Source organism: Anomaloglossus baeobatrachus, chromosome 4, assembly GCF_048569485.1.
Source record: "Anomaloglossus baeobatrachus isolate aAnoBae1 chromosome 4, aAnoBae1.hap1, whole genome shotgun sequence".
In the NCBI taxonomy this organism is placed as follows: domain Eukaryota; kingdom Metazoa; phylum Chordata; class Amphibia; order Anura; family Aromobatidae; genus Anomaloglossus; species Anomaloglossus baeobatrachus.
In genome coordinates this window covers 289387079-289531257 of record NC_134356.1, presented here as the reverse complement: position 1 = coordinate 289531257, position 144179 = coordinate 289387079, and positions in this window count along the sequence as shown.

The following is a 144179-nucleotide window of genomic DNA, read 5'->3' as shown; positions in this document are numbered from 1 at the left end:
TTATCCTGTTGCAAGACCTATGATCTGTGACTGCGACCAAAGCTTTCTGACACTGGGCAGCACATTTCCCTATAGAATCTCTTGATAGTCTTGAGATTTCATTGTACCCTGCACAGACTCAAGACACCCTGTGCTATATGCAGCAAAGCATCCCCAGAATATAACAGAACCACCACCATGTTTCACAGCAGGGACAGAGTTGTTTTCTTGATATGCTTCATTTTTCCATCTGTGAGCATAGAGCTGATGTGCCTTGTCAAAAAGGTCAATTTTTGTCTCATCTGTCCATAGGACATTTTCCCAGAAGCTTTGCGGCTTATCACTATGTAGTTTGGCAAATTCCAGTCTGACTTTTTTATGATTTATTTTAACAATGCTGTCCTCCTTGGTTGTCTCCCATGAAGTCCACTTTGGCTCAAACAATGAGGGATGGTGCTTTTCTTTGTACGGTTGGTGGTAATGTCACGCTAGGTACGTGGGAGTACAAAGGGAACATCAACAGGGAAGGGAAGGGAAAACCGGCATCTCGGGAAGGGGGAGATGGTGACCCCCTGACCAAAGCTACCTCTGGCCCCGGGATCCCTCACCACCATAAGTAGGTTCACACCTATGCGCTGAGCCAGATACCTGACACTAGGTAGCCCTAGGGTTGGGCCCTAAAGAGGGAATGGATGGGATGAACTCTTTGTCAACTCCACTAAAAGCTAAAAAAGACACAGGGAGAATACACATGAAAAAATGTTCTGATGTCTTAGGAAGAAGATCAGCAAAGAGCAGCAACAATCCTACAAATGAGTGCAAGCCACCTGCTTGCATTCAGAGCTTGTGAAGGAACTGAATATCACTAGCACAGGTCCACGGAAAATGAGAGTATTTAAACCCAAGGTGAAATACAGAGGATTATCAGCTGAAGGGAAGAGGAGCTCTCCAGGGTCCTAAAGGAAAAAGGATGAAAACTCAGCAGAGGAGTTACCTAGTACACTGAATACTAACAGCAAGAATAAGAAAAAGTCAGGGTGCATTTTGCGCAGTCAAACACTGTGACCTTCTATTGCCGGACACCACAGTCTGTCACCCGTGATGTTCCCGTAAAAAGACCCAGGAAGAGTGGGCACAGGTTTTGAAACATGAGGATGTTGATCATCTCCAAATGCAAAGTTCCCACCAATAGTTCCACATGCTCCGAAATGAAGTTTATGGGCTCGGACAAAAGCACTCCATCAACAGACGACACAGACAAGGAATTCTGAAGGTGTCAGATGAGAATCAGGTAATAATCTACCACAACTTGTTGAATGAAGTTCCCAGCAGATCCAGAATCTAGGTGAGCCGACTTAGGCTATGTATGTACGTTGCGTCCTGTACCTTGCAGAAAAAAATGCATCCTCTGGCAGAATTTGTCAATGTCAAATTTCGTTGTGACCACAAAAACGCAGGAAAAATGCATGCGTTTTTCTTGCGTTTTTGCCATGTTTTGACTGCGTTTTACATGCTTTTTCAGTGCCTAAAATGGGATGCGTTTTCAATACAAAGACACTATTATATAAAGTTTAAACATTCAAACACTAGTAAATAAAGGAAAAAAAGAATTAAAAAAATCATCCTTTAATTCATACACTATAATGATAATTTTCATAAAAAGATTATTGAGATTTAATAGTTATGTTAAAAATAAATTTATCTTATTGTTTGACTCTTTTTTTTAAAGTTGGACTGCATGTGAGGGGAAAAGGAAACCTCTTGACCTCACTATAATGCCAAAAACGCATGCTTACATTTTGACAAAAAAACATGCGTTTTGCATCAAAAATGCATGTAAAACGCTTGAATTTTTATTTTGGATGCGTTTTCACAACTGTCATTGACTTCAATGTTAGCTAAACGCTGCCGAAACGCTCAAAACAATTGACATGTTGCTTCTTCAAACGCAGAGATTTTGACAAATTTTTGTCACAAAAATTGCTGCGTTTTTGGACGCATAGTGCGCACAAAATATGCCTATTTCCCATAGCATTTGCTTGGAAATCAAAACGCATGCATTTTTGCATTAAACGCTGCAGGTCAAAACGCTTCGGAAACGCATGAAAAAACGCAACGTGCGCACATAGCCTAAGAGAACCAAATTTCTGCAAACGATATAGACACGGAGTCAATGAAGAAGAGAATCTGCTTTCTCTGAGGTTGGCTCCTCCTAAGAGCCCAAGGCAAGAGGGTCCCAGCCTTATAGGACAAGCATGGATAAAGTATTCTGCATTTAAAGCAATTTTATGGGAACAATCTGTATATAAATATCTTGGTTCACACAAGAGAAATTGACTTTTCAAAATTCAAAAACATACCTTAGATCAGTTTACACAGTGTAAAAAAATAAAACAAATTGGCATGAAATTTCTATAAGTCCCATCAAATTTGCAGTAAATGTAAGATTCAGAAGAGACAGTAATCTGAAACACAAATTCCACCAAAATTGAAGAAAAAGGGGTGGATTAACCTGTTACATTTGGAAAGGATAAACTCTAAAGGCCGCTTTACACGCAACGACATTGCTAACGAGATGTCGTTGGGGTCACGGAATTCGTGACGCACATCTGGCCTCGTTAGCAACGTCATTGCGTGTGAAACGCAGGAATGGCCATTAACGATCAAAATTACTCACCTTATCGTTGATCGTCGTTCCTTTCCCGGATATCGCTGCTTTTGCAGGACGCAGGTTGTTCGTCGTTCCTGCGGCAGCACACATCGCTATCCATGACACCGCAGGAATGAGGAACTACATCGTACCTGCGGCCGCACGCAATGAGGAAGGAAGGAGGTGGGCGGGATATTTCACCCCACCTTCCGCTTCTATTGGACGGCTGCCGTGTGACGTCACTGTGATGCCGCATGAACCGGCCCCTTAGAAAGGAGGCGGTTTGCCGGCCACAGCGACATCGCAGGGAAGGTAAATATGTGTGAAGGGTGTTAACGATGTTGTGCACTACGGGCAGCAATTAGCCCGTGACGCACAACCGACAGGGGCGGGTACGCACGTGAGCGATATCGATACCAATATCGCTGCGTGTAAAGCGGCCTTAAGACTCATATGAATCCTTGATTACAAAATATGGAGTCCAAAAATCCATGGATAGTAAAAAATAACTCTTATTTAAAATATACAAAAAAAAATCATATATAATACATGATTATAAAAGACTTTGGTGTAGAGAATGAAATAGATAAAACAATCCCCAATAGCATAGTAAGGAAAATGTACATGTGTGTATAGTGAAAAAATAAATTAAAAAAAAGGTCATCTGAAGAGATATGATGCCGAGTATATTGTTAAATAGTGTGCAGCTGTTCCATATATCCCTTTAAAGAGGTCAAGAAAGATGACTCCATATTCAATATATTCGGAGAGGGTTAGGCTGTCTCTCTGCATTATGAGACTAGTGACAGATTCAGGGCTAGAGAGTTATTTCCATGCATGGCTCTCAATATTAAATGCATTTTCTTTATTTTGGCAGTCTTAGGTTTAATGTCAGTTTTCCTTGCCAGCAGTCTTCTCATTACCTTTTCCAGTGCTTCCAGTTTGGGACCACTCCCAGCCCCTATATTTACCCTCTACTCCCTGTAGAGGGTGATGTTTATACTGAATCCTCAGTCTGAGACTTGGCCTGAGGTGGAAAGAGCTGTTGGAACTCTTTCTGTCTTTTGTCGTGTAGGCTGCATTTTTGGTGCCTGTTTGTCTTCCTTTCCAGGTGTGCTGTTTTACTGTAGCAGTGGGACTAGTGATCCTTACCTGCCTACTCACTAGCCAGGACTATTCTAAAATCTCTCAGGGCTTCAGGTTCTTGCTCAGCAACAGGTGAGACACCTGTATAGGGACTGGCTAGGAGGGCAGGGTACAGTTGCAGGTAAGTAGAGGAGGTGTCCATCTTCCCTCTCAATAGCGCTAGGGACCACCATTGTTAAAGTGCTTGTCATGATGAAACCCCCTTTGTGGTGTGTTTTTGCCTCATGCTGGACCTTCCCAAGTCCATGTATGACATGAATATATTAACTGCAGCATAAACTCTGTGTCAGTGACCTAACATAGAACATAGTGTGCACCATACAATTAGATAATGATATCTTGCTTACCCATTGTTTCCCTGTGATAGGATGAGATGATAATGGATCTCGATGCACGTTTCGCATGGGTTTCCTCAGTAGGCCATGAAAGATGCAGTTGTTTTTGAGCAGCAAAAATATGCAATGTCTAAAAATTATTAAAAACTCATAGTGGAATATTAACCTTAAAACGTTAAAGCTAAAAAACTGCAGAATTGTATTATGTGCAAAAAAAAAAAAGCTTAGTAAACTATTTCGGACAGCAGCATTTAATATGTGGTGCCAGGAAGTATGTCACTAATCCTGCACCCAAGCACCTGATTGCAGGGTGCCGATGGGCTGTCATGGCAACAAGGAGTCTGCTGATGACTGCTATGCCTGTCATCATGATCTTCCTGTGAGTGCAGGCTGCGAGTTGGCATTCAAATTAGATTGTGATTTTTGCTATACCGAGCAGTGCTGATGCTCTTATATATGTAAATTGCACGCATTCAGATGATTACAGCTCCAAATCCCTTAACGAGACTATTAAATACTGTCAAAAGAAAAAAAAAGTTGTGAAAAATATTAAAACAATTTAAAAAGACTTCAAATCACCGCTTTTTGCACCATTAAAAATAAAACAATTTAAAAAATGTTAAAAATACATATTTTCTATTGCAGCATACAGAAATGTCTGATCTATCTATTAATATTAAATAAATTAATCTGATCAGTAAACGGCATAATGAGAAAAAAAAAAAATCAAAAAGCCAGCATTACGTTTTTTTTGTTTGTCACATCATTGCAACATCAATGCAATTAATTGCAATAAAAGGCCATCAAAACATTGTAACTACCCTAAAATTATATCATAAAAACATCAGCTCAGGTTGCAAAAAATAAGCCATCACTGAGCCCCAGATCCCGAAAAGTGACAACGTTCAAGGTCTCGGAAAATGGCAACAAAGGCTATATTTATTTTTTTTTTTTACAAATTTCTAACATTTTTTTTCCATTTAAATTAAAAAAAAACTGTGTCTGAACTCATAATGACCATGCTGAATGAATCATACTGTCAGTTGAGTTTTACCATATAGTGAACATGATAAATAAAAGACAAAAACAAAATTGTAGAATTGCATACCTCCCAATTTCTGAAGAAAGGAAAGAGGGACAAAGTATGCGGTGCGCGCAGCGCAAATGCGGCAAATTTTGGCCACACCCCTAGACACACCCACTTGGCAGTAAGGGTCATTCAGCAGATGCCCCGGACTGTTTGTTAATAGTCATAGCAGCCAGAATTGTCTTATATTTATATATGTCACTATATGTGCCTATAAAGCCGTGTTCACAGGTTGCATAAATTCTGTTTCTTTTTGTTTCTGTCTGCACCAAACTACACAATAACTGTCTTCTCTGGTTATTCCATTTTTGCTGCATTTTTTCTGCCTTTTCTTCAAAATTTAATGTGTTTTTGGTGCAGATGTGAATCTACATTTTAAAGTGTTTTTATTGTAGAGAGAGGCTTTTTCCTGCATTTTTTTAAGCTCCACATAGAAACCTCTAGAGAAAAAATAGCACTGAAACTGCAGAGTTCAGCGGCGTGTTCTCATGGAATCCACTTTACTTGGACGATTAAACACAAAAATATAAATATATATAGCAAAATATATTTGCAAAAAAACAGCAGAAAAAAATGCAGAATTTACGCTACATGTGAACATAGACTAATTGTCCAAGAAAAAGTGGATGAGACGCCATGAAATTTCCGTCCCTTTTGCATCTAAAGACACCGCTGAACTGTGCGGATTTGGTGTTTATTTTCTTTATAGGCTTCAAGATTCACATCTGCAACAAAACATGTATCAAATAAAGGGACAATGCATAAAAATACCGCAGACATGCAATAATCAGAGAAGATTGTTATATTGTGCTCGTGGTGCAAACACCTGCAGAAACAAACGCACCATTTACGCTATGTGTGAACACAGCCTCAACAAGACATTTTTATTACATTTTTATGGGTTTTAATAAATAAAAATAATAAATTGCGCCATTTTTTTCCGCCATTTACCAATCCCCATAAATAATCTGATCACTGTGTTGTTCGGGTCGTTACGATTACAGGGACACCAAATATGTCATGTTATTTGCTGATTTGTGATGTTTATTATAAAAAAGTGTAATAAATTACATTCTATTTTTTTATTATTTTTAGCAATTTTATTAGAAGAAAAAAAAACCTCTTTTCCTCTTCCTCTACAATACAGGGCAGAGAAGCTTCTCTGTACATTTGAGCTCTGTGTCCTGTGTAATCAGAGGCTGCATTGTAGGTTTATTCATATAAAATCCTCACTTTGACATCATCAGTTCCTAGTGACTCACCAGCTAGAGCAGCTAAAAAAGCTGGGAGGCTGCTGGTTTAAATCCAAGGTGGTGAAAATGAAAAAAAAAAGCATTGTATTTCTATTTTTTTCCTCATTTTAGTAGTTTTATGGGAAGAAATGAATCTGACTCTTTCCTTCACCTACAAAGAAATGCAGTATCTATCTATCTATCTATCTATCATCTATCTATCTATTATCTATCTATCCTATCTATCTTTGATTCTATCTATCTATTATATATCTATCATGTATCATGCATATATCTATATGTCTATCTATTATCTATCATGTATCTATATATCCCTCTATCATCCATCCATCCCTCTCTCATACATCCCTCTATCATCCATCTCTTTTTCATTCATCCATCCATCTTTGCAGCTGAATAATCTGCTTATTTCTCTACTGCAATTTAGAGGTCAAGATTACCAAATCTTCCTATGTTTTTCATTACAGGCAGTGGCTCAGTGGTAGAGCTGCTGCCTATGGAACAAAGCTCACGGATCTTGGGTTCGCTGCCCTGATGATCCAAACCCAATAAGAATTTAATTTATTCACTGCACTGAGGGGAGGAGCCGGGCATCAACTGTGAGCCGCATGACTGCGGTACAGACCTCTAAAATCGGGGTAGTCCCGCATAATCCGGGGAGGTATGGAATTGCCCTTTTTTGTCAATTTTTCCGCACTTATTTTCCTATGAGGCAGAATGAATGGTGTCATTCAAAAATACAATTTATCCCGTAAACATGAAGTCCTCATACAGCAATATTGACAAAAAAAATAAAAACGTTATGGCACTTGGAAGAAGGGAAGGAAAAGGCGAAAACGAAGACGGAATATCCCCCTATAGTGAAGGGGTTAAAGAAAAATTCCTATCCTTTGGCCCCTTAATTCCAGAATGTATTCTCTAGAAAATATAATTAATTCAATTCTATATATTAAAATAGAACGGATAATAAAAACTGAAATGTCCCTCTATTTGGTTAAGTTTAGATAAATATGTACTCTTTGGAAATAAATAGTGTACATATGTAAATTAAATAGACAAAAATATGTGTTTAAAAAGGCACCATTTAATATTTAGAGCTTTAATTATATTCATGTCATGCTTTGCACAGAATCCGTTGACATAGTCAAATTTAAATTGGAACAAACTATGATTGCACTTTATTATGTTTGCCGTAAAACATTGGCTCATTATGAAACACTGTATTGTGCTGATGATACCAGTAAAAGATGTGTTTCTACAGGTTCTTTGGGGGGAAAAAATTAACTTTGCATTTGTAAATTGTACAATGGTTAAGATTAGCAAAATACAATCCAAAATTCACTGGTAACAAGTTGTGCTAGATCTTTATAGTTCACAAGGGCAGGACCCAGTGCCAGAATCTGTTATAGCAGATATTATTTGGGTGAAAGTGCATTTCCGAACATGTGAAAATAATTACAGCTGCTGCGTCTGTGTCCCTATCTTCTACTAATCACTGCATCTGTGCTACTTACTGCCATTTGCTTAGTGATGCCTATGTGGAAAGCTGCCATGTAATTATAAACTCTGCTAAATGAAAAAAAAGAACTCAGGATGCAAATTATGAAGAGTTCACAACAACGGAACATTCTGTTTTTCTTGTTTGTATACCTCTAAAATGTTTTATATATAATACAAAATAGAACTATAATTCAGTTGTAAGAAAAATACTTTTTGACAATCAATTAGTTAATGGAATTATTATTTTAAAAAAAATGCTGTTAAGTTATTGTACATTATATTTTACATTCTAAATGTATAATCCATAATATGGTTAAATATTCTACAATACAAAGTCAATTTTTTGAACATTAAGGGGAGCAAGAAAATGGAAAGTAACATATAGTTATGATGTTCTAGAACTATTTTTATGATAAATTGGATTTTGCTTTATTTTTACAAGAAAAACAAGTAGCAAAACTAACTAAAAAGTGTGCAAATGGCTTCAAATACGCAACGGATAGTACAACACTAACAAAGATTATCTTGATTCAGATAACATAGCATCAGGATATTACGCCAAAGAAACAGAATTTGACAACTAACCTAACAAGTCAAAAGCGTATCCAATGTTATTTAAAGAGAACCTGTCACCAGATTTTTCCCTATTAAACTAAAGAATCCCCTCATGCAGCTCTTGGGCTGCATTCTATGAAGGTGTACTTGGCCCTGACTCCCCTTTTAGACCCTAAAAATAACTTTATAAAACTCGCCCGTTAGGTATGCTAATTACCTGTGTTGGGCAGATGGGCGGGCTCATTTTCTGCTCCTGTCCCCTCTCCTGATGCTGATCGCTGTCCTCCTGTCTTGATTGATGGGATGACGCCCTCCGTCATTCTTCTCGTTACATGTTAAAATCTCGCGCCTGTGCAGTTAGGTCGGCTCGTGCAGGCGCAGTTCGCTCTGCCATATCGCGGACAGAGCAGAAAACATAGCTGCCCTAGCTCGCGCCGGTGAGCTAAATGTGCAGGCGCGAGATTATGGGCAGGTACGAGCATGGCGCTGGTGAGGTCGGCGCTGTGCATGGATCAACTTTTTGGACAACAATAAAATAGTGTGCAAAAGTCTTGGAATACCTCTACTTATATTACTGTCTATATCAGAGATTTCCCAGTAATGCAGAAGTGCTGCTTGAGGAGATAGGGGGCGCATAGAGCTCCAAAGCATTTTTGCCACATCCGAGACTGACCCCCAAAAAGAAGCAGTATTGGGGCACAGCCAAATACCATGATAAAGGTCCGAATTTTGCAGTTGGCATTTGGGGCATGCAATTAACCTTTCTGAACTAGGATCCACTTTAGGAATATTAAAAGCATAGATAGCTCCGTTCATAATTTTAAACTGAGTCTGTCTCCAGGATTCGTTAATAATATTTTTCCGGAAGGCAGACCAACCTGCTCTTATCTTAGAAGGAACATCGATATCATTCATTAACAATCTCCAGTATTTGAAGAACGTTTTGTTCCTCCACTTCTTTAAATACAGCCTTTTGAGGACTTGCTTTTTCTAGGACAAGTTGAACACTGTATGACAATTTGCCATATAGTGAACTGAAAAACAGAAAAAAATTCCAAGTGCAGTGAAATTGCAAAAAAGCACAATTCAACGTTTTTTGTTTATTTTTAACATATTTACTATATGCTAAAACTGACCTAGCAGTAGTGATTGGTTAATTTTTGCACCCTCTGCTGACATTTTCGCTGATGCCATTTTGGTGTAGATAAAATGTTTTGATTACCTTTTATTGCATTTTATTGCATTGTCGCTGACACTAAAAAAACGTAATTCTGGTGTTTTGAATTCTTTTTCATTGCACTGTTTACCGATCGGATTCATTTATTTAATATATTGATAGATCGACATTTCTGAACACAGAGATACCAAATGTGCATTTTTTAAATGTTTTTTTTTCAATGTGATAAAAGGGGGAAGATTTGAACTTTTGTGGGTTTTTTCCATGTTTTTTTAAAAAACTTTAATTGTATTTACTTGTCACCTTCAGAGAACTGAAACTGAGATCCTCCTATTGCTTCTGCTGTACAGAGCATTAGCACCGCTCTGTACAGCAGAAATGACTTACTATGAACACTAGCAGCCAGCATTCACAGGAGGATTGTAATGACAAACACAGTGGTCATCAGCTGACCTCTGGCTGTAAAGACAACCCATAGGTATCCCGCAAAACATGTGATGGGCATGCTGATGGGATTGGGGAATGGCTCACTCCCCACCAAAGCATGTTAAAGTGCACCAATCACCAAGATTGTCCTATATAATCTAAAGCCAGTGCTATACTCGTGCTATCATACAAAAATGCACAGCATTTTGATTGGCAACAGCTGCTAAATAGCTATATGTGGGTGGGGGTTTGCTATGTATTCCCACCCCAATCTGCTGCCTGGCCTCTGTAGATGCTAGACTGTATGGACTCCATCCAGGTATCATGTGACAGGGGAGTGTTAGAAATGCAGCCCATACAGTCTAACATCTACAGAGGCCGGGGAAGACAGGTAGGGGCAAGAATAGATAGCAAAAACCCAACTACATATTAGATATTCTGTAGCTGCTATCAATCAAAAAGCTATACATTTCTGTAACTTTACTTGCCTGTATTTCAAAAACTATACATACAATTTGACCACTAAACATATGTATAGAATCAGCATGATAGTGCCAGTATAGCACATGGCTTTAGGTGATAGAGTAAAATCCTAGTGATTGGTTCCCTTTAAATCCCATTAACAGAGATCCCAGTGTCCTGCTGATTGGTGTTAGTACACCACAGTTTACTTTTTTTTAAAAAAAGCAGATCACAGACATGACATAAAACTAAATTAATTTCAAATGGCAACTCTCTGGCTTTAAGAAACACTAAAAAAAAATCATGAAAACATAATGTACTAGCCAGTAATGGTTACTTTTCAAGACCAAACTTTAGGTTAGTCAATATAGCTTGATATGTTTGGCGTTTATTTGTCAAAATATGGGAATATTCAAACTTTCAAATTCTTATAAACGTAAATCAGTTAATCATGCTGTACAAAAAAAAAAAATAACCCATTTCCCATATGTCTACTTAATATATGCATAATTTTAAAATGTCATTTAATTTTGTTAGGATGTTAGATGGGTTAAAAGTTTAGCAGACATTTTTTTCTAAGACATTAGCAAAACCTGTTTCTTTAGGTGCTGTCACAATGGATTCCCAGTATAGAAGACTTTTGACAGGTTTTGCTATGTGAGACGCTTCATATTAAATGTGTTTCCTTTATTTTGCTTCATTTAGGGTTAATGTCAGTTTTGCTGCTAGCAACTTTTTTGTAGTTCTGTTCAGGTGTAGCTGCTCAGTGACCTCGCCTATTTCCTTCAAATAGTCACATGACCCATCAGCTTATGCTGATAATAGAATCTAATTCTGTTCAGCTGCCTGAGTGGAAGGAGCTGTTGGAGTATTGACTGGTGCCTAGCCGTCTGCAGCCTAGGAGTCTGGCTGCAGCTGTGAATTTGCTGTTGCTATCCTTTTTCCCATCGGCATTTCCTTCCTTTTGTGTTTATTAGTGCAACAGTGAGACTAGCGCTCTTGCTGGCCTATCACTAGTATGGATGAGTTTAGGGAAAGCAAGGTCCTGGGTACATGATCGGCAATGGGGTGAAATAATCAGTAAAGAGAATGCTAGGGAGCTCAGGTTAACTCTGCAGGTGAATGCAGGAGGTGTCCCATCACCTCTCTCCTGTAACGCCTGCCTGAATCCACAGACTCAGACGGCTGTAATGGACAGGATAGCGGGAAGCCACTCACCAAGCAGGACCCCCAGAACCCTGAAACCCTTTAACCCCTATACAGGGTTTTGAAATTACACAGGGCCCTGGAGATCACTACCTGTGAAAGGCAGCAGTATGAGAGAGTAGTCATCAGGCAGGGTCAAACCAGGAATTGCAGAACAGGGACAGAATTGGTAGGCAAGGACGTAATCAGAAAACATAGCAGAGGTCAAATCTGGATCGGGCAGCGAGGTACATAAACAACTGCAGGAGAGGTAGTCAGAACACAAGCAAAAGTCAGAACACCAGAATCACAAAACAGAACAGGAGCCAGAATATCAGAACTATCTCTGGCAGTGGTCAGCAGACAGGAGGGGAATTAAAAAGGGTGTGGTGTCTTCCCATTGGCTGTAGCTGAATGATGGTAACTTCAGCTGGAAGACACACGCCACCTATAGTCAGTCAGTGGTACTGCAGATCCCAAGATAAACCAGTCCATTGGATCAGCGGAGCTTGCGCCCACCTGCGCCGTTGGCATCGACTCCTCTCCCATAATCAGCACCATCCATGGCAGGAACACGGTGTTGCCTGGCGATCGGAGTAGAAGTCACTGGAGCGGACTCCGGTGGTGACGTAACATCTCCCTAGTGCCAGAACTCACCATTGTTAAAGTGTCCCTGTGTACTCTTGTTTGTTTTGTGCTGGACATCAATAGGTCTGTGCAGAACTTTTACACGGTAAATTCAGACATACATCAGTGTGAGTGTGACAGGTGATTATTCAGATTTTAATGGACTTTGAGGGGGCAGTATATTGAAAACTAGCCAAATGTGAAACCGCACCATGAAATACTTGAAAACTGTTGTCAGAAACTTTATTAACCTTTCAGGTGCTACACAGGATTTAATGAAAAGTGGAATGAAAAAAAAAAATGGCACAAGGAGGTTTTTACAAACATCGCCTATTGTCAAGAATCGGTGTAGACTACATATTCTGGCCCTCCGGCTGCTAATTTCTCTGATGTCGGTGATCAACGTAGTTAGGCTCAGGCGTCAATTCACAGACTTGTAGTTCATAGGAAGGCTAGCAGGAGTTAATCTATGCTGGGCTACTTGTTAGTCTCATTTGATCACATGTTGGTGCGGTGCTAGTCACATTCACTCCACTCCTATATCTGCTGACTGGATACTTCCTTTAACGCCAGCTATATATTCTCTTTACTGGTCTGGTTAGGTGTTTTGATCCAGATTTCCTGGTGGCTGTAAAATTTCATTGCTGTAAGCGGGTGTGTTGTTAACTCATGTTGTCCTTTTGTTGTTGCCATGTCTTGCTTTTTTCCTTAGTTTCTTACTGTTTGTTCCTCTGAGTTTCCAGTGTGTCTGAGTTTTGTTTTTCCCTGTGTCTTTATCTGTCTTGCCATCACACTCCTGCCTCTTCCTTCCCTGGGAGGAACAATAGTTTTGGTCAGGAAAATAGTAAGGCATAGGACTCCGGCATCTCCACCAGTAGGGGTAATCTGGAGGTTAGCGATAGCCTATGGTTCCATAGCATGAGAGTTAGTATAGGAGCCCACTGTCCCTTGCTATCCTACAGTCACATTGTGACATTTGTAATTTTTCCTCAAAAATGTTGCTTTAGCCCCAAATGTTTCCCTTTCATAAGCAAAACCATGAGAAAATCGACCCAGAAATGTGTTGACTATTTAATTCTGAGGGTGGTGATACACCACATGTGACTAGAAACCTCTGTTTGGACAAATGGCAGGGTTCAGAAGGGAAGGAGCACTATTTCAATTTCAGAACAAAAATGTTACTGTGAATGCCATGCTGTATTTGCAGGGATCAAAATGTTCCTAAAAAGCAAAAGATCCCCATAGCTGACCTTATTTTGTAAACTACACCCCTAAAAGATTGTACTCATAGGTACAATGAGCATTATGAACCCACATGTGGAGCACATAATTTGATATCAATAGGTAATCATTTGGGATAATTTATATTTTTTCCTGAAAATGTTGCTTTAGCCCTAGATTTTCCCCCTCTATAAATAAAAGCACAAAAAAAGAATACCATAAAATTGTTACACAGTTAATTCTGAGCATGCTGATACCCCATATGTGGTCAAAAACCTATTTTTGGACAAATGGCAAAACTCAGAGTGTTAAGCGGGCTTTACACGCTACGATATATCTTATGATATGTCGTCAGGGTCACGGATTCCGTGACGCACATCCGGCCTCATTTGACATATCGTAGCGTGTGACAGCTACGAGCGAGTGTTAACGAGCAAACATACTCACCTTATCGTTGCTCGTTGACACATCACTCATTTTCAAAATATCGACCGTCCTTCTGCGCGCCGGTTGTTCATTGTTCCCGAGGCAGCACACATCGCTCCGTGTGACACCCCTGGAGTGATGAACTGCAACTTACCTGCGGCCGCCAGCAATGCGGAAGGAAGAAGGTGGGCGGGATGTTACGTCCCGCTCATCTCCGTCCCTCCGCGTCTATTGGCCGGCGGCTGTGTGACGTCGCTGTGACGCTGAACGTCCCTCTCCCTTCAGTAAGAGGATGTTCGCTGCCCACATCGAGGTCGTTCGGGAGGTAAGTACGTAGGACGGGGTTTACTGACTTTGTGCGACACGGGCAACAAATTGCCCATGCCGCACAAACGATGGGGGCAGGTGCGATCGCACATGCGATTCCGCATGAAATCGACGCGTGTAAAGCAGCCTTAAAGGCCCCATCACACACAGAAATAAATCTTTGGCAAATCTGTGGTTGCAGTGAAATTATGGACATATTGTTCCATTTGTACACAGCCACAAACCTGGCACTGATTGTCCACAATTTCACTGCAACCACAGATCTTCCGCAGATTTATCTCTGTGTGTGACAGGGCCTTAAGGAGCACTTAGAAACCTCTCACAAATGACAACAGTTTGTAAACTACACCCATCAAGGATTTTATTCAGGGGTATATTGAGCCTTTTAAGTCCACAGGAACTACACAAAATTTCATATTTGGTCGTCCTTTTGAAAACATTTTTTTTAAAATGTTGCTTTAACCCCAAATTGTTCACTTTTGCAAGAGGAAACTTGACAGTGCAGTTTGTTACCCACATTCGTCTGAGAGTGGTGATACCGCACATGTAGTAAAAAAAGTTCTGTTTGGACAAGTGGCAGGGCTCAGAAGGGAAGAATCAACAGTTGGTATTTTGAATGTAAGTTTGGCTGGTATAGATTCAAGACACCATGTCTCATTTACAGAGCCCTTAAGGTACCAAAATCTCAGAAACCCCCACAAGTGACCTAATTTTGGAAATTGGATCCATTATAAAACAAATTTAGGTTAGTAGTGTATTGAGCATGTTGAACCCACAGTTGCTTCAAAGAACTTTTTAAAATGTAGATGTGATAATGAATATTCAATTTTTTTTTGTCAGCTAAAATGTTGTTTTACCTCCAAATTTATAATTTTAACAATGCATAATAAAAGAAAATTGTCCCCATAATTTGTTATGCAATTTCTTCCAAACATGTTGATTCCCCTTACGTGGTCAAAAACTTTTCTTTGTGTACATGGCAGGGCTCAAAAAGGAAAAAACGCTGTTTGATTTTTGTAGCATACATTTATCTGGAATATATTGTAAATGACATGTAGCATTTGCAGAGCCCCTGACATTCAGAAATAGCAGCAACCCCCTACAAGTGACCCCATTTTGGAAATCAGACCCCTCAAAAAATTATATCTAGTGGTATACTAGAGTATTTTTTAACTTAAAAGTGATTTACAAAACTTTGTAATACTTAGATGTAAAAATAAAAAATATTTTTTATCCACTAAAATACTATTTTACCGTGTTTTTCCAAAAATAAGCCCCAGCAGGAATTTTCAGCATTTTCGGAGAAAGGCTTAAATATATGCCCTCCCCCAAAAATAAGCCCTAGTCGCAGTGTCCGTGCAGCTAAAAAAGTTAAAGCTGATACTGCAGGACACTTCATTATAGACATCGGGCACCCCACAATCACACTCACCCTACGCTAAGCTGCAGGACCTGAAGTGATCGCATCCCCACCCACATCCGCTCTCACATACACATTAGATCTCACACACACACATACACACACACATTCGATCTCACACACACACATCCGATCTCACTCACAATCAGATTGCACACATGTGACGCTCCTGATCTTATCAGGGTGTAACAGGCAACTGCACTCCTTTTTATTGGTAATGCTTCCATCAGCATTCAAATCCTACCCACACCTCACGCCACACCCTGTCAGGCACACCAGTTGGTGGTCTAGCTGGAAAAGGGCCACCCACCTAGGGGTCAGTCAGACTGGTGGGAGGGATATAGTCAGTGGAGTAGTAGCTCCCAAAGAGTGAGGAGCGGGGGGTAGCAGCTCCCTAGAGTCGAGTAGTAGCCCTCAGAGAGTGAGGAGCTGGAGGAGTTGTAGCTCCCTGGGAGACTTCGGTTAGGTCGCAGACGGTTGAGTGGGATCGGAGAAGTCAGAGACCCGGTTGCAGGGTGTTGGAGAAGGGTGCCCAGACTTAGTTTTGTAGAACAAGCGGCACTAGAAAATCTAGTAACCGGACCATTACCGACCACGGCAGGGTACTGGACCCTAGATCAGAGAGTAGCTTCACGCAACCTGATAATTAACCTGTGGAGGATAGTCTCTTTATGAACTTTCCCCAAGAGCTCAGAGATCGAAGGCACCAACACGAGGGGGATAGGGATTTCCAGCTTATGCGGCCCACTGAAATCCCAAGTGTCAGCCATTGAGAGCACAGCTCCTCTATTTAATTGTAGGGAGTGGGACACCGAGAGCTTCAGGCCGAGGTGTCACTCAGAAACATCTAAACACAAGTGCATGGAGGAAGGCCCAGGACCATTAGCAATACCAACGGGAATGGATTCCCGGACGAGCTCCCCAGAGTGGCAGCGGCACCCAGAGACTTGGTTTACTCCTGTGTCAGAGCCTACTTAATGGTCGCACCAACATCCACATGGCCTGAGTGAGTACGCTGCTTCCCCCCTGTGTCCTGCCTGCCATATAGTCTGCACCACACTTCCCTACACCTCCTCACCATCCAGGGTCCCGGGGCCTCCCCTACCCATGGATGGAATGTCATCTGGCTGCCCCACTCCATCTCCCCCGGGTACTCCCATCGGCAGCGGCAGTACTCCCCTTACCACGAACCATGGGTGGCGTCTCGAACACTAATCTCTTGTAAACAGTCCCCTTTTATTTTCGAGTGGCCACATGCCCTCGGGTCCAGAGACCCTCGAGCCACAGCAACCCCGGATCTGAGCATTCCGACTGCTGCAGGGGCGGTACACCCACACACATCCAATCTCACGCTGACAAATATCGGATCACACACACACACATCAGCTTGTGCACACACTCACCACATCCAGCAACACCGATTTCTTCTCGCCGGCAGAATCCTGAGAGGCTGTGCGGTGGAGCGCCAGGACCTGCCGCAATGTTACCTTACAGGACCTGCTGACACATGACTTCCTCCCATCATTCCCTGCAGCTGGAAGCATTCTGTAGTGCTGTTTGTGATGAGTGAGTCTGTCTGTCTGTGATCTGATATGTGTGTGTGTGTGTGTGTGTCAGTTTGTGTCAGTCTGTGGTCTGATGTGTGTGTGTGTGTGTGTCAGTCAGTCAGTGATCTGATGTGTGTGTGTCAATCTGTGATCTGATATGTATGTGTGTGTCAATCTGTGATCTGATATGTGTGCGTGTGTGTGTAAGTCTGTGATCTGATGTCTGTGTGTGTCAGTCTGTGATCTGATGTGTGTCAGTCTGTGATCTGATGTGTGTATGTCAGTCTGTGATCTGATATGTATGTGTGTGTCAATCTGTGATCTGATATGTGTGCGTGTGTGTGTGTGTGTGTAAGTCTGTGATCTGATGTCTGTGTGTGTCAGTCTGTGATCTGATGTGTGTATGTCAGTCTATCATATGATGTGTATGTGTGTCGTGTGTCAGTCTGTGATCTGATGTTTATGTGTTTGTGTTTGTGTGTGTGTCAGTGTATGATCAGATGTGTGTGTCTGTCTGTCTGTGATCTGATGTATGTGTGCATCAGTCTGTGATCTGATGTGTGTATGTCAGTCTGTGATCTGATGTGTGTTTGTGTTGTGTGTCAGTCTGTGATCTGATGTGTGTGTGTTTGTGTGTGTGTTAGTCTGTAATCTGATGTGTGTGTGTCTGTCTGTCTGTGATATGATGTGTGTGTATCACTCTGTGATCGTGTGTGTGTGTGTGTCAGTCTGTGATCTGATATGTGTAATCTGCTGTGTGTGAGCGTGTCGACCAGAAGCAGGGGAGATCGGCGTGTAGCACCCACCCGAGATCACAGGGAGGACCTGGGAGCCACGCAGTTGTCTGGGTCTGGTAAGTATGAGTCTCCTGGAAAGTGGTGGGTCTGCTTTGTTGGGAGGTAAACTTACCCCCCAACTATCTTTATCTAAGAATAAATCCTCCTCCAAAAATAAGTCCTAGTGTTTTTTGGGGGGCAAAAAAAGTATAAGACAGTATCTTATTTTTGGAAAAACACGATAGCTCTAAATTTATAATTTACACAAGTGATAAAAAGAAAAAAAATGGACCCCATAATTCGTTATGCAATTTCTCCTGAACACAGTGTTAGCCCGTATGTGGTCAAAAAATATTGTTTGATCACATGGTAATGCAAATTTGTAATGAAAATTTGGATACTGTTGCATTTGCAGTGCCAAAAAAAGCAGACGCACCTACAATTGACTCTATTTGGCAAACAAAATATCATAATGAATTCATCTATTTGTGTGGTGAGTATATTTAACCCACATACTACATCAAGAAAAATTATAAGATTGGACAGTAAAAATGAAAAATTTAGAATTTTTCCGCTAAAACTTTACTTTTGCCTCACACAAGTCATATAACGATAAAATGGACAGGACAATTTGTTGTGCAATTTTTATAGAATGTGGTAGTACCTCATATGATATTGAACACTACTGTTTGAGCACACATCAGGAATCAGATGGGAAGAAGCTCTACTTGGCATTTTTGTAATGCAGATTCCATTTGAATAGATTGTGGGCTGCATTAGTTGGATCCTTGAGATGCTAGATCAGCAGAAACCGTCACATGTGACCCCCATATTAGGAACTTCATTGCTTAAGGAATTCATTTATGGGTGTAGTGAGTATTTTAAACCCACAGGTGCCTCACATAATATTTTAACAATGAGATGTAGAAATGTAAAATTTTAGTGGTAAAAATATAATTTTATTTAATAGCTGAAAATTTGCAAGTGACAAGCATTATTAGGTGAAACTAGGCCCCACAATTTATTGCACATTTTTTTCCGAATGCGGTGATGCACTATATGTACTCAGAAACACCTGTTTGGCCATATGTCAGGGCTGAGCGCTCTTTGGCTTTTGGGACCCAGATTTTATTAGAATACATTGCAGGTGGCATTTGTAGAACCCCTAAGATGTTAGAACAGCAAAAAAACTACAAAGTGATCCAAGTGTACAAATTGCACCTCTTAATGATTTAATTTACAGCTACAGAGACTATTTTTTTTAAAAATCATCTCTATGCTTTTTTTTCATAAGAATGGCAAATCTCATAATTTAATGTATATACATTGTGCCTAACTTGTACTTTTGGCAATATGCTCCCCATAAATTGTTAATTAGCCTCTAGACAGTACAATAGTGCCAAACATGTAGCCGCTTACTCTGGGTTAACCAGAGTTGGGCTCAGAAGGACAGGGGTATTTAGATTTGGGAACACAGATTTCACTGGATTTTATTTGAGGTTTGGGAGCCATGAAACCCTCCCTGATATCTTGATTTTGCTCTGTCCTCCATATACCATAGACCCTTGCTGTGCCCCCTCGCAGTCTCGCCTCTAAATTATAATGATCTACTAATTTGCAGTATATATATATACTTTTGTGATATATAAACTCTCTTTCTCTTTTTGGAACAACATACACCTCCCTATGTGCTCTTATTATGTACAAATTTTGACAGCTCATGTTAATGATGCATTTTTGTGCCTATTATTTATCTACATCACAAGATGTTGGCAAAGGTATAAATTATTTATTTACTTTTGCATACCTTGTATTAAATGTTTTCCTCTGTCTTATATGTTTTTTCCCTAGGTCTTTCCCTATACGTCTTTATATGAATATGAGACTATGTTTTGGGATCCATTGCTTTATCCAAACCATCCTTTCTGATGCCTTTTGGAATAACTAAAATTTGAAAACCTGCATTTATTATGCCCATGTCTCCTGTTCTCATGTTTTTATGTGTCCCATTACGCTGTCTTTGTGCATTTTATATTTGTGCTTACACTCCGCTACCCTATACTTCTTACATGTCTTGTCAGAGGATATCTTCTGTCTGTATCAGTGCGCACGCGCTGACCTGCCGACGGGCGGGCTGCGTGGATGCCCTGCGTCACCGTGTGCGCATGCCTGGGAGTCATGGTGATGCATCCCTGCCTCCTGGGCGTGCGCCTGAGTGACTGCGCTTGTGGCCTCCCGCCCCCTGCCCCTCGGCGATCAGCGCGTGCGCCGCACCTGTCTACAGTTGTATGATTTACCTCATTTGTGCCAACACTATTTAAAGTGGCACAGCTTCTTTTATCCCTGTACTGCCCCTGGAAAAAGCGCTCCTATAGCAAAACGATCATTGTGGGGACCCTTCTCCTGCTTCTTGCGACCCATCATCTCCAAATAGGTAACCTTTGGACTTCATGTTCCTTACTAATGCAAATTCAACCTTAGTTTTTTCATTTATACTAAATCTTTCTGCAGTGACAGTGCACGTATAGGAAATACATCTTATCTATATGCACAGTTTTTATACCTTTACTGTATATCCTGGTGCATGGAGTGGTCATCTAACCACTAAATAAAGAAACACTTTTCTACATTGTATTGTGGTATATTAGATCTCCAGTCCATGCACTTCGTCATTGCAATAACTGCTAGATTAAAACATATATGCTTTCTCTGTACATCATCTTAATCTCTTATCAGGCTTACCTTCATCTCTCCCCACTTATTTTTGCATCTCCACTACAGTGGGTCGCTTTGTGCAGGAGAGGGGTCCTTTCATTGCTACTGTCAATTTGTGCAGCCCATCTTTTGAACCTTTACCCCATTCTTTTGCTTCTGACCTATGTTTTTATGGATATTTTTGCACTATAATAAATAAAGTATTTATATCTCACTATTACCCTCCTCCTTGGTTTTGTTCTTCCCTCCTCCGGTTTCTCTATGCTATCTAAAGAATATACCCACCGAGGGATCACTATTTAGTGATTCCCCGGTGTTATACCCAATTTAGTATGGCCAGCTTTTCCTTGTGTCTAGTATAAGTAATAGGATGGCTTTATTTTTCAGGTGAGTATGACTACAGCGAGATCAGATTTATATAGTTTTATTTATTGCTATTGTTATGACTCAGCATCAATGAGAAAAATCTGGCCACTTGTGCAGGGATTAACTATTCTTAATTATGCCAGACATAATGACCCCTGCGGTGTACTAGTCTTCATTTGGAAGAAAATTATGTAATTTAATTGAGATAGTAAGCAATGAGGGATCAATTTTTGTTTATCTACTCCCAAACCTGAGGGACACAATGCCCTGAAATGGGAGCTCAGAGATATAAAAAGGGGCCTACTTCTGTCAGAAATGCGATTCTACAGGATTTTAGCCTATGGACTATGGTTCGAACTGGTGGATTACAGAACTGCTTCACTGCCCAACATTGAGCCTACAAAGTTTTTTGAAGAACTCACTTTGGGACATGGCCACATACTTCTCTGTGCTTTGTTAGCGTCTTAAGCTTGCCATTATCTAATCTCAGTGGGTGCCCACTAAAAGCAGGGTGCTGTTAGCTAGGGTAGTGGCCCTCGATGCCCTGAAGTTACAGAGGCTCTAATTTCTCTCATACCAGTGGAAAGGTGAGACTCTATCACTGGCAGGGGCATAATGATTGTTGTTGTTGTTGTGACTGCGATCAGGCCCGGGGTAAAGGGGCCCTCTGACTCCAGTGCCTACTTCAGCTGGATGTGCAGCTGACAATGCACACCTAGCGGAAATGCATCATGGTACAGAGACCCGATAGGTCCGTGTACAGTGATGCACGCTGCCAGCTGAGGTCTGTACAGTGACTGGATGGCAAATGACAGTGACATCATGCACCATGGCATACACTCCAACATCAGCTGCCAGCCACTGCGTGCAGGACACCGGGAGACATGGGAGCTTAGGGAAGGTGAGCAGAATGTTGTTTTTTTTTAACTTTTACATTAGAGACAGAATGAGAACATATATACTAGGATAGGGGCAAGTGTACAGGATGAGGAACACATATACCAGGCTGAAGAACATGAATACAAGGATGGGGGCCATATATACCAGGATGAGGACCATAAATACCATGTATACCAGGATGGGGACCATGCATACCAGGATGGGGACATATATACCATGACATAGACATATATAGTAGGATGGGCACTAGGTATACCAGGATGGGGACATATGTAGCAGATAAGGGACCATACATACCAGGATGGTGACCATATATACCATATATACCATATATACCATATATACCAGGATGGGGACAATATTCACCAGGAAGGTGACCATATATACCAGGATGAGCCCAGGATGAAGACATATATCCTGGCAGAAAAACACACCAAAACCACAGAAAATGTATTTGGTTTTGTTGTGCTTTTTTGCCAGGAGATACAGATTTGTTGCAGAAATGCCTGCACTCAAATACTTAATGTGCCCACAATGCCTATTCTGGTAATCTGGCATTACGTTCAATGAGTTCACTAGAGGTGAGGTCACTGAGTTTAATGAGTTCACCGATCACAGCTGGGGTACCGTGCAAACCCCCTGCTGTGACATCAGGTGAACTCACTGACATCACTGTTCAGAGCTGCGGCTCTGTCAGTATGTCCCTGATGCTGCAGTAACTGGACCTCATGTGGTTTACGTTGGATGTGCAGGGGTGTTTTGGGGGGTAGTAAATTGGTGAAAGAGAGTGTTTTTTCTGTTTGTTCTTTAAAGGATTTTTGTGTCTTCATGTTTATTTTTTGTTACTTACAGTTAGTTATAGACCCTTCCCATTACTAACCTCGGGCACGATGACAGCTGTGATTTCTTGACAAATCACAGCTGTCGTTAACCCCTTATATTACCCTGATAGACACCGCTCCAGGACAATTGGAATGAGCCTGGTAAAGCACTGGAATAGTTGCATCTAATGGATGCAACAATTCAGAAGTAACTGTGGGCTATATTTTTAAGCTGCTGAGTGCCCAATAACCATGGGCCTCTCCAGCTGTGCATACCATCCCCAAGCTGTCTGCTTTATCTTGGCTGGGTATCAAATTTTGGGAACCGCACACCTGTTTTTTAAATATTTATTTAAATAATTAAAAAGAAAATCTCCATGGATTCCTTGTGTTTTCATACATGGCCAAGATAAAGCGCACAGCTGGGGGCTGCAGCCTCCAACTGTCTGCTTTTTCTGCACTGGGTATCAATATATTGGGGACACTAAGACATTTTGTACAATTATTTATTTATTTTTACACACTGTGTCCTGCCCTGGGCAGCTACTGTGAGGACAACCAGTCACAGATGCCATCACGCCAGCAGTCTGACTAACGCTGTCACAGAGGGTGAGTGGGGAGAAGCAGTGAATATGCATGAGATATTATGAGCGGGCCCGGATGTAGTTTGAAAGCCACTGGAATCTCAGTAAGTGTAATATTCTTGCTTTAATCTATGTAATACTCTCACAACATTATTCCCAGAAATGAAAATTGAGTCAGAAATGCATCCAGGCAAAATCCCCATGCTCTTCCCATTCAGTTTCTGCACTGTTCCATCCATTTTAGAGTTTTTACAGCCCTCCCAGACCTAATGAATTTTTTGGACTATAAAATGCACCGGACCATAAGACACACCCTGGTTTTAGAGGAAGAAAATAGGAAAATAAAATTTTAAGCAAAAAATGTGGTCATGACACACTGTTACTGGGGTGAGGATCTGCTGCTGACACTGTTATGGGGGTAATGGCCCCAAATTCTCTACTAAGGTACCCCATCCTGGTAATGATCCTGATCCCCATCCTTGTATATATGTCCCTCATCCTGGTATGTGCCCTCATCCAGGTATATGCCCACATCCTGATATGTGCCCCAATCCTGCAATATACCCCCATCCTGATAAATACCTCCATCCTGATAAATGAGCCATCTTGATAAATACCCCCATTCTGATATGTGACCCAATCCTGCTCTTCACCCTGTCCAAAACCAAAGAGCTGTCTAAGGAAATCTGGAGCAAAATTGTAGACCTGCACAAGGCTGAGATGGGCTACAGGACAATGGACAAGCAACTTGGTGAGAAGGCAAAAACTTTTGATGCAATTACTAGAGCATGTTAGAAACAAAAGATGACTGTCTATCTGTAATGATAGTCCTGGGAGTGGACCCACTGGACCGTGCACCGGACTCGCCTGTGACGCCACCTCCAGCGAACCCCTATACAGGGACTGTCGGGCGTAACCGCAGAGGGCTAAGATGCATGGAAGCCGGGATCAGCAAGAGTCACTGGATGCAGGATCCGATCTGGACCAGGTACAGGTTAACGGGATCACGCAGAAGTCCAGAAGCAGAGACTGGTGCAGGTTAACGGGATCAGGCTGAAGTCCAGGATCAGAGGCTGGTGCAGGTTAACAGGATCAGGCTGAAGCCCAGGATCAGAGACTGCTGCAGGTTAACAGGATCAGGCTGAAGTCCAGGAGCAGAGACTGGTGCAGGTTAACGGGATAAGGTAGAAGACCAGAACCGGGGACTGGAGTAGGTTACTGGGATCAGGCAAGAGTGTTTGCTCAGAGCGGTACTCAGGATCTGCAAGCAGAGACAGAGTTATACCAAGTACAGGCATAGAGGGACCTGAACAACTAGTACAAGAGACAAGCTACAGGGACACGTTGAACAAGCACTGGCCAAGGGGAGTAGCAAGTCTTAAATACCCAAGGTAAATTATTAGTGGTATTCCGGACAGCTGTGCTGGCCATTTAATTCTAGGTGAGTGCACGCGCGCGCCCCCTAGTGTGCATGTGTGAGGGCCGCAACCCGGAAGTCAGAGCCGAGACCACAGGATTAGAGGCAGGATGCTCGAGCGCAGGTGGCTGTAATGTGTGAGCAGCGCGGAGCTGGAGCCTACGGGAAAAAGGTCTGGACAGGGTAGAAGGAGAGCGGGCTTGGCAGGGAGCGGGGACCCCAGGGAGCGACGGGTGGTGAGAGGTGTGGTCGGACCGGGAGCGTGACACTATCTTACTCGGTATGTGGCTCCATGGAAAATTTTACCTTGTGAGGGGGCATGACTCTGAGAAAGGTCAGGAATGAGTCTACAACTACATGGGAGGACCTGGTCAATTACCTGAAGGGAACTGGGACCAAAGTCTCAAAGATTGCCATTAGTAACACTACATCATTATGGATTAAAATTTTGCTCGCCATGCAAGGACCTCTGCTTGGCATGCAAGGACCCCTGCTCAGATTAGCACATGGAAGAAGCTCATGTGGTCAGATGAGACCAAAGTAGAACTTTTTGGTATCAACTTCACTTGTCGTGTTTGGAGGAAGAATAGGGATGAATACAACCTAAAGAACACCAACCCAAGTGTCAAGCATGGGGGTGGAAGCATCATATTTTAGGGGTGTTTTTCTGCAAAGGGCCAGGGTGACTGCACAGTATTGAAGTGAGGATGGATGCGGTCATGTATCATGAGATTTAGCTGACAACCTACTTCCCTCAATAAGATCATTGAAGATGGGACATGGCTGGGTCTTCCAGCATGACAATGATCCAAAACACATAGCCAGAGCAACTAAGGAGTGGCTCCATAAGAAGCATTTCAAGGTCCTGGAGTGACCTAGGCAGTGTCCAGACCTGAACCCAATGGAAAATCTTTGGAGGGAGTTGAAATTTATTGCTTCCAGCAACATCCCCGGAACTTGAACGATCTGGAGAAGGTCTGTATGGAGGAGTGGGCCAAAACCCCTGCTGCAGTGTGTGTAAACTTGGTCAAGAACTACAGGAATTGTCTCACCTCTGTAATTGAAAAGGTTTCAGTATCAAATATAAGGTTTTGTTTTTCTATTGTACAAAATATTTATTTCATGCAATAAAATGGAAATTAATTATTTAAAAATCATGCAATGGGATTTCCTGGATTTTTTTTTTTTTTTGCGGGGAGGAATCTGTCTGTCAGCGTTGAAGTGTACTTATGATAAAATTTACAGACCTCTTGTTACAGTTGCTGTGGCACTGGAGACTATGTTCGGATTTCTTGCTACTGCACATGTGCGAGCACTGGAGACTGTTACATCTCGTGGCTCTCCTGAGGCAAGGACTGAGGCAGTCTCCCATTCCTTGCCTGCCACGAGCACTCCTGCTCAGCAGCGCCGAAGGTCTGCCAGACTGCGCAGTGTGCAGGAGATACCTTCTCAGAGAGGCAGCAGAAGGGTGACACCTAGTGGTTCTCCTGTTACAAGGAGTGAAGCGGTCTCCCATTCCTGGCCTGCCGCAGACTCTCCTGCTCAGCGGCCCCAAAGGTCTGCGAGGCTGCGCAATGTGCAGAGGTTTACTGCTCAGGGAATCAGTGAGATTCCCGTTATCTCTCCACATTGTGAGACCGAGGATCCCGCCTCTATTTCCCAGAGGCAGGAGGGTGAGCATGTGCAATGCGTGGTGGGTCCTGATTCGCTCACTGACGTCACACGGCTTGATGACAAGGCTGGTGACGTGGTGAATCCTGACTGGCCAGGCTGGGACGTCGTGGACCCTGATTGGGTCAAGTCCGTCATCTCCGCCTCGCGCCCGCCCTCGGGTGGAGCTGCACCTCCTTAAAAGCTCCCCCTGCCATCATGGCGGCGCGCGACCGTCCTTCTATGTTTGGATGTCTGGCAGCGTGCTGCCACGCCACTGCTCAGGCATTACTCTCTCTTGTGGGCTTGGCCCTTGCTGCTCCGGCAGTACCTCGTTTGCAGGGCGTGTTCCTGCCTTGCTGCTCCGGCAGTACCCCCGTCAACAGGCCGTGTTCCTGTCCCAGGTGAGCTCCTCAAGTCTCCATTGGACTCACCTGGTTATTGAAAGCACAAGTGCGTGGGCACCTCTGTGCTACCCTCGTGCCATATTCTCGTGACTTCCACTGGCACACGTGCGTGGGCACCTCTGTGCTTCCCCGTGCAACAGGTACACCGAGCCGTGAGATCTGTGCCATACAACCCTCACGGGTTAGGGCAGATCGGTGTACATAGATCTGTCTGTGACATTCCAGACGATCGCTAGCAGCACCCACCATAGCGGCGGTCCCTTACACCGCACAGTGGACCTTGACCGGCGGAAGCAGTCCATTTCCCATCTTGGCACGCTTCCCCGGGTCCCCCTCGTAACAGGAGACTATGTTCGGAATTCTTGCTACTGCACATGTGCGAGCACTGGAGACTATGTTCGGATTTCTTGCTAATGCACATGTGCAAGCGCTGGAGACTAAGTCCTATCTTGGAGCCAGTGCACATGTGCGGGTGACATCATCGCTGACACGAGGTCACATGTCTCTGACACCTTCTAAGCTGATTTGCCGCTGGTCATGTGCTTGTGACACGTGGTCACATGTCTCTGACCCCTTCTATGCCGATTGGTCGCTGGTCATGTGCTTGTGACGCTTTGCTCGGTGATAGGCCAGCGTAACGTCGTTGCTGTCGTTCTGGCAGCGGATTGGCTCTGGTGTCCTCCATCTTGGATGAGGCACAGAGTCTATATAAGACCCTGACGCACGCCGCCCGGCGCTCAGTCCTCTTGGTTCATGCATGAGAGTAGACACTCTGTGCACGTCCCTCTAGGCATCTCTCTGTCTATGCTAGGTGAGCGCTATCGGAGGTAGGAGCTTATGCTGCTGTCCGTCTCCTGGCACCACTAGAGGAATGGACCTAGGTAGGTGCCATTTCACATTCACTGCTTTTGTCTCTGTGATCATTAACAGAGACCATACCACACACCCTCCGAGTAAGGGAGGAATTGCTTTATTTTCTAACTATATGCCACTGTGAGTTTAACAGAGGTATTGCACTCTGCACTTGTGCTACTACTATTTTCAGCAGCACACTTATATACTCTTCCTCACTCATTAACCTATCCCTTTTACGTTAATGCTAAATACGGAAGTCGCTGTGACTTTAACAGTACACGCCGTGATTGGCTCTAGTGTCACTGAGACGTATCAGTGTCAGTACTGCTTCCGTAGTACAAGATACCCCTTATCCTCTGCCATAGTCTGCAGCAGAGACTTTGCACAGTGGACCCTGACTGTCTGATATCCCTTTGGTTTTTATAATCAGACAGGCCCCGTAACATTAGGACTGAGCCAAGGGTCTGGCAGTTATGGCAGAATATCAGCAGTTACACCGTTACATACAAGTACTTGAGTCGCGGCTCAAGAGTATAGAGGATAAACCTCAGACCATGGTGACATCTGCACATGATCCTCGACTTGCTCTGCCAAACAGATATTCTGGCGATGCCAGATCATGTCGGGGTTTCATTAGTCAGTGTCAGATACACCTAGAGGTCAACTCTTCTCGCTTCTCTACGGAGAGGTCCAGAGTAGGCTTTATCATCCCCTTACTTCAGGACAAAGCCTTAGAATGGGTGACTCCCCTATAGGAGCGCTCTGATGTGGTTACTCTGAGACATCAAGACTTTCTTGAAGCTCTTAAAGTGGTATTCATGGGTCCGCAGGTTACCCATGATGCGGCCCTGAGACTGTTAGATCTATATCAGGGTTCGTTATCCAGTAGTTCTTATGCCATTGCTTATAGAACTCTGGTGGCAGAACTAGACTGGCCAGAGAAGGTGTTGATTCATATCTTCTGGAGAGGGTTGGCAGGCTATGTCAAGGATGCCCTTGCTACTCGTGAGGTCCCTGCTTCTCTGGAGGACTTGATCACAGTAGCAACGAGGATCGACGTACGGCATAGGGAACGTAGACTCGAGGTCTCTTCCTCACGCCCTAAGCATCGGGCTATCCTAGTTGTTGAGGGTCCACCACCATCTTTCTCAGCATCTGAAACATCTCCCACTCCTATGCAGTTAGGTCATACGTCCTCCAGACTACGCAAGTCTGGTCCTCCTATATGTTAGGTATGTCGTCAGGCTGCGCACTATGCCAACAAGTGTCCTAGCCATCAGGGAAACTTCCAGGCCTAGTAACCATTAGAGGGGGGTTACTAGAGACGTCTTCTGCACCCTCTAAGTGTAGTATCCCAGGTCAGCTCTCATTCTCTGAGAATACATGGCCTATTATGGCTTTTGTGGATTCCGGAGCTGACGGGACTTTTGTGTCCTCAGGATTTGTAAAGAGACACAATATTCCTTCTATCATGTTAGAGGCGCCTATTCCTGTCCGTGTTGTTAATGGGACTATGTTGTCTGACTCCATTACATTGAGGACAGTTCCCTTGCGTCTTTCCCTGTCTCAGGGTCACATAGAGGAGATTTCTTTTCTTGTTTTGCCTGAGGGTATAGACGACGTCCTTCTGGGTCTCCCATGGCTTCGGACTCATGCTCCTCTAATTGACTGGGAGTCCGACAGCATTATTAGTTGGGGTTCGAAATGTCAGTCCCTATGTCTTCCCTTACCACCTAAGGTCGTTGCGGTTGCATCAACTGATCTCTCTCCCATACATACACCCTATTTGGATTTCGCTGACGTGTTCTCCAAACAGGGTGCTGAGGTTCTTCCACCCTCTAGGCCGTATAACTGCGCCATAGACCTTATCCCGGGTTCGGTTCCACCTAAGGGCAGGGTTTACTCCCTGTCAATACCTGAGTCGGAGGCCATGTCGACCTATATAAGAGAGAGTTTAGAGAAGGGGTTCATTCGTAAGTCTGTCTCTCCTGCGGGAGCTGGGTTTTTATTTGTTCGGAAGAAAGAGGATAATTTGCGTCCCTGCATAGATTACAGGGGTCTCAACGCAATCACAATAAAGAACAAATACCCGTTACCTTTAATTTCAGAGCTCTTTAACAGACTGAGGGGAGCTCAGGTTTTTACGAAGTTGGATCTGCGGGGTGCGTATAACTTGGTACGAATTCGAGAGGGTGATGAATGGAAGACCGCTTTTAACACCCGAGATGGTCACTATGAATACCTCGTCATGCCTTTTGGTTTATGTAATGCACCCGCAGTATTTCAGGACTTCGTAAACGATGTGTTCAGGGATTTACTGCTATCCTCCGTCGTGGTGTATCTGGACGACATCCTGATTTTTTCTCCTGATCTGGAGACTCATCGTCAGGATGTCGTTCGTGTCCTTTCCCGTTTAAGGGAGCACTCATTGTTTGCTAAACTCAAAAAGTGTGTATTCAAGCAGTCATCCTTGCCTTTTTTGGGTTACATTATCTCACAAGAGGGTCTGGCTATGGATCCTGCGAAGCTCTCTGCTGTCCTGGAATGGTCTGAACCTCATTCCTTGAAGGCGGTGCAACGCTTCTTAGGATTCATAAATTATTACCGGCAGTTCATACCCCATTTCTCTACTTTGGTGGCCCCTTTGGTGGCCTTGACTAAGAAAGGTGCTAATCCAAAAGTCTGGTCTACTGAGACATCCCAGGCTTTTGAGGCAGTAAAAAGACACTTTTCAACTGCTCCCATTCTTCAAAGACCCGATGAGAATAAGCCCTTCCTCTTGGATGTTGATGCCTTTTCAGTGGGTGCTGGTGCGGACTTGTATCAAAAGAACGGTGTAGGTAGAAAAAGGCCATGTTTCTTCTTTGCTAAAACCTTTTCACCGGCAGAGAGAAACTATACCATGGGGTTAGGGAACTGCTCGCCCTGAGATTAGCCTTGGAGGAGTGGCGCCACTTACTAGAAGGAGCGAAACATCTTTTCCAGGTCTATACAGACCATAAGAATCTGACGAATCTGATGAATCTCACGCCCGCTGGTCCTTGTTTTTCTCCCACTTTCACTTCTCCATCAACTATCTGTCTGGGAGTAAGAATAACAAGGCAGACGACCTGTCTCGCTCTGTGGTTTCTACCCAGGAAGAGATTGACGAACCTCGTCTTATCCTTCCCTCCAGGGTTTTTCATATGCTCTCTCCTGTGACATTAGACCAAATCCCACCGGGCAAGACCTTTGTTCGCCTGATCGACAGAATGATATACTGTCGTGGGCCCACACCTCAAAGGTGGGTGGGCATTTTGGTATTAGACGGACACGATAGTTACTCGAGAGGTGGTATTGGTGGCCACACTTAACCAGCCACGTCACGAGATATGTCGGTTCCTGCTACTCATGTGCTCGCAACCGTCCATTACGGCAGAGACCGGCTGGGCTCTTGCATCCTTTACCAGTGCCAGATAGACCATGGGAGGTGGTAGGCATGGACTTTGTGGGTGATCTTCCGTGTTCTTAGGGACATAGATTTGTGTGGGTCATTACGGACCATTTCTCCCGGATGGTTCATCTCGTACCGTTATGGAGAATCCCATCTTCCAGGGTACTAGCCAAACTATTCCTCAAGCATGTCTTTAGGCTTCACGGGATGCCAGATCGTATCATTTGTGATAGAGGCCCGCAATTTGCTTCCCGTTTCTGGCGAGATCTTTGTAGCCTTCTGCAAATTGAGTTGAATCTCTCTTTGGCATACCATCCGGAGACTAATGGTTTGGTTGAGTGTACCAATCAATCTATGATTATATACCTTCGACACTTTGTTGCTGAGAACCACGATAACTGGTCCTCCCTCCTACCCTGGGCAAAATTTGCCCTTAACAATTCGCTGGCTGAGGCCACTGGGCAGACACCGTTCGTACTCAATAATGGGCAACACCCTAGGGTACCGGTACCGTTTCCCGCTGCTGCACCTCCCTCCTCCTCTTGTGGCCGACTGGGCAACTAATGCTAGAGAGGTTTGGGATCGGACTCAAGAGTCGATCCAAGCAGCTAAGGACCGTATGAAGACGGTGTCCGATCGGTTTCGTCACCCGGCTCCTGTCTTTTCTCCGGGGGACTTTGTGTGGCTCTCTGCAAAACACGTGAAACTTAGAGTGAGCTCTGTCAAATTTGCTCCTCGCTTCCTGGGTCCTTATGAGGTTCTTCAACAGGTAAATCCTGTAGTCTACCAATTGAAGTTACCCGTCCATCTTAGGATCCATGACAAATTCCATGTCTCACTGTTAAAGCCGGCTATTTTACCTCACGCTCGTGAAGTGCACTCTCCCGCCTCTGATTCCTCTCGCTCTAGCTATGAGGTATGAGCCATAGTTGGTTCTAAGATGGTTCGAGGTCGCAGGTTCTGCTTGATAGATTTGGGAGGGCTACGGCCCGGAACATCGCTCTTGGGAGCCTGAGGAGGCTGTCCATGCTCACGACTTAGTTGCCGATTACCTGCATTGCCGGGAGGGGGGCCCTTGAGGGGGAGGTACTGTTAAGGTTGCTGTGGCACTGGAGACTATGTTCGTATTTCTTGCTACTGCACATGTGCGAGCACTGGAGACTATGTTCGGATTTCTTGCTACTGCACATGTGCAAGAGACTAAGTCCTATCTTGGAGCCAGTGCACATGTGCGGGTGACATCATCGCTGACGCGAGGTCACATGTCTCTGACACCTTCTAAGCTGATTGGCTGCTGGTCATGTGCTTGTGACACGTGGTCACATGTCTTTGACACCTTCTATGCAGATTGGTCGCTGGTCAGGTGCTTGTGACGCTTTGCTCGGTGATAGGCCAGCGTGACGTCATTGCTGTCGTTCTGGCAGCAGATTGGCTGTGGTGTCCTCCATCTTGGATGAGGCACAGAGTCTATATAAGACCCTGACGCATGCCGCCCAGCGCTCAGTCCTCTTGGTTCATGCATGAGAGTAGACGCTCTGTGCACGTCCCTCTAGGCATCTCTCTGTCTATGCTAGGTGAGTGCTACTGGCAGGGTAGTGTTCTTGTACCTTACAGCTTCGGCTGTGGTCCGTATCCTTACATCTTAGTGGAGCGGACAAAGGCAGGTGCCTGAGGCACATGGTCCGGCTGGGCCTTGTGATTCTACTCGTAGATGGATGTTGCCGCTAGGGTAACGTTCCTTATACTGCGTCTGGCAGTTGTTCGTATCCTCGCACACTAGGGGAGCGAACATAGGTAGGAGCTTTGTGCGGCTTGTGCTGCTGTCCGTCTCTTTTGCACCACTAGTGGAGCGGACCTAGGCAGGTGCCATATCTAGTGGTTCGTGTCCTCGCACACTAGTGGAGCGAACGCAGGTAGGAGCTTTGTGCGGCTTACGCTACTGTCCGTCTCCTGGCACCACTAGAGGAATGGACCTAGGTAGGTGCCATTTCACACTCACTGCTTTTGTCTCTGTGATCATTAACAGAGACCATACCACACACCCTCCGAGTAAGGGGGAATTGCTTTATTTTCTAACTATATGCCTCTGTGAGTTTAACAGAGGTATTGCACTCTGCACTTGTGCTACTACTATTTTCAGCGGCACACTTATATACTCTTCCTCACTCATTAACCTATCCCTTTTACGTTAATACTAAATATGGTAGTTGCTGTGACTTAACAGTACACGCCGTGATTGGCTCTAGTGTCACTGAGACGTATCAGTGTCAGTACTGCTTCCGTAGTTCAACATACCCCTTATCCTCTGCCATATTCTGCAGCAGAGACTTGCAAGGTGGACCCTGACTGTCTGATATCCCTTTAGTTTTTATAATCAGACAGCCCCCGTAACACCTCTCTATTCTTTGTAGGTCTGAAACTTGCAAAATCAGCAGTGTTTCAAATATTTATTTTACCCACTGAAAATACCAGGATGAGGGTCATTTATAGCACGATGGACCTAGGATGAGAACAATGTATACCATAATGGGGGACATATATACCAGTATGGGGACCATGTATACCATGATGGGCCCAGGATGAGTGACATATACATCAGGATTGGATACTTATATACCAGGATGGGAGACATATAGCATATACCAGAATGTAAATCATATATACCAGGATAAGGAGCATATATAACACTATGGGGACCATATATATATTATGTATACCAAGATGGGGACCATGTACCCAAGTATGGGGACATATATACCAGTAAGGGTGACATATATACCAGGATGGAGGACATATATACCAGAATGGGGGACATATATACCAGGAAGGGGGATATTACTTAATAATGAAGGGGAGGGGCAATTTGCATGTCTTTATAGGATGTAGAACTTTACAGGGGCCCATACATCTGATCTGACGTGCGGGAAGAGTTATGAGCAGGTCCAAATTTTGCCCTCTGGTCCATTGCACTGTTGTTACAACTCTAGTGACTGGCACTATCTCGTGCTCATGCTGGGAATGTACTATATGCAGACTGTTGTTAATCCAATAATTTCTTACCAGAGTGTGGTACCCTCAACCTTTGTTGTCTGAGTAGTGTTCTGTCCATGGGGATGGAGTGCGGGTGTTCAGTGGGATGAGCCCTGGCTCATGCGGTCTTTTTGTAGACAGCCAGGCCAGCAGATGAGAGCAACTCCTAACCCTCTTGTCTCTACAACTATTGAATGCTAAAAATATGCTTTTTTTTAATAAAAAAAGTTTTTTTTGTCTCCATCATTCTGTAGAGCTGTAACTTTTTTCTTTTTTTAAACATAGCTGTACGAGGGATTGTTTTTTGCAGGATGAGTTGAAGTTTTCTTTTTGTTCAATTTTTAGGTATATAGGTACAGTTAGGTCCAGAAATATTTGGACAGTGACACAAGTTTTGCTTTTTTAGCTGTTTACAAAAACATGTTCAGAAATACAATTATATATATATATAATATGGGCTGAAAGTGCACACTCCCAGCTGCAATATGAGAGTTTTCACATCCAAATCGGAGAAAGGGTTTAGGAATCATAGCTCTGTAATGCATAGCCTCCTCTTCTTAAAGGGACCAAAAGTAATTGGACAAGGGACTCTAAGGGCTGCATTTAACTCTGAAGGCGTCTCCCTCGTTAACCTGTAATCAATGAAGTAGTTAAAAGGTCTGGGGTTGATTACAGGTATGTGGTTTTGCATTTGGAAGCTGTTGCTGTGACCAGACAACATGCGGTCTAAGGAACTCTCAATTGGGGTGAAGCAGAACATCCTGAGGCTGAAAAAAAAGAAAAAAACCATCAGAGAGATAGCAGACATGCTTGGAGTAGCAAAATCAACAGTCGGGTACATTCTGAGAAAAAAGGAATTGACTGGTGAGCTTGGGAACTCAAAAAGGCCTGGGCGTCCACGGATGACAACAGTGGTGGATGATCGCCGCATACTTTCTTTGGTGAAGAAGAACCCGTTCACAACATCAACTGAAGTCCAGAACACTCTCAGTGAAGCAGGTGTATCTGTCTCTAAGTCAACAGTAAAGAGAAGACTCCATGAAAGTAAATACAAAGGGTTAACCTCCAGATGCAAACAATTCATCAATTCCAAAAATAGACAGGCCAGAGTTAAATTTGCTGAAAAACACCTCATGAAGCCAGCTCAGTTCTGGAAAAGTATTCTATGGACAGATGAGACAAAGATCAACCTGTACCAGAATGATGGGAAGAAAAAAGTTTGGAGAAGAAAGAGAACGGCACATGATCCAAGGCACACCACATCCTCTGTAAAACAGGGTGGAGGCAACGTGATGGCATGGGCATGCATGGCTTTCAATGGCACTGGGTAACTTGTGTTTATTGATGACATAACAGCAGACAAGAGTAGCCGGATGAATTCTGAAGTGTACCGGGATATACTTTCAGCCCAGATTCAGCCAAATGCCGCAAAGTTGATCGGATGGCGCTTCATAGTACAGATGGACAATGACCCCAAGCATACAGCCAAAGCTACCCAGGAGTTCATGAGTGCAAAAAAGTGGAACATTCTGCAATGGCCAAGTCAATCACCAGATCTTAACCCAATTGAGCATGCATTTCACTTGCTCAAATCCAGACTTAAGACGGAAAGACCCACAAACAAGCAAGACCTGAAGGCTGCGGCTGTAAATGCCTGGCAAAGCATTAAGAAGGAGGAAACCCAGCGTTTGGTGATGTCCATGGGTTCCAGACTTAAGGCAGTGATTGCCTCCAAAGGATTCGCAACAAATTATTGAAAATAAAAATATTTTGTTTGGGTTTGGTTTATTTGTGCAATTACTTTTGACCTCCTAAAATGTGGAGTGTTTGTAAAGAAATGTGTACAATTCCTACAATTTCTATCAGATATTTTTGTTCAAACCTTCATATTAAACGTTACAATCTGCACTTGAATTCTGTTGTAGAGGTTTCATTTCAAATCCAATGTGGTGGCATGCAGAGCCCAACTCGCGAAAATTGTGTCACTGTCCAAATATTTCTGGACCTAACTGTATATATCATTTTTTATCACTTTGTTTTCAGATTTTCACATAAAGAATGAATACAACCCCCTTTTAATACATTTAGATGCTGCTGTTGTGATTGGCATCGACATTTAAGGGGTTTATCTGTCCCAATCGGCTTCAAAACCAGTCAGAGCCGATGCCGTAGAGTGTTCGCTATTTACTTGTTTCTTATGGGGTATCAAGGCCCCTTTAACAAATACCATTTAATGTGTATCAGCAGTCGATAAGGAGTTAAGCAAGAAATTAAACACAAAAATTAAACTTTTTTTTGTAACCTCAATGGATCATTTTTACCATACAATTCCCCCAAATATGGATATATTGGGAATTTGTTATGCTCACTATTTATCTCACTTTTATACTCTTTGTGCTAAAGTAAAGAGCATCTTTCGAAACTACAACTCATTCCTCTAAAAATGAGTCTATTTTTGGGTATAAGTCACTGTTAAAAAAAAAACAAAGCTTGCCTTATGGAGGAGGGGAGAAAAAACGTAAAAACAAATTGGCTGCATCTTTAAGGGTTATTGTTTTGGCTAATTGCTGTATGTTTATGTTGATATAGATTCATATGAATAGTAAACTTTATCATTTACAAAGTATTAAACAAGTATAGTACAACCATTAACCTTGCAGAAAATAAATAAGGCAAACAAAATACGTACAACATGAATAAACATACATTGAGTATTTATGTTACGCACACACATATTACACATTGTCCGCCAGTAGATGTCACTGTTGCCAATAGACTTGGCAAATAAATGCAGTTGCACAGATGGAAATGTTCACTGTTGGCCAACATAGCAACAGATACTAATTGCAAATCTCAATTCACTGCTTGCTTAACTTTCCCTGATGCTAGTGACATCCTTGGCCTTGGCCTTCATATCTACTCTCTGTAGCATCCAAGGATAATTAGTTTTATTGTTTGTTACTTTTTATAGCTGATGCAAAGATATCTAGTATTCAAAAATGTGTTCTTGATCAGAATGTTATGACCGCAGACATAATTTTATATTCTGTTGCTTCATTGTGTAGTCAATAAAATGTTGTTTAGAATTTCATTAATTAAATCTTTGGTTTTACCTCAAGAGCTAAAGACTAATAGATAATGGGATATTTTGTATTGTACTTTTGTCTTTCTGAATGTCAAGAAATAATAAAAGCACTGTGCTGTTAAAAACCATGGTTCAAAAGAAAATTGTACAAAAAGGGCACGATATTCTTAACTATTGCACAACATATTTACATTGCAAGCAATATTTCTATCCTTAATTTGACCTTTATTGTGTTACTTGAAATTCTTAGAAATGATTGAACTGATTTCATATTTAATTTTATGATATTTCCAGGTACCGGCAAATTCAATTTCTGCTTTGATTTATGTGAATCGAAAATAATATGTTTGCTGCCCCTTTACACATAGCAAAAGATTGCATCAGACACAGAAGCCTTCCATGAGTGCTCAAACTTCCCCATATTGATTTGCAACTATTACGTGGTAAAGCATAGCCAATCAGTAGGGACTGCAATAGCTTGTATAAAAGTATAGGCAGGGAATGCAGCAGTCATTTTTGCGTGATTTTTGACAGTGAGTGGATGTCAGAATTCTAGGCTAATCAATTGAAGCATTGGACAAATACTCCATACACTAATATATTGTGGAAATTATGGCAGTGAAGATAAGGGTAATAGTTTGCAAATAATAGATATTAAATTGATAGGGGGTGAGAGAGATAGAAAAGGTTTTGGCAGCAACAGTGTCAGACTCAGTGTGATTGATCAGTTATATTCTATAGCTGATATTTTTCCTGCTGCATTCATATTATACATTTTTGTCTTCATTCTGTATGCACTTGAAAACAGCAGCAAGCCACAGACTGGCTATAAGGTACATCACATTCTTGAGTTACTCTAATATTCATGATGCCGCAACAGAGTTAGCTGAGAGATAAATGCAAACAAAGATGCATTATTTCATTGATAGGGCAGAATTCTGCATCACATACTTACAAGAGATTGGATAACACTGATCAGTGTTAACCCAAATCACAAATCCAGCTTCAAGATCCTCAATTCGCAGCATGATAATCTAGTGGACATTCCTGCAAATGAAGATTAAGCTACAAATAGAAGTTCCTTCCCCAGGAAGGAGAGCAGCCAGAGAAAACACTGCCGGCAGCTAGCGAAGGCGCTCAACACAGTGAAATCCTAGATGCACTTAGCCAGAATCCTACTCCACACTGATGAGGGGCAATACCCCGAAACAGCTGTCTGTGGATGGACACCTGGCCTTGGTATTTCCCTTGTCATACAGTTAAGTCCAGAAATATTTGGACAGTGACACAATTTTCGCGAGTTGGGCTCTGCATGCCACCATATTGGATTTGAAATGAAACCTCTACAACAGAATTCAAGTGCAGATTGTAACATTTAATTTGAAGGTTTGAACAAAAATATCTGATAGAAATTGTAGGAATTGTACACATTTCTTTACAAACACTCCACATTTTAGGAGGTCAAAAGTAATTGGACAAATAAACCAAACCGAAACAAAATATTTTTATTTTCAATATTTTGTTGCGAATCCTTTGGAGGCAATCACTACCTTAAGTCTGGAACCCATGGACATCACCAAACGCTGGGTTTCCTCCTTCTTAATGCTTTGCCAGGCCTATACAGCCGCAGCCTTCAGGTCTTGCTTGTTTGTGGGTCTTTCAGTCTTAAGTCTGGATTTGAGCAAGTGAAATGCATGCTCAATTGGGTTAAGATCTGGTGATTGACTTGGCCATTGCAGAATGTTCCACTTTTTTGCACTCATGAACTCCTGGGTAGCTTTGGCTGTATGCTTGGGGTCATTGTCCATCTGTACAATGAAGCGTCGTTCGATCAACTTTGCGGCATTTGGCTGAATCTGGGCTGAAAGTATATCCCGGTACACTTCAGAATTCATCCGGCTACTCTTGTCTGCTGTTATGTCATCAATAAACACAAGTGACCCAGTGCCATTGAAAGCCATGCATGCCCATGCCATCACGTTGCCTCCACCATGTTTTACAGAGGATGTGTTGTGCCTTGGATCATGTGCCGTTCCCTTTCTTCTCCAAACTTTTTTCTTCCCATCATTCTGGTACAGGTTGATCTTTGTCTCATCTGTCCATAGAATACTTTTCCAGAACTGAGCTGGCTTCATAAGTTGTTTTTCAGCAAATTTAACTCTGGCCTGTCTATTTTTGGAATTGATGAATGGTTTGCATCTAGATGTGAACCCTTTGTATTTACTTTCATGGAGTCTTCTCTTTACTGTTGACTTAGAGACAGATACACCTACTTCATTGAGAGTGTTCTGGACTTCAGTTGATGTTGTGAACGGGTTCTTCTTCACCAAAGAAAGTATGCGGCGATCATCCACCACTGTTGTCATCCGTGGACGCCCAGGCCTTTTTGAGTTCCCAAGCTCACCAGTCAATTCCTTTTTTCTCAGAATGTACCCGATGGATTTTTTCTTTTTTTTCAGCCTCAGGATGTTCTGCTTCACCTCAATTGAGAGTTCCTTAGACCGCATGTTGTCTGGTCACAGCAACAGCTTCCAAATGCAAAACCACACACCTGTAATCAACCCCAGACCTTTTAACTACTTCATTGATTACAGGTTAACAAGGGAGACGCCTTCAGAGTTAATTGCAGCCCTTAGAGTCCCTTGTCCAATTACTTTTGGTCCCTTGAAAAAGAGGAGGCTATGCATTACAGAGCTATGATTCCTAAACCCTTTCTCCGATTTGGATGTGAAAACTCTCATATTGCAGCTGGGAGTGTGCACTTTCAGCCCATATTATATATATAATTGTATTTCTGAACATGTTTTTGTAAACAGCTAAAATAACAAAACTTGTGTCACTGTCCAAATATTTCTGGCCCTGACTGTATCTTTAAACTTGTCAACAGCTGGATATTGACTAAAAGGGCCACTTAATATGGTGGTTATGGTGGTCTCCTAAAAAGAGCCACTCCTTGGCTAGGTCCTTCCCGGAGGGATATCTGGCTACTTTCCGTGTCGAGACTCCTAACAGAGGTTCCATGGACCTTTTTGATTTACATATTTCCCATGAAGGAAGCAGAATTAGAAGCGCAAGTAAATGAGATACAGTACCACCCAAAAAGCAGGCGTCTCAACTAAAAATTCTCTAAATAAAAAGGAAGAAAGCAGCAATCATGGCCAAATAACGTTTTTTGAGCAATCACTACGTCAAGATGCAGATTGGGACTGACTCATTCTAGGAGAAGCAGAAGACGCAGCTGATCGCACTACTGTGCTTAGGCAATGACTATCCATACCAACTCCACTTTCAATCATGTGGGTGTGCAGCACCATGGGATATGCTTCCCCAGTGATCTGCAGGATCCTAAGGCTTTCTGGAACACCCTATGCTGACAACCCACACCTCACACACAGGTAGGGGCACATTCCCTGAGACCTGGGCGCAGCATGTAGAGGGTTAACAGTGATCAGATGTGAGAACCAATCCCTAAGCTGTTAGCCTGGGAAAGGGGTGTGGTTTGTGGGAAGCAACAGGTGTTGCTAGGCAGAGTTGGCAGAGAGGAAAAATGACAGTTGAAGGAGTGACAGTTGAAAGGAGCCAGAGAGTGAGAGGGGTGTGAGGATTGTGAGGAGACCCCCAAAAGGCGACAAGGTGGTAGTAGCCTGAGGGTAGACAGATCCCAGGCACTACGCACGAGGGGGTACTGGACCCCAGAGTAGACAACAGCTCCAAACGGTCTGCTGATCCAGCCGTGTGTGGTGACTTCCAGGGTACCACACCACCCTTAGGCTCAGGGACACAGCCTCATATATAGGACCCGAGAGAGGGCACAGAGAAGTAGCCTACCCCCCAAGGGACCGCAAGGCCTGTCATACTGGGCCCGGAAAACAAAGGAGCGGAGCGCCGTAGGTCACCAACAGCTTCAGGCAAGGGGACCATCAGCTCTGCATGTGCACGGAGGGCTCAACTGGGACTCACGTCAGCACTGGGACAAAGGAAAGTCGGTTGACCAGCCGTGCCAAACTGCACTTGCAACATCAAGTGAGTAAATATCAGTTAATCTGCAAGAACTGTGTCGTGTCTATTCCTGGCGAACCACAAGGTGCAGCACACCTACATGGGACTTAAGCCCCTACTGGCGGAGGGTGCAAACACACTTGTTGCTATACCATCTGTCCCTAAAACCACAGCAGCGGCGGGACATCTTATTACCGCAACCCGCCAGTGGCGTCACAAGTGACATACAAAATAACCCTGTTACCGAGCGCCCCAGGTAACGGGACCGGGCACGGCCACCTGTGACGGTGATCCCCATTATCCACCACCCGGAACCGAGTATCCCAAGGTCCTGGGGCGTGGCAGCGCTCTACAGGTGAACACAGACAGCAAACTATGTCGCCACCAAATACTGACAGGCTAACATCCGGCACTAAGCCGCATATAAGGTAACAGTCATGCAGACCCTCTAAAGTCTAATCCACATCTTAAAAGTTATACCACATTATTTTGCCCTTATACATCTCGGTCATTTAAACTAGAGAGCTATAAAAGTGAGTAAAATAAACAATGACTGGGAGATCCGACATGTCTGACTTTGCCAGATGCATTATTTGCATGAAACTAATAAACAATAGTCTTTTAAAGTTTGCCTGAGAGCTGTAGAGCTTGGAAGTAGATGTTTTAAGCCATAATCCAAGTTCTTAACCTTATCGCTAAGTATAATCTGGACTAGCTGGTTGACTCTGATATTCTTACCTGCCCAAGGATAACTAAAAAAGTTAACTGCAAATCCCAGGATCTAAAGGCCCCGTCACACACAACGAGATCGCTAACGAGATCGTTGCTGCGGCACCATTTTTCCGCTGACCCAGCAGCAATCTCATTATGTGTGTCACCTACCAGCGATCAGGCCCCTGCTGTGAGATCGCTAGTCGTTGCTGAATGGTTGGGACCATTTTCTTCAAAGACGATGTCTTGCTGGGTAGGACGCATCGCTGTGTTTGACACCCACCAACGACCTCCTAACATGGTCCTAATGCTCGCCCAGATCGTTATACAGGTCACTGATCGTTACTGCATTGTTGGTAAGATCTGACTGTGTGACATCTCACCAGCGACCTCCCAGCGACTTACCAGTAGAGATGAGCGAACCGGTCCCGGTTCGGCTCGAGGTCGGCTCGCCGAACGGAGGTCCCATTCGAGTTCGGCTCGTCGAACGTTCGACGAACCGAACTCGAACTGCATAGGAAACAATGGCAGGCAATCACAAACACATAAAAACACCTAGAAAACACCCTCAAAGGTGTCCTAAAGGTGACAAACAACTCACAACACAACACAAACACATGGGAAAGTGACAAGGACATATACTCATGCGAAAACAAAAGAGCAGGACAAGGAAAAAGAGGAGACACATATAGATATGGCACGCCCTTCTAAAATCATGTAAAACACCGCAAGGTGACTCCAAGCGTAGTCTCCCTTTTTATCCAAAAATTGTGCCCCAAACACACCCACCCATTCAGTGGCAGCACTTGTGCCCTAGTTGTACAATTCACAGCTAGATTTGCATCAAGCACATTCAAAAATACGCTATTCTTAACCGTCCCCAGGATGACACCAGGGTAGGTAGCAAAGTCTTTCCTGATCCCAGCTCTGTTCATCTTGGCTTTTTTAAAAACACAACAAGCAAGGGTTACTCCAAGCGGAGTCTCCCTTTTTTTCCAAAAATTGTGCCCCACACACACCCACCCATTCAGTGGCAGCACTTGTGCCCTAGTTGTACAATTCACAGCTAGATTTGCATCAAGCACATTCAAAAATACGCTATTCTTAACCGTCCCCAGGATGACACCAGGGTAGGTAGCAAAGTCTTTCCTGATCCCAGCTCTGTTCATCTTGGCTTCTTTTAAAAACACAGCAAGCAAGGGTTACTCCAAGCGGAGTCTCCCTTTTTTTCCAAAAATTAGGCCACACAGACACCCCATCAGTGGCAGCACTTGTGCCCTAGTTGCAAACATGATGTTTTGATTTGCATCAAGCACATTCCAAATCCACAAGCATTTACTCTCCCCAGGATGACACAGGGGTAGTAAATTCCTTCTGGATCCATGACTTGTTCATTTTGATGAACGTCAGTCTGTCCACATTGTCACTGGACAGACAGGTGCGCTTATCTGTCAGCACACACCCAGCAGCACTGAAGACACGTTCAGAGACAACGCTGGCAGCTGGACACGACAAAATCTCCAAGGTGCAACTGGAGAGCTCTGGCCATTTTTCTAGATTTGAAGCCCAAAAGGAGCAAGGCTCCATTTGCAAAGTTATGGCATCGATGTTCATTTGGAGATACTCCTGTATCATCCTCTCCAGCCATTGACTATGTGTCAGACTTGTTGTCTCTGGTGGCCTTGAAAAGGAGGGTCTAAAAAAATTATGAAAATATTCCATAAAATTGCTGTTACCAGCACCAGATACGGTCCTACTGGTACGGGTAGACTGTTGAAGATGACGAGACCGTCCCATGTTTGTCAAGTTACAACTGGGAGATTCACTCCCTGCACCTGCACGGTTGTTTGGTGGAAAAGCCGACCTAAGATCGAGTAACAGCTTCTGCTGATACTCCTGCATACGTGCGTCCCTTTCTATGGCTGGAATTATGTCACAAAATTTGGACTTGTACCGGGTATCTAATAGTGTGGCAATCCAGTAGTCATCATCACTTCTAATTTTGACAATACGAGGGTCATGTTGGAGGTAGTGCAACAAAAAGGCACTCATGTGTCTTGCGCAGCCATGCGGACCAAGTCCACGCTGTGTTTGTGGCATAGAGGTGGTAACCGTTCTTTCTTCCTCTGACATCTCCCCCCAACCTCTTTCAACTGAAATTTGACCAAGGTCTCCCTCATCCGCTGAGTCTTCCATGTCCATGGACAGTTCGTCCTCCATTTCTTCATGTTCTCCTGCACCTTCCTCAACATCTCGCCTGCTACCATGCGCCCTTGTTGATCCCTGTCCCCCATGGTCCCATGCCTGCCGCCTTGGTGATGATGAACGTCTGGACCTTGGTGATGTTGTTGTGTCTTGCGCATATGAATCCTCCTGTAGTTCATCCTCTTCCTGTTGTCCCACCCCCTGACTCCGAATAGTGTTTAGCGTGTGCTCCAGCATGTAAATGACTGGAATCGTCATGCTGATAATGGCATTGTCAGCGCTAAACATATTCGTCGCCATGTCGAAACTCTGCAGAAGGGTGCATAGGTCCTTGATCTGAGACCACTCCATCAGGGTGATCTGACCCACCTCTGCATCTCGTTGGCCCAGGCTATACGTCATGACGTATTGCACTAGGGCTCGGCGGTGCTGCCACAGTTGCTGTAACATGTGGAGAGTTGAATTCCAGCGTGTCGCCACATCGCATTTCAGGCGATGAACCGGCAGGCCGAAAGACTTCTGGAGCGATGCAAGTCGCTCAGCTGCGGCGCTTGAACGGCGGAAGTGAGCAGACAGTTTTCGTGCCCTGTTCAGAAGGCCATCTAGGCCGGGATAGTGTGTTAAAAATTGCTGGACGACAAGGTTCAACACGTGATCCATACAAGGTACGTGTGTCACCTTGCCCAGGCAAAGGGCCGCACCCAGGTTTGCAGCATTGTCGCACACGGACTTACCAGGCTGCAGGTTGAGTGGCGACAACCATTTATTAAACTCGGACCGCAGAGCTGACCACAACTCCTCAGCTGTGTGACTCTTATTCCCAAGACATGTCAAGCTAAAGACCGCCTGATGCCGTTGCGCTCTGCTGCCAGCATAGTAATGAGGGGTGCGTGATTCCTTTTGCGCTGTGAGAACGCTGGTGGCCTGACCAGGCAGGCTTGGGGCAGAGGTGGAGGACCCAGATGTGGTGGAGGATGCAGAAGCAGTGGCGGAACTTGGACAGACAGAGGATTGACTCACAAGTCGTGGGGACGGCAAGACTTGTGCAGCAGACCATTCACCATCTATCACCATAGTTACCCAGTGCCCAGTCAGCGACATGTAACGTCCCTGTCCATGCTTACTGGTCCACGTATCGGTGGTGAAATGCACCCGTTCACACACAGAGTTTCTCAAGGAAGCAGTGATGTTGTGTGCGACATGTTGGTGTAGCGCGGGCACACCTTTCTTAGAGAAGTAGTGGCGACTAGGCATCTGGTACTGGGGCACAGCAACAGACATAAGGTCTCTAAAATCCTGTGTGTCCACTAGGCGGAAAGGCAGCATTTCGGTAGCCAACAGCTTACAGAGGGATAGAGTCAACCTCTTCGCTTTGTCATGGGTCGCAGGAAGTGGCCTTTTATTTGACCACATCTGAGGGACAGAGATCTGGCTGCTGTGTGTAGACGGTGTTGAGTAGAGTTCCCCTGGAAAAATGCAGGTTTGTGAGGAAAGTGCTGGCGGAGACATGATGTTGCCTTCATCCAACGTTGGTGCTATCGATGTCTGAGAGAGCTGTACACACTCATTTGTTTCCCCTTCCAAACCAACTGACGACCTACCAAGCAAACTGCCTGTTGCGGTTACAGTGGTGGAAGTTGTGGGTGGAAAAACAGGTGTGACAACTGTCCCCACAGTCCTAGAAGATGACGAGCGTGCGGATGCACTGGAAGGGGCAGGCGGTGGATGGTTCGCTCCGCTAGGCCGCATTGCAGCACGGTGAGCTTCCCACCGGGCCATATGATATTTATTCATGTGACGATTCATGGAAGAAGTTGTCAAACTGCTGAGGTTTTGACCTCTACTAAGAGAACCATGACAAATTTTACAGATCACATAATTTGGGTGATCTTTTTCTATGTCAAAAAAGGACCAGGCTAGGCAAGGCTTAGAGGCCATGCGACCTGTTGATCCACCCCGAATAATGCTCAGAGGCAGAGTGGTGGCTGAGGATGCAGTTGTAGACGTGCTACCAGTACTCCGACTCTGTCCAGGAAGGTGCAAGGTAACTTCGTCATCAGTTGCATCCTCCTCCACCACCTCTGTTGACCTCCTCGAGTGCCTGACTGTGGGTTGACAGTAGGTGGGATCTAGAACTTCATCATCAATTGTTGTGTTTGCACTCCCCTCCCCCTCAGACCGAGCCTCTTCTTGCCCTGACCGAATATTTAAGTTGTCATCCCAATCGGGTATCTGCGTCTCATCTTCATCAGTATGTTCCTCATTGTCTATAACCACAGGTGTTACAGTTTGTGACAACGGGTCAACATTATGCTCAGAAACTTGGTCCTCACGGCCTGAATCAGAGTCACAAAGGTTCTGGGCATCACTGCAGACCATTTCGTGTTCTGTACTCACTGTAGCTTGGGAGCAGACCTCTGATTCCCAGGCTATAGTGTGACTGAACAGCTCTGCAGACTCAGCCATCTCAGTTACACCATACTGTGCAGGGCTGATGGAGACTTCAGAGCTGTGAGAAAGCAAGTTTGATTGGGATGACAACTCAGAGGACTGGTGTTTTTTGGATGCGGTACTTGAAGAGGCTGAGAGGGCACTTGTTGGACCACTTAAGATCCATTCAAGCATTTTCCTTTTTTGGCCATCATCTACATTTGTTCCTGTTGTTCGTGTCCGTAAAAAAGGCAGCACATCGGATTGTCCACGGTAAGTAGTAGACATCTTACTTTTGCTGGTAGATGCTCTATCTTCAGCAGATGATAATGGAGCTTTGCCACCTTCCCCACGGACAAAACCTTTTTTGCCTTTTCCACCACGCCTCTTCCCCTTTCCACCAGCATCTGTCATTTTGCCACTCATGTTGATTGTGACAAGATTGTGCACTGAAAATGTGGTAGTAAAAATTGAGAGGTGGTGTAGATTGCAGTGGTGGTCTAGCTTTATTAACAGCAGAATAATAAAGAATAAATATCCCTGACAATGCAACTACGGCCTTTAAACTTGCAGCAAAAATTGCTAGTATAATGGCTTAGTTATAATGAGTTGGAGTGTGCAATGCAGGCAGAGGTGCTGCAAATGTCTTTGCACTAGTGGGACTATAGCAAAGTCCAATAGCCACGTTTAGGATGCCACTAGGTACACTGAGTGTTTGCTAGTATAATGGCTTAGTTATAATGAGTTGGAGTGTGCAATGCAGGCAGAGGTGCTGCAAATGTCTTTGCACTAGTGGGACTATAGCAAAGTCCAATAGCCACGTTTAGGATGCCACTAGGTACACTGAGTGTTTGCTAGTATAATGGCTTAGTTATAATGAGTTGGAGTGTGCAATGCAGGTAGAGGTGCTGCAAATGTCTTTGCACTAGTGTGACTAGACAACAGTCCAATAGCCACGTTTAGGATGCCACTAGGTACACTGAGTGTTTGCTAGTATAATGGCTTAGTTATAATGAGTTGGAGTGTGCAATGCAGGCGGAGGTGCTGCAAATGTCTTTGCACTAGTGTGACTAGACAACAGTCCAATAGCCACGTTTAGGATGCCACTAGGTACACTGAGTGTTTACTAGTATAATGGCTTAGTTATAATGAGTTGGAGTGTGCAATGCAGGCAGAGGTGCTGCAAATGTCTTTGCACTAGTGTGACTAGACAACAGTCCAATAGCCACGTTTAGGATGCCACTAGGTATACTAAGTGTTTGCTAGTATAATGGCTTAGTTATAATGAGTTAGAGTGTGCAATGCAGGCAGAGGTGCTGCAAATGTCTTTGCACTAGTGGGACTATAGCAAAGTCCAATAGCCACATTTAGGATGCCACTAGGTACACTGAGTGTTTGCTAGTATAATGGCTTAGTTATAATGAGTTGGAGTGTGCAATGCAGGCAGAGGTGCTGCAAATGTCTTTGCACTAGTGGGACTATAGCAAAGTCCAATAGCCACGTTAAGATGCCACTAGGTACACTGAGTGTTTGCTAGTATAATGGCTTAGTTATAATGAGTTGGAGTGTGCAATGCAGGTAGAGATGCTGCAAACGTCTTTGCACTAGTGTGACTAGACAACAGTCCAATAGCCACGTTTAGGATGCCACTAGGTACACTGAGTGTTTGCTAGTATAATGGCTTAGTTATAATGAGTTGGAGTGTGCAATGCAGGTAGAGGTGCTGCAAATGTCTTTGCACTAGTGTGACTAGACAACAGTCCAATAGCCACGTTTAGGATGCCACTAGGTACACTGAGTGTTTGCTAGTATAATGGCTTAGTTATAATGAGTTGGAGTGTGCAATGCAGGCAGAGGTGCTGCAAATGTCTTTGCACTAGTGGGACTATAGCAAAGTCCAATAGCCACGTTAAGATGCCACTAGGTACACTGAGTGTTTGCTAGTATAATGGCTTAGTTATAATGAGTTGGAGTGTGCAATGCAGGTAGAGGTGCTGCAAATGTCTTTGCACTAGTGTGACTATACAGAAGTCCAATAGCCACGTTTAGGATGCCACTAGGTACACTGAGTGTTTGCTAGTATAATGGCTTAGTTATAATGAGTTGGAGTGTGCAATGCAGGTAGAGGTGCTGCAAATGTCTTTGCACTAGTGTGACTAGACAACAGTCCAATAGCCACGTTTAGGATGCCACTAGGTACACTGAGTGTTTGCTAGTATAATGGCTTAGTTATAATGAGTTGGAGTGTGCAATGCAGGTAGAGGTGCTGCAAATGTCTTTGCACTAGTGTGACTAGACAACAGTCCAATAGCCACGTTTAGGATGCCACTAGGTACACTGAGTGTTTGCTAGTATAATGGCTTAGTTATAATGAGTTGGAGTGTGCAATGCAGGTAGAGGTGCTGCAAATGTCTTTGCACTACTGTGACTAGACAACAGTCCAATAGCCACGTTTAGGATGCCACTAGGTTCACTGAGTGTTTGCTAGTATAATGGCTTAGTTATAATGAGTTGGAGTGTGCAATGCAGGTAGAGGTGCTGCAAATGTCTTTGCACTAGTGGGACTATAGCAAAGTCCAATAGCCACGTTTAGGATGCCAATAGGTACACTGAGTGTTTGCTAGTATAATGGCTTAGTTATAATGAGTTGGAGTGTGCAATGCAGGTAGAGGTGCTGCAAATGTCTTTGCACTAGTGTGACTAGACAACAGTCCAATAGCCACGTTTAGGATGCCACTAGGTACACTGAGTGTTTGCTAGTATAATGGCTTAGTTATAATGAGTTGGAGTGTGCAATGCAGGTAGAGGTGCTGCAAATGTCTTTGCACTAGTGTGACTAGACAACAGTTCAATAGCCACGTTTAGGATGCCACTAGGTACACTGAGTGTTTGCTAGTATAATGGCTTAGTTATAATGAGTTGGAGTGTGCAATGCAGGTAGAGGTGCTGCAAATGTCTTTGCACTAGTGGGACTATAGCAAAGTCCAATAGCCACGTTAAGATGCCACTAGGTACACTGAGTGTTTGCTAGTATAATGGTTTAGTTATAATGAGTTGGAGTGTGCAATGCAGGTAGAGGTGCTGCAAATGTCTTTGCTCTAGTGTGACTAGACAACAGTCCAATAGCCACGTTTAGGATGCCACTAGGTACACTGAGTGTTTGCTAGTATAATGGCTTAGTTATAATGAGTTGGAGTGCGCAATGCAGGTAGAGGTGCTGCAAATGTCTTTGCACTAGTGTAACTAGACAACAGTCCAATAGCCACGTTTAGGATGCCACTAGGTACACTGAGTGTTTGCTAGTATAATGGCTTAGTTATAATGAGTTGGAGTGTGCAATGCAGGTAGAGGTGCTGCAAATGTCTTTGCACTAGTGTGACTAGACAACAGTCCAATAGCCACGTTTAGGATGCCACTAGGTACACTGAGTGTTTGCTAGTATAATGGCTTAGTTATAATGAGTTGGAGTGTGCAATGCAGGCAGAGGTGCTGCAAATGTCTTTGCACTAGTGTGACTAGACAACAGTCCAATAGCCACGTTTAGGATGCCACTAGGTACACTGAGTGTTTGCTAGTATAATGGCTTAGTTATAATGAGTTGGAGTGTGCAGAGGACAGGAGGGTACAGTGCCAGGATTGTGGGGCTCTGGGTAGAGGAAAGGAAGCCTGCCTTTCTATTCCCTCCTAATAGGGAAATGCAGGGAGGAAATCCCTGACCTTTGCTACACAGACGCTGTCGCTGTTTTCAGGACCTGTCACCTATGGCTCTGACCCTGCCGGTACGAGCCCTTAAAAGGACTGATGGAAAGTGCTATCCCTATGCTGTCCAGCGCTGTGTATGGAGCGCATACAGCTGTATCAGCGATAGGACTCAGGACGGAGCTGCGACATTGATGTCTGACACCAAGGACGCAGAAGAGATAATGGCGTCCTGGAGGAAAATGTTCGGTTTTATAATGCAGGGACATGTGACATGGACATCCTATCACACATGCCGTTGCTTCTCTGGCTAAAAGTCCACTTAGCTGTGTGTGTGTCTGGGATTGGCTGACATGCTGGCCCGCCCCACAAGACGCGCGCGCTTAGGGAAGGAAGACAAGGAAAAAAAAAAAAATGGCGATCGCCATTATACAAACAGGAGTGATCTGAAGGCGCTGTTCACGCACACTATACACTGAAATGTCATAATAGTGTGAGTCACAGAGTGACTTACACTGTTACAGCGGAAAGCCAGCTAGGAATTAGCTGTTTTTTTGCTGCTAGAACCGTTCTCGAACGTTTCTAGAACTATCGAGCTTTTGCAAAAAGCTCAAGTTCTAGTTCCATCTAGAACAGGCCCCAAAATCACTCGAGCCTAGAACTGGAGAACCACGAACCACGAACCGCGCTCAACTCTACTTACCAGCAATCCTTATCAGGCTACATCATTTTCGGGATCGCTGGTAAGTCGTTAAATGTGACGGGGGCTCATGTGATGTAGTAAAACAATGATAATTGTCTTAATTAGAGTCAAATTTTCAGGACTGAGCTACTTGGGCACTGCTAAAGCCCCCCGTCACATTTAGCGACTTACCAGCGATCCCGGAAAATGATGCAACCTGATAAGGATCACTGGTAAGTCGCTGAGAGGTCACTGTTGAGATGTCTCAGTAACGATACAGGTCACAGTAGCGACCTGTATAACGATCTCTGCTGTCATTGGGACCCTGTTACAATGTGTCAAACATAGCGATGCATCCTGCCTAGCAGGACATCGCCTTTGAAGAAAGTAAACCAGAACAGTGTGTAACTATCAGCGATTTCACAGCAGGGGCCAGGTCGCTGCTTAGTGTCACACATAATGAGATCGCTGGTGAGACCCCCTATTACATTACAAAGCCTGTGACTCAGCAGCGATCTTGCTAGCGATCTCGTTATGTGAGAAGTATCCCTTAGGGTACCATCTCACTAAACTTTGTACCAGCGATTCCGACCACGATATGACCTGGTCTGGATCGCTGGTGCATCACTACATGGTCGCTAGTGAGCTGTCAATCAGGCAGATCTCACCAGTGACCAGTGACCAGCCACCAGCCCGCAGCAACTCGTGGAAGCAATGCTGCGCTTGGTAACAAGGTAAATATCGGGTAACTTCTCAAGGGAATCTTGAGAGTTACTAGACAAGCCATTTGACTTAGAGGAGTTGGAGCTAGCTCTGAGTGATATGGCGAATGATAAGCCGCCGGGGGTAGATGGGTTTCCGGCTGAAGTATATAAGCAACATAGGGAGGTTTTATTGCCGGTGCTGCTTAAGGTATATAACTCATGTCTGGAAAGAGGAGAGCTGATGACGTCTATGCAGGAGGCAATAATTGTGGTACTCCCTAAAGAAGGCAAAGACCCGGGTTTGCCAACCTCTTACAGACCGATTTCACTATTGACGGTAGATGTAAAGCTCCTGGCTAAGATGCTTGCAAATAGGCTCACCAAAGTCATTACATCCCTAATACACCCAGATCAAGCAGGGTTTATGCCCAAGAAATCCACGGCAACTAACCTTAGGAGACTGTACCTGAATATGCAGATACCGGCGGAAAATAAGGGGAGGCGGGTTATTCTCTCCCTAGATGCGGCCAAAGCTTTTGACAGCATAGAGTGGGGGTACCTATGGGCTACGATGTGATCAATGGGGTTTGGGGAAGTGTATATTAGATGGGTGCAGCTGTTGTACTCTGCTCCTACGGCAAGATTTAGGGCGAATGGCAGCATGTCAGATAGATTTATCTCTCTCTATAGGGGCACAAGGCAGGGGTGCCCACTGTCCCCCCTGTTGTTTGCTATTGCTATCGAACCACTGGCGGCGGTGATGCGGCGGGATCCTGGTGTAGTGGGTTACCGATATGGGAGTGTGGAGGAGAAAGTGGCCTTATTTGCGGACGATTTATTATTGTTTCTGGCAGATGCAGGGAGTTCCTTGGAGGCAGTTATGAGGGTCATATCTAACTTTGGAAGGATATCAGGGCTCACGATAAATTGGGACAAATAGGTTTTGATGCCACTAGATGAAACGCCTTCCAATGTAGTGGTGACTTGTGCTCCGGTTCAGGTGGTGTCAGAGTTTAAATATCTGGGAATTATGATATCCAATAAACTGGCTGAGTATGAACGTCTTAATCTCACCCCCATTTTACTTAAATTCAAACAAAAGATTATGGCCTGGTCCAAACTGTACCTTTCGGTGGTGGAGAGATTAAACTTAGCTAAAATGATACTAATGCCCCAACTGCTCTATGCTCCATAACGCCCCGGTATGGCTACCACAAAATAGGTTTTATAAAATAAATTCTATTTTCCGAGGCTTAATCTGGGGAAGGAAGCGCCCACGGATTAGGTTAGAATATTTACAGAGACCAAAAGACAAAGGGGGACTGGATCTACCTAATCCTTGGTGCTATTACTTAGCTGCCCAGAGCCAACACATGGTGGGGTGGGGTGTGACAGATTTGGAGACCTCGGCGGGGAAAATATTACAGTATGTGATCGGAAAAGGTCCTCTGCTGGCAAGTCTGGAGGCGGGAAAGTTTCGTCCACACTCTGCATTATATCCTACTATACAGTTGATAGATAAAGTATGGGGTAAGATCAAACAGATGAGACAGCTAACCGGGTTCACTAGATATACCCCCATGTGGGACAACCCCAACATTCCAGAATTTTTATCCCTTAAAGAATTTGGGCAATGGAGGAGAATTGGTATCTGGTACCTCTCACAAGTGATGGATGGAAACATATTTAAGACTTTTGAAGTACTGCTAAAAGACTTCCCACTGGGACATAGTATGTTTTATAAATACCTGCAGCTACATCATGCATTTGAATCGCAGAACAGAATAACACCAATTGTTATACAATCAGATAGTGTAATTAATATATTAGGGACACAGAGAGGGACGGCAGGATGTATATCGATGGTCTACGGGGGACTTCTGTCCATGTTGGTTGGGAGGCAACAAATTGGGGCATATGCTAGGTGGGTGTAAGATTTGGGAGAAATTGGGGAGGAGAAATGGGAGTCAATTTTGCAATATGTCATCAAAATATCTCTGAGCGAGGCAAAACGGCTATCGTATTTATATGTTATATACAGAGTATGATCAAAATTTTAGCCATATTAAATATACACCCTATAGAGGCACTTAGTAGTGTCCCATAAGGAATTGCCTACTCCGAGGAACATGCAAAGCCGGAGAAATTGGAGAATTGAGGCAACAATCATGTGCAAAAAGAATCATTTTATTCATATAAATTACATACAAATGGATATAAGAAATTTATTGCATGGGTGGATAAATTCAACCCAGCAGTGAGACATAAAAGTGGGGGTATGCCAGGGAGGGGGGGGGAGGGGAAGAATGGTGGGGCAACCCTGCCAACCAGGACCAACCAAACTGTGGTTAAAAGATTATTGTTGTAGTACCACCAATCACATGGGAGTACCATATGATAAGTTGTGGTGAGGAGAGCAGCCCGGGCGATGTCATAAAAATCAAAAATAATCTGCAGGATGCAACGACCTATGCAGATGTCTCCCCAGGGACATACCGCAGACTTATAGTATCAAATTGGATCGCCGCACGGAACCACAGGCAAGGATGATCTAAATGAAGTTGTGTCAACAACAATTTGTATATTAATAAATCCAAGCCTGGTGCACTGCGCAGCCGGCACAGTATGGTGGAAACAGACGTTCCTGTAATAAGACTGCGGCAGTGTAATGCAGGGAGGACTGCAGGGCCGTGCACCTGTAAATGTGCAACGTCAAAAATGCAGAGTGGTGCAATTTAAGCTAGTGCCCACTGGGACTGATCCGCCTCAGTGTGGCATGTGTTCAGACGGCGCACTAAACTACCGGGAGCTGCAGAGCGAGCAGTGAGAATCAATACATAAGTGATAATAGCGGTCACTGTGCAGCAGTCCGGAGCAGCACGCCGTCAGACAATGCCTTACACATTGTGGATTACCGATAGTAAAAATACTTGTTGGTTGGTTGGTACTGGGGGCAGGGGAAACAGCCTCCTGACAGCTGTTTCGCAGCGTTGCTTTTTCGGAAGGAGGTATGCCTATTAAGTGCATGCAAAACTTTATAGGAAGAAGGTAAGGTGTATGGGATTAAGCACTAATCGCGATCATGCTTCTGCGCATGCGCCGGTGTCCAAGTACGGAAAGCGAGGAAGAGCAAAACACCGCTGAAGACGGCGCACGCGCGGGACCACGGGACGCGTCACCATGGTACCCGCGCGTGCGCACCAACGGGCCCGCTCCCCGTCGCCACCCGCAGTTAGCACACCGGAGGACGCGCGTGACCGTTCAAGAGTAAGTAGCGAACAGTGAATAATAATGCAACAAGTTACAATATACATAAAAATACATTTAAGAGCCACACAGAAAGTTGCTGTACAAAAAAACGCACGTTCAACGAAGAGGTATGGTAAAAACTTGTATTCTCAATAGAGGATATATAAGAGACCTATAAGAATAGAAAAAAGAGGGAGGATAAAAACAAATGTTAAAATGGTGTATAGCATACACAAAAATAGAGCCCCACAAGAACACCCCATCTTACAGTTAATGGTAATAATTATATATCAATAGCAAAATATTACTAGTATAGCAACCCGAAAAAAGAGGGGGAAGGAGTGGCATTGAGGGAGCACAGAAGGATAAGATGAATTGAATAATTGAAAATCCATGGTTAGGATTTTAGCATCAACAGGCAACAGCAAGGTATCCTGACCAAGCACAGGAGAAAAAGCGTATAATTACAGGAAAGGGGCGTAACTAACTATCTCGTTTAAACCAAGAGGGGCGAGGGTGTTCAGGGAGACGATCCACTTGGACTCTCGCTGAGCAAGACTCTTCCGTAGATCGCCCCCCCGAACACCCCCGTGAATAACATCAATGCCCCTAACCTGCAAGGATTTAGGACTACAATTGTGAACAGCCCTAAAATTACGGGGCAGGGTTTTCAAAAGGGTGACGTCTTCCACAGTGGCGGCAGCAATAATATCTCTCACGTGCTCCCTGACTCTGATGCGGAGCTCACGGGACGTGAGCCCCACGTAAATCAGGGAGCACGAGCATGTTGCATAATAAACTACATGTGTAGTACTGCAAGTGATGTAATCATTAATAGAAAACGTTTTTTTGCCATCCGAAGAGGTGAAAGAGGACACCCTGATGATGTTAACACATGCGGCACAATGGCCGCATGGGAAACAGCCCTGAAGTGGGCCCCTAGAGCCAAAAGGGTTCTGTCTGGGAGGGACGTAGTGGCTCTTGACGAGAAGATCCCCCAGGTTTTTTGCTCTCCTAGCCGTCATGAGAGGTCTCCTAGGAAGCACTGCAGCCAATGTGGGCTCGGTAAAAAGTACAGGCCAGTGCTTCTCCAGGATTCCCCTCATCGTGTCCCACTCGTGATTGAAAGTCCCAATAAAACGGATCTGATTGTCCATGGTTGGCCGACGTTGTTTATATTGGAGAAGGTGTTCCCTGGGGGTATTTTTTGCACGTAGATATCCTTTCTTAATGCATCTATTGCTATACCCCCTCTCTCTAAACCTGCATCGGAGATCAGACGACTGGGTTTCAAAGGTGGAGGAAGAAGAGCAGATCCGCTTCATCCTCAAGAACTGTCCGGTCGGGATGGCGCGTATGGTTGAAATGGTATGACCCGAGGATGCGTGTAAGAGGGCATTGACCGACGTATCCTTGCGGAAAACATCGGTCTGAATGCCCCCCATCGCATCCGTATAGATATTAATATCAAGGAAATCCAGGCTGATGTTACTGGATCTATACGTCAACTTGATATTAAAAGGATTAGTGTTAAGGTCATCCATAAAGTGATCGAGCTGCCCGACTGTGCCCTGCCAAATGACAAAAATGTCATCAATATAGCGGAGCCAGCACTGCACATGGGAGCTCCCTACAGCACCACCGTCACCAAACACCAACCTCTCCCAGTATCCTAGGAAGAGGTTGGCGTAGGCAGGTGCGCAGGAAGCGCCCATAGCAGTGCCGCGCCGCTGTAAATAAAATAAATCTTTAAAAACGAAAAAATTATGAGTCAGGGCAAAGTCGAGCAGCTCCATCACAAGTGAAACCATGGCGCCATCAAGACCGGAGGTTGAGAGGTAGAAGCGAGCTGCCTCCAGACCGTCAGCGTGTCCAATGCAGGTATAGAGAGACTCCACGTCGGCACAAACCATGAGCATGTCCGAATCCATAAAGATGCCATCAAGATGCCTCAGGACGTCCGTGGTGTCCTTGACATAGGAGGGTAAATTTTCAACTAAAGGTTTTAAATAAAAATCAATAAATTTACAAATAGGTTCACATAACCCTCCTATGCCGGACACAATCGGACGTCCCGGGGGGTTGAGGGCATCTTTATGGATTTTGGGTAGGAGATAAAAAGTGGGAACACGTGGACAGTGTAATACTTATATATGTTCTGAGGATTTCGATAGCGTAGGGCAATGACAATCAGAGACGAGTTCCTGGTACAAGATGTTTTATAATATGTAACCACGGTAGATACACAACGGAAAACACAGCAGTACAAATACACAAAATACCTTTCCGAAACGGAGCGAAGGGAATTCCCGGGGCCACGCACCGGACTCCCCCAGGGAGACCACCAGAGCGAACCCCTATACAGGGACTGTCCGGCAATCACCCCGGAAGGCCTAAATGCGCCGCAGCCGGGACACAAGGGGCAAGCGGTAAAAGTCCAGGAGTGTCCGTACGGAATGATTGTCCAGAGTGGTTACGAACCAGAGAGAACCGGGCAGAGTGCTGACCGAAGATGGCAGACGGAATCCGGGCACAGCTTAGAGAAACCGGGTAAGGTCCAGAGTCGGTCGGTCGGTAGTCTTTAGGAGGATCCAAAGGCAATCAGGATTAGCAGCAGCAAAGCAGGAGCACACAGCAAGCAGTATACTCAAGCACTGGACTAGGCTTAGAGGCGGCCTTTTAAGCAGCTGGACAGGAAGTAGGGCAACAGAACAGTAAACTCCATGTTAACCGAGGGCAAGCTCATTCAAAAGAGAACTGGAAAACCTGGAAACCTGACATTACTCCCCCCCCCAGAGACGGCCTCAGGACGGATCAGGGCCTGGCTTGTCCGGGAAACGTCGATGAAACTGGGCAATCTTCTGGGGTGCCCGAATGTTACCCACCGGTTCCCAGGAATCGTCCTCGGGGGCGTACCCCTGCCAACGTACCAGATACTGGAGCCGACGACGATGGAGCCGGGAGTCAATAATGTCCTCAACCACGAACTGCTCCTCGCCGTCGACCATCACAGGCGGAGGAGGGGGCACAACACGACCATGAAACGTATTAGGGGAAACGGGTTTGAGGAGAGACACATGAAAGACCGGGTGTACCTTTAGATGGTGCGGTAACCGTAGCCGACAGGCCACAGGGCTCACGATCCCGGTGATCTTGAACGGACCGATGAATTTTTGACCCAGCTTCTGCGAAGGAACACCCAATCTCAGGTTTTTGGTGGATAACCATACAGAGTCCCCTACCTTGGACATGGGTGCCGGTTTCCGGTGAGTGTCTGCCGACCTCTTGTAACGCTCCTGGGCCATAGCCACAGTGTCCTTTAGAACCTCCAGATTTTGTCGTAGTTCTGTCAATCTGTCCTCCACCGCTGGCACCGAAACCGCAACCGGTGACCTAGGCAAAACAGTCGGATGGTAACCCAGGTTAGCGAAAAAGGGCGTTACCTTAGTGGAGCTGCTCTGAGTGCTGTTATATGAGAACTCCGCCAACGGAAGCATCTTCAACCAATCGTCTTGGAGATGGCTGACATAACATCGAAGGTATTGTTCCAGGGTTTGATTCGTCCGTTCGGTTTGCCCATTTGTCTGAGGATGGTATGCAGAAGACAAACAGACATCAATCTGGAGTGCCGTACAAAACCCCTTCCAGAATCTAGACGTGAACTGCACGCCCCGGTCAGAGATGATCTCGTCTGGTACCCCATGCAATCGGAATACGTTCTGGATAACCAAATCCACTGTCTCTGCGGCTGAGGGAAGACCGGTACACGGAATGAAGTGAGCCGCTTTAGTCAATCGATCCACCACCACTAAAATGGTATTGTGCCCGCCTGAGACTGGCAACTCCACAATGAAATCCATGGAGATAGACCCCCAAGGGCGAGATGGCACGGGTAACGGTTGGAGGAGTCCCGTAGGAGCCACACGAGGGACCTTGCACCGGGCACAAACCACACATGAGTGGACATAGTCCTTCACATCTTTTAAACAGGTAGGCCACCAGAAGAAACGGCTCAGAAATTCCTGCGTCTTCTGTACCCCCCTATGACCAGCCAACACGGAGTCATGGACCAACTTGAGAACCCGAAGTCTTATGGCCTCCGGGACATAAATGCGTCGCTCTCTCAACCACACACCATTCCGAAGAACAAGTGTTACATCATTCGGGGGGGCAGCAAGAAATACGTCACCATCATAGGCCAGCTTGATGTCCTTCCACAAGTCCTGGTCCTGGATTACTCCAACGAAATTGGCATCCGATAACACGGTCTGAGACGGGGTTCCAGGTACGGAGTCCACGGCGTGGATTCGGGACAAGGCATCGGCTTTCCCATTACGTGAACCTGGACGGTATGTAACGATAAAATTGAATTGGTTAAGAAATAGGCTCCAACGGGCTTGCCGTGGAGACAGGCACCTGGCAGACTTAAGAAATTCCAGATTACGATGATCTGTGAGTACTATCACTTGCTGCGCGGCTCCCTGTAAGTGGTGTCTCCATTCCTTGAAAGCGGAAATAATCGCCAATAATTCCTTGTCCGCAATGTCATAGTTCCTTTCTGCAGGGGACAACCGGCGGGAAAAGAAGGCACACGGATGCAAGAGACTCTTGTCCCCGGTCCTTTGAGAAAGAATGGCCCCTAATGCATAGTCGGAAGCGTCGACCTCCACGATAAAGGGAAGTGCGGGATTCGGATGTACTAATATTGGCGCTGAGGTAAAACATACCTTGAGACGATGGAATGCTTCCTGGGCCTGGGCGGACCACACAAACTTCTGTCCTTTCTTGGTCAACAGAGTGATGGGACGAACAATCTCCGAAAAGTTACGGATAAACCGTCGGTAAAAGTTGGCAAAACCGACAAAGCGTTGTACCTCTTTGATGTTTCCCGGTTCCGGCCAGTCTAGAATGGCTTGTATCTTGCTAGATTCCATGTTCAGTCCCTGAGGAGAGATGACATAACCTAAGAATTGTATTTGTGAGCAGTGGAACTCGCATTTCTCCAGTTTAATGTATAGGCGGTTTTCCCTCAGACGGGTAAGTACGGTCTTGACGTGCTCCTGGTGGTCCTGTAGAGAATCAGAAAAGATTAGGATATCGTCCAGATAGATCACCATGAATTGGTCCATGATATCCCTAAAAATATCGTTAACTAGATGTTGAAATGCCGCAGGAGCGTTACAAAGTCCAAAAGGCATCACTAGGTACTCAAAATGTCCGTACCGACATCGGAACGCGGTCTTCCACTCGTCTCCGGGACGTATACGAAGCAGATTATATGCCCCACGGAGGTCTAATTTGGTGAATATTTTTGCCTGTTGGACCCTCTCCAATAGCTCAGGAATCAACGGTAACGGATACCGGTTCCGGATGGTTATCTTATTCAGTTCCCGGTAGTCAATACAGGGTCTTAGAGTCCCCTCCTTCTTTTTCACGAAAAAGATGGGTGCCCCTGCGGGTGAGGTAGACGGACGAATAAATCCCTTGGCTAGGCTTTCATCAATATACTCTTTTAGTGCTTCTAGCTCAGGTGCCGCCAACGGGTAGACATGACCAAACGGAATCTCCGCCCCTGGGAGTAAGTCTATGGGGCAATCATACGGTCTATGCGGGGGAAGCTGATCGGCTTTTCTTTTGTCGCATATATCAGCGAAGTCACGGTAAACCGGGGGTAAAACAGGTACCTGTACAGTGCCCTCCGTATTTGGTGTTACTGGAACCGGAACGGCTGGACAAATGGTCGGACCACTCTGCGGTGGGAAGGATATTTCCTTAGTCTCCCAATCGATGACCGGATTTGTAGACCGTAGCCACGGAATACCTAAAATAATCGGAAAATGAGGAGAAGAAATTATCATGAAAACAAGGGTCCCCTGCTGACCTGGCTTCATCACGCATTCGAGCGGTACTGTTTCCCGATCCACTGGTCCAGAGATTAACGGAGATCCGTCTACCGTCTTCATGGTAACCGGTGAGGATCTTTGCTGAGTCCGGATACCGTGTTTCCTGGCAAAGGAAGAGTCCATGAAATTTCCCCCTGCCCCGGAGTCTATCATTGCAGAGGTAGGAATTAGCTGTCCCTCCCAACGGATCTGAATGGGGAGTAAGCAATGGGTATATTTCCCCTCTGAGTCCTTCGGTGAGGTAGACATTACAGTCAAGGGAAATACCGCATCCAAGTGTCCACTTGCCTCAGAGATATCGGACTCTGCATCCGTGTTGTCACACTCTGCCATGGCTGCCAATACCTTATTTGGGCGATTTGGACGTTTCGGGCAGTCGATCAAGAAATGGTCCGATTGACCGCAATAGAAACACAAACGCTCACGGAGCCGGTGTTCACGACGTTCGTTGGTCTCTCGTTTTTGCAAAGAGTCCACTTGCATAGGTACGTCCTCGGCCTCCCGTGGCGTCCTGAGAGCGGGTTCTCTGGAAGGAAACGCAATATTGTTTACACGGTTTACAGCTGCCCATTTTTCCTGTCTACGTTCCGTCAAACGAGTATCAATGCGCACACAGTGCTGGAGAAACAGTTCAAAATCCCCTGGAGATTCGGAACGGGCTAACTCGTCCTTGATGGTACTGGACAAACCTTTTCTGAAAACAGATAATAATGCATTGTTTCCCCAGTCGGTGTCTACCACTAACCTCTTGAACTCAGTGGCGTATTCAACGACAGAACGCTTTCCCTGACGTAAGGAAAGGAGAGCCGATTCAGCGGTAGCACGGCGATTCGGATCATCAAACATTTGCGCCATTGCGGTCAGAAAGTCATCCAGGTGGTTCAAACGGATGTCCCGATTCTCTATCATGGGATTAGCCCAAGCCAGTGCTCGTGAGGTTAATAACATGATGATACATAACACCTTTGACCGATCAGAACGGTAATAATCAGAATGTACATCGAAAAACAGTATACATTGGTTAACAAATCCACGGAACTGACTACGATCACCAATGAAACGGAATGGGGGTAACCTAGGCATACCGGCAGCTGATACGGACGTAGTGGGGACGGCTTCCTGAGCCTCCACTCTGACTTGCAAATCCTGTATAGCCGGCCCCAGTACCTGGTGATCATGGCCCAGCTGTGCCTCCACATCTCTAAGTTTATTCTGCACCGCCTCCATCTCCTGCTGCAGGGAGTTAATCATGGAGAAGAGCTGATCTACTCGTGTCTCAGTCATTGCCCCAGCGAAATCCTCCTATGGCCTGAGTATAATGTAATACTTATATATGTTCTGAGGATTTCGATAGCGTAGGGCAATGACAATCAGAGACGAGTTCCTGGTACAAGATGTTTTATAATATGTAACCACGGTAGATACACAACGGAAAACACAGCAGTACAAATACACAAAATACCTTTCCGAAACGGAGCGAAGGGAATTCCCGGGGCCACGCACCGGACTCCCCCAGGGAGACCACCAGAGCGAACCCCTATACAGGGACTGTCCGGCAATCACCCCGGAAGGCCTAAATGCGCCGCAGCCGGGACACAAGGGGCAAGCGGTAAAAGTCCAGGAGTGTCCGTACGGAATGATTGTCCAGAGTGGTTACGAACCAGAGAGAACCGGGCAGAGTGCTGACCGAAGATGGCAGACGGAATCCGGGCACAGCTTAGAGAAACCGGGTAAGGTCCAGAGTCGGTCGGTCGGTAGTCTTTAGGAGGATCCAAAGGCAATCAGGATTAGCAGCAGCAAAGCAGGAGCACACAGCAAGCAGTATACTCAGGCACTGGACTAGGCTTAGAGGCGGCCTTTTAAGCAGCTGGACAGGAAGTAGGGCAACAGAACAGTAAACTCCATGTTAACCGAGGGCAAGCTCATTCAAAAGAGAACTGGAAAACCTGGAAACCTGACAGACAGCTAGTGAGCAGCCCCCGAAGCATCTTCTCGTCAATGATCCCCTGATGATGGGCCTGTGTGAGAATCTTCTTCAAAGCAACAGAGAAAGAGGTCAAAGGATTATGAGTGAGGCGTAGGTAAGTTGACTTGTCCCTCAACTGCCTTAGTGCCTCTTTCTCATATTTCTCTGTTGGCCAGATTACTATGTTGCCCCCCTTGTCCGCCGCCTTGATCACAACATCATCATAACCTTGTAACATAGTGACCGCCGACCTCTGACGGTGAGTTAAGTTATCATATTTTCGTCTAGATGGTACTTTCTTGAGGTCGTCGGTCACCAGTCTAAGGAAAATGTCGATGGCCGGACAGAGGGACAAGGGGGGGAAACGTGTGGATTTAGGCCATAAAAAGTCAGGTGTCCTACCTGGAGTAGAATGTTGTTCATCCAGGAGATCCTGTAAATCCTGAAGAGCGCCCCTCTCGGTCTCGTCCAAGTCGCTCAACTGTTGCTTCCTTGAGTATAATTTTTTAAAGAGCAACTTGCGGGCAAATAAATTGATGTCCTTCAATGCTAAAAAAAGATTGAAGGAGTTAGTGGGGCAAAAGTTAAGGCCTCTGGAAAGCACATCAAGTTCATCTGTAGACAACACACGGGAGGAAAGATTTATTACCTGCAGTCTACCTCTATTATTGGTTACCCCAGGCAATTTAGAAGTGACGTCAGGTATCCTTTGGCGGCTGCGGGTTGTAACCCCGGTGGTATTCGCCAAACCGCGTGCTCTGTCAGATGAACCCGACGGTGCTTCGTCCAGAGAAGATTCCGAGAAAAGAGAAGTCGAACGGGACTTTTGCCCCACTAATTCCTTCAATCTTTTTTTAGCATTGAAGGACATCAATTTATTTGCCCGCAAGTTGCTCTTTAAAAAATTATACTCATGGAAGCAACAGTTGAGCGACTTGGACGAGACCGAGAGGGGCGCTCTTCAGGATTTACAGGATCTCCTGGATGAACAACATTCTACTCCAGGTAGGACACCTGACTTTTTATGGCCTAAATCCACACGTTTCCCCCCCTTGTCCCTCTGTCCGGCCATCGACATTTTCCTTAGACTGGTGACCGACGACCTCAAGAAAGTACCTTCTAGACGAAAATATGATAACTTAACTCACCGTCAGAGGTCGGCGGTCACTATGTTACAAGGTTATGATGATGTTGTGATCAAGGCAGCGGACAAGGGGGGCAACATAGTAATCTGGCCAACAGAGAAATATGAGAAAGAGGCACTAAGGCAGTTGAGGGACAAGTCAACTTACCTACGCCTCACTCATAATCCTTTGACCTCTTTCTCTGTTGCTTTGAAGAAGATTCTCACACAGGCCCATCATCAGGGGATCATTGACGAGAAGATGCTTCGGGGGCTGCTCACTAGCTGTCCACGTGTTCCCACTTTTTATCTCCTACCCAAAATCCATAAAGATGCCCTCAACCCCCCGGGACGTCCGATTGTGTCCGGCATAGGAGGGTTATGTGAACCTATTTGTAAATTTATTAATTTTTATTTAAAACCTTTAGTTGAAAATTTAACCTCCTATGTCAGGGACACCACGGACGTCCTGAGGCATCTTGATGGCATCTTTATGGATTCGGACATGCTCATGGTTTGTGCCGACGTGGAGTCTCTCTATACCTGCATCGGACACGCTGACGGTCTGGAGGCAGCCCGCTTCTACCTCTCAACCTCCGGTCTCGATGGCGCCATGGTTTCACTTGTGATGGAGCTGCTCGACTTTGCCCTGACTCATAATTTTTTCGTTTTTAAAGATTTATTTTATTTACAGCGGCGCGGCACTGCTATGGGCGCTTCCTGCGCACCTGCCTATGCCAACCTCTTCCTAGGATACTGGGAGAGGTTGGTGTTTGGTGACGGTGGTGCTGTAGGGAGCTCCCATGTGCAGTGCTGGCTCCGCTATATTGATGACATTTTTGTCATTTGGCAGGGCACAGTCGGGCAGCTCGATCACTTTATGGATGACCTTAACACTAATCCTTTTAATATCAAGTTGACGTATAGATCCAGTAACATCAGCCTGGATTTCCTTGATATTAATATCTATACGGATGCGATGGGGGGCATTCAGACCGATGTTTTCCGCAAGGATACGTCGGTCAATGCCCTCTTACACGCATCCTCGGGTCATACCATTTCAACCATACACGCCATCCCGACCGGACAGTTCTTGAGGATGAAGCGGATCTGCTCTTCTTCCTCCACCTTTGAAACCCAGTCGTCTGATCTCCGATGCAGGTTTAGAGAGAGGGGGTATAGCAATAGATGCATTAAGAAAGGATATCTACGTGCAAAAAATACCCCCAGGGAACACCTTCTCCAATATAAACAACGTCGGCCAACCATGGACAATCAGATCCGTTTTATTGGGACTTTCAATCACGAGTGGGACACGATGAGGGGAATCCTGGAGAAGCACTGGCCTGTACTTTTTACCGAGCCCACATTGGCTGCAGTGCTTCCTAGGAGACCTCTCATGACGGCTAGGCGAGCAAAAAACCTGGGGGATCTTCTCGTCAAGAGCCACTACGTCCCTCCCAGACAGAACCCTTTTGGCTCTAGGGGCCCACTTCGGGGCTGTTTGCCATGCGGCCATTGTGCCGCATGTGTTAACATCATCAGGGTGTCCTCTTTCACCTCTTCGGATGGCAAAAAAACGTTTTCTATTAATGATTACATCACTTGCAGTACTACACATGTAGTTTATTATGCAACATGCTCGTGCTCCCTGATTTACGTGGGGCTCACGTCCCGTGAGCTCCGCATCAGAGTCAGGGAGCACGTGAGAGATATTATTGCTGCCGCCACTGTGGAAGACGTCACCCTTTTGAAAACCCTGCCCCGTCATTTTAGGGCTGTTCACAATTGTAGCCCTAAATCCTTGCAGGTTAGGGGCATTGATGTTATTCACGGGGGTGTTCGGGGGGGCGATCTACGGAAGAGTCTTGCTCAGCGAGAGTCCAAGTGGATCGTCTCCCTGAACACCCTCGTCCCTCTTGGTTTAAACGAGATAGTTAGTTACGCCCCTTTCCTGTAATTATACTCGTCCGCTTTTTCTCCTGTGCTTGGTCAGGATACCTTGCTGTTGCCTGTTGATGCTAAAATCCTAACCATGGATTTTCAATTATTCAATTCATCTTATCCTTCTGTGCTCCCTCAATGCCACTCCTTCCCCCTCTTTTTTCGGGTTGCTATACTAGTAATGTTTTGCTATTGATATATAATTATTACCATTAACTGTAAGATGGGGTGTTCTTGTGGGGCTCTATTTTTGTGTATGCTATACACCATTTTAACATTTGTTTTTATCCTCCCTCTTTTTTCTATTCTTATAGGTCTCTTATATATCCTCTATTGAGAATACAAGTTTTTACCATACCTCTTCGTTGAACGTGCGTTTTTTTGTACAGCAACTTTCTGTGTGGCTCTTAAATGTATTTTTATGTATATTGTAACTTGTTGCATTATTATTCACTGTTCGCTACTTACTCTTGAACGGTCACGCGCGTCCTCCGGTGTGTTAACTGCGGGTGGCGACGGGGAGCGGGCCCGTTGGTGCGCACGCGCGGGTACCATGGTGACGCGTCCCGTGGTCCCGCGCGTGCGCCGTCTTCAGCGGTGTTTTGCTCTTCCTCGCTTTCCGTACTTGGACACCGGCGCATGCGCAGAAGCATGATCGCGATTAGTGCTTAATCCCATACACCTTACCTTCTTCCTATAAAGTTTTGCATGCACTTAATAGGCATACCTCCTTCCGAAAAAGCAACGCTGCGAAACAGCTGTCAGGAGGCTGTTTCCCCTGCCCCCAGTACCAACCAACCAACAGGTATTTTTACTATCGGTAATCCACCATGTGTAAGGCATTGTCTGACGGCGTGCTGCTCCGGACTGCTGCACAGTGACCGCTATTATCACTTATGTATTGATTCTCACTGCTCGCTCTGCAGCTCCCGGTAGTTTAGTGCGCCGTCTGAACACATGCCACACTGAGGCGGATCAGTCCCAGTGGGCACTAGCTTAAATTGCACCACTCTGCATTTTTGACGTTGCACATTTACAGGTGCACGGCCCTGCAGTCCTCCCTGCATTACACTGCCGCAGTCTTATTACAGGAACGTCTGTTTCCACCATACTGTGCCGGCTGCGCGGTGCACCAGGCTTGGATTTATTAATATACAAATTGTTGTTGACACAACTTCATTTAGATCATCCTTGCCTGTGGTTCCGTGCGGCGATCCAATTTGATACTATAAGTCTGTGGTGTGTCCCTGGGGAGACATCTGCATAGGTCGTTGCATCCTGCAGATTATTTTTGATTTTTATGACATCGCCCGGGCTGCTCTCCTCACCACAACTTATCATATGGTACTCCCATGTGATTGGTGGTACTACAACAATAATCTTTTAACCACAGTTTGGTTGGTCCTGGTTGGCAGGGTTGCCCCACCATTCTTCCCCTCCCCCCCCCTCCCTGGCATACCCCCACTTTTATGTCTCACTGCTGGGTTGAATTTATCCACCCATGCAATAAATTTCTTATATCCATTTGTGTGTAATTTATATGAATAAAATGATTCTTTTTGCACATGATTGTTGCCTCAATTCTCCAATTTCTCCGGCTTTGTATATACAGAGTATATAGAACCCTGGTGTGGATCAAGAAAGTGGGAGTGAGAACAGATTCCAAGTGTCCAAAATGTACTTTGGAAGAAGCAGGGATCATGCACATGTTGTGGGAATGCCCGTGTTTACAAGGGTTCTGGATCACAGTGTTAAATTTAATTCAATCAGTGATGCAAGTGGACCTACCCAGAAACCCGCTGGTGTGTGTGCTGGGCTATGTGGATGAAGTTGGGGTGGATGAACAAGAGAAGCTGGCAGTGGCACGATTGTTGTATGCAGCAAGGAAACTAATTGCCTTGTATTGGCTATCTGAAAAAGCACCGACACGTAAGGAATTTGTTGAAAAAGTGAATTATATTATTTATATGGAGAAAAATGTTTATATTAAAAGGGGGAGGAAAACTCAATATGAGAAGATCTGGAGCAAGTGGCTGGACTTTCCAGGATTAGCGTCATTTGATCTACTGAAAGATAGGATATTTAGACTATAGGTAGGAAAGGAAAGATCGCAGTGGCTGAGACATAAGGAGGGCAGGTCATTATGTGAATAAAGAGGGATGTAGAGAGTGGAGGGGTGAGACTGTCGACTGAAAGAGGTTGGGGGTAGGGGTGGAGGGGGTATGTGTCAGGACTACCCTCACAATTTGTTGTTATGTTTATGAAAGTTTTAAAATGCAATAAAAATTTATCTGATTTAAAAAAAAAATATCGGGTAACTAAGCAAAATGCTTTGCTTGGTTACCCGATATTTACCCTGGTTACCAGCGGACACCGCTTAGTGCTGGCTCTCTGCACTCGTAGCCAGGGTACACATCGGGTTACTAAGCAAAGCACTTCGCTTAGTTACCCAATGTGTACTCTGGCTACGTGTGCGGGGAGCAGGGAGCCGGCACTGGCAGCCTGAAAGCGGCGTACGCTACTAACCAAGGTAAATATCGGGTAACCAAGTAAAGTGCTTTGCTTAGTTACTCGATGTGTACCTTGGTTACCAGCATCTGCAGCTTCCAGATGCCGGCTCCCTGCTCCCTGCACATTCAGATCCTTGCTCTCTTGCTGTCAAACACAGCAATGTGTGCTTCACAGCGGGAGAGCAACGAGCAAAAAATGAACCAGCATTGTGTGTAATGATCAGCAATTTCACAGCAGGGGCCAGGTCGCTGCTTAGTGTCACACACAGCGAGATCGCTGATGAGGTCACTGGTACATCCCAAAAACCGTGACTCAGCAGCAATCTCGCTAGCAACCTCGCTATGTGAGAAGTACCCCTAAGAGGGTAAATTCAATGCTGTGCAAATTGCCATAAAACATGCAAGAAAAATGGCAGAGGATGGTTCAAGGTACAAAAGTGAGTATAGTGTGTGCTTTCCTCCCTTTTCATATTTTTTCCAGACTTGTCAGTGATCAGGTTCATAAGAATGATCACAGTTTAGACTTCACTAAACCTACTCTTTACGTTTCATCATCAACCACCAAGTATGGTAACACCACCAGCCACAAAGTTAATGGGCACAATATGTATTAGGAAGACTGATGTCCCTCTTATTGCATCCTCCACCACTAAACAAGGTGCTCTTGCTTCTAATAATATGTATGTGCCCTATCCATAAAAGCCCTCACCTACTTACAAATTGTTGTGGGCTTAAGGCAAAGACTTTGCAAGAGTGCAGAGATATGTTAGAAGTAGAGATGAGTGATCCTGCCAAGGATCGGCTCGGTTCAAGATTACCAAAACCCGCCTGAGATTGCTGATCAGATGAGCAATCCTAGTCAATCTGATTGTCGATCCAAGCCGAACCCATTAAATTCAATGGGAGGCAAAAGTAATGTGTTGTAAAATGATGTAGGGGGACTGTAAAAGAATAAAAATAAAAAAGGGTTAAAGCAGTACAAACCTATGGCGTCTCCCCGCAACTGCACCGCTACTTCCAGGGTCAATAATTCACCCTCATCCATATTAATTAGTTTCTCTTTATTAATAATAATAATAATAATAATAATTGTATTCATTTATATAGCGCTATTAATTCCAGAGCGCTTTACATACATTGGCAGTACTGTCCCCATTGGGGCTCACAATCTAGAGTCCCTATCTGTATGTCTTTCCACCGATGTCTTTGATTGGCTGTCGTTGGACCATGCCCTCACCCTCTGAGACAGCGTCTATGATTCTCTGTCTGTGCACTCATACTGGTGATAAATATAGAAATAAATAATAAAAAATGTTGTAGGGTCCCCTTGTATTGATACCAGAACAGATAAAGCCACGGCTACAGGATGCACCACTTAGCCGTGCAGTTCTCGTGGCTGTGTATCAGAATAAAAGAAACCACATTTTTTTTAAAATAAATAAATAAATAATTTAAAAAAACCTGCATGCTGTTGCTAACCCAATTTTGGTACCCAGCCAAGATAAAGCATGACAGCTGGCGGTTGGTCGGAGGCCCATGGTTATTGCCCTGCAAGCCTATAAATAGCAGTCTGCAGCCACCCAGAATTGTCACATCCATGAGATTGTGACATTTTCAGCACTTTACCCGACTTTTTCCGATGGCCCTGGTGTGCTGGCAGTTAGGGAAATAAAGGGTTAATCCCTGGATTAGTGATGGGTAGGCATCTATGAGACCCCCAACACTGACCCTGTAAGTAAAAACATATAGACACAAACACACAGAAAAATCCTTTATTTAATTTTTTTAAAAAACCACAGTATTTCACCAATTTAGTAACCCCAAAACACCCAGGAATGACGCAATCCACACTACAAGATCCCACAACTATTCAGCTCTGGTAAATCTGAAGACACAGCACACGGCCATAGAGCATGACCACCAGCTGTAAGCTTCAGGCAGAGAATGAGCAGCAGTTATCAGCGATGATGTCACTCAGGTTAGTTGTGGTCAAAGCTGGAGGTTTTCACCGCAGGTAACCTAACCTCAGGGGACCTCAATTAACTCAGTGAAATCACCTCATAATGTCCCGTGAGGTCAGGTTACTTGTCACAGATAGAGGGCCATAGGAACCTCCAGCTGTGACCACAACTAACCTGAGTGATGCCACTGCTGGTTGCTGCAGCTCATTCTCTGCATGAAGTTACAGGTTGTTGTCACCTTCTATGGCCTCACGCTGTCAGTTCAGATGTAGCAGAGCTGGAATCATTGTGGGACTTCATATGGATTACATCGGACCTGGGTCTTTTGGGGGTTAATAAAGTGGTGAAAGAGGGTTTTTTTTTGTATTTTATTTCAAATAAATGCTCCATATTACTAATCTAGGGCTTAGTAGCAATGGTGGGCTGCCATTAACCCCTCATTAACCACTGCACCAAAGCAATCTTGAAAAGTTAGGTAAAGTGCTGGGATTGTCGCATTCTGGGAGGCTGCAGGCTGCTATTTTTAGGATAAAGGGGCAATAACCATGGGCCTCCTATCAGCCCCCAACTGTTGGGCTTTCTCTTGGCTAGGTATCAAAATTTGGGGGCAAGAGCATGCAGGTTTTTTTACTATTTATTTAAAAAAAAAGAAAAAAAGCTGCACGTGGTTCCTTTTTTTTATACACACCCACAATTAGTGAACAGCTGGGTGCTGTAGCCTGTAGCTGTGGCTTTATCTCTGCTCGTATTAATACGGGGGACCCTACAACATTTTTTATTTTTTATTTATATATTTATCGCAAGTATAAAGAGACAGACAGTGTTTGTGATTCCAATCAATCACAGATGCTGTATCAGCGGGTGAGATTGTGGTCCAATGGCAGCCAATCAGAGACGCCAGTGGAATGTGAAAACAGTGAATAGGGATGAGGTTTAATTATTGGTTCTGGAAGTAGCGGTGCAGCTGCCAGGACACTCCATAAGTATGTACTGTTTTAACCTTTAACATCTAACGGATGCAGCAATTTTGGGCAGCTGCAGGCTGCTATTTTTACGTTGGGGGGCCCAATAAGCATGGGTCTCTCCAGCCTGAGAATACCATCACACAGCTGTTCGCTTTATTTTGTCTGGGTATCAAAATTGGACGGGAACACATACGTTTTTGTAAAATCATTTATTTAAATAAATTAAAAAAAAGCCGCATGCGGTTCCTCTTATTTTGATACACAGCAAAGAAATGTGCATGGCTGGGTGCTGCAGCTTGTAGCAGGGAGTGAGCTTTATCTGTTGTGGTGTCTATATATAGGGGAACCACACGGCATTTTTTTTTAAATTTATTTTACACCAGCAGTATAATGCTATCAGAGAGGGTTGAGGCTCTGTCTTAGTGCAGTCAATCTGAGATGTTGGTCGGCGGGGAAAGCAGTGAATATGGATGAGGGATTATCGGCCCTAGAAGTAGTGTTACAGCCACGGGGAGACTCAGTAAGTATGTACTGCTTTAACCATTTTGTTTCCTTTTTTTACAGTGGCCAATCAAAGCCAATACTTGACATGCCTGTGATGAGCAGGGAGAGTTTGGTTTTTGCCATCTGAAAATGTGCCGTTCCTCAGCAAGATCACTGATAAATTCCCATCTTTGCCGATCATAATCACTCATCTTTAGTTATAAGTGTTGTACCTCCTCAAGCCACATTGCAAAGGACTGTAAAGTTGTTGTTATGGGCAAAAAATGCAGTAATGTCAAACATGCTACAGCAATGCATTCTGCATCCTTCACACGCAAACCTTCAGTGGCATCTAACACTGCCCCAAAGCAGACAGTTGCTACATACATCCTAGATAGAATTGACTCACATGGGAACTATGGAAAAAACATCCAACACTTTGTTGAAAGACACTTCTAGTTGGACAATAAACTCAAATCACAACCCACAGTGTAATAAGACATCAATCTGCTCAAAAGGGAGACAAGATATCATTTCTAAGGCTCATATGAGATTACATAAAATTGCCTCCAGTAGTGCTGTTGAAAAATTAAGTCTATTTAACCTAATGATTATGTTGCAGAATTCAGAAACTTGAAGCTAGGCTTAGACAATCCACCAGTATGGGCTAGAGGTGGAACTTCTAGAATGACTCTTTCAACTTTTGGTCTGTTGTGCAGAAAAACATTTACTGAGTGTGGGATTCTGTCACTTGTGAATAGTCTATGTTATCCACTTGAATTTGCAGCACCACCGTGAAATACTTAAAAAAGAGACCCGACGCGACCCAACGACCCATGAAGGAGGTTCCTTTATCTAGCAGACATATTATAGTGGATCATATAGGATGTTTATATATGTGGAGCCCATAGTGTGTTGTCCTCATACTACTACTTGGTGTTTATTTATATAGTTTTTCATTACTGGAAATCTCTATGAGAGAATGGGTATTATCCTTGATATATTATGCAATTATTTTTGGAATCCTGAAGAAACAACAAACATCATCTTTAATATCTTACTCCAATTGTACCCCTGAAGAACCTCTTTTTAGTGGGGAAACGCGTCGGTCTCTTTTTTTTAGTGTATTTCACATGTCCTGTTGGACATTCAGGATATGTAATTAGGAGTCTTTGTTACAAGGCCTTCTGACATTAGGTTCTGTACTGTATGTTTCTTTTATTATATGGTGGTAGTGGGTATGGAAAACATACCATTAGAGTTTTCACTGCCGGACACCTGCATATCTTTGACTAATCTGACTGACAGGACGCTACAAGAGAGTCCATTTCTGATTACCAGAGTACCAGCTGTTCTGATTGTGTTGAAGACCAATTTACAGTGGTTTTGGTTCTGGTATATTTGATACTAGGAAACAATTATGATCTGATTGTGGCTTTATATGCAGGATGGATGGTATATTAAGTTAACCGTCATTGTGATATAATTATCTAACTTTAGACATATCACCTACCGATTCACTTCTAACCAGCTGGTTGTTTTCTATACCCCTATATCCACCTGGGTTAGTGGGTCCTCTATATATGATACCGTTTGGGGATTTTGTGTGTATTTTTTAACTTTTTTACTGTATGTATCCTCCTGTCTTAACCCTACTGGCCATGCCACTAAGCCAATGTCTGCTGATTCCTTAGCAAATTATTTTTAGTTGACAGGTCCAAAGTAGTGATGAGGGAACACATGGATGCTCGGATTTGCCGAACCAGCACAAACTAAAAACAAAATCTGGTTTGGCAGCTGAACTTGACCCCAGACATTGAACCCCATACAACACTAAGGGACTCTAACTAATGTGTTAGAAAATGGTGTTAGTAAGGGCTAGGGGGCTGCAAAAGAAAGAAAATAAGGAATAAAGTAGGACATTTATACTTACCGACATTTCCTGTGGCTATAACACTGCTTCTGGGTATGATTGTTGGGTCTTATACATAATACATATTTACTGCTTCCCCCACAGTCATTCCCAGCATCTGTGATTGGTTGCAGTCAGACTGCACCCCCACACTCTGTGACAGGGTCTATGAGTGGTTGGAATCACACATGCTGTCTGCATCCCTATAGTGGTATAAATGAAATAAATTTAAAAATGTGACTTAGGGTCCCCCATAAATTCTTACCCACAGCAAATTTAGCAGACAGTTATGGGGTCCATGGGCCTGCAGGCCGCTAGAAGAAGCAGGGAAGGGCACACCAAGTGAATGGAGGACAGGTTACAACAATCTTTTTTTAAATGTGTATATGAAGAACAACATATAAGGGGAAATTACTATAGGATGGAACATGACTACAAGGAGATCAGGATGGGCACAATACTACAGGATGGGGCATTACTACAAGAAGACTAGGATTGACACAATGCTACAAAATGGGGAAATTACTACGAGGATACCAGGATGGGCACAAAACTACAGGATGGAGACAAGGATGGGCACATTACTACAGGATGGGGACAAGGATGGGGCACATTACTAAAAGAAGGGGACCTGGATGGTCACAATACTGCAGGATGGGGACACGACTACAAGAAGACCAGGATGGGCACAATACTACAGGATGGGGACATTACTACGAGTAGACCAGGATGGGCACAATGCTACAAGATGGGGAAATTACTACAAGGATACCAGGATGGGCACAAAACTACAGGATGGAAACAAGGATGGGCACATTACTACAGGATGGGGACAAAGATGGGGCACATTACTACAGGATGGGGACAAAGATGGGGCACATTACTACAAGAAGGGGACCTGGATGGGCACAACACTACAGGATGGAGACAAGGATGGGAAAATTACTACAGGATGGGGACCAGGATGGGCACAATACTACAGGATGGGGACATGAGTACAAGGAGACCAGGATGGGCACAATACTACAAGATGGGGAAATTACTACAAGGAGACCAGGATAGGCACAATGTTACAGTATAGGGATGTTACTACTAGGATACCAAGATGGACACAATACTACAGGATGGGGACATTATTGCAAGAAGACCAGGATGGGCACAATACTACAAAATGGAGACAAGGATGGGCACATTACTACAAGATGGGGACAAGGATGGGGCACATTAATACAAGAAGGGGACCAGGATGAGCACAATACCACAGGATAGGGAAATTACTACAAGGAGACCAGGATAGGCACGATGCTACAGGATAGGGACGTTACTAGTAGGATACCAGGATGGGAACATACTACAGGATGGGGACATTATTGCAAGAAGATCAAGATGGACACAATACTACAGAATGGAGACAAGGATAAGCACATTACTACAGCCGGTCACCACCATGCCATGCACGCCTGATTTTGGTTTGCTTTGTATTCCTCCTGTTGGTAGCTGTTCAGATTCAGTTACCTCACCCCTTTCCACAGGCAATGCTAATTAAGCACCATCTTGGATCTGGTCCGCCTTTATCAATGGTTGCTGTTTGGCACTGGGAGGATCAGTTCTGATATAGTCCTGGTATGGTGCAGAGCTTGCTCCACATGCTGGGACCTGGGCTGGTCTCTATCCATAAGTGCCTTTTTTGCAACATAGAAGCGGTTATATACAGGTTACAGGTATGTGTGCTCTATTATGGTTCTGCTTTTAACTTTATCTAGGAGGCCGCATGGCACATGAAATACAGAATGTAGAGTAGGACCCCCCTATTGAGATTTGCCGTGACGTTGGCAGGGGTGGCTCAAAAAATTGATCAATTATTTGCTAAAAATCTCATTTTTTTATTGTAGTACAGTTGGAATAAATCTGTGAATTTTCACTTTTTATATGATGCATGCCAATTTCAGATCGTGCTGGCTCCCCTCTCAGGATGGGGACATGAGTACAAGGAGACCAGCATGGGCACAATACTACAAGATGGGGAAATTACTACAAGGAGACCAGGATAGGCACAATGTTACAGTATAGGGATGTTACTACTAGGATACCAAGATGGACACAATACTACAGGATGGGGACATTATTGCAAGAAGACCAGCATGGGCACAATACTACAAAATGGAGACAAGGATGGGCACATTACTACAAGATGGGGACAAGGATGGGGCACATTAATACAAGAAGGGGACCAGGATGAGCACAATACCACAGGATAGGGAAATTACTACAAGGAGACCAGGATAGGCACGATGCTACAGGATAGGGACGTTACTAGTAGGATACCAGGATGGGAACATACTACAGGATGGGGACATTATTGCAAGAAGATCAAGATGGACACAATACTACAGAATGGAGACAAGGATAAGCACATTACTACAGCCGGTCACCACCATGCCATGCACGCCTGATTTTGGTTTGCTTTGTATTCCTCCTGTTGGTAGCTGTTCAGATTCAGTTACCTCACCCCTTTCCACAGGCAATGCTAATTAAGCACCATCTTGGATCTGGTCCGCCTTTATCAATGGTTGCTGTTTGGCACTGGGAGGATCAGTTCTGATATAGTCCTGGTATGGTGCAGAGCTTGCTCCACATGCTGGGACCTGGGCTGGTCTCTATCCATAAGTGCCTTTTTTGCAACATAGAAGCGGTTATATACAGGTTACAGGTATGTGTGCTCTATTATGGTTCTGCTTTTAACTTTATCTAGGAGGCCGCATGGCACATGAAATACAGAATGTAGAGTAGGACCCCCCTATTGAGATTTGCCGTGACGTTGGCAGGGGTGGCTCAAAAAATTGATCAATTATTTGCTAAAAATCTCATTTTTTTATTGTAGTACAGTTGGAATAAATCTGTGAATTTTCACTTTTTATATGATGCATGCCAATTTCAGATCGTGCTGGCTCCCCTCTCAGGATGGGGACATGAGTACAAGGAGACCAGCATGGGCACAATACTACAAGATGGGGAAATTACTACAAGGAGACCAGGATAGGCACAATGTTACAGTATAGGGATGTTACTACTAGGATACCAAGATGGACACAATACTACAGGATGGGGACATTATTGCAAGAAGACCAGCATGGGCACAATACTACAAAATGGAGACAAGGATGGGCACATTACTACAAGATGGGGACAAGGATGGGGCACATTAATACAAGAAGGGGACCAGGATGAGCACAATACCACAGGATAGGGAAATTACTACAAGGAGACCAGGATAGGCACGATGCTACAGGATAGGGACGTTACTAGTAGGATACCAGGATGGGAACATACTACAGGATGGGGACATTATTGCAAGAAGATCAAGATGGACACAATACTACAGAATGGAGACAAGGATAAGCACATTACTACAGCATGGGGACAAGGATGGGGCACATTAATACAAGAAGGAGACAAGGATGGGGCACATTACTACAAGAAGGGGACCAGGTTGAGCACAATACTTCAGGGTGGGGACATTACTACAAGAGACTAGGTTGGGCACAATACTACAAGATGGGGATATTACTATAAGGAGACCAGGGTGAGCATAATACTACAGGATGGGGACATTACTACAAGTAGACCAGGATGGGCACCATACTACAGAATGGGTAAATGGATGGGCACATTACTACAGGATGGAGGCAAGGATGGTGCAAATTACTACAAGACGAATACCAGGATGGGCGCAATACTACAGGATGGGGACATTACTACAAGGAGACTAGGATTGGCACAATACTACATGATGGGGACAAAGATGGGATCATTACTACAGGATGGGGACAAGAATGGACACATTACTACAACAAGGGGATTAGGATGAGCACAGTGATACAGGATGGGGACATTGCTACAAGGAGATCAGAATGGGCACAATGCTACAGGATGGGGACAAGAATGGGGCACATTACTACACAAAAGGGACCAAGATGGGCACAATACTACAGGATGGGGACATTACTACAGGGAGGCCAGGATGGCACATTATTACAGAATGGGTATATTACTACTGTAGCACCCCTGAAGCCCTCAGGGTGCTACAAGATTCCACATCCCCATCAGAATGCAGGGCCTACCCCCTTAGTGACCCAGAACCCCTGTGCCGGTAACACCAAAAACCCAGGCAATCCCAGTTTTCCCCAACAATTCCCCATACAATGGTGCCTAGCTAGCGTGGGACCATGAATGGCCTCCTAGAGGTGAAACCACTCCAGTCCACTAGTTGACCAGGTGGGGGGGCAGACTGTGGGGAGTAGTCGGGAACACAGGAAGTCAGAAGTCAGAAGGGAGACAGCAGTGAGACAGAGAAGTCAGTTGTCAGTCTAAGTCCGGAGTTGACAGCAGAGGTGTAAAGGTGGAACTGACTCAAGTTGATGGTGACCTGGTACTCAGGAGAGGTGGTTTCCGGTGGAGTACGGTGGCGTACTCCCGGAACTATGCACCAATGGGGTACAGGATCCTAGGACAGGAAAGAGCTTCAAGCCGACCTGTTAACACCTGCACAGCAAAGGGGACCATCAAGGACCTTGCTGACCCTAAAGAATCTGAAGCCTCAGTGGAAAAGGGAGAGCCGGGGACAGGACCAGAGACTCCATCCCCCCAGGGTTCACGCTACCGTCAGGCGGACAGAAGTGGACAAACCACAGACTGGGGACCCCCAGTGTTCCATACCATGGGGATCCACTTACCAGAGACAGGTGCAGGGGAAGAAGGTACTAGAGAACCACACTGGCACTGGAACAACGGGGACCTGGAGGCAAAACCAGCCGGCCTCGGGCAACCAGTTAACATCTAAAGTGAGTAAAGAAGTTGCACTGAATACCTGTCTGGACTCCTTCCGATGCCCACCTCACCATACACCCGCTGAGGCAATACCCTTCTTGCAGAGGGACTACCACACTAGCTGCTAATACCATCAGCCCCAGTAGAGCCATTTTGCAGCGGCGGCTCCCTACATATAGCCGCGACACTACAAGTGGCGTCACAAATAAACTTTATTCACAAATCACCTGTAAATATCCCCCATTACAAAAAGGGCCCAGGGCATGGAACCAGGTGACGGCCACTATCGTGACATTCCCAGTAGAGTTCGAGTACCCCATATCCCTGAGTGCTACACTACAAGGAGACCAGAATGGGCACAATACTACAGGATGGGGACATTACTGCAAGGAGACCAGGATGGGCACAATACTACAGGAAGGGACAAGGATGGGCACATTACTACAGAATGGGGATAAGGATGGGCACATTACTACAAGAAGGGGACCAGAATGGGCACAATGCTACAGGATTGGGACATTACTACAAGGAGACAAGAATGGGCACAATACTACAAGATGGGGACATTACTACAAGGAGACCAGGAGGGGCACACAATACTGCAGGATGGGGACATTGCTACAAGGAGACCAGGATGGATACAATACTACAGGATGTGTACATTACTAGAAGGAGACCAGGATGGGCACAATACTACAGGATGGGGATATTACTACAAGTAGACCAGGATGGGCACCATACTACAGGATGGGAACATTGCTACATGGAGACCAGGATGGGCACAATACTACAGGATGGGGAAAAGGATGGGCACATTACTACAGGATGGAGACAAGGATGGCGAAATTACTACAAGATGGATACCAGGATGGGCACAATACTACAGGATGGGGACATTACTACAAGGAGACTAGGATTGGCACAGTACTACATGATGGGGACAAAGATTGAATCATTACTACAGGATGGGGACAAGGATGGGCACATTACTACAAGAAGGGGATTAGGATGAGCACAGTGCTACAGGATGGGGACATTGCTACAAGGAGATCAGAATGGGCACAATGCTACAGGATGGGGACAAGGATGGGACACATTACTACAAGAAGGGGACCAGGATGGGGACAATACTACAGGAAGGGGATATTACTACAAGCAGACCAGGATGGGCAAATTGCTACAGTACGGGGACATGGATGAGGTGCATTATTACAAGAAGGGCACCAGAATGTGCATATTACTACAGGAGGGGGACAAGGATGGGGCACATTACCACAGGATGGAGACCAGGATGGTCACATTAACAGGGTGAAGACAAGGATGGGCACATTACTTCAGGATGGGAAAAGAAGGCCCCCATTGGAAAATTACCATAAGATGTTGGCCAAAATTACTATACGGGGCCAATTATAAGATAATATTACTTTCAAAAAGGGGATAAAATGTAATAAATAAATAAATTCTAAATAAAGCATGGAAACATTTTTACCATTAAAAATCACATTTTTATATAGCAACTAAAATAAACCAAAAAAATTGCATGTTATCGCCACATCCATAATGATTCATGCTATAAATTGAGAATTTTTTTTAAAAAAAGGGATCCTATGGTGTATAGAAAAAAATAATATGGTATTACTAAAAATGTCACTTTGTCCTGCAAAGAATGCAACCCCCGAAGTAAATTTTTCTTTTATGTGCGGACCATATACCCAGCCAAATTTGAGACTTCTGATCTAGTCCTTACACTGAATATAAAAAAAGTAACTGAAAGAAAGAATAAAAATCAATAGAAAACATAGATGTTTATCATGGGGGTCTGCTGCATCCTGTACTTTAGTGTCTGAACATGTTATTGTAAGTATGGCTGTTTTTTTTTTTCTTCTGCGATGCTTTTTATTAACTTTAATCCATTTTTTTTCAGGGACTTGTTCTTGAAATTTTAGTATAGGGACTTGTAAGGTAATGAAGACACTTGACGTGGGTAATGAGCATATGCATTTCAGTCAAAATATCAACCAATATCTTATGGATTATATACATCTTTTTTGCACATTTTTTATGCAGGGTACAGACAGGATGGGTCCTGTAGGGATTATTAGGTAAAGTAGGATGTCTGTCCTGTTGGTCTACATATGGCATTGGCAGTCTGCCTGATTTAATAGCAGAGAGAGAGGGGAGCCAGCACTATCTGAAAATGGCATGCATCATATAAAAAGTGCAAATTCACAGATTTATTCCAACTGTACTGTAATATAATTGAGATTTTTAGCAAATAATTGATCAATTCTTTGAGCCACCCCTGCCAACGTCACGGCAAATCTCAATAGGGGGGGTCCTACACTATATTCTGTATTTCATGTGCCATGCGGCCTCCTAGATAAAGTTAAAAGCAGAACCATAATGGAGCACACATACCTGTAACCTGTATATATAACCGCTTCTATGTTGCTAAAGAGGCAATTGTGGATAGAGGCCAGCCCAGGTCCCAGCATGTGGAGCAAGCTCTACACATACCAGGACTATATCAGAACTGACCCTCCCAGTGCCAGACAGCAACCATTGATAAAGGCGGACCAGATTATTATCAATTATTTGCTAAAAATCTCATTTTTTTTTTTTTTTTTTTTTTATTATAGTACAGTTGGAATAAATCTGTGAATTTTCACTTTTTATATGATGCATGCCAATTTCAGATCGTGTTGGCTCCTTTTTCTCTGATTTAATAGCAGGGACGTTAGTAATAGGCTATTATTTGGACATAAGTGCATCTCACAAAATGTTGTGAATGGCACCCTATGCAGAACTATGTTCATTTTGAATATTAGTTTGACAGTCACCCCACAGATATTTTGCTGGGTTACTAAGTGGTTGTTTCATTAGTTTTTGTACCTGTACTGCTTCTTCTTTTATCATAGGGTGCTTGCTGCATCCTGCTGTGCATTTGTGTCTTTATATAGTATTGTAAGTATGGCTGCATTAAACGTGTAGCAGCAATTTTTCACTTTTGCTGCAATATTTTCAAAACCTACTTTAGTTTTTGTCCAATTCACATTTGATGTAAATTTTAAGGGCCTACATGACAAAAAAAAAAGTGGGTGACCTCATTCTAAAAACTGCACCCTTGAAGGTATTAAAAACATTAAGGAAGTTTATTAACTCATCAGATGATTTACATGAAATAAAATAAAATAGAAAGAAAAAATAAGAAGTTTGTTATTTTCATAAAAATGTTGATTTTGCCTACATTTTTAATTTTTAAAAGGGTAATGGGCAAAAATGGACCATAAAGTTTATTGTAAGAAACTACTGATTGGGGCACATTAGGGCTTGAAATGGAGAGAATGCTATTTGATTTTTGGAGCACAATTTTGGTCGTGCTGCAAAAACAGCAGAAAACCCCTCACAACTGAACCCATTTTGGAAACTATACTTCTCAGCAAATTCATCTAATAATGTACTGAACATTAACCTTCAGGTGATTCATGGAATTGTGTAACATTGGATTGTGAAAAAGAAAAATTACCATTTTTTCCACCACAATAGTTCTTTAGCCCCACAGTTTTCATTTTTGAAAAGGCTAATAAAGAAATTAGACAGTGGAATTTGTTAGGAAATTTCTCTTAAGTAAGCCGATACACTATTTGTGGTCAAAAACTAATTTTGAGGTAGAGCGCCTTGCTTGAAAAGGGAAAGATTGCCATTTTGGAGTACAGATTTTGCTGAAATGGTTTGGGAGTGCTAAGTCACATTAGGAGTGCCCATGGCATTCCAGAAAAGTAGAACCTCCTGCAATAAGTCACCTCTTTTTACAAACCAAACTCTGCAATTAATTATTGTACGGCTGCAGTGAGCAAGTTGACACCACAGGTAAGTGTAGCGCCCGGTCCCACCAGATTCCGAGGGGGGTGCTCTTCCTCTCACCTGCCCAGCCCCAGCATGGCTCTCACATGCACTCCCGCTCCTAGCCTCTGGCAGCGATGTCCTTCCTCTTACCTGTCCCATGGCTCTGCAGGCTGTGCTCTTGATTCAAGTTAAAAAAGTATCCCGGCACACTATTACTCCCAAATGAAGAAAATCTTACAACTGTTCATAATGCAAAAAAAATCCTTTATTTTTATTATTTGCTGCAAACAATGAATAGATGGTTCATCCAAATGAGTCGACGTTTCGGCTTTAGGCCTTCGTCAGACTGGACTTTATCTGAACATGAACAAAAACACAAATCAATCTCATATATACATAATTAACAGCATGACGAACAATATCCAACACCATGTTACAATGTTAACATACGAATGACCTCATGGTGGAGTAGAGACAAATTATATCATATTATAGTACAATATTGTGTTCAGGGGATACAGTCACCCTCTATTAAAGTAATACAATACATTTAGAACACATACTTCATAGTGGTATAGATATGCTCTGTATACTCTGGGAGATCACTAGATTAGTGCTCATGTGAAAGTGGTAAATTATGAATGGAAGACCGACCAAAGAAAGGAAAAGAAGGAAGAAAAGAAGCAAGAGACCAAGGTGGAGGATCAAAGAAGAAATTATACTGAAAACCCTGGAAGGACTATGAGGGAAATCAGGTTAGGTAAGCCCCCAGAAAACAAAAGGGGGGGGTTTTGTGGTGGTCCGGTTGTGATCAAGGGGGGTCCCATGTGTCACTCACCAGTATGGATATGTCAATATGCAGTCATATCAGGGCGTTAGCCAAACAATACATAGCAAGGAAACTACGTCAATAGTGACATGAACTGTAACAAAGAAAAATGTGTAAGGCAAGAATCATATTTACATGAATTTAATACATGGACGGTAAGTGCCTATTTGGTACCTGTCATCAAAATAGTATGTTCATGCTGAAAATCTACGATAGCCTTGGATATCCCAAGTACATGTGTCATGTGCTATCTACAAGACGTTGTCTCCCCAACGGATGGGTAACTGGATCTTGTACCTCAATGACAAGAGAACCTCATAAGCATAGATGCACGACGTCATGTAAAAATGAATAAATATTACCTTGTGCGGGTATAATGAATTAAAAACAGAGGGATGACACACCTGTAATAACGTAAAGGACGATACTGGTCTTTGCTGAGGTGCAGAACAGTTTATGGTATGTGTGGGCTCTAGGATAAAGAGAAACCAAACACATAGAACACTTTGTAATACTGAATACGGAACTAACATAATGATAGTAGTGAGTAAGGAATATTAGGTATATTACCTATGGTCAGGCCGACTATATGAAATATCACCGGAAAAACCGGAAGTGCCAAGGGCCGTAACCTTAGGGTCACATAAAAGAGACGTTAAAGAGGATGCAGGAGAACGTTCCATATAACAACTGAAGGAGAGGGAACCCCATATGGAGAGAATAAATGGAAATTACCTGTTCCTATATCACAAGCGGTAAATGAGTGTTGCTACTCAATAGAGAAAGGCAGGTGGCATGTGTACAATATCGCCGGTTGAACCGGACTCGCCAGTGGCCGTTACCTTAAGATCATAAAGAGATGGAATAAGGAAAAACACAGGCAGTACATAGGAGTCATAGATAACAGAAGGAGAAGGAGGTCGGCTACCATTACTTACTGCGCTGGTGCTAGACGTGCGGTCTGTGAGTGAGCGGTTCTGCACTGGGGATTGCTCCGGCGTGCAGGCATTATAAAGGAAGTGTGGGTGTGTGCTAGTATAGCAACATCCTGTCCGTGGAACACAGAGGATCCGGCCGGTGGAGCGCACGCTGCGCGCGCATGCGCGCACAGCACGTCTCCCCGACCCGGCCCCCTGTCAGTGCGTCATATTGGCAAGTCACTTCCTGGTAGTGGAATACAGGAGGTCGGGCCGGTGGAACGCACACCGCGCATGCGCAGTGCGCGTCCACGGCCCGGCCCCCTGATGGTGCGTCATAGGACCTGGCAGAACGTGCCCGAGTGTTTACCATTATAAACAAACCACTATATCACGCGTAGCGGTGTAAGTGAGAAATATCCTAGTCCAGAGTGCCATAGGATTTATAAGAGAGGTGCATTTATCCATGGGAGTGCTGTAAAGTGCCCATTCTCGGGAAATGCTAACGTTTCTGCAAAAAAGAAAAATACAAGTCAGTATGACAATAATGTACGTTTATATTGGTCAGATACAAACATGGAAATATGCTACAAGGTAAATCATGCCTTATCAAGGGTTATCACATTTCATGTGTATTGTGACCTTAGTAGAATAAAGGAGACCAACATATATGAAGTGGTTATAAATACCATGCATGATGTATATGACCAATGATCAGTACCGGTATTAAGATCAATTGATGACATATAATGTAAAATTAGAACAAAGTCTCATATCTGCGGTTTAGACCATAGGGTTCTAATGTACCAAGGGTATGGATCCACCTAGCTTCCCTATCGCGGAGGCGTTTAACCCTATCACCGCCTCTCCGTATAGTGTCAACATGATCGATGACTTGGAACTTAAGTTGAGATATCCGATGTCCCGCTGTCAGGAAATGGTTAGGTATAGGTAGAAGGGAGTTCCCACACCTAATGTCTGATTTATGCCGACGCGCACTGCGCATGCGCGGTGTGCGTTCCACCGGCCCGACCTCCTGTATTCCACTACCAGGAAGTGACTTGCCAATATGACGCACTGACAGGGGGCCGGGTCGGGGAGACGTGCTGTGCGCGCATGCGCGCGCAGCGTGCGCTCCACCGGCCGGATCCCCTGTGTTCCACGGACAGGATGTTGCTATACTAGCACACACCCACACTTCTTTTATAATGCCTGCACGCCGGAGCAATCCCCAGTGCAGAACCGCTCACTCACAGACCGCACGTCTAGCACCAGCGCAGTAAGTAATGGTAGCCGACCTCCTTCTCCTTCTGTTATCTATGACTCCTATGTACTGCCTGTGTTTTTCCTTATTCCATCTCTTTATGATCTTAAGGTAACGGCCACTGGCGAGTCCGGTTCAACCGGCGATATTGTACACATGCCACCTGCCTTTCTCTATTGAGTAGCAACACTCATTTACCGCTTGTGATATAGGAACAGGTAATTTCCGTTTATTCTCTCCATATGGGGCTCCCTCTCCTTCAGTTGTTATATGGAACGTTCTCCTGCATCCTCTTTAACGTCTCTTTTATGTGACCCTAAGGTTACGGCCCTTGGCACTTCCGGTTTTTCCGGTGATATTTCATATAGTCGGCCTGACCATAGGTAATATACCTAATATTCCTTACTCACTACTATCATTATGTTAGTTCCGTATTCAGTATTACAAAGTGTTCTATGTGTTTGGTTTCTCTTTATCCTAGAGCCCACACATACCATAAACTGTTCTGCACCTCAGCAAAGACCAGTATCGTCCTTTACGTTATTACAGGTGTGTCATCCCTCTGTTTTTAATTCATTATACCCGCACAAGGTAATATTTATTCATTTTTACATGACGTCGTGCATCTATGCTTATGAGGTTCTCTTGTCATTGAGGTACAAGATCCAGTTACCCATCCGTTGGGGAGACAACGTCTTGTAGATAGCACATGACACATGAACTTGGGATATCCAAGGCTATCGTAGATTATCAGCATGAACATACTATTTTGATGACAGGTACCAAATAGGCACTTACCGTCCATGTATTAAATTCATGTAAATATGATTCTTGCCTTACACATTTTTCTTTGTTACAGTTCATGTCACTATTGACGTAGTTTCCTTGCTATGTATTGTTTGGCTAACGCCCTGATATGACTGCATATTGACATATCCATACTGGTGAGTGACACATGGGACCCCCCTTGATCACAACCGGACCACCACAAAACCCCCCCCTTTTGTTTTCTGGGGGCTTACCTAACCTGATTTCCCTCATAGTCCTTCCAGGGTTTTCAGTATAATTTCTTCTTTGATCCTCCACCTTGGTCTCTTGCTTCTTTTCTTCCTTCTTTTCCTTTCTTTGGTCGGTCTTCCATTCATAATTTACCACTTTCACATGAGCACTAATCTAGTGATCTCCCAGAGTATACAGAGCATATCTATACCACTATGAAGTATGTGTTCTAAATGTATTGTATTACTTTAATAGAGGGTGACTGTATCCCCTGAACACAATATTGTACTATAATATGATATAATTTGTCTCTTCTCCACCATGAGGTCATTCGTATGTTAACATTGTAACATGGTGTTGGATATTGTTCGTCATGCTGTTAATTATGTATATATGAGATTGATTTGTGTTTTTGTTCATGTTCAGATAAAGTCCAGTCTGACGAAGGCCTAAAGCCGAAACGTCGACTCATTTGGACGAACCATCTATTCATTGTTTGCAGCAAATAATAAAAATAAAGGATTTTTTTTGCATTATGAACAGTTGTAAGATTTTCTTCATTTGGGAGTAATAGTGTGCCGGGATACTTTTTTAACTTGATTACTATTTTTCCCTGAGCACCTATATAAATCGGTGACGCAGAGCTTCTCTCCAAGTGCTCTTGATTCAGGTCCTGCTCACTCCCGGGTCATGCGCTCTACTCCAAAGGCTGCTGCAGTCTCTTCCTGCCTCCACACAGATCTGCAGTAAATGATCTTAGGCTGCGCGTGAGACCACGCCCCCTGGTAGCGTCCCATTACCTGGAAGTGACCTCAGAGGTCACCTGTTACCAAAAGGGTATTTAAGTTCTCCTTCCCTGACAGATGGCGCCCGAGCAACGCTCCTAATAGTGTGTTGCTAGTACCTAGGCCCCTGTGTACTATTATTTGTATCTGTGCACCAGCTATTTGTTCCTAACCCTTTGTCTTGCCATAGTGCCACTTGTGCCATACCTGCTGTGGACATCACCTGTGCCATACCTGTATCTTACCTGCTGTGGATGTCACCTGTGCCATACCTGATGTGGACGCCACCTGTGCAATACCTACTGTGGGCATCACCTGGGCAATACCTGCTGTGGACATCACCTGTGCCATATCTGTATCCTACCTGCTGTGGACGTCACACCTGTTCTATACCTGGCCTTAAAGAGACTATTTCTACTGGTTCCTGGCTGCCGTGCATTTAGGCCCTTTGGGGAGGCACCACACAGTTCCTGTATAGGGGTTCGCTGCTAGTCACTTTCTCAAGGGAGTCTGGTGCACGGTCCAGAGGGTCCACCCACGGACGCTCGCCACCCCTCGGTGAGCGTAACAGTAAGTAAGAGATTTTTTTTTTCTATATTATTGGTTAGTGAAGAAAAAAATATAATTTTTTTTCACTTAAATGTTGCTTTAGCCTCAGGTTTAACATTTTGAAAAGTTCAAAAAAGAAAAAAAAAAGCTCATAATTTCTTGTGCAATTTATCAATACACTGTTACCCTACATGAAGTCAGTAGGTATTTTGCAGGCAGAGTGCAAAGCTGGTAAAGGAAGGCACACCATATTGTAGTGCAGATTCCCATGGAATGGTTTGTGGGTGTCACATCATATTAGCAAATCCCTTGAGGTGCCAGAACAGCAGAACTCTTCCCATAAGTCACCCAATTTTACAAACTACAACCCTCAATGAATTGATATAGGAGTGCAGTGAGCATATTAACACCACAAGGGATTCACAGAACTTTGTACCATGAAGAATAAAAAATTACAATTTTACCCCTAAAATTTGATTTTGGCCACAAACGTGCTCAATGTAGAACATTGAATAAGTGTAAACCAAGCTTTATTGCAATCTTTGAGAGTCAACAAAGTTATTTTTTACACCGTTTCCAGTACGGTATAAGGAATAAGATGGTTTAATTTGTCGGGTCAATATGATTACAGCAATATCATATTTATATGTCATTTTATATTTGGTCACTATCACAGACTTAAAAAACTTTTTTGTTATTTTTGTTATTTCAGAAATATTTATTATTTATTGGTGTATTTTATTTCATTTTTTGTTTAATTTATGTATTTTTTATACTTTTTAATTTGTTTACATTTTTAATTAGTTCCTCCATAATACGTTCACTTTTTTTAGTCTGATAACTAGTCTAATGCATTGCAATGCAATAGACCTGTCATTAATACTCTGACAAAACACCTTCTAGACCCTGTAGTTGGCATGGTCTAACAGGCCACCATAGCTCAAGAAAAACTGTGGGAAGATAAGGCGCAAATAGGGTCTTATGACAATGGGAGGTGAATGTTTAGCAGGAACACTCACCTGATGCGGTTGTGCCAGTCACAACCCCTTTGACAGCATGAAAGTAGCGTGGAAGGCAGCGGTCCCGCAACACGGAGAGATATCAGACAGCAGGAGAAAAGCAGGTTTAAATACCGCGCCAAACCACAGGAGTCCAGATGAAGTTAGTAAATCTCTTTTCTTTATTTTCACAGGTCTACGCGTTTCAAGGACATATCCGTCCTCTTCCTCAGGACAAAATGCAGAGAATACTATAGCCTCAGGACAAAATGCAGAGAATACTGTAGAAATTTACTAACTTCATCTAGACTCCTGTGGTTTGGCGCGGTATTTAAACCTGCTTTTCTCCTGCTGTCTGATATCTCTTAGGCCACCATAGATGGCAAACCAAAACGTCGGTGGTTAACATTGGTCCCCATGATTGCGCTGTGTGGGTGCCGATTGGGTGAGGTAACCCAATCTTCTAAAATGCTGCACTAATAATCAAGGCATTAAGAGGTTTAAACAGCTTGGATTGGTGCCAGCTTTTACAGGATGACCTCAGCAGTCACTTAACTTGAACTCTTGGCGATAATTATAGGGGCTTTGTTCCTATGCCCGCATAGTTGCCATGATGTCCTGATATGTCACATGTCAGAAAGTCACTGAAAAATATGTTTCCCCATCTCCTATACTCACCTTCCTTCATTGTTATTTGGCGTCACTCTGGCACCAAGGCCCCATCTTCTTCCAGTAACTTCTGACTGACTGGAAGTCAGAAGTTACATCACAGATCTCAATGTAAGCCTATGATATCCAGACCAAAAAGAGGATCTCATAGAGTTTTATTGATTTCTTTATCTCTCCATATCCATGAAATACTGGAGCTGCCGGCAGCTCCCATCCCAGGAGACCTATTGGAGCAACGCTGGAAAAAGATAAAAGATGAGGTGAGTATAAGACACGGGGCAGAGGACTTACATTTAACACACCACTCCAGCGGTGCAACACAAAACTCAACTACAGTGCTGATTTAATCATATTTTTGCATTGTTATATAGGAATGGTATAAGAACTGTGATTCTTCCATTTTTTGAAACCAGCAGGTTGTTGGTGAGTTTTTGTATTAGTACAGTTCAAGAGCTCTTGATTGCAGATTTATGTCAAATAAAATTTAAGGACATACAAATTAACAGCATCATCTTCTGTTATAATTATTTGTTGTTTAAGTGTTTACAAGTTTAGAAAATATTTGTATAATTACTTTGCTATATAATCAAGTCATAATCTTGTGTTTAAAAAAAAACGCAGTAATGATTTACCTTTCATGAGTATAATTCACCAGGGAATATGTAAAGTTCATCCGATCAATAAAAGGTTCAAGTCTAAAAAATAATAATAAAAGAACAAACAAGTAGAATGTCAAAGCAATGAACTCTCCAACATTTCCGACCATGCTTTCCATCTCTTAACAAAACAAATAGAATGTCTCTTACAAAAGAATAAGCATTTTCCTTTTCTGATTTTGTAATATTCAGTAAGCCTGTATGCCAATTTTGCTGTACCACAGTAAATCAATGTGAAATTATGTTCATACATCTCCTACTGATCTTGTAGCAGCACAAAGAAGAGTGCTGGCTTTCATGCAGTAATAAGCCAATCATAGTCCTCAGGCTTAATAATGAAAACAGAGCATTACAGAAAAATTGCAAACACTTTCTTCAAAAAATGAATATAAATGACAGTATGATGTAATATATCACTGGCATTAAGGAATGGAAATTGAATTTTTGGTAGCATTAGTTCGTTAAACAGCGATATACAAAAATATCTTATGATGTAAAATATATAAACTTTATACTGTACATTTTTATGAAGCACTAAAGTTGTTGAAATAGTTTTATAAATAAGGGACATGACGAGTGAATTTCCCAAAATTTATTCTGGGCAGATTAGCTCAAATTGGCAGGTAAATTCCATTCTGTCCCAATTAAAGTTTGTTCCTCCTCAAATGTGGCAGGAGAAAAAAAATAAAGGGCCATACGAGAGCTTATTTTTGTACTCTAAGCATACATTTTAAGGCCTGTTTTAGATGTCAGTGATTCTGGTATGTTTGTGCTTCTTTTTATACGTTCCAGAATCAATGAAATGCGCAGACCGATTATAATTAATGGGTCTGCTCACACATCAGTGGTTTTTCGCAGTGGTTGCCGCACGGAGACATGTCCGTTTTTTCTGGCATCATTGATGTCCCACGGACCACACTATACATACCAGAAAAATACGTACATAAAAAAAAACATTTTCAACTCACCTTTCCAGCAACGCTCTGTGCAGCCCCCTGCTCTCTGCAGCTTCCTGGCCGGCTCATGCATATTCATGAATGCAGCCGGAGCCGACCCAGAAATAGCTGCAGAGAGCGGTGGCTGGATGCTGCAGAGCCGAGGAGTTCTGCACCATGGACAGCAGGAACATGACAGGTGAGTAATGTCCATGTGCAATCTCGGATTACGGCTGGCACATGGACAATCATGTGCAATCCGTGACATAGGCATTTTTTATATGTCAGTAAAGAACATCTGTCTATTTACTAACATGTGAAACAAGCCTAAGGATGATATATTTTGAACAATTCTTATTGAACTTATTGTGGTATTACCTGTTTTGAAAAACTGCAATTTCTGCAATTTATTTTTTTTTCATTAGGGTGTTTAACCCCTTTACCACAGAGCATGGTTTTCCCCTTAATTATCAGGCCATTTTTTGCAATTCTGACCAGTGTGATTTTGACAGGTTATAACTCTGGAACGCTTCAACGGATGCCGGTGATTATCACATTGTTTTTTCGTGACTTATCATGCTTCATGTTAGTGGTAAAACTATGATGATACTTTTTGTGTTTATTTGTGAAAATATCAGAAATTTGAAATCACAATATTCAAACTTTTAATGTTATGCCCATAAATCCTAGAGTTATGTCGCACAAAATAGTTACTAAATAACATTTCCCACATGTCTACTTTACTTCAGCGCAATTTTTGAATTTTTTTTTAAGGAAGCTAGGAGAGTTCAAAGTTTATCAGCAATTTCTCATTTTTCCAACAAAATTTACAAAACAATTTTTTTAGGGACCACATCACATTTGAAATAACTTTGAGAGGAGATGCCTAGGTGACAGAAAATACCCAATAGGGACACCTTTCTAAAAACTGCACACCTCACACTGCTAAAACCACATCCAAAAAGTTTTTTTTAACCCATTAGGTGCTTCACAGGAACCAAAGCAATGTTGAAGGAAAAAAGGAAAATTTTACTTTTTTACACAAAAATGTTACTTTAGCTATAACATTTTTCATTTTCAGAAGGGTATCAGGAAAAATACACCATAAAATGTATTGTGCGATTTGTCCTGAGCATGCTGATACCTCACATGTGGTGAAAATCAATTGTGTGGGTGCACCAGAGCTCGTAAGGAAAGGAGCGCCATTCGAAATTTTTGAAAGCAAAATTAGCTGTAATCATTAGCGGATGCCATGTTGCATTTGCAGACCTCCTGAGAAGAGATGAGCGAACTGTCCGTAGTTCGGCTCGAGTTCAGTTCGTCGAACGGAGGTCTCGTTCGAGTTCAGTTCGGCGAACGTTCGACGAACCGAACTCGAACCAATAGGATATAATGGGAGGCAATCACAAACACATAAAAACGCATTATAAATGTACACATACAGTTAATAAACATTGCCATAACACTTACCGGTCCCCGCGATCCCTCCTGCACTCTGTCTCCTGCCGCTATTCCATCCGATGATCGCTGAATCCTCCCGGTGACCAGCACTGCCAGCAGTGATGCAGGACCTATCGTGACGTCAAAATAGCCATGTGACCAGTCACGTGGCTATTATCTCATTGGCCACAGACTGGTCACATGACTATGACGCGTCATGTAGGACCTGTCATTGCACTCTCCGGTACACGGTGCACGGTGACATGCTCTAGCACACGGTCAACTCCCCGTTCCGTTAGGGAACGGCTGACACAGCCAGTCATTAACGGAGATCACCGTTGCCATAGCAACGCAGTTAGCGGTGACGTCACCGCTAACCGCGGCTCCGGGAATCACATGATCGGAGCCCTGTTGCTATGGTAACGCGTCTGTCACCGCCAGCAGCCAGCAGCACTGATCTCTCACGGAGTGAAGGCTGCACGCTGCTACCCGTGCAGCCTTCACGGAGTGAAGGCTGCACGGGAAGCAGCGTCTTCCCCCATGCAGCAGTGATGGAGCAGAGCTGCATTTGTTGAGCGAGAAAGACAGAAGACCATGGATCGTGGAGGGCTGACAGGGGGTAATAAAGATGGAGTCTCTAATGTGTCTGTGTACTTATTTCTATTAAAGTATTTTTTCTCTGTGTGGTGGTTTTTTTTACCCTTTATTGGAGATTCTTAATGGCCGGGTCAAACGTGCCTGACATTAAGAATCTCTGGCTTAATACTGGCTAGTAAAACAAAGCCAGTATTAACTCATGATTACCCAACAAGCCACCCGGCTCCAGGGCTGTTGGAAGAGTTGGATACAGCGCCAGATGATGGCGCTTCTATGAGAGCGCCATTTTCTGGGGCGGCTGCGGACTGCAATTCGCAGCAGAAGCGCCCAGAAACCTCGGGCTAATCTGTGCTGTGGATTCCAATCCCCAGCTGCCTAGTTGTACCTGGCTGGACACAAAAATGGGGCGAAGCCCACGTCATTTGTTTTTTAATTATTTCATGAAATAAGTGAAATAATTAAAAAAAAACGGGCTACCCTATATTTTTGGTTCCCAGCCGGGTACAAATAGGCAACTGGGGGTTGGAGGCAGCCCGTGGCTGCCTGCTGTACCTGGCTAGCATACAAAAATATGGCGAAGCCCACGTCATTTTTTTGGTGGGCAAAAAACTTCTGCATACAGTCCTAGATGGAGTATGCTGAGCCTTGTAGTTCTGCAGCTGCTGTCTGCTCTTCTCCATACAGACAGACAGCAGCTGCAGAACTACAAGGTTCAGCATACTCCATCCAGGACTGTATGCAGAGGTTTTTTGCCCCCTGAAAAAAATATGTGGGCTTCGCCATATTTTTGTATGCTAGCCAGGTACAGCAGGCAGGTACGGCTGCCCCCAACCCCCAGTTGCCTATTTGTACCCGGCTGGGAACCAAAAATAAAGGGAAGCCCTTTTTTTATTATTTCATGAATTTCATGAAATAATTAGAAAACAAATGACGTAGGCTTCGCCCCATTTTTGTGTCCAGCCAGGTACAACTAGGCAGCTGGGGATTGGAATCTGCAGCACAGGTTGGCCTGAGCTTTCTGGACCCCACTGCTGCGAATTGCAGTCTGCAGCCGCCTCAGAAAATGGAACTTTCATAGAAGCGCCATCTTCTGGCGCTGTATCCAACTCTTCCAGCACCTGCCTGCTATACCTGGCTAGCATACAAAAATATGGCGAAGCTCACGTCCTTTTTTTGTAGTTTTTTGGCAAAAAAAATAAAAAATGCTTCCCTGGATTTTCCATTGCCAGTGAAGGTAACATCAAGCAGTGGGGGTTAGCAGCCAGTAGCTGCTTGAATTACTCTTAGCTAGCAATACAAAAAATGCAGCGGGAGCCCATATATATTTTTTTAATTATTTATTTAAATAACTAAAAACAAAATGGGCTTCCCTGTATTTTGATTGCTGGACATCACAGTGCTGTAAAAATAAATCTTTAAAAAAAACGACGTAGCGCTCCGCGGTATTTTTGATTCTCAGCGCAGATAAAGCAGACAGCTATGGGTTGCTACCCCCATCTGCCTGCCGTTACCTTGGTTGGCAATCAAAATACAGGGAAGCCCATTAATTTTTTCTATTTAAAAAATAGTTAAAAATAAAATGACGTTGGGTCCCCCCATTTTTGATAGCCAGCTAGGGTAAAGCAGACGGCTGTAGCCTGAAAACCACAGCTGGCAGCTTTACCATGGTTGGGGATCCAATGTGGAGGTCCCCCCAGGCTCTTTTTTTATAATTATTTTATAAATATTAATAATTACACAAAAAAAGTAGGGTCCCCCCCAAATTGGATCACCAGCCAAGGTAAGGCGGACAGCTGTGGTCTGGTATTCTCAGGGTGGGAAGGTCCATAGTTATTGGGCCTTCACAGCCTAAAAATAGCAGGCCGCAGGCACCCCAGACGTGGCGCATCCACTAGATGCGCCAATCCTGGCGCTTCACCCCAGCTCATCCCATGCCCTGGTGCAGTGGCAAACGGGGTAATAAATCGGGTTGATACTAGCTGTAAAGTCACCTGAGATCAAGCCCAGCAGTTTGTGATGTCATGGCGTCTATTAGATACCCAACATCATAAACTGTCAGTACTAACAAAAAAAAATCGACAAAAGAAATTTATTTGAAAAAACAGTCCCCAAAACATTTCCTCTTTCACCAATTTATTGTAAGAAAAAAAATAAAGGGGTCCCACGACTACTCTGGACCGTCTAGAATATGGGGGGGAGACACTCAGGGAACGTATCCCCCATTTTCTAGGAGTGCAGACCCTTCATGTGAGGAGTGTGGGTGCAATGAATCTGCACTCACTCTCCCCGGGTCCACAGCAGCAGAGTCCATGTCGTAATGGTTGCTACCAAAGCTGCAATGCCCTGCTCATGAGGTAAGGGCATGCCTAATCAGGAGAACTATTCTACATTTCCAAATATTGGTATTTGCTGATATTATTGCTATTCCACCTACTATATATTTGGGATAGGATCTTGGAGATGGAATACCCCTTTAAGTCCAGTTATCCAGCTGAATGAATACTTAACAACAGAGCTCGCTATTTAGATGTGTTTTCTTGTGGCGTATAACAGACTCTCATGTTTGGTAGTCGTTCAGCAGGGAAACTATTAAAGCAAATCCCTCCATTTGGAAATGTAGTATATAGCTCTCCTGATCAATTATGTTCCTTACCTCATGAGCAGGGCATTGCAGTAATAATAATAATTTATTCATTTATATAGCGTTATTAATTCCATAGCGCTGTATGTCTTTGGAGTGTGGGAGGAAACCAGAGTACCCGGAGGAAACCCACGCAAACACAGAGAGAACATACAAACTCCTTGCAGATGGTGCCCTTGGTGAGAATTGAACCCAGTACCTCAGCGCTGCAAGACTGCAGTGCTAACCACTGAGCCACCGTGCCGCCCATTTAGCTTAGAGATGCATAACCACAACTCACTGTGTCTGAACACAGGAAGCTGAGCTGACAGCCGCTCTGTGCATGCGGCAGCGTCTATTGTGAAGGAGAGGGTCGTTGGGGGATCAACGCTGCACAGGTACCGTGGGACACCGAGGAACACCAGTGGGGTTATAGGGGGTGACCTGGCAGGGCCTGGGGAGGAGTTTTCTGTCGCATGTGTCATGGCACATGCGACAGAAATCAGAGGAGTAGGGTGAATGCGGCCGGCGCGCTGCTGTGCGCGCGGCCATCTTGGATTTCTGGGAGGGCATCAGGGGGGGCACTTTGGCGACACCGGGGGACCGGAGAGGACCGGGGAGGAGATTTATCATGTTTGTTCATGCCAGATGGGAGATAAATAATTTTTTACCGGCGCTGTCATTTACTGTAACGTGATCATCGATATACGGTGTATACCTGTGATCACGTCAGCGGGGACGGGAAAAACCGTCCTGAATCATGATCTCCAGGGTCTCAGCTAGCCCTGAAACCCCGGAGATTTTCTGACGCTGGGGGGCGTTATTCACTTATTTCTGCCTGCTGTTTATAAATGGCAGATCAGAATAAGGCAACATTCACACGACCGATCCATTTTTGTTGTCTGCAAAAAACAGTCCGTTTTTTTTCACGGGTGCATCCGTGTGGCATCCGTTTCCGTTCCGTAGACGGTCCGTATGTCATCTGTTTGTCATCCGTGTGCCTTCAGTTTTTTTTGTGTACTGCAAAAAAACTGAAGGAGGGAAAATACATAAATTTACCCAGGATCCTTAGCTTCAACCTACATGAGGCGGTCACATGTTCACTCCAGTGCCATTTTTTACTGCTTTTCACAGCGCAGTGCGCTCTGGTGATTTTCCTGTGCTTGTACACTTCATATCAGTCTTTTCTGTCATTATAATGGCAGAAAGACACATAATGTCCCACTCTCCTGCATTTTGTAATTTTGCACCCTTTGGTGCCTTTCATGTGGCACTAAGGGGTGCTTAGCTTTGTATTTAGCCAAAAAAATGAAAAAAAAAAAAAAATGACGTAGGGTTCCCCCTATTTTTGGTAGCCAGCTAGGGTAAAGCAGACGGCTGCAGCCTGCAGACCACAGCTGGCAGCCTCACCTTGGCTAGTAATCCAAAACTGAGGGCACCCCACGCTGTTATTTTAAATTAAATAAATAATTAAAAAAAAAAAACACGTAGGGGTCCCCCAAAGATTGGATCACCAGCCAAGGTAAAGCAGACAGCTGGGGTCTGATATTCTCAGACTAGGGAGGTCCATGGTTATTGGACTCTCCCCAGCCTAAAAATAGCAGGCCGCAGCCGCCACCGAAGTGGCGCATCCATTAGATGCGCCAATCCTGGTGCTTCGCCCCAGCTCATCCCGTGCCCTGGTGCAGTGGCAAACGGGGTAATATATGGGGTTAATACCAGATGTGTAATGTCACCTGGCACCAAGCCCTGGGGTTGGTGAGGTCAGTCGTCTATCAGATACCCGACATCACCAACCCAGTCAGTAATAAAAAAATAGACGACAAACACATTTTTATTTGAAAAAACACTCCCCAATACATTCCCTTTTTAACCAATTTATTAGAAAGAAAAACAAATCCAGGTCTGGTGTAATCCAAGGGGTTGCCATGACGATCCACACTGTCCCAGTCAATGAAGAGCAGGATGTTCCCCATTGGCTGGGAGAGCAGTGCAGTGACCTGAGCTAACATCAATGGGTCAGCCCAGGTCACTGCAGGGGATGACAAATGCTGCTGTCAGCGAGGTACATTACCTGCGCTGATCTCCTGCACTACTGACAGCACCTGTCACTGAATTCAATGACCGCCGCCTTCACAGCCAAGTATCGCGAGAGAACTGTGACGTCACCGCTAGTCAGTCTCGGGTCGGAAGCGAGAGAAGGTGATGTGACAAGCGGCGGCCATGGAGGACAGTGACAGCGCTGAGGTCAGGACTTCATCACCGCAGGTAAGCCGAGCAGGACCATGTGTGCAGAGTGCCAGGAGGACGTCAGTGTCGTGGACTGCATGGCTGGGGACGTGTGTGTGTGTGTGTGTGTGTGTGTGAGTGTGTGTGTACAATTCCGCGTGCAGGAGGGGGCAGAGTGAGCTGAGCGGGGAATGATGGGCTTCCTGCACGTAACTAGGATAAACATCGGGTTACTAACCAAAGCGCTTTGCTTGGATACCCGATGTTTATCTTGGTTACCAGCTTCTGGCAGGCTGCCAGCGATGGCTCCTGCACACTGTAGCTGTATAAAGCCCTGCTTTTTGCTGCTAGAACCGTTCTCGAACATATCAAGAACTATCGAGCTTTAGCAAAAAGCTCGAGTTCTAGTTCGATCTACAACAGCCCCCAAAATCACTCGAGCCGCGAACTGGAGAACCTCGAACCGCGAACCGCGCTCAACTCTACTCCTGAGGTCCCTAAACAGTAGAACTCTCCCACAGGTGGGCCCATTTTGGAAACTAGACCCCTCCAAGAATTTTTTGAGATGCGTGGTGAGCACTTTTAACTCCCAGATGCTTCACAGTTTTTCCGTGAAAATAAAAAACAAAAGCAAAAACATTTTTTCCCCAAAAATGTTCTTTTGAGTTCAATTTTAGTTATTTTGACAATGTAACAGGAGAAAATGTGTTGTGCAATTTCTCCTGAGTGCTCTGATACCCCATATGTGATGATAAACTATTGTCTAGACGCATGTCAGGGCTCGGAAGGGAAGGAGCGCCATTTGACTTTTCAAACACAAAATTCGCTGAAATTCTTAGCAGATGCCATGTCGCATTTGGAGAGCCTCTGATTTGCCTAAACAGTAGAAACCCCCACAAGTGACCCTATTTTGGAAACTAGATCCCTCGAGGAACTTATCTATATGTGTGGTGAGCACCTTAAACTCCCGAGTACGTCAAAGAATTTTAGAATGTTGAGCTGCGGAAATGAAACAAATTGTTTTTTTCACAAAATGTTGCTTGAGCCCCAAAATATTTCATTTCTCAACGATAGAAAGAGAAAATGGACCACAAAATGTGTTGTACATTTTCTCTTGATTACACTGATTGATAGAATGGCCTGTGTGCTTCATGGAAATGATCTACAGTTTCCTGGTATGTGGCGATGTATGTGAGTTGTGTAGAGTTCATCAGGTTGGCATATGTGAGTTGGATTGATTACGCTAGGTTTACAAATGTGAGTTGTGTAGAAATGAATTCAGTAGGACATGGATGTGTGGTAGAGTATGAAGCAGTCTTTTATGTAAAGGCCAGGTTTGTCGGGGTCGATGTCGCATTGCCAAATGGTTTCCGTCTATATCCCTCTTTTGTAGCACACCCGGCACCTCTTTTGTGACCTTCCCTTCCATGCTATTTGAGGGACCTCACCGGGGAAATGTTGCCCTGGTACAATATGAGCACCTACAGTTACAGAGGTACTGGGGCCTGCTCCTTCCTCACTTCCAAATATCAAGGCCTTGATCACTGCATCCTGGAAGTGAAGGAAAGCACCGTTCTGGCCTGCATATAGTCCTGGCACGAAAGTGTAGTATAGTGCCATCAACGATATGCACAGCCATCTTTTTATACCATAACTTAGTCTTTCTGAAGGCATTGTAGGGCTGGAGGACTTGATCAGAGGGATCAACACACCCAATGCTTTTATCGTACCCCAGGACACAGTCTGGTTTCATGACCTGTGCAGTGGAGTGGTACCTCGCATAGTAGTGGGGATGCTGACATCACCATGGATTGTGGTTAAGAAAAGGATATCCCTCTTGTCCTTGTACTTAAACACAAGCAGGTTGTTGTTACACTGGGCTCTGCTCTCATCCTTTCTGAGCAGCTGCCCAATTAGCATCTTAGGGAAGCCCTTCTGGCAGAGAAAGATTTGAACAGTGGGATGCTGGAGTATTAGTTATCTACGTAAAGATGATAACCCTTATCCAGCAGTGAGTGCACCAAATCCCACACCGTTTTTCCATTCACTCCAAGGACAGAGGGGCATTCAGGGGGTTGAATCCGTGAGTCCTTCCCTTTATAAACTCTAAATCTGAGGGTGTAACCTGAGGTACTTTCGCACAGCTTATAAAGTTTGATTCCATACCTGGCCCTCTAGTTAGGCACGTACTGATGGAATCCCAGCTTCCCCTTGAAGTGGACAAGGGACTCGTCCATGCAGATCTCTCTTTGGGGAGCCTACAATTCAGCAAAATTGTTGCCGAAGTGATTGATGACTAGCATAACTTTGAAAAGTTGGCCAAAGTTTGGGTCATCTCGGGGTAGACATTGTGCATTATAGTTATAATTAAAAAATTTGGTTATAGCCTCAAAGTGTTTCTGGGGCATTTCATGCAGAATACTGTAGTCTTATGCAAAACATCAACACTCCAATATTGGCGAACTTCTGGCTTCTTCACTAATCCCATATGAAGAACCAGGCCCCAAAACTTCATCATTTCCACTGCATCTACGAGAGTCCAGTTAGCAAATGATAAAGAGGGGTTTTGGGCAAGAAATTCTTGGACATATAAATTTATCTGGACCACAATAAGATTTGCAAAATCCTCAGAGAAAAAGACTTTGAAAAATTCAATTTCTGTGAGACCAGCAGTATAAAATTGGATTCCTGATTGTGCCACAAAATCAGGAATCTGTGGTTCATAATTTTCAGGGGGTTTCTAGTGCTGGATTAGGCGTCACTAGTGCTGGGTTGGGAGTCACTAGGACTGGGTTGGGTGTCACTATTGCTGGTTTATAGCACCGATCATAGCTGGATATGGGGAATTTAATTAATTTCATTGCCTGAAACTGCTGCAATTAACTGTTTACTTTTATGTGATGACTGTTACCGCAATTGCAGTGATCGCATGAAAGCATGACGGACTCAATGTGGAAAGGGACGGTCCCTGAGAGGACAGGGTCAGTCACTGAGAGGTCAAACCTCAGTGCTAGTTCTGTAAATTAAAACTGAATTTTAGGTTGAACTGATTGTCTTTCATGTATTGAATAAAAGAGTCACTTTGAATTACTCACCTTCCACACAAAGATCAAATCATCTATGTAACAAACATAAAATTCTATTTATTTGCCAAAGGGATTCTGTTAATTAATGATGTATTTTTCCTCCAAACTGTAACCACAATATTTGATAGGGATGAGGAAAATTTACCCCCCCATACTAACTCCCCATGAGATCTGTTGGAGCCTCTACCGTTGAAACTGTGTTTTAAAGAATTGAATAAAGACAGAGTTTTTTTTTTCCTGACTTTGTCCGCTGGATGTTCTTTTACCTTTGGAGTCTATTCAGCCCTTGCCTGGTTTTTCCTTGTGGACAATGGGATACACTCCAGATCATTTAGAGGTCGGATTCGGAGTTTGGGTGCTTTTATGTATGCAAACCACTTGTGCAATCATCGCTGTGCTCACGTACTCTTGATGCTCAGTTCAGTGGAAGCCGCTTCAGTGTTTGCACAGCTCCCACTAGTGGTAACAACAGCGGGATCGGATGTAGTGTGCCCCAAACAAAAAAAATGGAAAAACCCTGCCCACCCTCTGCAGGAAGTGTCTTGTTTATGGCTGGTTATTTGTGGGTGGAGACCCAAACTGCCCAATTAGTGACTTCTATTGGGGCTAAGGTAAAGTTTTAGTCATCCTGCTGAACTGAACTTACACGGGTTTATTCAATTCTATTCAACATCCCTCTGAAAAGCAGAAATGCTCTGAGAATGCCTTCACCCCCCAAAAAAATGTAAAATCTCTCCCTAGGTGTTCAATGAGATATTAATCCGTCCTGACTGTGGGCAACTTCAGAACTCTCTAGTGCTTTGTTTCCATTCATTTATGGGTGCTTGTTAAAGTAGGCTTGGGGCAATTGTCCTGCTGTAAGACCCATGACCTAGGAAGCAAAACCAGGTTTCTGATACTGGGAACTACATTATAATCCAAAATCCTTTGGTAATTTTCAGGTTTCATGATGCCCAGTCAAGACACCCCATGCCAGAGGCAGCAAAACAACCTTCATCATATTTGACTGTACTTTGTAGGCCTCATATTGTTCGCAGAAGGATTTTGGCTAACACGTACATTTTGGCAAATTTAAGTCTGGCTTTTTTTTGTCTCTATGTCAGCAGTGGGGCTCTCCTGAGTCTCCTGCCATAGTGTTTCATTTAATTCAAATGTCTAAAGATAGTGCACACTAACTCTGAGCAAGACATCTGGATTTTCTTTTAAAGTTGATTGCTTCAGATGATCCACAATCGTGGCTATCTTGCTTTACAACATTTCATCAATTTTTTCGCTACCATCCACATCCAGGGAGATAAGCTGCAATGCCTTATAAACTTTTCGATTATATGTTGCACAAAACATCAAGATCACAACGTGGACAAAGGAACATCAAGATCGCTATACCTGAACTTGTAACCTTGATATTGTTGATATTTTTCAACTATTTTGGTTCTCAAGTCCTCAGACAGGTCTCTTCTGTTCTCCATGCTTACTGTTGCACACATTGAGTCAACTTCTCCTCTTTTTATATGGTTTCAAGTAAGGCGGGCTTTGCACGTTGCGACATCGGTAACAATGTGTTACCAATGCTGCAGCGATAGTCCCGCCCCCGTCGCACGTGCGATATCTAGTAAAAGCTGCCGTAGTGATTATTATCACTACGGCAGCTTCACATGCACATACCTGCCGTGCGACGTCGCTCTGGCCGGCGACCCGCCTTCTTCCTTAGGGGGGCGGATTGTGCGGCGTCACAGCGACGTCACATGGCAGGCGGCCAATTGAAGCGGAGGGGCGGAGATGAGCAGGATGTAAACATCTCGCCCACCTCCGTCCTTCTCATTGCAGCTGGCAGGCAGGTAAGGTGATGTTCCTCGCTCCTGCGGCTTCACACACAGCGATGTGTGCTGCCGCAGGAGCGAGGAACAACATCGTACCTGTCGCACCATCGGCATTATGGAAATGTCGGAGGCTGCAGCGATGATACGATAACGACGCTTTTGCGCTCGTTCATCGTATCAGAAAGGTTTTACACGTTGCGATATCGACTGCGACACCGGATGTGCGTCACTTTCGATTTGACCCCATCGACATCGCACGTGCAATGCCGCAACGTGCAAAGCCACCCTAAGATTTTAATGTTGCCAACTCCTGTTACTTGCCCCAGGTGAGTTTGAACAAGTATCACAGACTTGTAATAAAGTTGTGTACCCAGAGTTTTCTAAAAGTGCCAACAATTTTGTTTTGCTCATTATTAGAGTTTTGTGTGAAATGATGTATAATTTGCTCTTTTTCTCCATTTTCTCCATTTTTTTTCTCCATGTTTTGTTATTCCAATACACACAAACGAAATAAAGATGTGTAAATCAAAACATGTGTAATAGCAATAATTTTGTGTGAGAAATGCTTAATTTTCTGGAACAATGTCAAGGGTGCTAACAATTTTGGCCATGACTGAATGTGATCAGCACATGGCCAATATATGTTTTTGAATTAGTGTTATTTAATGTTAATGATATATATGTAAACCTTTTTTCCAAAAAGATGTACCCATTAAAAGAAGCATGCCTAATATAGTATAGATACTTTCAATTTTTAAAGCTGATGAAGTGATTAAAAACAGTATTCTGAGATATGTGATATCCAGAAATTAACAAACTTTGGGGAAACTATAAATGCACTAAGAGAGAACTTATAATGTTGATTATGATATCTGATCTGCAGGCAGCACGTTATAGAGTAGGAGGACCTGATCAGATTGATAAACATTTTTGTGGGAAAAGTTTCAGTAAAACTTGTATCTTATGCTTTAAAATCCATGATGTTTGTATGCATACAAATTCGGTGGGTAGTCCTAAGCAGTGATAAAAAAACCAAAAAACTGAGCTGCGACAAATGTTCAATAAACATGCAACATTACAAGCATGTGAATTGCAGCCTCAAGACTAGAAAAAAACCAAGGAGAAAATTGTAGAAAAAATACCCTGACTATAAATAAATAAATTGCAAGTCCTTAATAAACAGGGTACTTAGTATAAACATTTTTGCAAAAAGGTAAGAAGCTGTCTCACCTCGTCACGGTGTACCCATCTGAGACAGTCCCTAACCTACTAAAGTTAAAAACATATTCTGTACCTGACTAGTGTCATGTCAAAACTTCAATATGGATGGTAAAGTGGTTAGCTGGGTCCCAGATTAAATTCACAGCAAAAAGTGAGAAGCAGGTAATTGTTCAGCCCCAGTATCAGGAGGGCTGCACCCTGAATTGCAGCCTCAAGACTAGAAAAAAACCAAGGAGAAAATTGTAGAAAAAATACCCTGACTATAAATAAATAAATTGCAAGTGCTTAATAAACAGGGTACTTAGTATATACATTTTTGCAAAAAGGTAAGAAGCTGTCTCACTGAACAATTACCTGCTTCTCACTTTTTGCTGTGAATTTAATCTGGGACCCAGCTAACCACTTTACCATCCATATTGAAGTTTTGACATGACACTAGTCAGGTACAGAATATGTTTTTAACTTTAGTAGGTTAGGGACTGTCTCAGATGGGTACACCGTGACGAGGCGAGACAGCTTCTTACCTTTTTGCAAAAATGTATATACTAAGTACCCTGTTTATTAAGCACTTGCAATTTATTTATTTATAGTCAGGGTATTTTTTCTACAATTTTCTCCTTGTTTTTTTTCTAGTCTTGAGGCTGCAATTCACATGCTTGTAATGTTGCATGTTTATTGAACATTTGTCACAGCTCAGTTTTTTGTTTTTTTTGTCTGTTATCTTGCTTTAATGCAAGTTGGGGGTGCAGCCCTCCTGATACTGAGGCTGAACAATTACCTGCTTCTCACTTTTTGCTGTGAATTTAATCTGGGACCCAGCTAACCACTTTACCATCCATATTGAAGTTTTGACATGACACTAGTCAGGTACAGAATGTTTTTAACTTTAGTAGGTTAGGGACTGTCTCAGATGGGTACACCGTGACGAGGTGAGACAGCTTCTTACCTTTTTGCAAAAATGTATATACTAAGTACCCTGTTTATTAAGCACTTGCAATTTATTTATTTATAGTCAGGGTATTTTTTCTACAATTTTCTCCTTGGTTTTTTTCTAGACATTTTTCCCTGCCTTACTGTGCATACAGAGATAGCTGTAAATCAATAGTAGGCCCGCCCACTGGATGCATATTGCATACAACCACCGGGAATTTGAATTCATAAAATATAAGTGATTCTGAATCTTTTCCAACAATCCTATGTATGATTCTGGTCAAACTTACTTACTGTACAGTGCTGTGCAAATTAATTGGGACAAAGCATTTTTTAAGTAAAATTGTAAGTGGGTTACCAAGTTGTAAGTTGCACCTTAAGATCACATGCCTTATTCTTAATACTTAGGTATTATGCCATATATTGATGGTGTACTCTATATGGTATAGACAGGCACACCATTTTTTTCTGTTTTGAAGGAGGTTGGTTATAGATATTCTGTTATTACGTGATTAACTCCAAATGGTTCATTTTTGCGTCGTCTAACAACACTTGCTCTGTGCCCTTGAACAAAAAGATGAGTTTCATCACTGAAAATTACCTTTTTCCACTGGCTAGTTGTCCAAGATTTATATTTGTTTGCCCATGCGAGTCATTTTGCCTTCATTGGAGATGTCAGACGTTGTTTCTTCACTGTCTTTGTTGCCCTCCAACCAACTTCCAGAAGCCTGCGCCATACAGTCGAATCACTAATATCAATACTTGCAGCAAACAAGTCTCTTTGGAGGGCTTTACTTGTTTTTCTTGCATTAATTTTACTATTTCTGATAAGTTATCAGTTCTTGGTGTTGTTTTCCTTTTTCTTCCACATTTTCCCTTTCAAAGCAGTTAAAACTGGTTTGAATCACTGACTGGTAACCAACTTACAATTTTACTTAAAAAATGCTTTGTCTTAATTAATTTGCACAGCATTGTATATATACACACACAAAGTCATGGCCAAAAGTGTTAGTACCCTTGAAGTTGTTCCAGAAATTAAAGAATTTCCCTCAGAAAATTAACAATACACCCTCTACGCTGCTCCTGTAATATCTCGCCCACACTGCCCCATGTATAATATCCCCCAAACATACTGCCTCTCTGTATCACATACCTACACACAATGTCCCGTGTATAATATCCCCATATGCACATTGCTTCTTTGTATAATATACCTTCCACACAGTGCTCTTCTCTATAACATCCCCCCACACACAGCTCCTCTGTATAATATCCCCTACACACACAGCTCTTCTGTATAATATCTCTCCCACGCACTGCTCCTCTGTATAATATCCCCCCACACACTGCTCCTCTGTATAATATCCCCCCACACTCACTATTCCTCTTTATAATATCCCCCCACACACTGCTACTCTGTATAATATCCCCACACACACACAAACACACACTGTTCCTCTGTATAATATCCCCCCACACACTGCTCCTCTGTATAATATGTCCCCACTGACACTGGTCCTCTGTATAATATAACCCCCAAACACACACTGGTCCTCTATATACACATGTGATCAAATTGTTGGTATGAATCGTTTCATGAAAGAAACTCATGATGGTCACAGAAATAACTTCAATCTGACAAAAGTAATAATAAATAAAAAAAATCTATGAAAATGAACAAATGAAATTCAGACATTGCTTATCAACCATGCTTCCACAGAATTTTTAAAACCATAACTCATGAAACAGGCCTGGACAGAAATGATGGTACTTCTTAAAATATTGTGACAAAAGGGACATGTTAAATCAAGTTGTGTCCACTACATAGCATTACAGGTGTCTACAATCTTGTATTCAGTCAGTGGGCCTGTATATAGGGCTACAGATACTCACTGTGATGCTTGGTGACATGGTGTGTACCACACTCAACATGGACCAGAGGAAGCAAAGTACAGAGTTGTCTCAGGAGATTAGAATCAAAATTATATCCAAGCATGTTAAAGGTAAAGGTTATAAGACGATCTCCAAGCAGCTTGATGTTCCTGTGACAACAGTTGCACACATAATTCAGAAACTTAAGATCTATGGGACTGTAGCCAAATTCCCTGGACATGGCCGCAGTAGTAAATTTGATGACAAATCAAAGAGACGGATAATATGAATGGTAACAAAGAGCCCAGACAAACTTTTAAAGAGATTAATGGTGAACTTCAAGCTCAAGGAACATCAGTGTCAGATTGCACCATCCGTTGTTGTTTGAGCCAAACTGCACTACATAGGAGACGACCAAAGAGGATACCATCTTTGAAAAAAAAAATCATAAAAAAGCCTGACTAGAATTTGCCAAACTACATTTTGACAAGCCAGAAAGCTTCTGGGAGAATTTCCTATGGACAGATGATCCAAAAATGGACCTTTTTGGCAAGGCACATCAGCTCTGTGCTCACAGATGGAAAAATGAAGCATATCAAGAAAAGAACACCGTCCCTACTGTGAAACATGAAGGAGGCTCTGTTATGTTCTGGGGCTGCTTTCCTGCATCTGGCACAGGGTGTCTTGAATCTTTGCAGGGTATAATGAAATCTCAAGTCTATCAAGGGATTCCAGAGGGAAATGTGCTACCCAGTGTCAGAAAGCTTGGTCTTAAGCCTGCTTTACACATTACAATTTGTTGTGCAATCGCGTTTGCGATGTGACACGCCCAGATCACATATGTGATCTAATGAGATCGATAACAGGATGGCTGAGAGAAAACCGGGTTAAATGCTGCGCTAGAAAACCACGAATCCGATGGATAAAATAAAATCCTTTCCTTTATTGGCACAAGTCAACGCGTTTCGAAGGCATAACCGCCTTCTTCATCAGGACAAGACAGTACAAGAAAAGAACAGCATGACATGTGCTGCTGCACGGCGTGAGATATAAAGCATTGAAAAAAATGAGTGACCACGTCATCAGGAATGACGTCAGAGAACCAGTGACTCATTGCCACGTGGAGCTTTCAGAAAAAAATGAGAGGAAATGGAGAAAGAAAAAAAGAGAAAAAAAGGGAGAAGAGGAGGAGGGGGGAGAGAAAAAGTTTATGGTTGTGATTAGAGATAGGGTGTAACCAGTTGCACTTGCTGAAGTGCTGGATATATAAACAAGTTTGATGTAATCAGGACGAAGAAAAAAACAGTGACACTGTTTCTGCGCTTGTTTCTTCCACAGATTTTTTTTTTTCTCCTGATCTAATGAGATCGGACATAGGTCGTTCATTTGCTTTCACATGTGCGTTAGTAGTCTATGTTAAATTGATCAATTTTGTTTGCGATCCTTTAGATCATGTGTTCTGTGACGTATGCATTGGGCACCCTTTTTTTTTTTTTTTATTGACTTGCCAAGCGTGTGTAATGTGTAGGGATGCGTTTTTACTATGTCATCTGCCATTCAGCTCTGCTACATGGCCGCTAACAGCAGACACAGACAGCCATGTAGCAGAGCTGAATGGCAGGTGACAGCAGACACAGAAAGAGCCGCACGATCAGAATGAACTCGGGTTAACTTCACCCGACTTCATTGTCATGCTGCGGCTCTGTATGTGTCACTTCCTGATTAGCGGTCACCAGTGAAGGACTCACCGGTGACCGCTAAACTCCTGAGTAACTGAATTGAGCAGCTCTCTCTCATATACTCACCGATCCCCGATCTCCGGCGCGGCGCTGCACGGCATTCACACTGCTCCGGCGGCTTTTACTATTTTGAAAAAGCCGGCCGCTCATTAAACAATCTCATATTCCCTGCTTTCCCCGCCCACCGGTGCCTATGATTGGTTGCAGTGAGCCACGCCCCCACACTGAGTGACAGGTGTCTCACTGCACCCAATCACAGCAGCCGGTGGGCGTGTCTATACTGTGCAGTGAAATAAATAATTAAATAATTTAAAAAAACGGCGTGCGGTCCCCCCAATTTTAAAACCAGCCAGATAAAGCCATACGGCTGAAGGCTGGTATTCTCAGGATGGGGAGCTCCACGTTATGGGGAGTCCCCCAGCCTAAAAATATCAGTCAGCAGCCGCCCAGAATTGCCGCATATACTAGATGCGACAGTTCTGGGACTGTACCCGGCTCGTCCCGATTTGCCCTGGTGCATTGGCAATCGGGGTAATAAGAAGTTAATGGCAGCCCATAGCTGTCACTAAATCCTAGATTAATCATGTCAGGCGTCTCCCCGAGATACCTTCCATGATTAATCTATAAGTTACAGTAAATAAACACACACACCCGATAAAATCCTTTATTAGAAATATAAAACACAAACATATACCCTGGTTCACCACTTTAATAAGCCCGAAAAAGCCCTCCATGTCCGGCGTAATCCAGGATGGTCCAGTGTTGCTTCCAGCTCTGCTGCATGGAGGTGACTGGAGCTGCAGAAGACACAGACGCTCCTGTCAGCTCCACGCAGCAACTGAAGACAGCCGCGCGATCAGCTGAGCTGTCACTAAGGTTACCCGCGGCCACCGCTGTATCCAGTGATAGCGGGTAACCTCAGTGACAGCTCAGCTGATCGCGCTATTCCCTTGATTAGCTGAGTGGAGCTGACAGGAGCGGCGGTGTATTTATTTAATTATTTATTTCACTGCACAGTATAGACACACCCACCGGCTGCTGTGATTGGGTGCAGTGAGACACCTGTCACTCAGCGTGGGGGCGTGTCTCACTGCAACCAATCATAGGCGCCGGTGGGCGGGGAAAGCAGGGAATTCGAGATTGTTTAATGAGCGGCCGGCTTTTTCAAAATAGTAAAAGCCGCCGGAGCAGTGTGAATGCCGTGCAGCGCCGCGCCGGTGATCGGGAATCGGTGAGTATTAAAGAGCGGGTAAGAGGGATAGACTGACATGGACAGAAAGAGAGGGACAGAGATAGTGACCGACTGACAGAGATTAGTGAATGACAGACATTGTGAGGCGCTTCAGAACGCAGCTTTTCAGCTTCGCTCTGAAGCGGACCTTTTTTAACCCCTTAACGACCCATGACGTACTGAATACGTCATGGATCGTGTGCCGGTAAGCCCCGCCCCCTGCCGCCGGTCGGCGGCGGCGAGACGCGCACATATCAGCTGTTATCAACAGCTGATATGTGTGCCTGCTAGCCGCGGGTGGAATCGCTTCCACCCGCGGCCATTAACCCCTTACATTTCGCTGCCAAAGTCTTGGCAGCGATATGTATATGGGCGCCGCCATGACAGTGACTTACCCCGCCCCCGCCGGAAGTCACGTGACATGATCACGTGACTTTCGGCGGTTGCCATGGTAGCACAGGGTCATGTGATGACGCCTGTGGCTAACATGAGTCACTTCCTCTCAATGCCGGAATACAGCCGGCATTGAAAGTGAAGCAGCAAATCTGCAGTTCTCAGCTCTGTAGCTGAGATCTGCAGATAGTGCAGAGCGATCGGATTGCTGATCGCAATAGCCCCCTAGGGGGACTAGTAAAATAAAAAAAAAAAGTAAAAAAAAAGTTTTAAAAAATTAAAAAAAAATAAAAAAACCTAAAAGTTCAAATCACCCCCCTTTCACCCCATTGAAAATTAAAGGGTTAAAAAAATAAAAAATACACACATATTTGGTATCGCCACGTTCAGAAATGCCCGATCTATCAAAATATAAAATCAATGAATCTGATCAGTAAACGGCGTAGCGGCAAAAAAATTCCAAACGCCAAAATTACGTTTTTTGGTCGCCGCAAATTTTGCGCAAAATGCAATAACAGGCGATCAAAACGTAGCATCTGTGCAAAAATGGTACCGTTAAGAACGTCAGGTCGAGACGCAAAAAATAAGCCATCACTGAGTCTCAGATCCTGAAAAATGAGAACGCTACGGGTGTTGGAAAATGGCGCAAAACGTGCGCCACGTTTTTCGGACAAGCTTGTGAATTTTTTTTAACCCCTTAGATACAAGTAAACCTATACATGTTTGGTGTCTATAAACTCGTACCGACCTGAGGCATCATACCCACACATCAGTTTTACCATATAGTGAACACGGTGAATAAAATATCCCAAAAACTATTGTACAATCCCACTTTTTTTGCAATTTTTCCACACTTGGAATTTTTTTGCTGTTCTCCAGTACACTATATGGTAAACCTTATGGTTTCATTTAAAAGTACAACTCGTCCCGCAAAAAACAAGCCCTCATATGGCAAGATTGATGGAAAAATAAAAAAGTTACGCCTCTCGGAAGAAGGGGAGCAAAAAACAAAAACGCAAAAACGGAAAGTGCCCGGGGGCTGAAGGGGTTAAGCTGCGGTGCAGAGCGCACACCTGCACAGCCTCAGACATCAAAATCGTATGAGGGATGACACACGCTTCAATTGACTAGGTTCGTGCAACAAAATGTTCAATTCTAGACAAAGATACAATGTGTTTGCGATCAACGTTTTTGCGTTCAATCCTGATTGCACGTAGGTGTCACATGCAGATACCTCACAAACGATGCCGGATGTGCGTCACTTACAACTTGACCCCAACGACAGATTGTGAGATATATTGAAGCGTGTAAAGCGGGCTTAAGTCGCAGGTCATGGGTCTTGCAACGGGATATTGACCCAAAACACATAATTAAAAACATCCAAGAATGGCTAAGAAGAAATCATTGGACTATTCTGAAGTGGCATTCTTTGAGCCCTGACCTAAATCCTATTGAGCATCTTTGGAAAGAGCTGAAACATGATGTCTGGAAAAGGCAAACTTCAAGCACGAGACAACTGTAGCAGTTTGCTCTTGAGGAATGGGCCAAAATACATTTCGAGAGGTGAAGAAGTCTCATTGAAAGTTACAGGAATCGTTTGATTGCAGTGATTGCCTCAAAAGGTTGTGTAATCAAATATTAAGTTAATACTAGAAGTCCCAGAGAAGGGTCAGTTAACATTTCTACCTTTGGAACCCAGAGACGGGAATGACCTGAAGGATTTTAGCTAACATCCTATAATTACCGTCTTTTGTTCTGCAATTAAGGCCATTACTGTCACACCACAGGAGGTTGTTGTTTTCCATTGAGTTTAGCCATTTAGTTTCTAGTTAGGTCTATTCAGTTTAGACTAAGGGTCATTTGACCCTCTTTTGGGACTTCATGGGGGAGCTCGAAATGTCTGGGACTTCTAGTGTTAAGGGTGCCTTCATATCTGTCTAGGCCTATTTCATGCGTTTTATTTTTTAAAAATTCTGTGAAAGCATGGTTGAAAAGCAATGTCTTTCATTTTCATATTTTTTTTTTATTTATTAATACTTTTGTCAGATTCAAGTTATGTCTGTGGCCACTGTGGGTTTTTCTTTCATTAAACGAGAGGTACAACAATTTTGACCACATGTGTAATATCCCTCCCACACACACTGCCCCTATATATAACATCCCCCCACAAACACTACCACTTTGTATGATACACTCCACACACTGCCACTCTGTATAATATCCCTCAAATACACTGCCCCTTTGTATACTATCCCCAAACAAGCTGCCCTTCTCTCTCTCTCTCTCTCTCTCTATATATATATATATATATATATATATATATATATCTATATATATATATATATATATAGATATATATATATATATATATATTTACACTGCTACAGTTCGAAAGTTTGGGGTCACCCAGACAATTTTGTCTTTTCCATGAAAAATCAAACTTTTATTTATCAAATGAGTTGCGTAATGATTTTACATATAGTCCAGACATTGACTAGGTTAGAAATAATAATTTTTACTTGATATAATAATTTTCTCCTTCAAACTTTGCTTTCGTCACAGAATGCTCCTTTGCAACAATTCCAGCTTTGCAGACCTTTGGCATTCTAGCTGTTAGTTTGCTGAGGAAATCTGGAAATATTTCACCTCATGCTTCTAGAAGACCCTCCCACAAGTTGGATTGGCTTGATGGGCACTTTTTGAATACCATACAGTCAAGCTGCTCCAACAACAACATAATAGGGTTGAGATCTGGTGACTGGCTGGCCACTCCATTACAGATACAATACTAGCTGCCTGCTTTTTCCCTAAATAGTTCATGCATAATTTGGAGGCGTTCTTTTGGTCATTGTTCTGTTGTAGGATGAAATTGGCTCCAATCAAGCGCTGTTCAGAGGGTATGACATGGCATTGCAAAATGTAGTGATAGCCTTCCTTATCCAAAATCTCTTTTACCTTGTACAAATCTCCCACTTTACCAGAAGCAAAGCAACTCCAGACCATCACATTACCTCCACCATGCTTGACAGATAACGTCAGGCACTCTTCCAGCATCTTTTCAGTTGTTTTGCTTCTCACAAATGTTCTTCTGAGTGATCCAAACACTTCAAACTTCGATTCGTCTGTCTAAAACACTTTTTTCAATCTTCCTCTTTCCAATGTCTGTGTTCTTTTGCCTATGTTAATATTATTTTTTTCCTTTTATTAGCCAGTCTCAGATATGGATTTTTCTTTGCCACTCTTCCATGAGGGCCAGCATCCCGGAGTTGCCTCTTCATTGTAGACGTTGACACTGGCATTATGCGGGTACAATTTAATGAAGTTGCTAGTTGAGGACCTGTCAGGTATAGACAAACTAGAGACTCTACTTGTCTTGTTGTTCAGTTGTGCAGTGGGGCCTCCCACTTCTCTTTCTACTCTGGTTTAAGCCTGTTTGTGCTTTCCTCTGAAGGGAGTAGTATACACCATTGTAGGAAATCTTCAGTTTCTTGGCAATTTCTGCCATGGAATATCCTTAATTTCTAAGAACAAGAATAGACTGTCGAGTTTCACAAGAAAGTTCTCTTTTTCTGGCCATTTTGAGAGTTTAATGGAACCAACAAATGTAATGCTCCAAATTCGTAACTAGTTCAAAGGAAGGGCAGTTTTATAGCTTTTCTAATCAGCAAAGCTGTTTTCAGCTGTGCTAGCATACTTGCACAAGGTTTTCAAGGGATTTCTAAACATCCATTAGCCTTCTAACACAGTTAGCAAGCACAATGTACCATTAGAACACTAGAGTGGTGGTTCTTGGAACTGGGCCTCTATATACCTATGTAGATATTGCATTAAAATAATTATTAGTTAACAATGTACAGAGTGTATTTTTTTTCATTTATTGTTAGCTTCATTGAAAAAAATATGCTTTCCTTTCAAAAATAAGGAAATATCTAAGTGACCCTAAACTTTTGAACTGTAGTGTATATATCCCCCTTCCTTTTCACATTCTGGTATATTGTCATCCCCATCCCGATTTTTGCCACCATTTTGGTATATATGCCCTCCTTCTTGTATACATCCCCTTCAGGGCCTCTCCTTTTATATTTGTCTGCCACAAAAAGAAAAAAGAAAACATTTTACTCACCCTCCCCAACTCCCACATTGTGCGGCATCCTCTCTGAGCCACCATTCATTTAGGCAGGATGTACACCCTCCGACACGCATCCAGCTAAAACTAGGCAGGAGCTGAGGATTGCGGGCTCCCTACCACCCCAGTGATCTTCAGATTTTTGAGCACTTACTATTCCCCGCTAGATGCCACATCCTCACCACCTCTGCATTGCCCGCAGCACTATGATGAGGTGCAGAGTGATGACCTCATCACAGTGGGCTGCAAAATGACGCGCCACCTCCCTGCTCTGCTCTACTCGCTTTGCTTCTGGCCACATGGCTAATTTGCATGCAATGCCCTAGAAGGGCTTTGCATGCAACATAATCATATGTAGTGGCTGAAGCAACACCGCCAGGCCCAACTGCTGTGGCTGTGACTGGGGATCGGTGAAAAGGAGGGGCCCAGCTGGGGCTTAATAAATCTAAGTAATTATCCTGGGCCCCCCATCTTCACGGTCACGGTTGTAATGCCCTGATGACAGCCTTACTGTGGGGCATACATGATGTTTAGCCCATCCAAACGACTGCATGTGTATTCGCGGTGTATGTCCGCTCTGGAACACAAGCCGCCAATAAGTTGGAACGAGATCAGTGAACTGTTCTTCAATGGAGACAAAACTACATTGTTAATGATTGGCTCTGGAAATGAATCTGCCATGGTTTTACTCAAGGTATGGGTTATTCTGCTGGTGTGGCACAATGTATTATACTAAGTACATTTTTGAGACACGCAGCAAAAAGGAGGAATAATAATATAATTATATGAATAATAATAGCATACTTTTCATGAGGACCTGTATAGCTGCAGAATTATTCCCACACAAAATGACTGGCACAATGCATATGCCTGGACAGACTATGATAGAGAAGAACCTGTTATGAGACTAATAGATATGAGCCGACACTCACTTTGGCATAAACTAAGTTGTTAGCAACTTCTGCATAAAACTGAGATCCCAAAGCTCAATTTAAGGCCCGTTTTGCACATGCATCTACACAGTCTGAGCATGTACCATGATATCAGTATTGTGGTGGGTCTCCTGGCCCAAACTCAATAGCCTCTTATTTGTCTGTGAGTAGAGTTGAGCGCGGTTCTAGGTTCGAGGTTCTTCAGTTCTAGGCTCGAGTGATTTTGGGGCCTGTTCTAGATCGAACTAGAACTCGAGCTTTTTGCAAAAGCTCGATAGTTCTAGAAACGTTCGATAATGGTTCTAGCAGCAAAAAAACAGCTAATTCCTAGCTGGCTTTCCGCTGTAATAGTGTAAGTCACTCTGTGACTCACACTATTATGAAATTTCAGTGTATAGTGTGCGTGAACAGCGCCTTCAGATCACTGCTGTTTGTATAATGGCGATCGCCATTTTTTTTTTTTTTCCTTGTCTTCCTTCCCTAAGCGCGCACGTCTTTTGGGGCGGGCCAGCATGTCAGCCAATCCCAGACACACACACAGCTAAGTGGACTTTTAGCCAGAGAAGCAACGGCATGTGTGATAGGATGTCCATGTCACATGTCCCTGCATTATAAAACCGGACATTTTCCTCCAGCAAGCCATTATCTGCCTTCTGCGTCCTTGGTGTCAGTCATCACTGGCGCAGCTCCGTCCTTTGTCCTATCGCCGATACTGCTGTATGCGCTCCATACACAGCGCTGGACAGCTTAGGGAGAGCACTTTCTATCAGTCATTTTAAGGGCTCGTACCGGCAGGGTCAGAGCCATAGGTGACAGGTCCTGAAAACAGAGACAGCGTCTATGTAGCTAAGGTCAGGGATTTCGTCGCTGCATTTCCCCATTAGGAGGGAATAGAAAGGCAGGCTTCCTTTCCTCTACCCAGAGCCCCACAACCCTGGCACTGTACCCTCCTGTCCTCTGCACACTCCAACTCATTATTAGTGATGAGCGAGCATGCTTGTTACTACTCGGTACTCGCACGAGTATCACTGTACTCGGGCTACTCGGCGGGGACCGAGTAATCTCGCGATACTCGTGCTGTACTCGTGGTCTTCATTTCTGCATGTTGGCGCTCTTTTGAGAGCCAGCCCTCATGCAGGGATTGGCTGGCAGACCACTGCAATGCCACAGCCCTGTTAGTTGTGGAATTGCAGTGATTGGCCGGCCCGCACAGCGTGACCGAGCCTTTATACCGGCCGGCGCGCTGTGCTCTGCTCACAGCGATCCAGACAGTCAGTGCAGGGAGAGGGTCGCTGCTTCAGGGAAAGGTTTGCGGCCCTTTATAGCTAGTTCCGGAGCAGGGCTGTAAACAGTGTGACCAGAAGTCCTTCTCAGGACTATTCTAGTTGTATACAGGCAGGCAGGGTATAGTTAGGTCGGAGTACAGTAGCAGAGTCCTTCTCAGGACTATTGTTGCTATATACAGGCAGGGTATAGCCAGGTCGGAATACAGGCTAGTGACCAGAAGAGTCCTTGTCAGAACTATTGTAGCAGTATACAGGCAGGCAGGGTATATAGCCATTCCTAGTGGTGACTGTATACCAGCCTTCATCATATCTGTGGCTGGTGTACACAGTCTAAAACAGTCCAGATAGTGTCAGACTTCTCAGTAATTGTCGCTCCTAAAAACCTGTTAGGTTCTTATTGCGTCCGTGCTTGCATTTAAAAACCGCACGTGTGTGCCTGTCGGTGGCAGCGTACAGGTGCACGTTTTTCACAAACTATTATATAACGCACAAGTCTAGTGAATAATACACGTCAGTCAGCAGTGGCTGATAGTGTCAGACTTCTCAGTAATTGTCGCTCCTAAAAACCTGTTAGGTTCTTATTGCGTCCGTGCTTGCATTTAAAAACCGCACGTGTGTGCCTGTCGGTGGCAGCGTACAGGTGCACGTTTTGCACAAACTATTATATAACGCACAAGTCTAGTGAATAATACACGTCAGTCAGCAGTGTCTGATAGTGTCAGATTTCTCAGTAATTGTCGCTCCTAAAAACCTGTTAGGTTCTTATTGCGTCCGTGCTTGCATTTAAAAACCGCACGTGTGTGCCTGTCGGTGGCAGCGTACAGGTGCCTCAGTAATTGTCGCTCCTAAAAACCTGGTAGGTTCTTATTGCGTCCGTGCTTGCATTTAAAAACCGCACGTGTGTGCCTGTCCGTGGCAGCGTACAGGTGCACGTTTTTCACAAACTATTATATAACGCACAAGTCTAGTGAATAATACACGTCAGTCAGCAGTGGCTGATTGTGTCAGACTTCTCAGTAATTGTCGCTCCTAAAAACCTGTTAGGTTCTTATTGCGTCCGTGCTTGCATTTAAAAACCGCACGTGTGTGCCTGTCGGTGGCAGCGTACAGGTGCACGTTTTGCACAAACTATTATATAACGCACAAGTCTAGTGAATAATACACGTCAGTCAGCAGTGTCTGATAGTGTCAGACTTCTCAGTAATTGTCGCTCCTAAAAACCTGTTAGGTTCTTATTGCGTCCGTGCTTGCATTTAAAAACCGCACGTGTGTGCCTGTCGGTGGCAGCGTACAGGTGCACTTGAGTGCGTTTTTCACAAACTATTATATAACGCACAAGTGTAGTGTATAATACACGTCAGTCAGCAGTGGCTGATAGTGTCAGACTTCTCAGTAATTGTCGCTCCTAAAAACCTGTTAGGTTCTTATTGCGTCCGTGCTTGCATTTAAAAACCGCACGTGTGTGCCTGTCCATGGCAGCGTACAGGTGCACGTTTTTCACAAACTATTATATAACGCACAAGTCTAGTGAATAATACACGTCAGTCAGCAGTGGCTGATAGTGTCAGACTTCTCAGTAATTGTCGCTCCTAAAAACCTGTTAGGTTCTTATTGCGTCCGTGCTTGCATTTAAAAACCGCACGTGTGTGCCTGTCGGTGGCAGCGTCAGGCTCCATATTGTCCCTGGATTGAGATGTGCATGAGGGCCTCAAAACATTGTTCCCATTGCAAAGGAGCGGGTCTCCTGTCGTAATGCCCATTCTGAAAGAATGGGCGAAAAAATTTACCACTGGGGTATACCTGAAACAACGTCCTAACTATTGTAACGGTCATCATGATGGCGCATGAGGAGAAGGAGGAGCAGTCCAGCGATTAGCCAAAGTCCAGAAGTGTGTTACCATGGGTGAGTGGAGGTACATGGCAAAATCCCGTTACAAACTTTAAATTCCGCTGTCATTTGCTGTTGGTGTGGTGAAGTCTGGCCCAATCCAACCCTTGTTCATCTTGATCAGAGTCAGCCTGTCAGCATTTACAGTTGACAGGCGGGTGCGTTTATCTGTAATGATTCCACCTGCGGCAGTAAAAACACGCTCTGACAAAACGCTAGCGGCAGGGCAGGCCAGGACTTCCAAAACGTAGAGAGCCAATTCATGCCACGTGTCCAGCTTGGATACCCATTAATTGTAAGGCACAGAGGAATGTCGGAGTACAGTTGTTTGATCTGCAAGGTACTCCTTGAGCATCTGGGCAAACTTAGGATTTCTTGTGGCACTACCCCGCACCTCAGGGGCTGTGGTATGTGAGGGGCTGAGAAAACTGTCCCACATCTTAAAGACTGTTCCCCTACCTCTGGCGGATTGGACTTGTGCCCCTCTCGGCTGTATGCCTTGGTTGTCCACTGATTCCTGACCTATGCCGCTAGTGTTTTGTGAGGGGAATGCTTTGCCTACTTCCGTGACTATGGCCTTCTGGAACTGCTGCATTTTTCCTGACCTCTCCGCCTCGGGAATAACAGACATAAAGTTCTCCTTTTAGCGTGGGTCTAACAGTGTTACCAACCAGTAATGATTGTCGGCCAAGATGTTCTTAACGCGAGGGTCACGAGACAGGCAGCTTACCATAAAGTCAGCCATGTGTGCCAGACTCTTAACAGCCATCACTTCAGTATCCTGACCAACACGATGACTGAACATGCTGTCCTCCTCCTCCTCCTCCTCCTCCTCATCATCTACCCTGTCCTCTGGCCAGCCACGCTGAACCGAGGATATGACTGCATGTCATATCCTCAATTTGGCCAGAGAGTTGCTACATGTCTTCATCCTCCTCCTCGTCATAGTCCTCCACTGCACGTTGTGATGAGACGAGGCTGGGCTGTGTGTTATCACCCACACCCACTACTGTTTCTTGCTCAAACTCATCGCGCTCCGCCTGCAATGCATCATGGTCGTTTTTTGAGCAGAGACCATTTTAGAAGGCAGAGAAGCGGTATGGTGACGCTAATAATGTCGTCATCGCCGCTCACCATCTTGGTGGAGTCCTCAAAGTTTTGGCGGATGGTACATAGGTCGGACATCCATCTCCACTCCTCAGGTGTTATGTGTGGAGTTTGACCCATTTCCTGACGGCTTAGGTGATGCAGGTACTCAACAATAGAGATGAGCGAACCGGTCCCGGTTCGGCTCGAGGCTGGTTCGCCGAACGGAGGTCCCGTTCGAGTTCGGCTCGTCGAACGTTCGACGGACCGAACTCGAACTGCATAGGAAACAATGGCAGGCAATCACAAACACAGAAAAACACCTAGAAAACACCCTCAAAGGTGTCCAAAAGGTGACAAACAACTCAAACACATGGGAAAGTGACAAGGACATATACTCATGCGAAAACAAAACAGCTGGACAAGGAAAAAGAGGAGGACACACAGAAATAGGCATGGAACTCCCTTCTAAAATCATGTAAAACACCGCAAGGTGACTCCAAGCGTAGTCTCCCTTTTTTTCCAAAAATTGGGCCCCACACACACCCACCCCTTCAGTGGCAGCAGTTGTGCCCCAGTTGTACACTTCACAGCTACATTTGCATCAAGCACATTCAAAAATACGCCATTCTTATCCGTCCCCAGGATGACACCGGGGTAGGTAGCAAAGTCTTTCCTGACCCCAGCTCTGTTCATCTTGGATCATTTTTAAAAAACACAGCAAGCAAGGGTTACTCCAAGCGGAGTCTCCCTTTTTTCCAAAAATTGGGCCCCACACACACCCACCCCTTCAGTGGCAGCAGTTGTGCCCCAGTTGTACAATTCACAGCTAGATTTGCATCAAGCACATTCAAAAATACGCCATAATTAACCGTCCCCAGGATGACACCAGGGTAGGTAGCAAAGTCTTTCCTGATCCCAGCTCTGTTAATCTTGGCTTCTTTTAAAAACACAGCAAGCAAGGGTTACTCCAAGCGGAGTCTCCCTTTTTTTCCAAAAATTGGGCCCCACACACACCCACCCCTTCAGTGGCAGCAGTTGTGCCCCAGTTGTACAATTCACAGCTAGATTTGCATCAAGCACATTCAAAAATACGCTTTTCTTATCCGTCCCCAGGATGACACCGGGGTAGGTAGCAAAGTCTTTCCTGACCCAAGCCTCGTTCATCTTGGATCATTTTTAAAAAACACAGCAAGCAAGGGTTACTCCAAGCGGAGTCTCCCTTTTTTCCAAAAATTGGGCCCCACACACACCCACCCCTTCAGTGGCAGCAGTTGTGCCCCAGTTGTACAATTCACAGCTACATTTGCATCAAGCACATTCAAAAATACGCCATTCTTATCCGTCCCCAGGATGACACCGGGGTAGGTAGCAAAGTCTTTCCTGATCCCAGCTCTGTTCATCTTGGCTTCTTTTAAAAACACAGCAAGCAAGGGTTACTCCAAGCGGAGTCTCCCTTTTTTCCAAAAAAATTGGGCCACACAGACACCCACCCCATCAGTGGCAGCACTTGGGCCCTAGTTGCAAACAGGATGTTTTGATTTGCATCAAGCACATTCAAAAATACGCCATAATTAACCGTCCCCAGCATGACACCGGGGTAGGTAGATAAAGTCTTTGCTGACCCATGACTTGTTCATCTTGGCTTCTTTTAAAAACAATGTAAGCAAGGGTTACTCCAAGCGGAGTCTCCCTTTTTTCCAAAAATTGGGCCCCACACACACCCACCCCTTCAGTGGCAGCAGTTGTGCCCCAGTTGTACACTTCACAGCTACATTTGCATCAAGCACATTCAAAAATACGCCATTCTTATCCGTCCCCTGGATGACACCGGGGTAGGTAGCAAAGTCTTTCCTGATCCCAGCTCTGTTCATCTTGGCTTCTTTTAAAAACACAGCAAGCAAGGGTTACTCCAAGCGGAGTCTCCCTTTTTTCCAAAAATTGGGCCACACAGACACCCACCCCATCAGTGGCAGCACTTGGGCCCTAGTTGCAAACAGGATGTTTTGATTTGCATCAAGCACATTCAAAAATACGCCATAATTAACCGTCCCCAGCATGACACCGGGGTAGGTAGATAAAGTCTTTGCTGACCCATGACTTGTTCATCTTGGCTTCTTTTAAAAACAATGTAAGCATGGGTTACTCCAAGCGGAGTCTCCCTTTTTTCCAAAAATTGGGCCCCACACACACCCACCCCTTCAGTGGCAGCAGTTGTGCCCCAGTTGTACACTTCACAGCTACATTTGCATCAAGCACATTCAAAAATACGCCATTCTTATCCGTCCCCAATATGACACCGGGGTAGGTAGCAAAGTCTTTCCTGATCCCAGCTCTGTTCATCTTGGCTTCTTTTAAAAACACAGCAAGCAAGGGTTACTCCAAGCGGAGTCTCCCTTTTTTCCAAAAATTGGGCCACACAGACACCCACCCCATCAGTGGCAGCACTTGGGCCCTAGTTGCAAACAGGATGTTTTGATTTGCATCAAGCACATTCAAAAATACGCCATAATTAACCGTCCCCAGCATGACACCGGGGTAGGTAGATAAAGTCTTTGCTGACCCATGACTTGTTCATCTTGGCTTCTTTTAAAAACAATGTAAGCAAGGGTTACTCCAAGCGGAGTCTCCCTTTTTTCCAAAAATTGGGCCCCACACACACCCACCCCGTCAGTGGCAGCAGTTGTGCCCCAGTTGTACACTTCACAGCTACATTTGCATCAAGCACATTCAAAAATACGCCATTCTTATCCGTCCCCAGGATGACACCGGGGTAGGTAGCAAAGTCTTTCCTGATCCCAGCTCTGTTCATCTTGGCTTCTTTTAAAAACACAGCAAGCAAGGGTTACTGCAAGCGGAGTCTCCCTTTTTTCCAAAAATTGGGCCACACAGACACCCACCCCATCAGTGGCAGCACTTGGGCCCTAGTTGCAAACAGGATGTTTTGATTTGCATCAAGCACATTCAAAAATACGCCATAATTAACCGTCCCAAGCATGACACCGGGGTAGGTAGATAAAGTCTTTGCTGACCCATGACTTGTTCATCTTGGCTTCTTTTAAAAACAATGTAAGCAAGGGTTACTCCAAGCGGAGTCTCCCTTTTTTCCAAAAATTGGGCCCCACACACACCCACCCCTTCAGTGGCAGCAGTTGTGCCCCAGTTGTACACTTCACAGCTACATTTGCATCAAGCACATTCAAAAATACGCCATTCTTATCCGTCCCCAGGATGACACCGGGGTAGGTAGCAAAGTCTTTCCTGATCCCAGCTCTGTTCATCTTGGCTTCTTTTAAAAACACAGCAAGCAAGGGTTACTCCAAGCGGAGTCTCCCTTTTTTCCAAAAATTGGGCCACACAGACACCCACCCCATCAGTGGCAGCACTTGGGCCCTAGTTGCAAACAGGATGTTTTGATTTGCATCAAGCACATTCAAAAATACGCCATAATTAACCGTCCCCAGCATGACACCGGGGTAGGTAGATAAAGTCTTTGCTGACCCATGACTTGTTCATCTTGGCTTCTTTTAAAAACAATGTAAGCAAGGGTTACTCCAAGCGGAGTCTCCCTTTTTTCCAAAAATTGGGCCCCACACACACCCACCCCTTCAGTGGCAGCAATTGTGCCCCAGTTGTACACTTCACAGCTACATTTGCATCAAGCACATTCAAAAATATGCCATTCTTATCCGTCCCCAGGATGACACCGGGGTAGGTAGCAAAGTCTTTCCTGATCCCAGCTCTGTTCATCTTGGCTTCTTTTAAAAACACAGCAAGCAAGGGTTACTCCAAGCGGAGTCTCCCTTTTTTCCAAAAATTGGGCCACACAGACACCCACCCCATCAGTGGCAGCACTTGGGCCCTAGTTGCAAACAGGATGTTTTGATTTGCATCAAGCACATTCAAAAATACGCCATAATTAACCGTCCCCAGCATGACACCGGGGTAGGTAGATAAAGTCTTTGCTGACCCATGACTTGTTCATCTTGGCTTCTTTTAAAAACAATGTAAGCAAGGGTTACTCCAAGCGGAGTCTCCCTTTTTTCCAAAAATTGGGCCCCACACACACCCACCCCTTCAGTGGCAGCAGTTGTGCCCCAGTTGTACACTTCACAGCTACATTTGCATCAAGCACATTCAAAAATACGCCATTCTTATCCGTCCCCATGATGACACCGGGGTAGGTAGCAAAGTCTTTCCTGATCCCAGCTCTGTTCATCTTGGCTTCTTTTAAAAACACAGCAAGCAAGGGTTAATCCAAGTGGAGTCTCCCTTTTTTCCAAAAATTGGGCCACACAGACACCCACCCCATCAGTGGCAGCACTTGGGCCCTAGTTGCAAACAGGATGTTTTGATTTGCATCAAGCACATTCAAAAATACGCCATAATTAACCGTCCCCAGCATGACACCGGGGTAGGTAGATAAAGTCTTTGCTGACCCATGACTTGTTCATCTTGGCTTCTTTTAAAAACAATGTAAGCAATGGTTACTCCAAGCGGAGTCTCCCTTTTTTCCAAAAATTGGGCCCCACACACACCCACCCCTTCAGTGGCAGCAGTTGTGCCCCAGTTGTACACTTCACAGCTACATTTGCATCAAGCACATTCAAAAATACGCCATTCTTATCCGTCCCCAGGATGACACCGGGGTAGGTAGCAAAGTCTTTCCTGATCCCAGCTCTGTTCATCTTGGCTTCTTTTAAAAACACAGCAAGCAAGGGTTACTCCAAGCGGAGTCTCCCTTTTTTCCAAAAATTGGGCCACACAGACACCCACCCCATCAGTGGCAGCACTTGGGCCCTAGTTGCAAACAGGATGTTTTGATTTGCATCAAGCACATTCAAAAATACGCCATAATTAACCGTCCCCAGCATGACACCGGGGTAGGTAGATAAAGTCTTTGCTGACCCATGACTTGTTCATCTTGGCTTCTTTTAAAAACAATGTAAGCAAGGGTTACTAAAAGCGGAGTCTCCCTTTTTTCCAAAAATTGGGCCCCACACACACCCACCCCTTCAGTGGCAGCAGTTGTGCCCCAGTTGTACACTTCACAGCTACATTTGCATCAAGCACATTCAAAAATACGCCATTCTTATCCGTCCCCAGGATGACACCGGGGTAGGTAGCAAAGTCTTTCCTGATCCCAGCTCTGTTCATCTTGGCTTCTTTTAAAAACACAGCAAGCAAGGGTTACTCCAAGCGGAGTCTCCCTTTTTTCCAAAAATTGGGCCACACAGACACCCACCCCATCAGTGGCAGCACTTGGGCCCTAGTTGCAAACAGGATGTTTTGATTTGCATCAAGCACATTCAAAAATACGCCATAATTAACCGTCCCCAGCATGACACCGGGGTAGGTAGATAAAGTCTTTGCTGACCCATGACTTGTTCATCTTGGCTTCTTTTAAAAACAATGTAAGCAAGGGTTACTCCAAGCGGAGTCTCCCTTTTTTCCAAAAATTGGGCCCCACACACACCCACCCCTTCAGTGGCAGCAGTTGTGCCCCAGTTGTACACTTCACAGCTACATTTGCATCAAGCACATTCAAAAATACGCCATTCTTATTCGTCCCCAGGATGACACCGGGGTAGGTAGCAAAGTCTTTCCTGATCCCAGCTCTGTTCATCTTGGCTTCTTTTAAAAACACAGCAAGCAAGGGTTACTCCAAGCGGAGTCTCCCTTTTTTCCAAAAATTGGGCCACACAGACACCCACCCCATCAGTGGCAGCACTTGGGCCCTAGTTGCAAACAGGATGTTTTGATTTGCATCAAGCACATTCAAAAATACGCCATAATTAACCGTCCCCAGCATGACACCGGGGTAGGTAGATAAAGTCTTTGCTGACCCATGACTTGTTCATCTTGGCTTCTTTTAAAAACAATGTAAGCAAGGGTTACTCCAAGCGGAGTCTCCCTTTTTTCCAAAAATTGGGCCCCACACACACCCACCCCTTCAGTGGCAGCAGTTGTGCCCCAGTTGTACACTTCACAGCTACATTTGCATCAAGCACATTCAAAAATACGCCATTCTTATCCGTCCCCAGGATGACACCGGGGTAGGTAGCAAAGTCTTTCCTGATCCCAGCTCTGTTCATCTTGGCTTCTTTTAAAAACACAGCAAGCAAGGGTTACTCCAAGCGGAGTCTCCCTTTTTTCCAAAAATTGGGCCACACAGACACCCACCCCATCAGTGGCCGCACTTGGGCCCTAGTTGCAAACAGGATGTTTTGATTTGCATCAAGCACATTCAAAAATACGCCATAATTAACCGTCCCCAGCATGACACCGGGGTAGGTAGATAAAGTCTTTGCTGACCCATGACTTGTTCATCTTGGCTTCTTTTAAAAACAATGTAAGCAAGGGTTACTAAAAGCGGAGTCTCCCTTTTTTCCAAAAATTGGGCCCCACACACACCCACCCCTTCAGTGGCAGCAGTTGTGCCCCAGTTGTACACTTCACAGCTACATTTGCATCAAGCACATTCAAAAATACGCCATTCTTATCCGTCCCCATGATGACACCGGGGTAGGTAGCAAAGTCTTTCCTGATCCCAGCTCTGTTCATCTTGGCTTCTTTTAAAAACACAGCAAGCAAGGGTTAATCCAAGTGGAGTCTCCCTTTTTTCCAAAAATTGGGCCACACAGACACCCACCCCATCAGTGGCAGCACTTGGGCCCTAGTTGCAAACAGGATGTTTTGATTTGCATCAAGCACATTCAAAAATACGCCATAATTAACCGTCCCCAGCATGACACCGGGGTAGGTAGATAAAGTCTTTGCTGACCCATGACTTGTTCATCTTGGCTTCTTTTAAAAACAATGTAAGCAATGGTTACTCCAAGCGGAGTCTCCCTTTTTTCCAAAAATTGGGCCCCACACACACCCACCCCTTCAGTGGCAGCAGTTGTGCCCCAGTTGTACACTTCACAGCTACATTTGCATCAAGCACATTCAAAAATACGCCATTCTTATCCGTCCCCAGGATGACACCGGGGTAGGTAGCAAAGTCTTTCCTGATCCCAGCTCTGTTCATCTTGGCTTCTTTTAAAAACACAGCAAGCAAGGGTTACTCCAAGCGGAGTCTCCCTTTTTTCCAAAAATTGGGCCACACAGACACCCACCCCATCAGTGGCAGCACTTGGGCCCTAGTTGCAAACAGGATGTTTTGATTTGCATCAAGCACATTCAAAAATACGCCATAATTAACCGTCCCCAGCATGACACCGGGGTAGGTAGATAAAGTCTTTGCTGACCCATGACTTGTTCATCTTGGCTTCTTTTAAAAACAATGTAAGCAAGGGTTACTCCAAGCGGAGTCTCCCTTTTTTTCCAAAAATTGGGCCCCACACACACCCACCCCCTTCAGTGGCAGCAGTTGTGCCCCAGTTGTACACTTCACAGCTACATTTGCATCAAGCACATTCAAAAATACGCCATTCTTATCTGTCCCCAGGATGACACCGGGGTAGGTAGCAAAGTCTTTCCTGATCCCAGCTCTGTTCATCTTGGCTTCTTTTAAAAACACAGCAAGCAAGGGTTACTCCAAAAGGAGTCTCCCTTTTTTCCAAAAATTGGGCCACACAGACACCCACCTTATCAGTGGCAGCACTTGGGCCCTAGTTGCAAACAGGATGTTTTGATTTGCATCAAGCACATTCAAAAATACGCCATAATTAACCGTCCCCAGCATGACACCGGGGTAGGTAGATAAAGTCTTTGCTGACCGATGACTTGTTCATCTTGGCTTCTTTTAAAAACAATGTAAGCAAGGGTTACTCCAAGCGGAGTCTCCCTTTTTTTTCCAAAAATTGGGCCCCACACACACCCACCCCTTCAGTGGCAGCAGTTGTGCCCCAGTTGTACACTTCACAGCTACATTTGCATCAAGCACATTCAAAAATACGCCATTCTTATCTGTCCCCAGGATGACACCGGGGTAGGTAGCAAAGTCTTTCCTGATCCCAGCTCTGTTCATCTTGGCTTCTTTTAAAAACACAGCAAGCAAGGGTTACTCCAAGCGGAGTCTCCCTTTTTTCCAAAAATTGGGCCACACAGACACCCACCCCATCAGTGGCAGCACTTGGGCCCTAGTTGCAAACAGGATGTTTTGATTTGCATCAAGCACATTCAAAAATACGCCATAATTAACCGTCCCCAGCATGACACCGGGGTAGGTAGATAAAGTCTTTGCTGACCCATGACTTGTTCATCTTGGCTTCTTTTAAAAACAATGTAAGCAAGGGTTACTAAAAGCGGAGTCTCCCTTTTTTCCAAAAATTGGGCCCCACACACACCCACCCCTTCAGTGGCAGCAGTTGTGCCCCAGTTGTACACTTCACAGCTACATTTGCATCAAGCACATTCAAAAATACGCCATTCTTATCCGTCCCCAGGATGACACCGGGGTAGGTAGCAAAGTCTTTCCTGATCCCAGCTCTGTTCATCTTGGCTTCTTTTAAAAACACAGCAAGCAAGGGTTACTCCAAGCGGAGTCTCCCTTTTTTCCAAAAATTGGGCCACACAGACACCCACCCCATCAGTGGCAGCACTTGGGCCCTAGTTGCAAACAGGATGTTTTGATTTGCATCAAGCACATTCAAAAATACGCCATAATTAACCGTCCCCAGCATGACACCGGGGTAGGTAGATAAAGTCTTTGCTGACCCATGACTTGTTCATCTTGGCTTCTTTTAAAAACAATGTAAGCAAGGGTTACTCCAAGCGGACTCTCCCTTTTTTCCAAAAATTGGGCCCCACACACACCCACCCCTTCAGTGGCAGCAGTTGTGCCCCAGTTGTACACTTCACAGCTACATTTGCATCAAGCACATTCAAAAATACGCCATTCTTATTCGTCCCCAGGATGACACCGGGGTAGGTAGCAAAGTCTTTCCTGATCCCAGCTCTGTTCATCTTGGCTTCTTTTAAAAACACAGCAAGCAAGGGTTACTCCAAGCGGAGTCTCCCTTTTTTCCAAAAATTGGGCCACACAGACACCCACCCCATCAGTGGCAGCACTTGGGCCCTAGTTGCAAACAGGATGTTTTGATTTGCATCAAGCACATTCAAAAATACGCCATAATTAACCGTCCCCAGCATGACACCGGGGTAGGTAGATAAAGTCTTTGCTGACCCATGACTTGTTCATCTTGGCTTCTTTTAAAAACAATGTAAGCAAGGGTTACTCCAAGCGGAGTCTCCCTTTTTTCCAAAAATTGGGCCCCACACACACCCACCCCTTCAGTGGCAGCAGTTGTGCCCCAGTTGTACACTTCACAGCTACATTTGCATCAAGCACATTCAAAAATACGCCATTCTTATCCGTCCCCAGGATGACACCGGGGTAGGTAGCAAAGTCTTTCCTGATCCCAGCTCTGTTCATCTTGGCTTCTTTTAAAAACACAGCAAGCAAGGGTTACTCCAAGCGGAGTCTCACTTTTTTCCAAAAATTGGGCCACACAGACACCCACCCCATCAGTGGCAGCACTTGGGCCCTAGTTGCAAACAGGATGTTTTGATTTGCATCAAGCACATTCAAAAATACGCCATAATTAACCGTCCCCAGCATGACACCGGGGTAGGTAGATAAAGTCTTTGCTGACCCATGACTTGTTCATCTTGGCTTCTTTTAAAAACAATGTAAGCAAGGGTTACTCCAAGCGGAGTCTCCCTTTTTTCCAAAAATTGGGCCCCACCCACACCCACCCCTTCAGTGGCAGCAGTTGTGCCCCAGTTGTACACTTCACAGCTACATTTGCATCAAGCACATTCAAAAATACGCCATTCTTATCCGTCCCCAGGATGACACCGGGGTAGGTAGCAAAGTCTTTCCTGATCCCAGCTCTGTTCATCTTGGCTTCTTTTAAAAACACAGCAAGCAAGGGTTACTCCAAGCGGAGTCTCCCTTTTTTACAAAAATTGGGCCACACAGACACCCACCCCATCAGTGGCAGCACTTGGGCCCTAGTTGAAAAACAGGATGTTTTGATTTGCATCAAGCACATTCAAAAATATGCCATAATTAACCGTCCCCAGCATGACACCGGGGTAGGTAGATAAAGTCTTTGCTGACCCATGACTTGTTCATCTTGGCTTCTTTTAAAAACAATGTAAGCAAGGGTTACTCCAAGCGGAGTCTCCCTTTTTTCCAAAAATTGGGCCCCACACACACCCACCCCTTCAGTGGCAGCAGTTGTGCCCCAGTTGTACACTTCACAGCTACATTTTCATCAAGCACATTCAAAAATACGCCATTCTTATCCGTCCCCAGGATGACACCGGGGTAGGTAGCAAAGTCTTTCCTGATCCCAGCTCTGTTCATCTTGGCTTCTTTTAAAAACACAGCAAGCAAGGGTTACTCCAAGCGGAGTCTCCCTTTTTTCCAAAAATTGGGCCACACAGACACCCACCCCATCAGTGGCAGCACTTGGGCCCTAGTTGCAAACAGGATGTTTTGATTTGCATCAAGCACATTCAAAAATACGCCATAATTAACCGTCCCCAGCATGACACCGGGGTAGGTAGATAAAGTCTTTGCTAACCCATGACTTGTTCATCTTGGCTTCTTTTAAAAACAATGTAAGCAAGGGTTACTCCAAGCGGAGTCTCCCTTTTTTCCAAAAATTGGGCCCCACACACACCCACCCCTTCAGTGGCAGCAGTTGTGCCCCAGTTGTACACTTCACAGCTACATTTGCATCAAGCACATTCAAAAATACGCCATTCTTATCCGTCCCCAGGATGACACCGGGGTAGGTAGCAAAGTCTTTCCTGATCCCAGCTCTGTTCATCTTGGCTTCTTTTAAAAACCCAGCAAGCAAGGGTTACTCCAAGCGGAGTCTCCCTTTTTTCCAAAAATTGGGCCACACAGACACCCACCCCATCAGTGGCAGCACTTGGGCCCTAGTTGCAAACAGGATGTTTTGATTTGCATCAAGCACATTCAAAAATACGCCATAATTAACCGTCCCCAGCATGACACCGGGGTAGGTAGATAAAGTCTTTGCTGACCCATGACTTGTTCATCTTGGCTTCTTTTAAAAACAATGTAAGCAAGGGTTACTCCAAGCGGAGTCTCCCTTTTTTCCAAAAATTGGGCCCCACACACACGCACCCCTTCAGTGGCAGCAATTGTGCCCCAGTTGTACACTTCACAGCTACATTTGCATCAAGCACATTCAAAAATACGCCATTCTTATCCGTCCCCAGGATGACACCGTGGTAGGTAGCAAAGTCTTTCCTGATCCCAGCTCTGTTCATCTTGGCTTCTTTTAAAAACACAGCAAGCAAGGGTTACTCCAAGCGGAGTCTCCCTTTTTTCCAAAAATTGGGCCACACAGACACCCACCCCATCAGTGGCAGCACTTGGGCCCTAGTTGCAAACAGGATGTTTTGATTTGCATCAAGCACATTCAAAAATACGCCATAATTAACCGTCCCCAGCATGACACCGGGGTAGGTAGATAAAGTCTTTGCTGACCCATGACTTGTTCATCTTGGCTTCTTTTAAAAACAATGTAAGCAAGGGTTACTCCAAGCGGAGTCTCCCTTTTTTCCAAAAATTGGGCCCCACACACACCCACCCCTTCAGTGGCAGCAGTTGTGCCCCAGTTGTACACTTCACAGCTACATTTGCATCAAGCACATTCAAAAATACGCCATTCTTATCCGTCCCCAGGATGACACCGGGGTAGGTAGCAAAGTCTTTCCTGATCCCAGCTCTGTTCATCTTGGCTTCTTTTAAAAACACAGCAAGCAAGGGTTACTCCAAGCGGAGTCTCCCTTTTTTCCAAAAATTGGGCCACACAGACACCCACCCCATCAGTGGCAGCACTTGGGCCCTAGTTGCAAACAGGATGTTTTGATTTGCATCAAGCACATTCAAAAATACGCCATAATTAACCGTCCCCAGCATGACACCGGGGTAGGTAGATAAAGTCTTTGCTGACCCATGACTTGTTCATCTTGGCTTCTTTTAAAAACAATGTAAGCAAGGGTTACTCCAAGCGGAGTCTCCCTTTTTTCCAAAAATTGGGCCCCACACACACCCACCCCTTCAGTGGCAGCAGTTGTGCCCCAGTTGTACACTTCACAGCTACATTTGCATCAAGCACATTCAAAAATACGCCATTCTTATCCGTCCCCAGGATGACACCGGGGTAGGTAGCAAAGTCTTTCCTGATCCCAGCTCTGTTCATCTTGGCTTCTTTTAAAAACACAGCAAGCAAGGGTTACTCCAAGCGGAGTCTCCCTTTTTTCCAAAAATTGGGCCACACAGACACCCACCCCATCAGTGGCAGCACTTGGGCCCTAGTTGCAAACAGGATGTTTTGATTTGCATCAAGCACATTCAAAAATACGCCATAATTAACCGTCCCCAGCATGACACCGGGGTAGGTAGATAAAGTCTTTGCTGACCCATAACTTGTTCATCTTGGCTTCTTTTAAAAACAATGTAAGCAAGGGTTACTCCAAGCGGAGTCTCCCTTTTTTCCAAAAATTGGGCCCCACACACACCCACCCCTTCAGTGGCAGCAGTTGTGCCCCAGTTGTACACTTCACAGCTACATTTGCATCAAGCACATTCAAAAATACGCCATTCTTATCCGTCCCCAGGATGACACCGGGGTAGGTAGCAAAGTCTTTCCTGATCCCAGCTCTGTTCATCTTGACTTCTTTTAAAAACACAGCAAGCAAGGGTTACTCCAAGCGGAGTCTACCTTTTTTCCAAAAATTGGGCCACACAGACACCCACCCCATCAGTGGCAGCACTTGGGCCCTAGTTGCAAACAGGATGTTTTGATTTGCATCAAGCACATTCAAAAATACGCCATAATTAACCGTCCCCAGCATGACACCGGGGTAGGTAGATAAAGTCTTTGCTGACCCATGACTTGTTCATCTTGGCTTCTTTTAAAAACAATGTAAGCAAGGGTTACTCCAAGCGGAGTCTCCCTTTTTTCCAAAAATTGGGCCCCACACACACCCACCCCTTCAGTGGCAGCAGTTGTGCCCCAGTTGTACACTTCACAGCTACATTTGCATCAAGCACATTCAAAAATACGCCATTCTTATCCGTCCCCAGGATGACACCGGGGTAGGTAGCAAAGTCTTTCCTGATCCCAGCTCTGTTCATCTTGGCTTCTTTTAAAAACACAGCAAGCAAGGGTTACTCCAAGCGGAGTCTCCCTTTTTTCCAAAAATTGGGCCACACAGACACCCACCCCATCAGTGGCCGCACTTGGGCCCTAGTTGCAAACAGGATGTTTTGATTTGCATCAAGCACATTCAAAAATACGCCATAATTAACCGTCCCCAGCATGACACCGGGGTAGGTAGATAAAGTCTTTGCTGACCCATGACTTGTTCATCTTGGCTTCTTTTAAAAACAATGTAAGCAAGGGTTACTCCAAGCGGAGTCTCCCTTTTTTCCAAAAATTGGGCCCCACACACACCCACCCCTTCAGTGGCAGCAGTTGTGCCCCAGTTGTACACTTCACAGCTACATTTGCATCAAGCACATTCAAAAATACGCCATTCTTATCCGTCCCCAGGATGACACCGGGGTAGGTAGCAAAGTCTTTCCTGATCCCAGCTCTGTTCATCTTGGCTTCTTTTAAAAACACAGCAAGCAAGGGTTACTCCAAGCGGAGTCTCCCTTTTTTCCAAAAATTGGGCCACACAGACACCCACCCCATCAGTGGCAGCACTTGGGCCCTAGTTGCAAACAGGATGTTTTGATTTGCATCAAGCACATTCAAAAATACGCCATAATTAACCGTCCCCAGGATGACACCGGGGTAGGTAGCAAAGTCTTTCCTGATCCAAGCTCTGTTCATCTTGGATCATTTTTAAAAAACACAGCAAGCAAGGGTTACTCCAAGTGGAGTCTCCCTTTTTTCCAAAAATTGGGCCACACAGACACCCCATCAGTGGCAGCACTTGTGCCCTAGTTGCAAACAGGATGTTTTGATTTGCATCAAGCACATTCCAAATCCACAAGCATTTACTCTCCCCAGGATGACACAGGGGTAGTAAATTCCTTGTGGATCCATGACTTGTTCATTTTGATGAACGTCAGTCTGTCCACATTGTCACTGGACAGACGCGTGCGCTTATCTGTCAGCACACACCCAGCAGCACTGAAGACACGTTCAGAGACAACGGTGGCAGCTGGACACGACAAAATCTCCAAGGCGTAACTGGAGAGCTCTGGCCATTTTTCTAGATTTGAAGCCCAAAAGGAGCAAGGCTCCATTTGCAAAGTCATGGCATCGATGTTCATTTGGAGATACTCCTGTATCATCCTCTCCAGCCGTTGACTATGTGTCAGACTTGTTGTCTCTGGTGGCCTTGCAAAAGAGGGTCTAAAAAAATTATGAAAAGATTCCATAAAATTGCTGTTACCAGCACCAGATACGGTCCTACTGGTACGGGTAGACTGTTGAAGATGACGAGACCATCCCATGTTTGTCAAGTTACAACTGGGAGATTCCCTCCCTGCACCTGCACGGTTGTTTGGTGGAAAAGCCGAGCTAAGATCGAGTAACAGCTTCTGCTGATACTCCTGCATACGTGCGTCCCTTTCTATGGCTGGAATTATGTCACAAAATTTGGACTTGTACCGGGGATCTAATAGTGTGGCAATCCAGTAGTCATCATCACTTCTAATTTTGACAATACGACTGTCATGTTGGAGGTAGTGCAACAAAAAGGCACTCATGTGTCTTGCGCAGCCATGCGGACCAAGTCCACGCTGTGTTTGTGGCATAGAGGTGCTACCCGTTCTTTCTTCCTCTGACATCTCCCCCCAACCTCTTTCAACTGAAATTTGACCAAGGTCTCCCTCATCCGCTGAGTCTTCCATGTCCATGGACAGTTCGTCCTCCATTTCTTCATGTTCTCCTGCACCTTGCTCAACATTTCGCCTGCTACTATGCGCCCTTGTCGATCCCTGTCCCCCATGGTCCCATGCCTTCTGCGTTGGTGATGATGAACGTCTGGACCTTGGTGATGTTGTTGTACCTTGCGCATATGAATCCTCCTGTAGTTCCTCCCCTTCATGTCGTCCCACCCGCTGACTCCGAATAGTGTTTAGCGTGTGCTCCAGCATGTAAATGACTGGAATCGTCATGCTGATAATGGCATTGTCAGAGCTAAACATATTCGTCGCCATGTCGAAGGGTGCATAGGTCCTTGATCTGAGACCACTCCATCAGGGTGATCTGCCCCACCTCTGCATCTCGTTGGCCCAGGCTATATGTCATGACGTATTGCACCAGGGCTCTGCGGTGCTGCCACAGTCGCTGTAACATGTGGAGAGTTGAATTCCAGCGTGTCGCCACATCGCATTTCAGGCGATGAACCGGCAGGCCGAAAGACTTCTGGAGCGATGCAAGTCGCTCTGCTGCAGCGCTTGAACGGCGGAAGTGAGCAGACAGTTTTCGTGCCCTGTTCAGAAGGCCATCTAGGCCGGGATAGTGTGTTAAAAATTGCTGGACGACAAGGTTCAACACGTGAGCCATACAAGGTACGTGTGTCACCTTGCCCAGGCGAAGGGCCGCACCCAGGTTTGCAGCATTGTCGCACATGGCCTTACCAGGCTGCAGGTTGAGTGGAGACAACCATTTATTAAACTCGGACCGCAGAGCTGACCACAACTCCTCAGCTGTGTGACTCTTATTCCCAAGACATGTCAAGCTAAAGACCGCCTGATGCCGTTGCGCTCTGCTGCCAGCATAGTAATGAGGGGTGCGTGATTCCTTCTGCGCAGTGAGAACGCTGGTGGCCTGACCAGGCAGGCTTGGGGCGGAGGTGGAGGACCCAGATGAGGTGGAGGATGCAGAAGCAGTGGCGGAACTTGGACAGACAGAAGATTGACACACAAGTCGTGGGGACGGCAAGACTTGTGCAGCAGACCCTTCACCATCTATCACCATAGTTACCCAGTGCCCAGTCAGCGACATGTAACGTCCCTGTCCATGCTTACTGGTCCAAGTATCGGTGGTGAAATGCACCCGTTCACACACAGAGTTTCTCAATGAAGCGGTGATGTTGTGTGCGACATGCTGGTGTAGCGCGGGCACACCTTTCTTAGAGAAGTAGTGGCGACTAGGCATCTGGTACTGGGCCACAGCGACAGACATAAGGTCTCTAAAATCCTGTGTGTCCACTAGGCGGAAAGGCAGCATTTCGGTAGCCAACAGCTTACAGAGGGATAGAGTCAACCTCTTAGCTTTGTCATGGGTCGCAGGAAGTGGCCTTTTATTTGACCACATCTGAGGGACAGAGATCTGGCTGCTGTGTGTAGACGGTGTTGAGTAGGGTGTCCCTGGAAAAATGCAGGTTTGTGAGGAAAGTGCAGGTGGAGACATGATGTTGCCTTCATCCAACATTGGTGCTATCGATGTCTGAGAGAGCTGTACACACTCACTTGTTTCCCCTTCCAAACCAACTGACGACCTACCAAGCAAACTGCCTGTTGCGGTTACAGTGGTGGAAGTTTTGCGTGGAAAAACAGGTGTGATAGCTGTCCCCACAGTCCTAGAAGATGAACAGCGCGCGGATGCACTGGAAGGGGCAGGCGGTGGATGGTTCGCTCTGCTAGGCCGCATTGCAGCACAGTGAGCTTCCCACGGGGACCTATGATATTTATTCATGTGACGATTCATGGAAGAAGTTGTCAAACTGCTGAGGTTTTGACCTCTACTAAGAGAACCATGACAAAGTTTAGAGATCACATAATTTGGGCGATCTTTTTCTATGTCAAAAAAGGACCAGGCTAGGCAAGGCTTAGAGGCCATGCGACCTGTTGATCCACCCCGAATAATGCTCATAGGCAGAGTGGTGGCTGAGGATGCAGTTGTAGACGTGCTACCAGTGCTCCGACTCTGTCCAGGAAGGCGCAAGGTAACTTCGTCGTCGGTTGCATCCTCCTCCACCGCCTCTGTTGACCTCCTCGAGTGCCTGACTGGGGTTTGACAGTAGGTGGGATCTAGAACTTCATCATCAATTGTTGTGTTTGCACTCCCCTCCCCCTCAGACCGAGCCTCTTCTTGCCCTGACCGAATATTTAAGTTGTCATCCCAATCGGGTATCTGCGTCTCATCTTCATCAGTATGTTCCTCATTGTCTATAACCACAGGTGTTACAGTTTGTGACAAAGGGTCAACATTATGCTCAGAAACTTGGTCCTCACGGCCTGAATCAGACTCACAAAGGTTCTGGGCATCACTGCAGACCATTTCCTGTTCTGTACTCACTGTAGCTTGGGAGCAGACCTCTGATTCCCAGGCTATAGTGTGACTGAACAGCTCTGCAGACTCAGCCATCTCAGTTCCACCATACTGTGCAGGGCTGATGGAGACTTCAGAGCTGGGAGAAATCAAGTGTGATTGGGATGACAACTCAGAGGACTGGTGTTTTTTGGAAGAGGTACTTGAAGTGGCTGAAAGGGCACTTGTTGGACCACTTGAGATCCATTCAAGCATTTTCCTTTTTTGCCCATCATCTACCTTTCTTCCTGTTGTTCGTGTCCGTAAAAAAGGGAGCACATCGGATTGTCCACAGTAAGTAGTAGACATCTTACTTTTGCTGGTAGATGGTCTATCTTCAGCAGATGATAATGGAGCTTTGCCACCTTCCCCACAGACAAAACCTTTTTTGCCTTTTCCACCACGCCTCTTCCCCTTTCCACCAGCATCTGTCATTTTGCCACTCATGTTGATTGCGACAAGATTGTGGACTGAAAATGTGGTAGTAAAAATTGAGAGGTGGTGAAGATTGCAGTGGTGGTCTAGCTTTATTAACAGCAGAATAATAAAGAATAAATATCCCTGACAATGCAACTACGGCCCTTAAACTGGCAGCAAAAATTGCTAGTATAATGGCTTAGTTATAATGAGTTGGAGTGTGCAATGCAGGCAGACGCGCTCTGCAAATCTCTTTGCACTAGTGGGACTATAGCAAAGTCCAATAGCCATGTATAGGATGCCACTAGGTACACTGAGTGTTTGCTAGTATAATGGCTTAGTTATCATGAGTTGGAGTGTGCAATGCAGGCAGACGCGCTTTGCAAATGTCTTTGCACTAGTGGGACTATAGCAAAGTCCAATAGCCACAGATAGGATGCCACTAGGTACACTGAGTGTTTGCTAGTATAATGGCTTAGTTATAATGAGTTGGAGTGTGCAATGCAGGCAGACGCGCTCTGCAAATGTCTTTGCACTAGTGGGACTATAGCAAAGTCCAATAGCCACAGATAGGATGCCACTAGGTACACTGAGTGTTTGCTAGTATAATGGCTTAGTTATAATGAGTTGGAGTGTGCAATGCAGGCAGATGCGCTCTGCAAATGTCTTTGCACTAGTGGGAGTATAGCAAAGTCCAATAGCCACGTATAGGATGCCACTAGGTACATTGAGTGTTTGCTAGTATAATGGCTTAGTTATCATGAGTTGGAGTGTGCAATGCAGGCAGATGCGCTCTGCAAATGTCTTTGCACTAGTGGGACTATAGCAAAGTCCATTAGCCACGTATAGGATGCCACTAGGTACACTGAGTGTTTGCTAGTATAATGGCTTAGTTATCATGAGTTGGAGTGTGCAATGCAGGCAGACGCGCTCTGCAAATGTCTTTGCACTAGTGGGACTATAGCAAAGTCCAATAGCCACAGATAGGATGCCACTAGGTACACTGAGTGTTTGCTAGTATAATGGCTTAGTTATAATGAGTTGGAGTGTGCAATGCAGGCAGACGCGCTCTGCAAATGTCTTTGCACTAGTGGGACTATAGCAAAGTCCAATAGCCACAGATAGGATGCCACTAGGTACACTGAGTGTTTGCTAGTATAATGGCTTAGTTATCATGAGTTGGAGTGTGCAATGCAGGCAGACGCGCTCTGCAAATGTCTTTGCACTAGTGGGGCTATAGCAAAGTCCAATAGCCACGTATAGGATGCCACTAGGTACACTGAGTGTTTGCTAGTATAATGGCTTAGTTATCATGAGTTGGAGTGTGCAATGCAGGCAGATGCGCTCTGCAAATGTCTTTGCACTAGTGGGACTATAGCAAAGTCCAATAGCCACGTATAGGATGCCACTAGGTACACTGAGTGTTTGCTAGTATAATGGCTTAGTTATCATGAGTTGGAGTGTGCAATGCAGGCAGACGCGCTCTGCAAATGTCTTTGCACTAGTGGGACTATAGCAAAGTCCAATAGCCACAGATAGGATGCCACTAGGTACACTGAGTGTTTGCTAGTATAATGGCTTAGTTATAATGAGTTGGAGTGTGCAATGCAGGCAGACGCGCTCTGCAAATGTCTTTGCACTAGTGGGACTATAGCAAAGTCCAATAGCCACAGATAGGATGCCACTAGGTACACTGAGTGTTTGCTAGTATAATGGCTTAGTTATCATGAGTTGGAGTGTGCAATGCAGGCAGACGCGCTCTGCAAATGTCTTTGCACTAGTGGGACTATAGCAAAGTCCAATAGCCACAGATAGGATGCCACTAGGTACACTGAGTGTTTGCTAGTATAATGGCTTAGTTATAATGAGTTGGAGTGTGCAATGCAGGCAGACGCGCTCTGCAAATGTCTTTGCACTAGTGGGACTATAGCAAAGTCCAATAGCCACGTATAGGATGCCATTAGGTACACTGAGTGTTTGCTAGTATAATGGCTTAGTTATCATGAGTTGGAGTGTGCAATGCAGGCAGACGCGCTCTGCAAATGTCTTTGCACTAGTGGGACTATAGCAAAGTCCAATAGCCACAGATAGGATGCCACTAGGTACACTGAGTGTTTGCAAGTATAATGGCTTAGTTATAATGAGTTGGAGTGTGCAATGCAGGCAGACGCGCTCTGCAAATTTCTTTGCACTAGTGGGACTATAGCAAAGTCCAATAGCCACAGATAGGATGCCACTAGGTACACTGAGTGTTTGCTAGTATATTGGCTTAGTTATCATGAGTTGGAGTGTGCAATGCAGGCAGACGCGCTCTGCAAATGTCTTTGCACTAGTGGGACTATAGCAAAGTCCAATAGCCACAGATAGGATGCCACTAGGTACACTGAGTGTTTGCTAGTATAATGGCTTAGTTATAATGAGTTGGAGTGTGCAATGCAGGCAGATGCGCTCTGCAAATGTCTTTGCACTAGTGGGACTATAGCAAAGTCCAATAGCCACGTATAGGATGCCACTAGGTACACTGAGTGTTTGCTAGTGTAATGGCTTAGTTATAATGAGTTGGAGTGTGCAATGCAGGCAGACGCGCTCTGCAAATGTCTTTGCACTAGTGGGACTATAGCAAAGTCCAATAGCCACAGATAGGATGCCACTAGGTACACTGAGTGTTTGCTAGTATAATGGCTTAGTTATCATGAGTTGGAGTGTGCAATGCAGGCAGACGCGCTCTGCAAATGTCTTTGCACTAGTGGGGCTATAGCAAAGTCCAATAGCCACAGATAGGATGCCACTAGGTACACTGAGTGTTTGCTAGTATAATGGCTTAGTTATAATGAATTGGAGTGTGCAATGCAGGCAGACGCGCTCTGCAAATGTCTTTGCACTAGTGGGACTATAGCAAAGTCCAATAGCCACGTTTAGGATGCCACTAGGTACATTGAGTGTTTGCTAGTATAATGGCTTAGTTATCATGAGTTGGAGTGTGCAATGCAGGCAGACGCGCTCTGCAAATGTCTTTGCACTAGTGGGACTATAGCAAAGTCCAATAGCCACAGATAGGATGCCACTAGGTACACTGAGTGTTTGCTAGTATAATGGCTTAGTTATAATGAGTTGGAGTGTGCAATGCAGACAGCCGCGCTCTGCAAATGTCTTTGCACTAGTGGGACTATAGCAAAGTCCAATAGCCACAGATAGGATGCCACTAGGTACACTGAGTGTTTGCTAGTATAATGGCTTAGTTATAATGAGTTGGAGTGTGCAATGCAGGCAGATGCGCTCTGCAAATGTCTTTGCACTAGTGGGACTATAGCAAAGTCCAATAGCCACGTATAGGATGCCACTAGGTACACTGAGTGTTTGCTAGTATAATGGCTTAGTTATAATGAGTTGGAGTGTGCAATGCAGGCAGACGCGCTCTGCAAATGTATTTGCACTAGTGTGACTATAGCAAAGTCCAATAGCCACAGATAGGATGCCACTAGGTACACTGAGTGTTTGCTAGTATAATGGCTTAGTTATAATGAGTTGGAGTGTGCAATGCAGGCAGACGCGCTCTGCAAATGTCTTTGCACTAGTGTGACTATAGCAAAGTCCAATAGCCACGTATAGGATGCCACTAGGTACACTGAGTGTTTGCTAGTATAATGGCTTAGTTATAATGAGTTGGAGTGTGCAATGCAGGCAGACGCGCTCTGCAAATGTCTTTGCACTAGTGGGACTATAGCAAAGTCCAATAGCCACAGATAGGATGCCACTAGGTACACTGAGTGTTTGCTAGTATAATGGCTTAGTTATCATGAGTTGGAGTGTGCAATGCAGGCAGACGCGCTCTGCAAATGTCTTTGCACTAGTGGGACTATAGCAAAGTCCAATAGCCACAGATAGGATGCCACTAGGTACACTGAGTGTTTGCTAGTATAATGGCTTAGTTATAATGAGTTGGAGTATGCAGAGGACACGAGGGTACAGTGCCAGGATTTTGGGGCTCTGGGTAGAGGAATGGAAGCCTGCCTTTCTATTCCCTCCTAATGGTGAAATGCAGGGAGGAAATCCCTGACCTTGGCTACACAGACGCTGGCGCTGTTTTCAGGACCTGTCACCTTAACTCTGACCCTGCCGGTTTGAGCCCTTAAAAGGACTGCTAGAAAGTGCTATCCCTATGCTGTCCAGCGCTGTGTATGGAGCGCATACAGCTGTATCGGCGATAGGACTCAGGAGGACGGAGTGCGACAGTGATGTCTGACACCAAAGACACAGAAGAGATAATGGCGTCCTGGAGGAAAATGTCCGGTTTTATAATGCAGGGACATGTGACATGGACATCCTATCACACATGCCGTTGCTTCTCTGGCTAAAAGTCCACTTAGCTGTGTGTGTGTCTGGGATTGGCTGACATGCTGGCCCGCCCCACAAAACGCGCGCGCTTAGGGAAGGAAGACAAGAAAAAAAAAAATGGCGATCGCCATTATACAAACAGCAGTGATCTGAAGGCGCTGTTCCCGCACAGTATACACTGAAATGTCATAATAGTGTGATTCACAGAGTGACTTACACTATTACAGCAGAAAGCAAGCTAGGATTTAGCTGGTTTTTTACTGCTAGAACCGTTCTCGAACGTTTCTCGAACTATCGAGCTTTTGCAAAAAAGCTCGAGTTCTAGTTCGATCTAGAACATGCCCCAAAATCACTCGAGCCTAGAACTGGAGAACCACGAACCACGAACCGCGCTCAACTCTACTCAACAACTGCCCTCTTCTGCTCACATATCCTGACCAACATGTGCAGAGTTGAATTCCAACGCGTGGGGACATCACACACCAGTCTGTGAGCCGGAAGATGCAAATGGCGCTGAAAGCCGGCAAGGCCGGCTGAAGCAGTAGGTGACTTTCGAAAATGTGCAGACAGGCGGCGAACGTTTACCAGCAGATCAGACAGCTCTGGGTATGACTTTAGAAACCGCTGAACCACGAGGTTGAGCACATGGGCCACGCATGGAACATGTGTCAGGTGGCCTCGCCTCAAAGCCACCACCAGGTTCCGGCCATTGTCACACACGACCTTTCCTGGCTTTAGGTTCAGAGGTGTGAGCCAGTGATCTGCCTGCTGTTTCAGAGCTGTCCACACCTCTTCTGCATTGTAGGGTTTGTCACCTATGCAGATTAGCTTCAGCACAGCCTGTTGCCGCTTCGCCGAGGCAGTGCTGCAGTGCTTCTGTGTCGCCCTGGACAAGCCAGGGGCCACAGAGCACAACACTTACACACCCCACACTCCCTGCAGGCATATCATAGTCAAAACACAAAATCCTTGTTGCCTTCCCCAGGGTCTGTTGTCCACACCAGGGGGTGGAGCCAGGCGGTTGGTCTCCACCCACCAAGGAGGAGGGAAAACACAGGCAGTGAGAGTTAAGCTAAGGAAGTGGAAGGAGGAAAGTAGTAGAGAGGAGAAAAGTGACAGCAAAGAGCCTGAAGTTGGTCCGGGTGTGTGGCCCGGACAGGACAGCAAGGTTGGCAGGATGTGGTGACCGTCTGCAGTGGAGGCCGATTGGAGTCTGCCGTAAGGACCGTGGATGGGTGGTGACCCGGCCGTACCGGACCGGTATACAAAGAGAAGCCAGCACCATTGTCAGGGGCCTTTCGGATCCCGGCAAGGCTTGGTGTCGCCGTGAATTTGCCAAATCCATTAGTGAAGGGGACCTCAGGGTTTCCAAACAGCCAAGTCACGATAGAAGGCAACCGTCCAACCGTTAAGGGGAGACACCGCCACTGCCAAGGGCAATCGTCTCCCAGGGCCAGCGCCTGTGGGCAAAAGGGGCTCCTCCGGCCCATATCCAGGTCGGGGAGCGGGTTACCGGTGGGAAACCATCACTACCAACACTGAACTTAGGTGCAGGGAGAGACAGTCATCACTAACCTGCAGGGAGGAACAACCGCAGCCGTCCGAGGGACCCGTCCATCCAGCCACTTGTTTTACCGAGAACTGTGTCATCATCATTGGGCTGAGTGAGTACCTCCGTGCCGTGCGGCACAGCACTGCCCCTGCGACCCTGCACCTCATCAGGCCCCGCAACCCGCCTGTCATCCATCTCTACCCCATCACCGGGCCCTGGGACAACCAACCCCCCTACCCACGGAGGGGAGAAATAACAACAAAGCTGCTCCCTGTCACAGGCTCCCGGGATCCCCGTCCAGAGCAGCGGTGGTGTCCACACAATCACCACAACCGTGGGTGGCATCACGGACAATATCCCCAAAACCCAAACGACCCCTTTTCACTCACGGGCGATGAGCGCCGCTCGAGTCCCCGGGATCCGGCCATCGCTCGAGCCACCGAGCAGCAGCAGCCGTAGAGCAGCGGCAGCCGGACCCGAGCAGTGGGAGAGCGCAGCGTCCCCTCCTCCGCCCGCGACACTTCCAGCTTGGGACTGGTGTGTAGGGTAAAGTGGATGAGGCTGCGCAGGAGGAGGAGGAGGCTGAGGAGCATGACATTCCGGAGCTGTAGAGTGTGGGTGAAACCCTGACTGAGGTAGGGCCTGCAAAACTTGGTGTGTGAAGGACGTGTTCCGTCCCTCGCTCAGACTGGGTCCCAGCTTCCACAATATTAACCCAGTGTGACGTCAACGAGATGTAGCGGCCTTGCCCACATGCACTTGTCCACGTGTCTGTGGTTAGGTGGACTTTGGCTGAAACAGCGTTGTTCAGGGCACGTGTGATGTTTTGTGACACGTGGTTATGCAATGCGGGGACGGCACACCGGGAGAAATAGTGGCGGCTGGGGACCGAGTAATGTGGGACAGCTGCCACCATCAGGTCGCGGAATGCTTCTGTCTCAACCAGCCTAAAAGGCAACATTTCCAGCGCAAGCAGTCGCGAAATGTTAGCATTTAGAAGTGTGGCATGTGGGGCGTTGGCAGT